At 41.8% G+C, this 144,179-nt stretch overlaps 1 protein-coding gene across 5 annotated transcripts; it reads right to left on the bottom strand.

Moving 5' to 3' along the window:
• Positions 1-17,697: 17,697 nt before the first annotated feature.
• EXOC2 (exocyst complex component 2) lies at positions 17,698-99,744 on the bottom strand. 5 transcript variants are annotated; one of them, XM_081014708.1, is made up of 28 exons: positions 99,656-99,744; positions 97,188-97,347; positions 96,218-96,394; positions 95,186-95,312; positions 85,736-85,849; positions 83,589-83,713; positions 80,449-80,529; positions 75,456-75,601; positions 75,270-75,351; positions 74,179-74,281; positions 70,324-70,442; positions 60,549-60,674; positions 59,569-59,693; positions 56,267-56,335; positions 55,445-55,602; positions 54,035-54,156; positions 53,427-53,488; positions 51,342-51,422; positions 50,470-50,529; positions 49,522-49,583; positions 47,932-47,998; positions 46,618-46,734; positions 45,406-45,547; positions 25,628-25,683; positions 24,749-24,871; positions 22,026-22,087; positions 20,308-20,367; positions 17,698-18,389 (listed from the first exon to the last, which is right to left on the bottom strand). In XM_081014708.1, the coding sequence occupies exons 2-28, from the start codon at positions 97,303-97,305 to the stop codon at positions 18,296-18,298; spliced, it is 2,778 nt and encodes a 925-aa protein (XP_080870834.1). In that variant the 5' UTR covers positions 97,306-97,347; positions 99,656-99,744; the 3' UTR covers positions 17,698-18,295. The 5 variants fall into 5 exon arrangements, with proteins under 5 accessions (XP_080870834.1, XP_080870833.1, XP_080870835.1 ...); XM_081014707.1 differs by lacking the exon at positions 99,656-99,744 and adding an exon at positions 99,494-99,634; XM_081014709.1 differs by lacking the exons at positions 17,698-18,389; positions 20,308-20,367; positions 22,026-22,087; ... (1 more) ...; positions 25,628-25,683; positions 99,656-99,744 and adding exons at positions 37,041-37,169; positions 40,979-41,017; positions 43,325-43,473; positions 99,494-99,634.
• Positions 99,745-144,179: the final 44,435 nt, after the last annotated feature.

Here is a 144,179-nt window from a genome sequence, read left to right on the forward strand (position 1 = left end):
CAAGTTACTACATTGTTTGCAAGTACTCCCAACTACTTAGCCTTTCGGGTGCCATTTTGAATTTTGAGAATATTAGAAATGCCTCTCCATTTCGGTAGTTGCGGCTGCCCTGTGGAACGCCCTCCCATCAGGTTTCCAGGAAATAAACAACTATCTGAGTTTTAGAAGACATCTGAAGGCAACCCTATTTAGGGAAGTTTTTAATGTTTGATGTTTTATTGTATTTTTAATATTTTGTTGGAAGCCGCCCAGAGTAGCTGGGGAAACATGGCCAGATGGGCAGGGTATAAATATCATTATCATTATTATCATTATTACCTGAAGGCATCCCTTTTTTGGGAAGTTTTTAATGTTTGGTGTTTTTAAGATTCTGTTGGGAGCTGCCCAAAGGGGCTGGGGCAACCCAGTCAGATGGCCGGCACAAAAATAATAAATTATTATTATTTCAGCAGAAGGTGAACGATTTTATTTTTGCTCACCAGATGTACTTAAACTATTGAACTCAGTGCTTTGGCAGTGATGTCACCAGGATTCTCTGTAATAAATGAGCAAATGAATTACGTCACTTCCAGAGAACCTATACATGTCTAATGCGACATAAAATGATACGAAAGTCTGATAGCATCTTATCTCTGTGTCAGGGAACTGCCATCGGAAGGAAGGGAGGTGGAAGGGCTCACACAGGTTGGGAGAGACTCAGCAGCTGAAGAGGGAACCAGTAGGGGGAGAAGAGCTGAGCTGAGGGAAAGTGAGCAGGAGGGATGGCTCCGAGACACTTCCAGCGAAAACAGTGGGGAGGTTTCAGGACCTCCTGTAGGGACACCCACTCCTCGCCGGAAACTGTCACGCAGAGAGTCCAGAAGACGTGTTTCCGTTAAGGAGCTTTTATGTTGGAAGCGATTCCGAAAGCAACCACTGTCGGAATCTGCAAGCGACTGACAGAGCCATGTTTAAGGGGCTCCGTTACAGACAGAGGTTTGCAAACTTGACCAAACTCTGAGGGACTTGGATTTTACGCACAAGCAGCTCATCGTCCCATCACAGCATTCCGACAGTCTCTGTGAGCAGTTTGTGCAGGAGAAGGCATCATGAGCAACCCAGCCGGAACCGGAGAAGCAGGAGCTGGAGCGGGTCCAAGCCTGGAGGAAAGGTACCGGGCGTTGGAGGTCCAGCTAGCGCTGCAGACGGCGAGGCTCAAGGAGAGGAGGGCTCAAGATGCAGAGAAGGGGAAAACCACCCCGCTCGCCAGAAAGTTGCCAGGATTGGTGCAGAAGTTTGGGGGGGAGGCCAAGGACTATCATGCCTTTAGAACAGAGATGCAATATGCCCTTAATCTGCAGTTTGATGACTTTCCCGACGAGGAATCGCGGGTGGCTTTTGTGATTGGGCATCTGGAAAAGGGGGCGAAAGACTGGGTGAGGCCCCTGATGGCAACAAACAATGACATCCTGAAGGATACGAGGAAGTTTTTTCGTGCAATGGATTTGATGTTTTCCAGCGATATTGAGCAGGGAGTGGTACGCAGACAGTTAATGGCGTGCAAACAGGGGAGCCGATCTGTGCGTGAGTACTGGACTGAGTTTACCATGTTGATCCATAAATTGGGGTGGGATCTATCGGCGGAACCCATTCAAATGCTCTTTGAAGAAGGGCTTTCTTCGGCTGTGAAAGACGAACTTTCCCGGGAGCCCAGGGCGGAGTCTATGGACCAGCTGACCAAATCAGCGCTGACCATAGGAGCGTGCCAAGAGGCGAGAGCCTTGGAGAGGCGGGAAGGGAAGGGGGAACATTGGAGGGAGCTTCGCATTCCAGAGATTCCAGAGCCACCGTTCCCGCTGGGAGAGCCGATGGAAATTGGAACAGCGCGCGCGCGCGCAGTTTCAAAGCCCAGTGAAGAGCGGAAGAAGGAGGGAAAGGGCGCCAAGAAATGTTATCTCTGCCAACAGCCAGGTCATTTTGCCAGAGTCTGCCCCCAAAGAAAGGAATGGCAAGGAATGGCGGGAGCTGTTGGGGAGAGGGAGGAAAAGGTACCGGAGCAAGTAAAAGCCAACGCCTGGCTGCCACCGTCGGGGCACAGCAGCCAGGCCAAAGAGCAGTGAAAGTGCCCACGCCGGAACCTCCTAAACCCGCCCTAGTGATAGAGGTGTTACTAGAGCTGCCTAACGGACACCCACTAAAGATAAAGGCGCTATTGGACTCAGGCAGCTCCTGCAATTTTATGAGTAAGGAGTTTGCTGCTGAGCACCAGATACAGACTATCCCTTTAAGTAACCCTTTGCAGGTGACCACGATCGATGGAAGGGAGCTGCTGGGAGGAGAAGTCAGCCAGCAGACCGTCCCAATGATAATGAGGGTAGCAAGACACACTGAGCTAATAGCGTTTAATGTGGCTACCTTGGGAGGAGCTCCCATTATTTTGGGGATGAGCTGGCTAGCGTTACATTATCCGCTAGTGGGCTGGCATCAGAGAGTGGTCTCCTTTGGGTCAGCACATTGTCTAGAACACTGCAAAGAGCGGGAGGCTCAAGGAGGGGCCAGAGCCACTCTAGCAGGGACGGAAGTAACGGAGAAGGGGAAGATTCCCCAACAATATGCCGACCTGAGCAACGTCTTCAGCGAGAGGGAGGCAGACAAACTACCCCCACATAGGCCCTTTGACTGTCAAATCAATTTACTCCCTGGGGCACAGCTCCCTGTAGGCAAGCTGTACGCCATGTCAGACAGAGAGATACAGGAGCTAAGGGAGTTCATTGACAAGAACCTGAAGAGAGGGTTCATCAGAGAGTCCAGGGCGGTGGGGGGCAGCCCAGTGTTTTTTGTGGACAAAAAAAACACGGACAAACCCAGGCTTGTAGTGGACTTCAGGGCCTTAAATGCAGTGTCAGAACCAGTGACTTTCCCGATGCCCAGAATTGATGACATTTTGACAAGGGTCAGGAAGGGAAAGATTTTTACTAAACTGGACCTGAGGGGGGCGTACAACCTGATACGAATAAGGAAGGGGGATGAATGGAAAACCACCATGTTCACCCCTTTGGGGGCATTTGAATATTTAGTTATGCCCTTCGGCCTACAAGGAGGCTCCGCGTGCTTTCAATCGTTTATGAACCACGTCCTGGGGCCTTTGCTTTACAAGAATTGTGTGGCCTTCTTAGATGACGTGTTAGTATATTCAGAGACTGAGGAGCAGCATGTAAAAGACGTCAGGGAAGTGTTGGGCAGACTGCAAGCCAATCAGCTGTGGGTGAAGCTAGAGAAGTGTCAGTTTCATGCCAAGGAGGTGGAATTCCTGGGGTACCGCTTGTCGGACAAGGGATTGGCCATGGATCCTGGCAAGGTCCAAGCGGTACTGGAATGGAAAACACCGAAAACAAGGAAGGATGTGCAAAGATTCCTTGGATTTGGAAACTTCTATCGGAAGTTCATCAGAAATTTTGCCCACTTGACGGCTCCCATTACGGACTGTCTCAGCAGTAAGAGGAAATTCGTTTGGACGGCGGAGGCGGAGCGAGCTTTTGAGGAACTGAAAAGGGCGTTCGCTTTGGAAGAACAGCTCCTGCATGTGGATTTACAAAAACCGATGCGAGTGGAGACGGACGCATCAGACCGGGCTGTGGGGGCGGTGCTTCTGCAGCCTGGGAAGGAGGAGTCAGAGTGGAGACCGTGTGCTTTTTTTTCGCGAAAGCTGAACAAATCTGAGAGGAACTACACGGTGTATGACCGAGAACTACTTGCCATTCATGAAGCGTTCAGGAGATGGAGGCATTTATTAATTGGGGCACAACATAAGGTGCAAGTGTGCACGGACCACAAGAACTTAGAGTATTGGAGAACGGCACGAGTGCTCAACCAACGGCAAGTGCGATGGGCCCAGGAGTTCTCCAAATTCCACTTTGAAATTTGTTATGTGCCAGGTCCAGAAAATGTTAGGGCGGACGCTCTCTCACGCAAACCTGAATATTTGGAAGGGGAGGGGGGACCCGAAGAGAGACATGTCATCCCAGAGGACCGCTGGGTGTGTGGGGCGGCATTGGTGGGGCAAAGAGAACTGGTAGAGGAAACAGAGAATGATGAATACGCCCAGAATAAGCTCAGAGGTCTTAGGGGTGAGGGAGAGGAACCAGGGGGTTTTGAGGAAAGAAATGGAGCGTTGTATTACAAAGGGGCACTGTATATCCCCGAAGGAGACTTAAGGGGGAGGGTACTCAAGCAGTTGCACGACAGCCCCACGGCGGGGCATTTTGGACAACACAAAACCATGTGGTTGGTCACCAGGGAATTTTGGTGGCCTAAGGTGAGGGAAGATGTACGGGAGTATGTAAGAGGGTGTGAGCAATGCCAGCGAGCCAAAGGGGAGAGGCGGGCGCCGGCGGGGCTATTAGAACCCTTACCAACCCCAGAACGACCTTGGGAGGCAGTGTCGATAGATTTTATGACTGATCTGCCGAAGTCCAAGGGGAAAACAGCCATCATGGTGGTGGTAGACCTACTAACAAAGATGTGCCACTTTGTAGCCTGTTCGCATGCAGTCACGGCGGAAGAGACAGCGAAGTTATTTGTAGAACACATTTTTAGGTTGCACGGAGTGCCATGGAGGGTGGTCTCAGACAGGGGAAAACAATTTACTTCCAGGTTCTGGAGGAAGCTCATGAGCTTACTGCAGGTGGAGGTCACCTTTTCGACTGCCCGGCACCCTGAAACCAACGGGCAGGCGGAAAGAGCAAACGGTGTCCTCCAGCAATACCTGAGGTGTTATGTCAATGACAGAGAGAATGACTGGGTAGAGAAGTTGGCGCTGGCGGAATTTGCCTACAACAATGCAGAGAATGTGTCCACAGGGATGAGCCCCTTCTTGGCTAATTATGGGTGTCATCCCAGGGCATTCCCAGGGGGAGGAGGGGAGAGATGGAGCGTCCCGGCAGCCGAGCATTTTGTAGAAGAAATGGAAGCAATCCATCGTCAGCTCCAACTCAACTTAGAAAGGGCGAAGGAAGAATACAAGAGGCAGGCAGACAAGAACCGAAGGGAAGGTGAAACCATAAGGGTGGGAGATCGGGTGTGGCTGTCAACCCAAGGGTTGCCGTTCAAAGGAGGTTGTAAGAAATTAAGACCCAGGAGGTTGGGTCCCTTTGAGGTCATTCAACAAGTCAACCCAGTGGCTTTCAGGCTCCGGTTACCCAACCACATGAAACTGCACCCAGTATTTCACAGGTCGTTACTGTCACCGTATGAGGGGGGACGAGAAGGGATGTCCACTTGGGGACCGATCATAGAAGAAAGGGAATGCAGCAGCCATGTGTCAGAAATCCTCGACGCCAGGTGGAAGGGGGATCAGGTGGAGTATTTGGTAGCGTGGGAAGGAGAACCGGAGTCAGAAAACACTTGGGTAATGGCAGAAGATATCAATGACGAGGTATTGATAGAAACGTTCCATCAAAGGTTCCCAAGGAAACCTCAGCCTGTGGAGAGGTTCCGGAGGGAATACTTTGGGACCACCGATGAGGAGGAGGAGTTGGAAGGATTCACGGATTCGGAAGGGGAAGGGGAGATGGACTCTGAGGAGGAGGAGTACTTCGAGACCAGGAACCGCAACAGGTGGAGAGAAGTGTTCAAGACATTGGAAGGTGAAGGAAGTTCCTTCCGGGGTTTTGCCTCCTCACCGCCCATAGAGGAGGGGGCAGGAGGGGGTGAAGGGGGCCCTGGAGGGGAGGTGGATGTCAGGGAACTGCCATCGGAAGGAAGGGAGGTGGAAGGGCTCACACAGGTTGGGAGAGACTCAGCAGCTGAAGAGGGAACCAGTAGGGGGAGAAGAGCTGAGCTGAGGGAAAGTGAGCAGGAGGGATGGCTCCGAGACACTTCCAGCGAAAACAGTGGGGAGGTTTCAGGACCTCCTGTAGGGACACCCACGCCTCGCCGGAAACTGTCACGCAGAGAGTCCAGAAGACGTGTTTCCGTTAAGGAGCTTTTATGTTGGAAGCGATTCCGAAAGCAACCACTGTCGGAATCTGCAAGCGACTGACAGAGCCATGTTTAAGGGGCTCCGTTACAGACAGAGGTTTGCAAACTTGACCAAACGCTGAGGGACTTGGATTTTACGCACAAGCAGCTCATCGTCCCATCACACTCTGTGTCTAATTAGTATTATTCATGCTATTATAAAGAAAGCGAGGACCAGAGATGTCATGTTCTTTATTAGCTACCCTCCACTCTGTCTTTTTCTCTGTTACTCCTAATCTCTTACTCCTATTCAGTTCAATGGAGCTTAAAGGTAAAGGTAAAGGGACCCCTGACCGTTAGGTCCAGTCGTGGACGACTCTGGGGTTGCGGTGCTCATCTCGCTTTATTGGCCAAGGGAGCTGGCGTACGGGTCATGTGGCCAGCATGACTTAGCCGCTTCTGGCGAACCAGAGCAGTGAACGGAAACACCGTTTACCTTCCCACCGGAGTGGTACCTATTTATCTACTTGCACTTTGATGTCCTTTCAAACTGCTAGGTGGGCAGGAGCAGGGACCTCACCCCATCGCAGGGATTCAAACTGCCGACCTTGTGATCAGCAAGCCCTAGGCTCTATGGTTTAACCCACAGCACCACCTGCATCCCTCAATGGAGCTTACTCCCATGTAAATGGGTGCAGGATTTCAACCTCAATATATGAATAGATATTTGTTTGTGGAATAGATTGCCAGCTATGGTGATTTTGGTGACAGACTTTGCAGTGATGTTTCTCACAGCGAAAGCCCTGGTGGCTTCTGGGGGGTATTCCCACGATAATTTTGCTGCAGACAACATTTCATGGCGTGCAAAAGGAAGTCAACAGCAAAAAGAAAAAGGGGGGAGGAAAATAGGGGGCAAATGTCAGGATAATGTTCTCTTACAAGGTAATTAGATAGCACGGACTACGTTCTCTCTACAGGAACCTGCCCATCATGCTCCCCTGCTTTTTTTAAGGTCAGGTGGGTAACTACTGGAGAGAGGACTGTTTCTGTGGTGGAATCTGAATTATTGACTTCTTAAATAAAAGCATTAATAAACCACTTCATATATTTTAAAAATTCCTAAGCAATTTATGGGGCTCTCTATTCAGTCATAGGGACGTGGGTGGCACTGTGGTCTAAACCACAGAGCCTCTTGGGCTTGCTGATCGGAAGGTTGTCAGTTCGAATCCCCATGATGGGGTGAGCTCCTGTTGCTCTGTCCCAGCTCCTGCCAACCTAGCAGTTCGAAAGCATGCCAGTGCAAGTAGATAAATAGGTACTGCTGAGGCAGGAAGGTAAACGGTATTTCCGTGCGCTCTGGTTTCCTTCACAGTTGTGCCAGAAGTGGTTTAGTCCTGCTGGCCACATGACCCAGAAAGCTGTCTGTGGAGAAACACCGGCTCCCTTGGCCTGAAAGTGAGATGAGCGCTGCAACCCCATAGTTGCCTTTGACTGGACTTAACTGCCCAGGGATCCTTTACCTTTTTTATATATATAAAAAAACCAGTCATATTTGCTTGCTGCCATCTTTGTTACCTTTGGGGTGGTAGGTGACACCTTTCCTGTCATCCCCCCCCTGCAATTTTTTAGATCCTTCTGATGTAGCTTCAGTTTTGTCATTTAAGCTGTTTTGGCTGTTTTTGTTTTTAATCTGGCTGGTGGTTGTTTACAATTGTCTTTTATTATTGTAAAATGCCTCGAGGGCAAGAGATGGGATGCAATTTCTATCAACAGCTAAATTAATTGCTGATGAAGAATCTAGAGTACCTGTAAGAGTACAATTAATTCTCACTGAACTGAGTAGCAAAGCTCAGACCACAGGCCTGCCTAGTCCACCATCCAGTCATCTTGGGAAGCCCGCATGGAGGACACAAGGCCAAAAGCACTCCTGCTGTTGGCCAGCAAACGGCATCCTCTGGCATGTTGCCTCTGTTTCTCGGGCAAGCATATAATCAGCAAGATTATCATAGAGTTAAAAATCACAGAATTGTAGAGTTGGAAGGGATCATGAGTCCAACTCCCTGCAATTCAGGAATCTTTTGCCCAAAGTGGGGCTCAAACCCATGACTCTGCAATGAAGGGTCTCTTGCTCCACCCACCGCAGTATCCCAAGGCCATCCCAGTAGCCACTGAGAGCTTTATCCTCCATGAATTTGGCTAAGCCTCATTGTTGTTTTATTTATTTCATTTATATCCCACACACCTGATTTCCCCCCTTTTATTCTCCCAGCAAACCTGTGAGGTAGAATAGGCTGAGAGACAGTGAGTGGCCCCAGCTAACTCAGGGATCTTCATGGTTGGGTGGGGACTAGATCCTCCCAGATCTTAGCCCAACTCTCATCTTTTGAAAATTCAGTCCTGCAAAAGGATCAAAAAACATGAACCCATTTCAGGGCTTTTAAAAAAAAAAAAAATTCCCAAGTTGTGTATCTTTCTTTCTCAGTTTGATCCTTTTACATGGTTTTGTGTGTATTTTGGTATTTTATGCATTGTGACTTGCAGTTATTCTTATTGATCATAGTTTAGTAGATATTGACTGTAAGTGTTAAGAGTGAGTTTAATTATTACTTGCTGATGTTTTGAGAGTTAATTTCATTGTGTACTATTATATACCAATAGATTATTGAATATTACTTTGTTGGATATAAGTCATTCATTCTAAAGTTACATTTTGTGTGTGGGTCCTTCGTTGTGTATTTTGTTGCTGTAAACTGACTTGTGTAAAGCAATATAGAAAGGCGGTACGCAAATCACAAGTGAAATGAATGAAATACTTTTGCTCAGTGCCTATTTTTCTTTCTTCTTGCTCCAGAGTATGGCTTGGCTCTCTTGCTTTAGTCATCTGCTGCACAGGAATCTCCTACAAAAACTTGCTCTCTGCCTGTGGTCTGAATTGTCTGTGTAGGCAGCCACTATGTGGCTAGTCCTGGCCTTTCACCCAGAGAGCTGTACTACCTGGTCATTAGGATGCCACGAAACTACAGGGAAAGGGGTGACATTTCAAAATGTGACATTTTAGGTGAGCATGTAACAAAGGTTGACTCCCCTCGCAAGTCTAGCTGAGCTCACCATGTTCTCTACACCCAATTTCATAGGCTAATAGAGAGGAAAGGCTGCAGGAGATTATTTCTTCTCACAGTCTTAGGACATGGGAGTTTGCCCGCCTAGGACTGAACTGATGTTCTCAGTTTCTAGACTCAGGGAAAAGTAAGCATCATGAAACAACCGATAAATGAAACCAACGTATTGTCTCCTGGAAATGGGCGCCAACAGGAGGTGAAATAAAATATCAGAAATTAGGGTTCCAGGTGGAGAAATCGAAACTAGAAACAGAACTGTTAGAACCTAAGACTAAGGTACTTTCAAGAATGTATAACTTGCTGTTGAAATGGAATACACAAGATGAATTGGTTAAATCGGCTATGATAAGATGGGCGCAGGATATTGGGTACAATATCATGTTTGAAGACTGGGAAAGGTTGTGGAGTACTGGGTTGAACTTTACTGCATGTAATGCTTTGAAGGAAAATGTAATGAAAATGATATATAGATGGTATATGACCCCAGTCAAACTTGCAAAAATATACCACCTGTCTGATAATAAGTGCTGGAAATGTAAAGAGAGTGAAGGAACATTCTTCCACCTCTGGTGGACCTGCCCTAAAGTGAAGGTGTTCTGGGAAATGATCTATAATGAGCTGAAAAAGGTATTTAAGTATACCTTCACAAAGAAACCAGAGGCCTTTCTTTTGGGTATTGTCAGCCAAGGGGTGGCAAAGAAGGATTGGATATTTTTTATGTATGCAACAGCAGCAGCAAGGATACTTCTTGCAAAGCACTGGAAAACTCAAGATCTACCCACACTGGAAGAATGGCAGATGCAACTGATAGACTATATGGAACTGGCTGAGATGACTGGCAGAATCCGAGACCTGGGAGAGGAGAGGATGGAGGAGGACTGGAAGAAATTCAAGATTTATCTACAAAAATATTGTAATTTGATTGAATGTTAAGCAGGATGCTAGATCATAAATAATTGGGCACCACTAAATTAGATGATTCAGGTTGATAAGTGAGAATGAGAAAATATAAACTATTTTGAGAATTATGAGACTATAAATAAACAAATGGGATATAAATGTAAACAAGATGATAAATTGCTGGTAAAAATTTATAACGATGAAAGTGGGAGCGGGAGATGTGAGGGAGTCCAAAGAAGATCTGAAATTATGTTAGAACGTATGTTATTTTGTTTATTATATTTATTTGTATTGTAAACCCTAATAAATATTTATTAAAAAAAAGAAAGGAGGTGAAATAAAATATCAAATGCAACTTGCAAGTCACCGGCTGAAGCAACAGCTTAAGCCAACAATGTATTAGATGACACAGGTCTGACTACCCCATTACTCAAGTTCTGTGGTCCTTGACTGAGGATGTTAATTTTTCCACTGTAGATAAAAGGTCACTCATTTGCTAGGTTTGTCTGAGTTTCGTTATTCCTCATGTCTCTGTACGCAGACACCCAACTTTGCATGGATTGTCACAACAGATTCTTGAGTCCAGGCCCACCTGAACTCCCCACCTAAACGCGGAAACTCCTGGGAGATGCTCCAGGAAGCACCCTAAACTGGGCTGTATTGGTACTGTGGTGCTATAGCTCCCAATGTGGGGCTCAAACCCACAACCTTGAGTTGCTCTACTGACTGATGACAACAAGGAATTGAGCCTTAAGTGTCACTGGCCCAGTCCTGTGGAATACACTGCTAACAGATCCAGCAAGTGCCTTCCGTTTTGACTTTTTCAATGCCTGCTGAATATGTTTGTGTTTTTTTAATGCATTTTTATGCAGGCAATTAAGAATACATCTTTCCACAATGGTTAATTGATGTCAGTTTTTAACTTGTTTTTACAGTATGGTTTTATGTATTTTTGTTGTTTTTAATGAAATAGTTGTCAATAAATTAAAATAAATAAATAAAGTACCTGCAGTCAGAAATTATATAGTCTAGGGAAGGCATTACTACTGCCTTCTGCTGATTGCATAAGCTAGCTATAAACCAACCATGCAATAGAGGGAGAATCTGTTGATGTACAATGGTTATTTGCACCCAAATTATGCTACGATACCATTACTGCTACAAGAACAGCATCTGTTCACTGGTCAAAATTAAGCGACTTGGTTCATGAAAACAGTACATTCATGGGAGAAGGGTTTCCCTTTTATAAGAGAGCAGAGATCAAAAGTTAATCATCCACCAAACCACTGAAATATCTCTTCTCACCAAATCCTCTTCTCTTCCCCCCTGGGAGAACCCACAGCCACTTTCCCTTCTCCAATTTCAGCAACAGGTTTTTAAGTCTCAAAACTAGTTTTCTTTTTCTCCAGGGTGTACTCAAGGATACGCAGTACTGGCCCCTCTTTTTTTAGTTGCTAAAAAGTGTGGCACTTCCTGTAATAACTTTATGGTGAGTACCAGCACCTATTTTTCTAGAAAAAAAGCACTGCTCGAAACCAGGAGCCAGATTTCCTCAAAGCTTTGGTACACAATTGTGGCGAAAGCTTTATAGTAGGAAACCTGAGTGATAAACAGCAAGCAGCTCAGTTAGATAGACCATACTGCCATGTTACTGTGAGTCCGCAATGGGAAGTCTGGTTATCAAAGGAAGACTGTGGTCTTTCAATAACCCAAAGAAAACTAGACTTCTGCAAGAATCTTCGTTATGTGTATACCTTGGGATATGGGGCTTAGAACAAGGTTAGCCCTCACAGTGCACACACCAGGAATAAGGAACCTCCAGTCTGGGGGCAAATGTGGCGTTTGAAGCCTTCCTACCTGGTCTCCAGGCCTCTCCTTAAGCCACACCCCTCAGTGGTGCTTCTCCATACCCTCCTTGAGTGCTTTTGCCTGACTGGCTTGCATCCTTGAACTCTGAAGAAGCCTGTTGGTTGACTGGATGGAGGTCAGATGAATGTGTGGGAGTCAGAAGTGGGCCTGCAATAAATCGCACTGAGTAAATGAAGTTAACTCTTTATTAGAAGAAACAAGGTCTGCTCAGGAGTGCAGGCCCAAGGAGCCAACATCTTTTCTTGGTAAGTCTTGCCCCTGTGAGGCAGTTGTGGAGACTAAAGGCCCCCGCCTTCCCACGGCTGCCTAAGCCTCCTCTCCTGGATCCTTCCCAAGCAACCAGAAACTGTGCTGATGCACTTGTCTCTGCTCCTCCCTCTTCATACCTCTTCAGGTCTTGGGAGATCAGGCAGGAGGGGAGCTTGTCGCAGTAGGAGGGGAGACACCCTGGCTTCTTCACCAGCCTGATTCATCTCTGCCTCTTGGCCTCCCTCACCTCCTGCTTCTAGACATCTGCCACAGACTCTCCCTACTCACTAAATCCTGTTACCTCCTCAGCTTCCGACACCTCCTCCTCCCAGGCTTCTCCCTCTGACCATTCATCCCACCACCAATACCTGGATTCAGAGCCTTCTTCGCATAGGTGTTCTCCAACTGGTTGCTCCCACCATTCCTCTGTGTCCAACCAGTCCATGACAGTGGTATGTGGAAACCGCTGGCTTTCGTGAACCTGAAATGTACTCTATCATACGACTGGAGACACATCTGCCATGAGTCTGTTGGAAGTTCCCCCATGAGGCGGTGTGGCCCTCAGAGCTGTAAAATGTTCCCAACCAACCATACTTGACATGGGTAGAGTATACCTGCTTTATGTGAAACGCAGCCTAGATCTCTTGGCCATCAAGTGCTGGAAAAGTGGCATGTAGCTTTTGGGTTTCCTTCACGTGTGAAGAGCTCGGCTGATGGACATGTCAATAATCAGGCACACCATCCAGTTAACAGGGAAATAACATTCACTCTCAGTGTCAACTGGGACATGAATTTCCTTCTTTAAATATGTCTGCCAAATGTACTGGAAGTGTTTATGACTTAAAAAAAATAAAATACCAGTTTCCTGGAATGACTCCTTCTAATTCTGATCTAGGTTTCATAGAAATGCTCTGAGAATGCTTCTTATCTGCAAACTCTTGAGGGCTACTAGGGACAATCCACTTAATCATCTAATGGCTAAAGGTTACAAGAGTTTACAAGTCACACCACAAGGATCTTTCATGCGGTTGAGGAGCATTTTATTAGGTTTTGGACTCCATAACCTTTCTTGCATTACATATTGATAATGCAACACACAGAAACTGATGCAAAGTCTCACCATCAATATTATTCCAGAAGTGCCTGAAGAAGACACCTCCTGCTGTGTTATTATTTTTTTAACCACATATGCTCTTGCATAGGTTGCCAGATCAAGAATGACATTTTTCTAAATATCCCCTTATGCAATGTGTCACGTGGTTTGCTTTAATGTAAAAGCCCACACTGAAAACACACAGCAAAATATGATTAATATTCCTATAAACCAGCTGTTTGAGAGCCAGAGAAGTACAGAGTTCATGTCTCTAGCTGCCTACAGTCCAGCCTCTTTGTGATCACTCCCCATTATTATTGGCCTAAACTAGAATTTTTTTGTTCACAATTGGCTGCTGAACAACACACCTTCCCCACAAAGGGGAAGAACCCTAAGGAGTCATTCTGCAACTCTTGCTCGTTTTTGTAGGAGTTCAGGTAAAAGGCAAGTGACCTCCTTAACCTTTTTAAAAATATGCTTCACGTAAACTCCAAAAGGGTTCTAAACTTAGTTTATGATCACAGACTAGGCCACGTTATCACAAATATTCCAGTTTAGACAAAGTGCTGAGGTCCCAGAAAATGATAATTCCCAGAATTCAATGCAGTAGAAATAGAAGATGAAAATAGAATGGAAGATGAAAATTAGAGGGCTATTCAAACCAGCATTGTGTTTTCTATAGTGGCCAACCAGATGCCTAACAAGCAAAAATTATAAAGACCACAAATCCTCTCCCATTTTATTACGCAGTAACTAGAAGTAGAATATAGTCATCAGAACCAGTAGGCAATGATAGCCACATCTCCCATGAATCAAATTTCTCGGCCTGCCTATGAACTACTATGATGGATCAGTCCAAAGGCCACCAGACCAAAGGTGTACCATGATAGCTAAAGCAGGGTAAGTACAGAGAACAGATGTTTGTATGCTCACAAAAAATTGATGTTTATTATGAAACTGGATCTGTTATAGGACTCCCTTGTTGTTGAACAAAGTATACCGTATTTTTCGCTCCATAAGACACACTTTTTCCCTCCTAAAAAGTAAGGGGAAATGTGTGTGTGTGTTATGGAGCGAATGCAGGGGGGAGGCAGGCGGGAAAAGCCCCCAAGAGCCACACACACACTCCACGCAGCTCGTGAAAGGGAGCGCTGAGCAGAGCCTGGGATGCATACAGGCTCTGCTCAGCGGTCCCTTTAAAGAATATTTGTTTTCTTGAATTCCCCCTCTAAAAACTAGGTGCGCCTTATGGTCAGGTGCGCCTAATGGAGTGAAAAAATATGGTAATTAAAGAACTGACTACATTCTTGCTGATAAGTGTACAGCATATATTTTGTGAATTAATTACATTCTTCTGAACCAATTAAAACATTTGTAGTATTTTATGATTTGTGTTGGTGCACATCTTGACATATACCAGGGATGGGGAACCAGATGTTGTTGAACTCCAGCTCCTATCAGCCTCAACCAGCATGGTCAATGGTCAAGAATTATAGGAGCTGTTAGGCCAACATTTGGAGGGCTACAGGTTCCCCAACCCTGACCAGCGCACGGAATGACTGAGTTCAGTTTAACAAGGTTCACAGGATCCATTGAAAAACTTCAAAACTACCCCTGAAAGTAGGTTCCACAATTGCCAGGTGAACAGAACTTGAATTAAAATCACTTGGGGGCAGAACGATTTCTAATTCATCTTCAACTTCATTCTCTTATGAGTGTTTGTTATGCTTTTGACTTGTATTTGGGCCTTGAAGCTAAAATATAACAACTGTGAGGAAAAATAAACTCACCTTTCCCTGTGTGTTTTGGTGTTTTCTTTGTCTTAAGTATATTTTATACTCCTACAAGGCAGTTTGTTGTATTTGGGACGCTGAAAATCTTTTGCCAAAAGGTTGAACTTGAACTGAACAAACTTGTTTGTTTTGTAAATGGACAAAAATGAACTGGAACTAGTTCTTCTTTGGATGCACTGAACTTGAACAAGTTCCTTTTAAAAATGAACTTTTCAAGCTCTGCCCTGACATACAAGTTTGTCAGCGACAAATCCATTATTAGCCCTTTTTTAAAAAATGGCAGACTCTAAAGTACTCCAGAAACTAACACACACACACACACACACACACACACTCTCTCATAACTTGCTTTTGAAATTTGGGAATAGAGGAGGAATTAGATAGCTACATTTTAGGACTGGGATAAGAAAAGACTAATAGAGGCAGCTCTATTTCTGGCCTTACTGTTAAAAGCACATAAAAGGAATGTGTGAACTATTTATAGTTTTGTTCGCAGGACACAATCAAACAAATCCACAGAAAAGGATTGAATGATTCTGTCACTTTTTAGTACTTAACATTTAGGACTTCACTTACAGTATGAATCTGACCTAACATGCGTTTAATCATCTCTAATGTTGATAAAACCAGGAGAAAATCCACGTTGTGAGACGGCAGGATGAGAGCAATCATGCTTAATACAGGAGTTGTGTGTGCAGGATCCTGTTTTAGGGCAGAAGATGGACTTAATGATCTCAAGGACCTTTTCCAGGACTGTGAATCATAGCATTCAAAAAGATGAGTAAAATTAGAGCTCTTTTCAGTCTTTCGGGTGCACTGTTATGTTATTTCCCATCAACAAGGCTGCCAGTAACCGACAGGCTTTTGTTGTTGTGAATCTGCATGTAGGGCACCCTTATCCTACAATATAACTGTTGCCATCAGACTATCATTGTGGGGAAGAGGTGTTGGGGATTTTCTTGGCTTCAAGATATGATCCTCCCCAACCCAGGCAGCCAGCGGAAGCACTTCAGGAAGTAGTGCAAGTGCTGCTGCTCTTATGCCAGAGAGGGAGCTCTGCTTGTGGGATGACACTTACCTTTCTGGAGAGGACTGTTGGCGTAGATGTTCTGAGGCAGGGGAGGGGAGGACTGGATGTGTTAGGGACACGATCCACCAGATCCAAAGCCCTTTGTTCCCCTGACACACCTGCAGAACTCTATGCCAGGGGTGGTGTAGGTAATGAGAGGAAGCAGCTGCCTTCTCCATTTCTCATTCTGGATGGTGGGCAGAAATGCAAGGTACAGTCATGGGGAAAAGAAAGTACACCTGTGATGGTAACATAGGAGAGTGCTGGAGGTGAAATAGTTAAAGAGGTTACCCAATCAGAACTCAGGGGGTGGAGTCAGAGGGACTATAAAACCAGCTCTGGGCGGGGCGAAGGGAGGAGTTTGTTGGGAGGTTGGTTGGAGTGGGAGTGAATTGGGATAGAGTCTGTGGGTAGGTTGAGTTCGTGTAGCGAAATAAGCTGAGTCAGGAACAGTTAGGGGCTAGGAACACAAGTAAATATCTGAGAGATGGTTGAGTGAGTGAGAGCAGGTAGCAGAAGTTATAGGTCTGGATAGGCACCCCGTGATTGTAACTGACAGATACCGTTTATGAAACCACACGCTTGTTAAACTGCAATAAATAAACGGAAGTTTATGTTCCAATTTAACCCTGACTGGGCTCAGTATTGTACCAGGTAGGGCCTGGGTGGTGGCAGCGAGAAATAAAGTGGTGGCACAGGGATCAATAGACGGTGAAACGTCCGGGGACCCTGTGTGATTGCCACAATTTCATGAAATTCTTTGAATCTCATGATTTTACATACCGTATTGGCCTGAAAATAAGCTGTACTCCCCTATCCATTCCTACTGTGAAAAGTTAAAGTGCAGCTTATATGTGTGACCTTACAACACGAGGGCCGTTGGGGATATGGGACAATGGCGCCCGTCCTGACCGCGGCTCACAAACCTCCGAGCCACCAGCTTATTTGCGGGTGCGGCTTATATTCGGGCCAATACGGTAATAATCACCTACTGCTTAGAATCAGGCATAGGCAAACTCGGCCCTCCAGCTGTTTTGAGACTACAATTCCCATCATCCCTGACCACTGGTCCTGTTAGCTAGGGATGATGGGAGTTGTAGTCCCAAAACATCTGGAGGGCCAAGTTTGCCTTTGCCTGGCTTAGAAAGTCTTGAAATTAGGTAAATACAATCTGAGATGAACAACAACATGACATATTACACTGTGTTGTGGCTTATTTAACAAAAAAGGGAGAGCCAAAAATGGAGAAGCCATGTGTGAAAAACTAGGTACACCCTTACTGCTTGGCTCTCCTATCCAGTTACAGCTCCACAGTCTCCTCTGCCTGGTAAGCCTGACTCATGCAAAATGGTGCCTAACTCTCCAGAATGGGTTTAGTAACTGAATGGGGAAACCAAGCAAAGGCCCAGCGCCCTAACCCATTATACAGCCACCACTGCTCATGAATTAGGTGTGAGGGAGAGGCTAGCAGCTGCCCCAACCCGGTGGGTTCTGGCAAATGGTTCAGTATCATCCAGGCCTGAAAGCAACGCTGTAGTTTGTGGAAGATGTGTAACCTCCATACTGAGCCTCTGGAGTTTCGTCCATATTTTTAACTTCGGAAAAATAAGTGTCTATGCGAGTGTGCGTGTGTATTACTCCCGCCATCTAACTTTAACACACATTCAATCACGAGTACACGCTTATATTTATTAGACAGGAACATTTCAGTACATTCTTGGTCCTCCAACTCCTGGGTAATAAAGCCGTTTGATCATTTGCTGACATAAAAGTCGCAGCATGTTCTCTGGTTGAAACAGATCATTACAAAGCTGGCAAATGGGGTAAGTAAAACCGAGAGGACTGTTGGTGAATATAGATGACAACCACAATCTGCATGTCGTCACCTGGTAAGTCAATAAACTGGAGAATTTTACCACATTTCTGTAGTTAATTAGAAACACGGGGAAGCTGGAAAATTCTCATTGTTTGATAGGATAATTGGCTGGCCAAACACATGTGCTGTGGTAAATTACCATATAGAAAATTGCAATTGGCATATTTTCAAGACAAACCCCCAACTACAAAAGCTTCTGTTAGGCATTCTTTCTGGCAATGAAAGGCTGGCAAATCTTTTTAACCTCTGGAGTTCGGATTCAAGAGACACAAATGGACCAACATAGTTACTTGTCGGCAACTAAAATACAGTAGCACATACAGAGGAAAAAGCAGTTATCGGGACTGATACTGTTTCCTTTTCCTAACGCGATTACATTTCAGAGTTGCCTTATGTCTTCACCATCGTGGAAGAAGAAGCTTGAAAGCAGGTGAGCTGCAGCTGCATGCTACTCTTGAATATATTCAGTAGCTCTTCTAGCAACCTGTTCAAAAGGAAAATGCTTTTAAGGTTTTAACTGGCTTGCACAGTATTTTGGTCATGAACAGAACCAACAAACTTCATACACAGGGGGAATTAAGGCAGAAACAGAAATACATTGTGCCACAAATTGCTGCCCATGGGCTCCTTTGGAGTATGAGGTATAAATTTAATAGTAAAGAACGCATACATTGCATACACACATATAAGATTATGTCTACTCTGCCATGTATGCTTACTAGGAGTGCTAGTTTAGTTTCATGGGACACACACAGTTTTCTGGGTGGGAGAAGACTCATAGCAAGGTTCAATGACCTGTTTTCTGATGTGTTCACAATAAAATGGAACCCCCCGCCCTATAGTACAGTATAACCATAGTATAACCCATGGTTTGAAACTTGGGCAAAATGGCCGCTTCTTCCGGGTTCTTAAATAGTGTCCTTGATTCTTACACTGAAGTGAATCACAATGAGTGGTGCAGACCCTGTGTCCTCCAGATATTGATGGACTCCAACTCCTATCAGCCCTAAGCTGATAGGTCAGGGATGATGGGAACTGTGGTCCATTTGGAATGCCACATATTCCCCATTCCTGTCATAGAACATATGTCTTGTTTTGCAGGCTCACAGATCTTTTTAGCATGTGTGTGTGTTTGAAGTTGCAACAGCTTGAGGAAATTAAGAAAGACAATGGGATTAGCCTACATATCCTCACTGTGTGGCACAACCAGAAACTGAAACCCTGTTGTTTGGGCTCCTTTCTCTTTGATTGCAATGTTTACTCATTAGTTAAATCAAAGATTCAATAAACATTCTCAGATTGCCAGATACCTATGATAAAGCCAAGCCTTTAGGTGGTAAGCATAATTTGTGTGTGTGTGTGTGTGCATTTTTTAAAGGATCAGTAAAACCCTCAAAACTCTAGGAAAGAAAAGGGAAGAAACCACATAATTTTGTATTTAAAAAAAGGTTGAGCTAGTTGTTAGGCAGCCACCACCAATTTCCTTTTGAAAAAAACGCAGCATTTAATAGCGGCAGTAAATTCCACAGCTGTATAATCTGTGCCAGGGCCAGCAAGGAAAAGACATAAACATGTCAGTATCTACTTCCTCAATAACACCCTGCAGGAAAAGGTACTAGCAGGGCAGCCACACACAGGCAAATACTTAATAAGTCAATATTAAATATAATATGTCACTGGCAACACGAACAGGTCTAAATCATTCCATAAATGTGAATTCATTACAAGAAGTGTGCAGCGAGCTTGCAGATGCAACAGCAGTGTATGAGGGCAAATAATAAGGAAGAGGGAATATAACCCTTAAGTTTGCCAGCTGCGTTCTGGAAGAAACTCAAGCAATTTTGTATGCCAATTGCTGCTCGAAGTTCAGCACTGAAGCTGCTGGAGGCAAACCAAATCCCAAAGTTACATCTGGAAATGTAAGTGTGTTGACCTCCCAGCATCTAAAAGGAAACTTCCCTCTTGGCATCACTTAGGAGCAACGGGAAAATTAAAAAAGATACGGGCTTTTTGGTGGCAGTTTGGTTAAGTGGACAGGGTGTCGCGTTCGGATGTGGGAAGGACAAGATCATATTCCTGATACTGCTTGTGTGGTGCTGAACTAAATTAGCAGGTCAGGAGTGGCGGATGTTAAGCCTGAGGCCCAAATGTAGCTCTCCAGGCCTCCAGTTTTCCCACTCTGCCTTCGACTAAGTTGCCCCACAGAGTGCATTCAAAGACGAACGGCATCACGATGATATTGAACGTGTGTGCAGAAAAGGGTCATAAAATAGACATTACCACTTTAACCACCAGCAAGGTGGTTACTTCTTGGACCAACCTTATGAAATATCATTTATCATCATGGAACATTTTAACCATCCTACTGTTCATAGAACACATTTTCTAACTTATGAACTTACTTTTTATCTCCACCACTTGACAGCTGTGGCAAGGCTTCCAAAGCTTGCTTAAAGCTTGAGCTGTAACATTAAAACACACACTGATTGTATCTCAGATCTACAATGACCTTTTCATTCCCAACCTATATCCATGCTTTAAGCATAGACTCGTTTTTTCGATTATGCAGGTTGTATAGTTATGCATTTCCACAATACAAGCATTTACAATACAAGCATATACAAACAATACAAGCATCACAATAAAATGCCTCAATTTACAACACTTTCCAGCATGTAGATAGCATTCAGTGCACATGTACAAATGCAGATGTGTGCATGCATGAGACTGCATTTCGCTTAAAACTTTAGCCGTTTCCCGCTCCCTGTTTCATTTGTTATTTTGATTATGAAGCCTTTTCTCTATTTGCTTCGAAAACTAGCTGCTCTCTATGAATTCCTCCACATCTAATCCTTTTAATAAATAACAGATTATTATTATTATTATTTTAATAACATGCAGGGGTCCTTCACAGAAAGAACCAGGAAGGCGCTATGTTAAGGCTCCTGCTTTCATGGGAGAGAAGAGTTCATAACAGTTGCACCCAACTGGTCAAAACAAATGAACGCACAGGCTCTCTCGTTCCTGTTCTTGATGGATGTGTGGGAAAGGGAGCCTAATAGGAACCATACTGCCGACTGTTTCAGCTAATGCCAAGTAATTTTTAATCTCTGCTAGACATTTGTAGAGCAGGGTAAAAGGTAACACACTTTCAAAATTATACAAAACTCAGCTACGAACAGTCTATGTGCGTTGCTTGAAACTATAGCCCTTAGCACAGTGTAATTTGTGGTTCTGCTGCAGAAGAGGAGCAGCTGCCTGGACAAGAAACTTCAATTCCAGGAACTCTACCTAACCAACAAGACCTCACAATTGGTTCAAAATTGCAGTTCCCATTGCTTCGCTAATGTGTGGTAGCAATCAACGAAAAAGAAAAGGAATGATACAGCCCAGCTAGAGCCTAACTCCTCTGGACCGAGAGCATCTGTGTAATCTCTAAATGAAGCGGATGACTGATTGGGGATCCCTTGGTTGGGAGTTCTCAAAAATCTTGCCTAGTGAGAGTGGCTCATGTGGCCATGGGGAACCTCTCCCCAAGGGTGATGTCATTGCTTCAAGAAGCCTGTCTGCTACCCAGGAAGAGGCTCAACCCTTGTTGTTAGTGTGTAGTGTGGTGTAGTGGTTAAGAGCAGTAGACTCGTAATCTGGTGAACCGGGTTCGCGTCTCTGCTCCTCCACGTGCAGCTGCTGGGTGACCTTGAGCTAGTCCCACTTTTTTGAAGTCTCTCAGCCTTACTCATCTCACAGAATGTTTGTTAGGAGGGAGGAAGGGAAAGGAGAATGTTAGCTGCTTTGAGACTCCTTAAGGTAAAGGGTAAAGGGACCCCTGACCATTAGGTCCAGTTGTGACCAACTCTGGGTTGCCGCGCTCATCTCGCTTTATTGGCCATGGGAGCCGGTGTACAGCTTCCAGGTCATGTGGCCAGCATGACTAAGCCGCTTCTGGTGAACCAGAGCAGCACACAGAAACGCTGTTTACCTTTCCGCCGGTAGTGATAAAGCGGGATATCAAATCCAAACTCTTCTTCCTCTTCTATGCTACTCAGGAGGTGATAATACAACAGCATAGGCTCATGTTACCTTTGTGCACATTTGCTGAACCTCCAACTTTTGCACTTACTTGCTTTCAGATGTGAGGAACACAGCGACTGCATCTCTCAGTGCACAGATTTCAAGCCGGGCCTAAAGGACATAAATGTTCAAATGTAAAGCCAGTGTATTTATAGCTTCAGAATCTGATTTCACAAGGTTTGGCTGCATAAGCAAAACAATGTTGTTGCTGGTGCAGCAGAAGGAGGCAAAATGTTAAGAGAACTTCACCGAAAATTTGTTTCCTGTGCTGGAAACATCAGTCCCAAAACAGCTGTAAGCCAACAGGAGATCTGGGAAGTTCTGGAAACGAATTAAACCAAATCTGACTATCAGGAAAAGTTTGCAAATATAGTTTCTTAAAGTCCCCCACCCCCACCCTGTAAATGTAAAGTAAAAGTCCTGGAAAGTGCTAGCATTTATTCTTACCAGGGAGGTTCTGGTCTCTTAATATACAGTGCCACCAAAGAGGAAGGAAGTGCAAAAGGGTGAAGTCTGTCAATATGCATCTTGTTCTCTCCCTCCCCCCCCTACTTTCTGGCTGCTGAACAGTAGCAACAACAAAAGGCTCCCCTCCACCCCTTCACGTGCTTTACATTCAGTGGTTTTAAGAAGTTCATTTATGTCAGCCTTCTTCACTCTCTATATGTTTTTGGACTACAACTCCCATCATCCCTGACCATCACTGGCTGGGACTAATGAATGTTGTAGTCCAGCATATCAGAAGAGCACTAGGTTGGGGAAGGATGAAGGGATAAATGGCCTTATATACCTATAGTAGGTACATGCCAGTGGTGGGCGGGGCCAGAGTCAAAAGTGGGTGGGATCTTGCATATGCCTCTTTCATATCCAAACCATGTGTAATGTAATTACAAAAGGTGACAAACTGTGGTGCGCTTAAGTGCTTACTGTTAAACTAAAAGTATCAGCAAATACCTCACTGCTATATTCTTCCAGCTAGATATTCTAGTTCTATTGGAGCCCATGAAGTAAGGAGGAGGTTGGCTTCTCTATTTCCTCCGCAACTTGCGGTACGCTATTAAAAATATGTAAATTCCTAACTTCCTTGGGATGTGAGCGAATCAAGAAAACTGAGAAAACTGAGCTCTGGCTAAATGAATCCAAATTGTTTTTTTCTCTCCAATTTTTAAAATTGATTTTCAACATTTATCAAAAAATAACATAACAAAGCACACAACAAAGAAAAACACACCACACTACAACAAACTAAATACACACAAAAAAGAATATTTCTTCAAATATCCAACTCTCATCACATTGATAACTGACTTCCTCGAGTCCCCTCTAACTGAATTTCATTATATCTCCTGTATAACAGGAGTTCATATTTCTTCAAGTTCATATTTCTAATAAAATTACCGTATTTTTCGCTCTATAACACGCACCAGACCATAACACGCACGTAGTTTTTAGAGGAGGAAAACAAGGAAAAAAAAAAATTCTAAACGAAATAGTGGAGATATGATTTTTGTGGTTCATGCTGTGGCCACAGACATGTGATCTGACAGTGAGTTTGGAGTAGCCCAATGCAAAAATCCTGAGGATCCATGTGGATCCATGCTTTGCAACCACGGAGGAGGGAAGGAAGGGGAACCATGGATCCTCTGCTCACGACTGCAGCAGATCCCCCCGCCGCCCGCAGGCATTCGCTCCATAACACGCACAGACATTTCCCCTTACTTTCTAGGAGGAAAAAAGTGAGTGTTATGGTGCAAAAAATACAGTAACTCCTTTCATTTACTAACCTCTTCTCCTTTATTGATATTCTAATCCTTAATATTTACTATCACATATTCTTATTCTACCCCTAGGCCTATTTGTTACTTCCAAGAATTTTCTATTTATATCACAATATTTAGCTAAATATTCTTTGAATTTCACAAATGAATCCAAATTGTTAGAGAGCAAAATTTGATCATAGAAAGAGTTCAATCTCCCCAGGCAGTCTGACATGGTTTGATACACTTAGAAAAACAATAATTTGCACGTCACAATGCAGTAACTGTGTGTGGGTGTCAGACACACCAATACTTCTTCAGAAATGAATCTACAGCACCCTTCCATCCTGTAGACTACACTTGATCATTTTTGCATTGACTTGCTCGTTGCAGGCTTCTAAGACATTTCTATTTACATGTACTGCAAATGTGCATTCATTTCATAGCAGTTTAACTGTCATGGCTACCCCGAAATATTTTTTGGAATTCCCAACTGGAGGGGAAGTGAAGATGTCTAGGTGAGATCCCTGTATCTGTGCAGGGGTTGGAGGCTGCCCACACCTCCTCAAACTTTTGACCTTTCCACGTAGCAAGAAAAGGTCTTAAAGGAGTGGTGTGTGTTCAGCTGCACACAGTTAGCCAGTGGTCTGCGGTTGCAAATCAAGCAGGGTTTCAGATTGTGAAAAGGACTGTAACCATGTTCAGCTAAATGCACTTACAATAGGGTTGCCGTATTTCAAGAAGTAAAAATCCGAACACAAAAATCCTGACATTTTGCCAATTCCCCGAAATTCCCCCAGATGCTAATTCCGTCACTGGAATTCCAGACATGTCTGGGAAAATCTGGACGTATGGCAACCCCAACTTACAACCTCCTTCTGAACTTCTTGCTCAAAGCAGGTTGGTTGGGGGTAGAGGGAGTGCCCCCTCCATGGATACAATATACAAACATCTGAACAGGACTTAACTGTGTTAAAAAAGCTACATTTGCCCGCCACTCGTAGAATTCAGTTACCTGCAAAGCACCATTTCTGCTGAAGGATGAAACACATTGCATTAGCCTGCTGAGTTCTTCGGCGACTGCTTCGACAATCCTCGACAGCACTCTGGGTACGAGCTCTTTAGAGATGGCAAATACCTGCAGATTTCAAATTAAAATAATACAACAGAAAGCTCAAAAGATGGAATTGCTTTTTCACTCCGAAAGCCTTGTCAGCATTAAGACCTTTTCTCCTGTCTAGAGGTGTCTGGATGGGACTCAATCGCCTAGCGGCAAATTTGTGTTGCATGATTATAGCTGCTTGGGAGGTCTTTTGCAACAAATCAACTTCCCCAAAAGACTTTTTTTTGCTGTAAGGAAAGTGATGGAGAAATGCCCTGGAAAGTGTGGGATTAACCCTTGCTTTGACACGGCACCATCCAACCTCCGCACAAATAAGAAGGAACGCTTGTTAAATTGTCATCGGCATCTGGTCTCCCTGCAAACAAGTTGGGATAAATGCTCAATGAACAGGTCATGTAGAAGCAGCCTAATACCTGCCGACCATAAGTGATCCAAAATAGGTATTTAAAAAAGGAAAGTAAGTGAGCACTTGCAATGACCAGTGTCATGCCAGTCTCAAAAAGGAGTGCTCCTATTCTATCCAGATCAGGTCTTCTTCTTCTGCCTCTCTCTAAAATATGGTTGACGTGCTATTGTCAAAGTCCACCAAAGGCCAGGGCCTGCTCACAAGTCACAAACTGAATACCAACAGAGCAAAGTCCAGGCTAATATTTATTTGGAATGATTTTCTGGCACTGAAAAAGGCCTGCTTTTCTTGAACTTCCAGTTCCACTGATATGTTTTGGTTTAAACACATTGACACTCATCATAGATAGTCTGAAAGAGCCTTACCTCGGCATGCGCAGCAATGATGTGAACTAAGGCTTCCTTAAGATAGTTCCTGACACCTGTAATTAAAAAAAATATACAACAAAATAGTTGGTGATTTTCATTCTGTTATGCTGAAATATCACTTGACATGCCATGCAGGCCTTTTTATCCTGTAACAGGTACAACGTTGACTACAATACCAGCATACAGAAAATGAAAACTTCTCCCAACCACACCACTAAAATCTATTTCCTTTTTGAAAGTGAAATGGAGAAAGGCACATTTCCTTACACAAAAGGTTAAAGAAGCCAGAAGTTCCTAGTCTCGTCTGGCATCCCTTGTTCCCTCCTCTTCAAAATAGCATCAAGGGGTGGTTATTGTTGCTTTTTTGGTCATTCTTTCAAATACTATTCAATAAAAGGCAGCTTTCATCTGCGATTGTCTTATTAAATAGATCTTGCTATTATTAAAGAGAAATATGAGCTTGGAAAACAGAATTGCATAAATCACTGGTAATAACAACCATCTCATTTCTATGTTGGTGGCTTCAAATGTAACTCATGACAAAGGTTGAGCAGACAACTGCAATCAAACAGCCCAAAAAGCTTGTGGCACTAAGCACAGTGAAATCAAGCTAAAAAGAAAGGCCATGAAATTTTCAGCATTTATTTCAACAGAACCAATATTTTACTTGTTACCAATAAATATAAAGAAAAAGCTTATAAACCACTTTGAGCTTTCAAAAGACAGGCAATCCATTTTATAAGTAAATAAAATATTGAAACAGACAGGAAGTTTCAACAGGAAGAGTGTGTGCTAACATAGTAAATATATTTATTCACATTTGCTTATACCGTGCATATATTTCTGTCGCTCTGTTGTGAATATTTTAAACTGAGTTTGGTGAAATGCATAGAGCGCGCATGGGTTTGTTTAGCATTCAAATGGTTCTTTACAATGGAGGGAGATAAGCCAAGTTTAGAATGAGAAAAATAAAACGTGCTACAATAACGTCAGTGATGGCTTATAAATAGAACGGAAAGATATTATTCTGGGGAAAGCAGAAACTAAGATGAACTGTGAATCAGTTAGTCTTTAATTACAGTCATATGACCTGTTCAAATACAGAGCACAATTGACAAGGAAGAGAAGCAAGAATATTGTACTATTTGTTCCATTTAGGTAACACAGTCAACTAGCTGATCTAGACATGCACTTAGTAATATATAGGACCTTGTCTGATAAACATTTCATAACCAGTCTTTCATCTGGTTGTCCGAGTAAACTAAATCAAAATAAAAAAAGATGAATTATATTTTTAAAAGCCAAAATGGTGCAACAATGGTCGGAGCCACACCCTGAGGGACCCCTACTGTCTTCTTCTTTGGCGATCACTCGAAGCTGAGTAAGATTGTGTTCCATAAACACGGTTTTAACAATGAGTCCGTAAGTGACTGTGGAGGTCAATTCTGGACCCACACGTCCTTCCACAGTGGGGACATTGGTTTCCAGGCGGGAGTTGATCACAGTGTGTGCCTTCCTCTTAGCACGTTTCTCCCTTGCATTCTGAGTTCGAGTGTCTTCAAAGTCCATGGCACCTTTGGTAAAGGCTGTTCTCCAACAGGAGCGCTCACAGGCCAGTGTTTCCCAGTTGTCGGTGTTTATACTACATTTTTTAAGATTTGCTTTGAGAAAGTCTTTAAACTTCTTTTGCTGACCACCAGCATTATGCTTTCCATTTTTAAGTTCGGAATAGAGTAGTTGCTTTGGAAGACGATAATCAGGCACTTGCACAACATGACCAGTCCAACGAAGTTGATGTTGAAGAATCATTACTTCAACACTGGTGATCTTTGCTTCATCCAGTACACTGATATTAGTTGGCCTATCTTCCCAAGTGATGTGTAAGATTTTTTCGGAGACACCATTGATGGAATCTTTCAAGAAGCTGGAGATGGCGTTTGTAAGTGGTCCATGTTTCACAAGCATACAATAAGGTTGGTAGTACAATAGCTTTGTAAACAAGCATTCTGGTTTCCCTGCGAATGTCCCGGTCCTCAAACACTCTGCACTTCAGAGCAGTAGAAAACAACAGGCCTGTCTTCAACACCCAGCTTGGCACAAGCAGGCTGCACCCAACGGGTCTGATGACAGGCTCAGACAGCATCCTTTCTGCCTTCTTATTTTAAACAGCATTTTATATGCTGGAGGCTCCTGACTGCACAAACACATAGTTACAGGTGCTCATTATATTATCTTTAACTGCAACAAAACCTATTGTTTAACCATGGTAAAGCAACCCCAACGTATTCCCGTAGGCACAATGGTACAGTACTATGATTTAAGCTAACTCTGGAAGACCATTTTGTACTGATATAGAACTAAGAAATGAAGTAGACGCCACAGAATAGTTGTAGGAACAAAATCACATTGCATAAAAGGCTGGATGTTTTATTATTTGAAGTGAGTGCCTGGTTAGGGCACAGAGAAGGAATGCTCTCTCAAGTTTTGTGTTCTTCGCTGTGCTCTGAGGTATCAGAAATGGGTTATTGGGTGAGACGGATTTATGTTAGAAGGTTAATTAAAGTTTCTGTTGCAGCCCCCATCCTAAGCACAGGACTATTGGAGGCAGTCTGGGAGTGTAAGAACTTTTCCTCTAATAATTCCAGCAAATTACCACCTTCAAATGCCAAAACACATCTAACAGAAACCTGGGATGAATTCAAAGAGGGCATGAACTTCAAACGCTACAAACCCCTCCATAGCCTCCAGAACAAAGAGCTCAAAGAACGGAGTTAAATGCTGCCAAGAGAGCAGGAAAAGCAAGAATTCTTTTTCAACTCAATTTCCCTGTATGTTAAGCTCTTTGAGGTTTGCCCAGTCTGAAGATATGATGAACAACGCTGGCTGAATTAGGAAGTGCAACCTGCACTTCCCTTTGACAAGAGATCTGTAGTTTACCCACACATCCAAGACCAAAACCCCTCAAACCACTTTGAAAAGTGAAATAGCACTGCTTGCCAATTTGCAAAAGACCTATGTTTTATTCAAACGCACTGAGTTATGGGTGCTTCAGGAGCAGAAGAGCCCTTTCTGCATTCACGATCCTAGTATGGTTGGGAGCTGTGTGCTGGCATGTACAGCTTCTGAAGGGAAAAATAAAAACCTTCTCCAATTCTCTTGGGTATAAACTCCTGAAGCCTTTGTGGTCTTCTGTACCCAGCCCATGACATGAGCGTTACCATACCCTCCAACATTTCTCTGAGGAAAGTCTATGTCAAATTTGTGTGGTCCAAATCTGTCTCATATATACAGCTCATGAAATGCACATCATACATGCGGCAGAGTGTGGGGTTTTTTAGCACCACCCATAAAACTGGAATACCACACTGCTGGCAGCACAAAGACCCCATGAGCTGGGGATGCTGTGGTCCAAGCAGAAGTCCCTTCCAGAGCTGAAATGGAGGAGGAAAGTGAGAGATTTTTTTTGTGGCATCACAGTACCTCTTGAGATACTTCCTGTGGTGCATATTATTGTCACACTACTCTTCGTGGCACTAAGAGCTCTAAAGCCATCTTGTCAATTTCATGTGATGGCTTGCTTCTTACAGGTGGAGGCCTGCCAAATTTGATAAGATGTGTGAGGAATGCTGCACAAAGTTGCCCCTAGGTATGGCTTTCAGTTGGAGTGCTTCTTTCCTTGCCATTTCCCCAGTTCAGCAAAGATGACCGGTGATCACATTATGCTGTGAAAACGAGTCTTTCCATTCCCCGCCCCCAACGAAAGAAAATAAGAAAATAAACGGAGGTGGAGGCAACACACCTTGAGGTGCAGAAAAGGTGCTATTTCCTCAGAGTAGACCCCATGGAGATGAACGAACATGACTAAGTTAGATCAAATTCAACAGATTTGTTCTGAGTAAAACATAGTTGAATACCACTCATAATTAATGTGCAGGTCAGTGTAAAAACTTGTGACTATTGTGCTTTGTGACATGGGTTTTTATCAAGTCTTCCTAACTGCCTTAAAAGAAAAGCAAGCCTTGTAAATCAAGTGGGTTTTTTTGTCAGTCGGTGATGAACAAGGTATTTCTGATGAAGGTGCAAGTTATAAAAACCATAACCTTCTAAATGCAAAGACAGACATAGGTAGCAGATCTGATGTCATGGTATTTGACAGAACTGTCCCCACCCACATGCCTTCTGACTCGTTTAGCAGAAGGTAGAAGTCTGACTGGGAAATTCCCCAGGGACACACAAAATAGACTGCTGTATTCGCCTGAGTAGGAAAATGGATGAGATAGAGAGAGAAGGGGGGAAAACACACCTGATTCTTCACTAAGATACCACACTACTGGCTGGGCAGGTAGCATAGCATTACATTAGAATCGTCTTGTAGGTTCAGGCTAACATTCAACTATCCAGAACCCTTTTCTCAACCAGCCAGCCTCCTGATCCAGCCACAAGCAAAAATGAACGATTCATATGCAGCTTTTAGCAAAATCAAATTAAATCCCAGCATTTGAAAGAACAGCCCTGCAGGATCAAATCAATGCCCACCTCACCCAGCATCCTGTTCCCACAGTGGCCAAGGAGATGTCTATGGGATGTCTGCAGGCAGGACCTGAGTACAACAGCATTCTCCTCTGCCATGCGCACTGTATGGCTGTGCTGACTTTTTGGGTCTCCCAGTCTCCCAGTCTAAATGTTTAGTCATTTAGTTGTGTCCAACTCTTCGTGACCCTATGGACCAGAGCATGCCAGGCTTCCACTGCCTTCCACTGCCTCCTGCAGTTTGGTCAAGCTCATGTTGGTAGCTTCAAGAACACTGTCCAACCATCTCGTCCTCTGTCATCCTCTTCTCCTTGTGTCCTCAATCTTTCCCAAAATCAGGGTCTTTTCCAGAGAGTCTTATCTTCTCATGAGGTGGCCAAAGTATTGGAGCCTCAGCTTCACGATCTGTCTCCCAGTCTAGCATTTATTATTGTAGACATCAGGGCCATGACCTGGGCTGACCCGGGGAACAACTGACCTGACCCAGATCTGGCCATAAATCAATTTGGGGTGCAGAAGCTAATGCTCTGGTTTTTTTTAAAGGGTGTTTTATTTTAAAAAAATGATTTACTCCTGCTTGGTGCTGGCCTGTAGCCAGCAGGACTGCATGCTCCATGGCTTTGCAAGCATCTTCCTTGTGGAGGAATCCATGCAGTAATTCTACATTGACTATTGAAGAGGAACAGCAGGAGTTCTCTGAAATATATATAAAGACAAAGCAGCAACTCGTTCTAAACCACACTGGGATGTGGTGGTAAGGGTGCGTGGGCTTCAGCAAGGTCACGTTTCCAGGGGCATTCAGTCTTGCCTGGTGGGGACCGTATCTTTCACTGCAATGCTGAGCAAAGGCAAAAGGGAATAGACTACTCCAAAGAACGCTTGAAGGATGACCCTGATCATGTCAGTGACTGTGCAATCATTCTAGCTTCAGCCAGCTGCTAGAAAACTGCAATGTGCAGGTCTTCCCTGCACAATGGGGACACAAAATAGCCCTCACTAAACAGTTCCCCATGCCTGGGACACCCTTGCAAATTTGTGGCACTCTTGCCAACCAATGCTGGATCAGCCAAGGATTAAGGAGGAAGTTGGAGAAATGCCTCTAAACATGCATTGAAAGGATGAAAGAATAGTGAATGCTCAAGTGCACTTCAGCATTTAACATATGATTCAAATCCATAGTAATGATTGTGAGAACGGGGGCCAAGCATGTTCCAATCAAGTAAAGAGTAAGAGCATGTGATTTTCTGAAGTGTCAACAATTTCAACTGGTACAGCCTCTGGAAGTCAAAGAGGAAGCACTTTGTCAAATCTGAGGCTGTGATACTAACCTCACTGACGTCTTTGGCTGAAAGACCGCACTATAAAACCTTAAAAGGGTTTCTTTAAATTTCTTGGAAAATGGAACAATCAAAATCGGGATTTTATGAATATGCCAATTATTTGTAAACTGGTGCCACATGAATAAAACTAATAATTGCAATGTAAGGCCACTGCCTTCCATACTTATGCTCACAGACCCTTGATTATAATTTTGTTCCTCTTCCTAGAGAATAAACTTTCCAAGAGCAAAGGAAAAAGCAGATTTAGAGTGGCCATGTTTAGGTTGACCCTGACTGTAATTTAGAACCTGAACAACATGCACAGAAATCCAGAATGAAGAGGTTACAGTCTGCTTAAAATATTTACTGGAAGTGAATGGTGATCATCTGCATGAGGAAGGAAGTATTTTCTTCTATGAGCCATTTCCTGCTTTTAATGGAAACATTCCTCCACTGATCATAGCAGGATCTCAAGATGCTCTGCATCACTTTGCTTTGATATCATAGTAGCTAGAAAAATAAAATGTGAACATGTAGGCCAGCTCTGGAAAGTTTTTGGAGGGACTACCCACCACTTTAATCACATTTCCTGTTTTTAACTCCTTAATTCTAACGTAGTTGTAGCCTGACAAAAATAACTTGAAGAAAACAGTTGCTATAAATACCCTAGGGTTCTTTTCTCTCTCCTTGCTTTGAGCTTTAAAAAAAAGGGGGTTTTCATTGCTCTCCTGCAAGCAGAAAGGCTCCTACTTTGCACAAAAAGGTACTGAGTTCCTGCAGAGATCCCAAACCCCCCAGCACCACCTGTCACAAAGTTCTGGATGGTCCTCCGACAGGAAATGCAGGGAGAGCCTGTAAAAAACCAACTTCCCGCTTCGGCCAGCACAAATCCTGCGGGAGGACTTCTACCCACACACGTAGGCTGGATCTAACACTCTGATTTTGTGAGCACAAGCAATATTTCAATAGTAGGAATTGCTTTCTCAAGTAGACACCCAAGTGCAAACCATATGAGATGCAGGTTGCTGGCTGATTTCTACCAATGGCTAAGCCACTAGCATGGTTTAATCTGGGAATGGGTGCCATGATCTTTTGGGGCAAGAGGAGCTGGAGGACCAGCTTGATATAAACCTCTATGGAAGATGCAAAGAGCTTAACTACGCCTCTTTTCCCCAATCTGGTGCCTCTATTCAATTTTTTTAATGCTATCAGCAGTCTTCATTGGTTTGAAAAAGACAAACTAAGTTACTTAAATATCTACTTTACAACACCACTCTATAAGCAGAGAGTGCTTATTCATAAACATATCAATAATAGGTACATCTTAATTTAAACCCACTTTTTATTTTAAAAAAGGTGGCACCCACCAAAACAAAACAAAAAATAATGCTTTAGTGTTTGGGCATTTAATCCACTATTTCTTTTTATGAACATAAACCATCCACTGGGTGCAAGGTGTTATTTTCTCCAAACCCTCCCATCACTATGATTTTATAAAAAATTATATGAAAATCTTCAATACACAAACTAGCTGAAAAGTGATAGGTGCTTATAAATCCATAAAGCTGTTAGCTGTTGCCATAATAATAACCTGTCATAGCCTTTACAAGATGAAATGACAGCAATTTTGCAAATGAAGAATGGGCTTAGAGATATGCAATGTTTATGAATTTAGTTTGGTTGTCACTCAAACATTATGAATATTACTTTTTAGAAAAATAAGAAAATGAATCCATTGATCTGAAAAAGGACTTCATCTGGGGGAAAATGCCTGGAATGTGATGGAGATTACAGAAGCCTAATTCTCTCTGAAATACTTGTCTTCTCCTTGCATGGCCATAAAAATGCCAAAACCTTTGATGAGAGACAGAGGCTATAGTACATTGGGTTTGGGGCAAAAAATTTGGAAAAATTCAATATAGGCAACCAAGTCAGAATAGCTGGGTAACTGGGCAACCATTCTGTCCCTTTTATTGTGTTACGAGTTGTCTCTGAGAAATGAGAATCCTCAAGCAGCCTAGGTTTTCATCTGTTACATAACAACAACACCATTATCCACCCTTCAACTTAAGGTCCCAGAACAAGTTACAATTAAAATGGCAACATTAAAAACAGTTTAAAACAAATCACAATTGCAAAAGTAGGGCGGGTCTTAAAAATATACATCTCAAGTGCTAAAGACCAGAGTAAAGAGGTGTGTCTTCATCATTCACCCAAAACAGTATAGTGAAGTTGCCAGACACACTTCTGTCGGGAGTTCCACAACTTAGGCACTGCCCCAGAGAATGCCCTTCCTGCAGCCAATCACAAGCCACAATTTGGTTTTCGAACGTTTTGGAAGTCGAACGGACTTCCGTAACGGATTCTGTTTGACTTCCAAGGTATGACTGTTCTTGATTCTGACCAAACTAAGCCTCCAAGGAGTATTTTAAATAAAAGCACATATTCTACTCATGCAAAAACACCCAGAGATGCATTTTAAATAAAAGGACACATTCTACTCATGTAAAAACATGCTGATTCCCAGACCATCTGCGGGCTGGATTGAGAAGACAATTGGGCCGGATCGGGCCTTAGTTTGCCTACCCATGCGCTAGAGGATTGTGAAAATTTGTACCTCAGGCTATTTAGACTTGTCTACCCATGTACTGAAACCAAAGGGACGCATTAGTTGCCCAATGTGAAATATATTTGGCATTATTTTCAGCTCTACCACCCCACTAAAAGATATAACTTGGGGTTCAAGGTTACCCGTTTGCCAATAATAATACTAATTTCTGTTACAATCTGCTTCCAGAACTTGTGTACACAGTTACATCTGCCAGTATGTTCCTTGTACCTTACAAGCCTGCTAGCTTAAGGGGGAAATAGCTACTACAATTTGTGGTAGTCAGATCAGGGTTAAAAACCTGTGGTGGACCACTTTCAAATTAATCTCCCTAACATTAGCAGACATAGACTCAAAGGGGCAAATGGACCAAGGAGTTCAAGCTGGCATGCCACACATGGTTCCTCACCTCTCTTCTATTCTCACAACAACCCAGTGAAGCAGGTTAGGCCAGTCACTATCTCTCAGCCTAATGTCATCCAGTGAGGCTTCTAATTGACTTGAACCCTGGTCTTCCCAGTACTAGCTCAAACCACACCGCTACACTGGATGCTATGATTCAGAGCAGACAGAAGGAAATACTTATTCATATAGGGCATAATTAAACTATGAAATTTCCTACCACACCAGGTAGTGAGGGTCACCCAACTTAGACAGCCTTAAAAGAGTATAGGAGGAATTTGTGGGGGGATAAGATCATCAATGGTTACTAGTCCAGGATCAGAGGAGGAGGCCTCTGAATGCTCGTTGCTCAGAAGCAATCATTGGTGAGGGCTATTCTTCTCATGCCCTGGGGTTCTCATAGGCATCTTGATGGCCACTGTGAAAAACTGGATGCTTCATTTGTTCCTTTGTAACAAAATCACTAAGACCAAATACATGCTACCGCTGCTGAACACTCAGGACTATTTATCATTGGGTGTGGGTGTGTGTTTGAAGACCCAACACAAATGTTAAAAGATCAGTTCCTGGTACAGGAGAAGAACTGGATTAATTAAAAACCAGTGGGTTTCTAGGTATTAGGTGAATAGAGATATTTAAAACACAGAATAAAGGCTTAGGACATCCCAAGATCTGAACAAACATGAATTAGGGTTTTTTTTTTTAAAGGTGGACTTTTGTAAACCACTTTGAATTTCTGCAAACTGCCTACGGATTTGCTCACAATCGCATGGTATATACCTGTTGTGAAACAAGGTAATACAGACGGTGCCAAGGATACTGTTTGTGCTGCTGAAATTGTGAATTCCATATGCACAATGTCAAACACTCTGCCACTGCATGCAAACTATACAGTGTAACAGACACATATATGAGTATATGTCAAAACTCTATTTACTCTTCTATTTCAGAAAAGTAATGGGAAGATCATGGGAGCCAGGAATGCATGTAAGCAAATACATGTACATACTTGCTGCATAAGAGGCTGCATCACAAGCACAAATGGAATATATATGCGCCCAATAGATTGTCCCACACAGAAAGGACGTATGTGGTGTGCGGGATCACAAAAATTCAAAGGAACTGCAGTGGCTCAATCTCAAGAGTGCACACATGTATTTCCAGTCCAAAGGGGATTGTCAGCATGGAATCACATGCGCAAGGAATCTCGGGGAAGAGAGAACTGGGCCATGGGAGTTTATGTGTTCTGTGTGCATTAATGGGTTCAGTTATTTACAGCACAATCCTAATCAGGTTTACTATTGAATTAAATGAGGCTTACTCCCAGGTAAGTAGGGTTAGGATTGCTGCCTCAGTTTTTGCAGTCAAATTGTAATACCCATCCTTGTCTCAAGACTGCTGCATGCATTAAAGTCTGTGCAAACATTGGCAGCCTATTAAGATCTCATTATGCATGTTCAGATATTATGCTTCCTGAAAAGAATGTCATCTCTCAATGTGTTTGAAGATTTTAATAGCGAGCCCAATGAGATGCAAACAATTAATTAAATGCCACAAGTTAATAAGACAAAATTGCAGTTTAGAAGGATTGAACTGGCAAACTTGGATAAAAATGGGATACTTTTACACAATATGTGCTACATGGTTTCTAAGTAGCTTCCTATTTACTCCACTCAGAGGGAAACTACAAAACTTTCCTAGTACACACCTTTAAATGTTTTTAGCAGTTCACGCTTCATTTTCTACTTCCAAAGAATCATCATCAAAATGAACCATAATCTTATATACTTGGGAGAGTGGCAGAATGGAAAGTGATTTGTTTTTTTAGTGTGAGCTATGGCACTCAGCTCAAAATTCAACATTTGGAACTTATCTAACCTTATGAATGAAGTAAAGAACTGGAAAGCTGAAGATTTTTCACAGTTCAAAGTTAGGGGTTTAATAATTCTGAATCACTCCAAGCTACAGAACAAGTCCAGAGCTCTAATCTCATCCAAACATTAATAAAATTGTGAAGTGTTTCATTAAATTGAAATTGCTAAGCAGAGTGTAGAGAAATTTTAAAATAATGAAATGTTTGCTATTACAATGGCCCTGCTATACTGGTTAATGGATCATTCGATCTCCCAATATTACAGCTTGGCTCCAGACTAAGGTTTACATTCAATTCACCAGCCAAGGTTTTTTTAAATCTAAAACTCCACCAAAAAAATTATGGATCGAAAAACATTATGTTGAAAGCTACTAAAGTCACGTGTTGGGGGAAAAAACCCCAAAACAAACCAAGTTCTTTTCCTGTTGCCCACCAATAAACAGTTTTCATAGTTTAACTTACTGGTGAACCCAACTCTGTAAACTGAAGAGTGCCTGAGAATACTCTGTTGTAGTAAAGGAGTTCACTGCTATGATTGTGCTTCAATTTCTTTATTTATGGGGGGAAACGTCAAGCTTAGCAATCTCTTCAACGTAGCCCATCCAGAAAAAAAAAGTAATCGCCTACAGGTAAATTGTTAATTTTATTTATTTGCATTTATATCTCACCTCTGCTTCCCAGAAGATCAGGGTGCTATTGTCTCTGGTCAATCAGGTTTTGCAGCTGTGCAATACTCCCCGCTCTGCTACAAAATCTTTTTGACTCAACTTGCCTGCAGGTCTTCAGATTCTGTGCACCATAATCATCCTACAAGCTGGGAGGTGGGATGGGGAAGAGCTGCATGGACTATTGTATTAGGTAAAAAGGTAAAGGTAAAGGACCCCTGGACGGTTAAGTCCAGTCAAAGGCGACCATGGGGTTGTGGTGCTCACCTTACTTTCAGGTCGAGGGAGCCAGCGTTTGTCCACAGGCAGCTTTCCGGGTCATGTAGCCAGCACGACCAAACCGCTACAGGCGCACAGAGGACTGTGACGAATGCCAGAGCACACGGAAATGCCGTTTACCTTCCCACCGCAGTGGTACCTATTTATCTACTTGCACGGGCATGCTTTTGAACTGCTAGGTTGGCAGGAGCTGGGACAGAGCAACGGGAGCTTACCTCGTCGCAGTGATTCGAACCGCTGACCTTCTGATTGGCAAGATCAGTGGTTTAGACCACAGCGCCACCCACGTCCCTACTATTATTCTATCTGGCAGGGTGGAAAGCAATGAGAAAATATGTAGGCCAAGATTGCACAGGGGAAGTCTATGATACTGCATCTGACCCGTACGTTTTATCCTTTTCATCCCATACCACCCTTTAAAATTATATACCCAATCTAACAAAGGGACAATATGAATGGACTCTCTGCGTCCTTCCTATGGCAAAATGACTGGTTTTGATGAACTGGAAGATATGTACAAATTTGCTACACACGGACAAGTTGCATACCAACACAGACTTGCCATGGACAAATTTAACAATATTTGGAATTCATTTTTATAAACACCATATTAGGTTAAGGTCTGGTTAGCTACAGTAACAATTTCCCCTCTTTTTTTGGTACACAATATCCTTTTCTGTTTTGTTTTCTTCATGGTTATTATTTCTTGGTTGGAGGAAGCAGATGGGCTTGTCCTTGCTGCTGCTTGCCCACCAGGTTTCTCTTACGCACAGCAACCCAGGTCATGTGGGCGGGGAGGGGGGGTTGCAGTGATTTTTAGGAAGTCACTAGCTTGCACCAGGTGTCCTACTGGGAGGATCCAGTTTTCTGAGTGCATATTCTGGAAGTTGGGCAATAGGGGCAGTACAGGATTCCTTTTGGTGTACCGACCTCCCAGCTGCACCAAGGATTCCCTGTCCGAGCTGCTTCAGGTCGTGGCGGATTTTCTCCTGGAGACACCTAGTTTGGTTGTCCTAGGGGATTTTAACATCCATGCCGACACGACCTTACAAGGGGCTGCTCGGGTCTTCGTGGAAAGCATGGCCTCCATGGGGCTGTCCCTGAATAAGTTTGGCCCAACTCATAGTCATGGACATGCCTTAGACCTGGTGTTCACCTCTAGTGACGTGGGTGATCTGACACTAAGTAAAAGTGAAACAAAAGAAGTGCCATGGTCAGATCACTTCCTGGTGCAACTGGACTTCTCTGCGACCCTTCCCCTCTGCAGGGAGGTGGGACCAATTCGGATGGTCCGCCCCCACCACTTAATGGATCCAAATGGTTTCCAGAAAGTGGTAGGGGATGCTTTATCCCATGTTGATGGCCTTTCAGCTGATTCCCTGGTGGCCCGCTGGAATGCGGAGTTGACCAGGGCTATCGACTGTCTGGCTCCAAAGCGCCCTCTCCGATTGCATGGAGCCTGGACAGCCCCGTGGTTTTCTTCAGAGCTGAGGGCAATGAAACAATCGCTGAGACGGCTAGAGCATCGGTGGCAGAAAACTCACTCCGAATCTGACCGGACACAGGTTAGAGCTCAATGTCGAGCCTACCAAGTGGCGATAGCGACAGCGAAGAAGACTTTCTTCACCGCCTCTATTGCATCTGCAGAAAATAGTAGCAGGGGACTCTTTCAGGTGGTTCGCAATTTAACGGAAACACCTTTACCACCGGGGCCTTGTAAAGACCCCAAGATCTCCTGCAACGATTTTGCAAAGTTTTTTGCAGATAAAATCACTCATATTCGGAAGGAGCTAGACACCACCGTGGGAGCAGGGCTGGGGCGGGAGAGTGCTAGAGCTCTGTCTGGTCAAGTTGCATGGAATCAGTTTCAATCCGTTACCCCCGAGGATGTGGACAGGCTGCTTGGACGCGTGAAAGCAACCACCTGTCTCCTTGATCCTTGCCCATCCTGGCTAATAAAAGCAAGCCGGGAAGGGCTGGGCGATGGGCTCTGCGGGGTGGTGAATGCTTCCCTCTGTGAGGGAACATTCCCAGATCCGCTGAAAGAGGCGGTCATTAAACCGCTTCTTAAAAAACCATATTTGGACCCGGCCAGTATGGCCAACTATCGCCCAGTCTCCAATCTTCCATTCTTGGGCAAGGTGATTGAGCGCGTGGTTGCTGAACAACTCCAGGCACGCCTGGAGGATGTGGACCATTTGGATCCCTTCCAATCAGGATTCAGGTCTCATCATGGGACTGAAACTGCCTTGGTCGCGCTGGTTGATGATCTCCGGCGAGCTAGGGACAAAGGTGAGAGTTGTTTCCTAGTTTTGCTGGATCTCTCAGCGGCCTTTGATACAATCGACCATAACATCCTTCTGGACTGTCTAGAGGGGCTGGGAGCTGGGGGCACTGTTATACAGTGGTTTCGCTCCTTCCTCCTGGGCCGTGTTCAAAAAGTGGTGGTGGGGGGGATGAGTGTTCAGACCCCTGGGCCCTCACTTGTGGGGTGCCTCAGGGTTCCGTCCTCTCCCCCATGCTTTTTAACATCTATATGAAGCCGCTGGGAGAGATCATCAGGGGGTTTAAACTGGGTGTCCATCAATATGCAGATGATACCCAGCTGTACCTCTCTTTCAAATCAGAAGCAGTGAAGGCGGTGAAGGTCCTGTCTGAGTGCCTGGAGGCGGTTGGAGGATGGATGGCGGCTAATGGATTGAAGTTGAATCCTGACAAGACAGAAGTACTGTTTTTGGGGGACAGGGGGCGGGCTGGTGTGGAGGACTCCCTGGTCCTGAATAGGGTAACTGTGCCCCTGAAGGACCAGGTGCGCAGCCTGGGAGTCATTTTGGACTCACAGCTGTCCATGGAGGCGCAGGTCAATTCTGTATCCAGGGCAGCTGTCTACCAACTCCACCTGGTACACAGGCTGAGACCCTACCTGCCCGCGGACTGTCTCGCCAGAGTGGTGCATGCTCTAGTTATCTCCCGCTTGGACTACTGCAATGCGCTCTACGTGAGGCTACCTTTGAAGGTGACTCGGAAACTACAACTAATCCAGAATGCGGCAGCTAGACTGGTGACTGGGGGCGGCTACCGAGACCACATAACACCGGTCTTGAAAGACCTACATTGGCTCCCAGTACGTTTCCGAGCACAATTCAAAGTGCTGGTGTTGACCTTTAAAGCCCTAAACGGCCTCGACCCAGTACACCTGAAGTAGCGTCTCCACCCCCATCGTTCTGCCCGGACGCTGCGGTCCAGCGCCGAGGGCCTTCTGGTTGTTCCCTCATTGCGAGAAGCAAAGCTACAGGGAACCAGGCAGAGGGCCTTCTCGGTAGTGGCGCCCACCCTGTGGAACGCCCTCCCATCAGATGTCAAAGCGATAAATAACTACCTGACATTCAGAAGACATCTTAAGGCAGCCCTGTTTAGGGAAGTTTTTAATGTGTGATATTTTAGTGTATTTTTGGTTTCTATGGAAGCTGCCCAGAGTGGCTGGGAAAACCCAGTCAGATGGGCAGGGTACAAATAATAAATTATTATTATTATTATTATTATTATTATTATTGTTGTTTCTTCTTCTTTTTGTGTCTTTTCTTACCCTGTGCACTTGTAATTTTGTACTTTTGTTTTTCAATAAAGAATATAAAATAAAATAAAAACCATGGTGAAGTGTTTAGTCAATACCTGGAAGGTAAATGTACATCCCTGGGCCCATGCAACTGCCTGCTAATAAAAGCAAGGGTTATATATTTACACAACATTTTAAATCTTAGATAGAAGGGTTTAAACAACCAGGATTATATTAGCACACATAATGAAAGAAGGAACTTAAGTTCCAAATAAACGTGACCTCAAAATGAAAGAATATTATATTCTGTCTTCTTTTCTTACTCATCACCTCTCAAAAATTTCTGAGTTATGGTGGTTAAGCCTAGTATATTTTTTGTAAGCAGGGGACTGCCATAAGACCAAAATTTCACCGTCTTTGCCCACTATTGATCCTAGAGATTGAGAAACTGTTGAGATGGCAGTGCAGTGAAGCTTGGTTTGGGAGAAAGCAATGCCCCTTGCACTACAGGTATGCTCATATGATTTGTGAGACTTCATAGTAAAGCATTGTGTTCCTTTCTGTGGGTGCTAGGGTTGCTTGGCCGCATGCCATTAGCAAGCTGCACATGCAATGGTATAGTTATGCCACTGCTCTGTGCATCCCTGAGCCACCAGGACTCATACTGACTGGCTGGCCCTAAGCAGAATCAGTGCCAAATGGATCTGAGCAGAAAGATTGTTCTTAGGTTCCTCCTCACCTATAACAGTTTCAACCATTTATGGTTCTGTCTCTCTTGTGGATACAGCACCAAACCCATGTGGCCTTGGGCAAGTCACCAGTTATCATGTTGTTCTCAGTCTGTAAAATGAAAATTATAATGGCATCCCACATACATAGGGTTGCTGGGATGGCAAAACTCGTGCATATTTTAAGTTGCTTTTAAAGTGTTTTCCTCTTGCTGCGATTTCTGATGCTCGCCCTCGCTTTCTCTGCTGCTACATTCCCTTGCCCCCATCCCAGCCTCTCTCCATTGCATGGCTTTTTCAGTCCTTTGCCTCCTGCCTCATGTCTGGATGACCCCCTCCTCCTCCTCTGGACCCTCTTCCTTTCCTTCCCTCTTTCACTCTGCCAGGATCCATCTCCTTCTTCCATTCTCTGCCTTTCTTTGCTTTCCAGACTCCTCCCTACCTCAGAGGGCTTCCATAGAGCTTTGGAAAAGCAGTGCCAGGGCTGCGGAAGCATCCAAGAGCCCTTACACTGCCTTCTCAAAATCAGGCAAGCTATGAGAAGGTGGCAGGGTCTACCCCCCAAAAAAATGCAAAAAAAGAAACCCTCAACAACTCTGTCCAGATTTTCACTTTTAGAAATATGGCAACTCTACACAATGTTATATTTACGGGATTAAATCCCCCTCTCCTGTCCACAGAAATCTTATCAGTGGAAAGGTGCAAGGGGTACCCTTTTAAGGATGAGATTTGGTGGCAATGAAAGCTCAAATGCCCAGTAAACCCAATTTAAATGACAGGTACAGGAGTTGTAAAGTTCAGGGTACCCTGTTGTGTCAAGTTTCTAAAACAAAGTGTTGGCTCAGTGACAGGCACTAAACCATCCATCTTGCCATCCCTTGCCTAGCACCTCTGGGTATGTTGCCTGTCAGAGCAAAACCACATATTATTCAAGAACGACTGCAATGCGTTCTACATGGGGCTACCTTGTAGAAGATAACTTGGAAACTACAATTAATCCAGAATGCAGCTGCCAGACTGATGACTAGGAGTGGCCGCCGGGACCACATAACACTGGTCCTAAAAGATCTACATTGGCTTGCAGTATGTTTCCAAGCACAATTCAAAATGTTGGTGTTGGGTTTTTTCCTGTATTTTTGTTGGAAGCTGCCCAGAGTGGCTGGGGCGACCCACTCAGAAGGGTGGGGTATACAAACCAACCAACCAACCAACCAACCAACCAACCAACCAACATTATTATTTCTGATTCTAAATCTCTTGGTAACAGTTAGAGCAACAGTGGCATGTCACTGGAAGTCGATGACCATACCAATGTGTGCATAAGGGACTCTGGGACAAACATCACCATGGAGAACAAACTTGCACATCAAATTTCTTATGAAAAAGGTGACACAAATCAGATCCTACTGTATTAACTAGGTAACTGATCAACTGCCATTTGGCTCCTTCTCTCTCTCAACTGCATCCATCCTCACCTTTCTGAACCTTTTGCAATCAAGCTGGTCATTCCTAAACAACTTAAAGGATTGATGCCACAGTTTCCAAGTTTCTCTCTTTTGTCTCCATTACTTTTTCCTTTGGGGGTCTTCACTTTTAGACTGAAAACCAGAGGGCAGGGACAGTCTTGTTCTTAATCTGTTCACAGTGCTTAGTAATTATAGGCAAGTGAGAAATAACAACTCCTTATCACAGATCACAAATTTACTATTGGAATGAACTCATCTTACAACTTACTGAAATATTCACATAAGTCTGTCCAAGAACTCCTGCTAACCGTATGACAATTTTCACCCCTATTCTTCTGTCCTCCCTTTTGCTTTCCAGTATGTTGATTCCCTCGATACCTGATTGCATCAGATTTTGTATACCGATCTGAAAACTGTCTATAAGTAAAAAGGGGGGAAATAGCTATGTGGTATTTTAAAACACTAACGCATTTCTGACATAAAATTTCATAGGTAAAAGCTACTTCAGCAGATGCAGGGGCAATATCCTACAGAGAGAAAAAAGGTTTCCCCGGAGACGTCTCAAGTAATAAACACTTTTACTTTAAGTCTTTCAGACTTTGGTGTCTATAAGGACTTCATTTGTTTTGACAATTAACATTAATTTGTATTTGAAAAACAGTTCTGTTAATATCCTGTAACACTAGCGGGGATCATTGTACTGGCTTTCACTAGCACAATGGTTTCACTGAATACAACCCTAAGTGTCATAGCTGAGAAGGGATCTGATTTTCTGTTTCCTTGGTCTATTCCCAATGCTCAGCCCATGGTACCACCTGTGGCAACAGTTCCTAAGCCCTACTTAGCCAGGCAACAGTTTGCTATGGATTTAAGTATGCCATCTAATCTAGGTCAAACACTGAAGCTCTACTGCAGAAAGCGAAATACAGATGTACCACACTTCATTTGATCAAGGACAGCAGCGGCACGTCCGAAAGTACTGAGTAATCAAGCGGTTCATATGCATACACAAACCTTCACACATCTTGACTCTTGCCACCACTTTCAGCAAAGCACGACTTAAATGCCTGTAGACATTTAAGTTATGTTATATTGGATATGCTTGAAAATTAGTGTGGACAATGGATGTAGAAAGGAGGTAAAAAGTGATACGTTATTTCAAGAGTCCTGTGTACATGTGCCTCAATGCACATATGTAGATTTTGGAGGAAAAATCTACTTCCAGTAGCAAGCTTCCTGTGCAATGCCAGATAGCACTCAATAGATTCCTGTGTCTGAGGCAGGAAGTCAATGTGTACTCAGCAAGCCTTCAAATCAATGTCGGCCCAAGTATCTTGACCAGAGAGATGCTTATTGGACACTCTGGAACACTCAGTTTCATAACACATGCAGCCTCACCCCATCCCTGTTTCCTTGGGAGAAACTATTGATCTGCTGAATGGGGCTTACTCCTAAGTAAGTGGGGACAAAACGGAAGCCTAAAAAATATCGCTGCAAACTGAGAATGGCATTAGCTAACATTGTGAGAGGAGGAACCGCACTGAGAGATCCACCAACGTAGCAACTTTCAGGATTCCTGAAGTTCATGGCAATAGCAGGATCAGCAGGATGGGCAAAACTGCACAGAAGTTGCAGGCTGGTTCTGGCACATTACACTGTTCCTGCTTCACAGTCTCCTGCTCCCTGCTGCCACAGAGTGGTAGCTGCAGGAACTTCAGGCATGCCTCAGCATGCGCCCAGACTGGGAGGATGCTATCACTAGACTACAACGTACCAAACTTTAAATAACTTTTAAGATCCTTGGGTGCTTATATTTTTAAACGAAACTCAATTCTAAGTAGGCAGAGATAATTTGCTTGTTAAATATATGCTTTGATGAATAGCGATCTTTAAAAAAAAATAATACTGAAAATAACACCCATTGCATATTTTATACTTAAACACGTTTATACCAGTTTCTTTTATCATCTGAGGGAGTGGGTCAGGTCAAGCTTCCCTTAAAAGTTCTATTCTCACACATTTTCTTACACAATGGCATTCTGGTATCATACACAAGTGACCAGATTTTATATAATGGATTTGTAAAAAAAACCAGCAAAGTTGTTTTTCATAACTATTCAAAAATGTATGAAAAATGAAGGTGGATGATAACAAAAACATCAATTCAGAGAGATTAGCACTGATAGAAGATGCTATAATTATATGGGTTATTTGAAAAGCATTCTAAGAATTATATACAATGGATCCACTGAAGGAAAAATGCTTTAAGTAGTGATACATAATTTTTTTTATTTTTTTAAAAAATCATCTCTCTTTCTACTACAGTTTCAGAGGCTTAAAGATTCCTACCTGTTGGAGGAAGACAGTCTTTCCAATCAAAATAACCTGCATAAATGCCAGGTTCCAATGAGCCTACTATCGGATCAGCCTTTAGTTCAATGTACATTTCAAACAGTCGTTGATCAAGTTCTTTTAGTGAGTCCATGCTAACCTAAAACAAAAAGGTACATATATGATTATTTAAAATAGTATTATTGTGTGTAAATCTCCTCTCATTTACTAAAAAAAGCCAGGCATCTAATACGTTTATAATGTTACACAGTGTATATTTTGGAAGTCAATATTTCTGTTTAAAAAAATGAACAAAGAGCCAAGAAGCTTCATAAGAAGCTGGCAGATTCCTCAAAGTCAGATGGATGGTATATTTTGCCAGCCAGAATAGTATATATTCCTTAATCGTTCACTTGGACTGAGATGTTGTCCTGTCTGCTAGGATATGCGGAAAAGCTTCTACCTATTGATTTCTCTTCTTTTTATAGAAACCTGACTGAGTGAAGACCCAGGAATTTGGTAGTAAGATGATGAGCAACCAAGAAATCCCTTTACAGGGAGGCTCACAAAATGCACAACTGAGGACATTGGCCAATACTTCCCCAGCCTGAAGGCACCGGGAATAAATTTGTGACAACCAAAGGGCAAAATTAAAAGTATGTTGGACTGGGCACTTATGGATGATATGCATCAAAGCCTTATTATATTCAATTCAGGTGAAGCTGTGCTGAAACAAGAATGGGAATAATAAGTAATGACAAAATTGTAACATCACAGATGTCTATATAGTATGATTTTGAGTCCTAAAGACTCAAAAAAATCTAAAGTTTTAAGTTCCAGATATGAAATCTGACTGAGTACTTCAAAAAACAACTTGGTAACAATGTAAACAATCTGTTTAGGGAAGCTTTTAATGTTTGATGTATTATAGTATTTTAATATTTTTTTGGAAGCCGCCCAGAGTGGCTGGGGAAGCCCAGCCAGATGGGCGGGGTATAAATAAATAAATTATTATTATTATTATTATTAAAGTTAAAAACAACAACAAAACCAAATTCTCTAGATTTTAAAAAAAAAATAGAGTTTAGGAACAAGATGTAGAAACTACAGCATATATGCTTCTGAGCAACTGCAGATTAAATTTCTATTCAGTGGTGCTAATCTTATTTATAATTTATTTTGGAAGCCTACTGAAAACTGAGACTGAAAGAATTGAGATCAAATACTTACTTGAGTGATTTTTTCAGCTCCTTGGAAGCCATGTTTCTCAAAGTGTTCAGCTAGGTTTAGGAAAGTGTGACGTTCTAGATAGCAGCAGTTGCTAAGCACAATTAAAAGTCTCCGCTCCTAAATCAAGGAGGATTTCAACAAGAAAAATGAATTAACGGTACAAGAGAGGCACAGAGGTAAACAATTTTGCTAAGAAAGCAATTGTTATTTAAGACAGAAATCAGGCTAAGGTTACAAATTATGACCATGGGGCAATACTGAGACTTTAAAATAGAATATTCTGAAAGACAAGTGTAACCTTAACATGGGCACAAAACACAGTGTTCAGATGAATTGCCAACCTATTTGCATAGGTTATACAGCACTGTCCCCAACCATGAGATTTTTGCTGCAACACTGCCTACCTGACCTTGAGTGGGCAGTGGAGTTTCTGTATCATTGCTATTTGGCTACCACTTCCATAAGGTAGAGGCCATTTTTAACTCCTCAAAATGTACTGCTAATCTCTCTTTGCCATAACTGAAGCTGTTTACCAGAGGTCTAAATAGGGGAGTTCGGAACATAAATAGAATTTTCGATAGTGCTTTCATCTTAATTGCAACTAATCTGTCCATAATAGCAACATTTAGCTTCCACCCGGACAAAGCCTTATATATTTGATCCCACACAAGGCCATACTTAATGATGAAAAAAATAATACATACAGTGGTACCTCGGGTTACATACGCTTCAGGTTACAGACTCCGCTAACCCAGAAATAGTACCTCGGGTTAAGAACTTTGCTTCAGGATGAGAACAGAAATCACATGGCGGCGGCGCAGCGGCAGCGGGAGGCCCCATTAGCTAAAGTGGTGCTTCAGGTTAAGAATGGACCTCCGGAACGAATTAACTTAACCCGAGGTACCACTGTATTTAGATTTTAGTTCTATGTATGCCCAAATACATGACTGAGAAATAATGCACCTGAAAATTTAATAACATGGAGAACTCCTTTTGGATCTTGGGAGCGATATGAAAAGACATGGGATTCTGATTATTATTTTTAAAAAAATCTACCTTCAGGCCAGTAACCAATTCAGACTCAACACCAACTTTTAAGTAGATGAATAAAGGGCTCAGAAAAGGTAAGAGCGATACCACTCACGTCGATTCCTAGTAAGTATTCCTTTGCTTTAATTTTAACAACTTTGATTTCTGGATTGTGATGCAGCTTTTTGTTACACCAGCATAATTTACACTGGCGCATATGATGCTAGCTTCCTATCATTTGGATTACTCTGCCCGTATGTGTACGTAAAGGTAAGTCACACTTACCAAAGACAAACTGGAGTCTTCATGGATACTTCCAAATAAATCTGAAGATGAAACATCAGCTGAAAGACTGAAAGATTTTGTAAAAAGTTACTGGTGAAGTACTTGTTCTAAACACTTAAGAATGTATCTCTACGTTACTAACTCAAATTGGGTTTACACCACTTAAACCCAAAGAAAAACAGGTTGCCTATTTGTAACTGCGGTTGTTGCAAGTGGTCATCTGTGAAGTCAGATTTTATCTATGCAGTAAGGGATCTATGCCCATGCAAAGCCCCATTAAAGAACTTTTAAGAGCTTGGTGATAAAAGGTTTTGGAAGGAAGCCTGCTCCCACACCTCAAAGGGCATGGGTTCTCACCTTCCTGTTCAGCTTCTTCTTCTTCACTGTCACTGAGGCAGCATCTGTAGGAATCTTCTGTTCCCACTCTTTCAGTGGGTGGGGAGTGAGCTAGGCCTTATTTCAAATATAAAGACATACCCCCTATATGAGACTGCACAGATCCCACAAAGAACCTGTAGTTCAGAAAAGGTGCTGAGAATGGTCTGTAAGAATTCTTAACCTCCCTCACAGAACTGCAGCTCCCAAGGAAGGAATGATTCTGTTTAACAGTATTATGCACTTAGACCAGGGATGCCCAAACTTTTTTCAAGGAGGGCCGGAATTGATGAAGTGAACACGCATGAGGGCCGACCAAGGTTGTTGATTTTTTTTTTATTGAAGTTGAGCTTTTTTTTTTTTACAATTTTAACCCAAAGTTGCCGAGCTTCTTTTAGGATTTTACCCCAGGACATATACTGCCACGGGGATAAGATTGACTGGCGGGCCAGATTAGGCCCCTGAAACAGACTTTGGACATGCCTGACTTAGACCTTTTGGAGTATGGCTGGAATACAATGGGACCTCTGGAGTTAACAGCTCATGAACAATCTCGGCCTAAGTCATGGACTGGAAACATATGGCCCTCCAGATGTCAGATTTAAATTGCCATTTTCTCCAGCAGGCATAGCCAACAGCCATGAATGATGGAAGTTGTCATACAATAACAATCCGGAGGACTACAGGTTTGCCATCTCTGGCCTAAGCCATCATTTTAAAGTCTTTTGTTCAGAAACATAATATCTAAATTAAAAAAACACCATAGAAACAACTCCAAAAACAAGAACCAGAACACTGGAAGAATACCAATAAACTAAGACTAGCTAAAGATGCTGCTGAATAGATATGCTTTAGTGTTGGCAGTTGAGAGGGAATGAGGGAATGAGCAGGAACTCTGCCTCAGATGATTTCCCTTAATGAAAAGCATGGCACCCTTCTCCATGGGGAAATGGTATTCTACTCTTTGCATGCACATCAACCAGTAATGCAGGCTTCCTCCACCTCGGCCCTCCAGATGTTTTGAGACTACAATTCCCATCATCCCTGACCACTGGTCCTGCTAGCTAGGGATCATGGGAGTTGTAGGCCAAAACATCTGGAGGGCAGAGGTTGAGGAAGCCTGCAGTAACGCAACCAGAAACCACTTGTTGAACTTTGGAATAAGTAGCACACGGATTACTGCCAAAAAGACCCTGACCAGATTATTTTACTTACTGTGTATTATCTACATCACTATCAGGCTTGGTACTTAGCTGTTCCAGGCAGTCAATGAATACCTGTGAAGAATGAACGGAGGGGGGAATCACTATTTAACATCACTACTTTGACTATTAGGAACATCATTAGCCAATGGTAAACTCTCAAATCGCATATTCATAGCATTTCCCCCCTTCACTCTCACAACCTGCAATTTAACCAAATTTTAATGGCCTGTGTCATCACAGTTTTTGTATTTTATTACTCAGACCTCTCCACTTGAGAGCTGAAATTAAACTAATAGAAAGTATAATCTACGGCAACAAACCCACACTTTTATAATAAGTGGATGCCTGTACCAATGGTTGCAGTTCTTCATGTTTCAGTTGCGCCTGTTGCTAAAAGAAGGAACTACACATTATGAGGAAAACACACCCCAGCTCTGTCTTTTCTTCAAAAGGCAAATGCAGATGGAGGATAGACTTGCAGGAAGAAATCGGTGGAAGAAGTTGTTTAATCCTGAAGCAGGCTTTAAATAGCACACACTGTTCTTGGTTGCACAAAGCAGTTGTGTATTTGTGTATCTGAAATGTGAACTCTTCCCTCTCTCAAATCTGCAGGCCTCAGTTCAGACCCCTCTGTTCAGCTACATGGCTTGGTCATTTGCAGCCAGGCCTCCCTCTTACTCATGATCTCCAGTTGTACATGGAAGAGGCAGCGTGCATGCAATTCTGAGTCAGGACTAGCTCTAAGGGAGCGTCGCACAACACAAACTCATATTTGAGAGGGAAGAGTTCACATTCTGAGCTACCTACTCTTGAACCCTCTAACCCACCCCTAACTGAATTAGACTAAATGCTAAATGTATGAAAAGCAAATGCTCTCCTCGATTTCTCAAGTAGGTAGAATTCAAAAGACACACATTTACTGCTTAGAGAACTGACTTAAGCCACACGTTTTTATTACCTGCATAATATCAGTGCTCAGTCGGCACACCTCTTCCTGTATTTTTGGATGCTGAAAAAGCTAAAGAGACAGAAAATGGTAACTGAAAAAAGCAAGCAGGTAAAAAAAACCTTTTAAATTAATAAGACAAAAACATGAGGACAGCATATTATGGTGATAGAGTAGAACAGTAAAATCTTAAGGCCAGATTTAGAACTTCCTCTTCGCTCTATCTCATGCCATTCCTGGTTATGTTAGAATGAAGAAAATGCAAAGACAGGGTGGAAGTTATATGGGAAGAGCAATGCTAATGTCATTTTTCCAGCATTACCATTGTTTATATGATGCAGTGGCACTACAAATAGTATTTGAATAACCTCTTTACTTATCTGAATAGCATTATTAGGAATTCCTTATACAGTGGTGCCCCGCAAGACGAATGCCTCGCAAGACGAAAAACCCGCTAGACGAAAGGGTTTTCCGTTTTTTGATGCGCTTCGCAAGACGAATTTCCCTATGGGCTTGCTTTGCAAGACGAAAATGTCTTGCGAGTCTTGCGATTTTTTTCGCTCCCCCCCCTTTTTCTAAGCCGCTAAGCCGCTAATAGCCTTTTAGCCGCTAAGCCTTTAATAGCCGCTAATCCGCTAAACCGCTAATAGCGCTAATCCGCTAATAGGGTTGCTTCGCAAGACGAAAAAACCGCTAGATGAAGAGACTCGCGGAACGGATTATTTTCGTCTTCCGAGGCACCACTGTAATCCCTTCCATTTATCCTGAGGAGTGTGTAAGGAACAGATTATTGTTCTATATACGTAAGAGGTTGAGATGATTTCAGTGTCCATCATGCTATTCATACCCTTGAATTTCCCCAAACACGACCTGACATGACTTACGCTGGTCTCTCCAGGTTTGCAGTCCAGGACACCTTTAAGCGACTGCAGAGAATGCACAATACACTGCTCAAACTGGGATGGCTAAAAGGTAGAGAATAAACAAGAAATTACTTCTGAAACCTAGAAATCATGACTGCAGTGGAACAGTCCTGGTTTCCAATCAACCATCTATTTAAAGCTCCCGCTCTCAATGTCCAGTCAGACCATACAGGGATTTATATGCTCGTTATATTGTCTAACAGCTATAGTGCCATGTTAACTGGAAGTCAATGCTGCTGACCATTTGCGATCTCATTATTAAAAATACCCAACCTATCCAGTTAACAATACAGGGCTCTCTTCTCCCCTTAACGAATTGCAGGCTGAGAAATAGTAACACAGCAAGCTTCAAGACTGAGTGGGAACTTGATCCTAGTCTGATATGCCACTATATTTTACTAGCTCTCCATATACTGATATATGTATAAATTTAAATAAATGTAATTGCATTTGTTAACATTGATCCTGGCCTATCTTTTTTTTTTTTAAGAATATTTATTCCAATTTTAAAATTACAGAAAAAGAAAAAAATAGAAAAAGAAAAACAAATCACATACATCTTACAAAAAAACGAACAGTACAAAGAAAAATACAAAAGACAGAAAATCACAATAAAAAAGTAACAAAAAATCAAATTAAACCATTAGAACCGTCTTCCCATTTACTTATTTCCATGACTTCCTCTCACCTCTCTGCTTTGTATTCTAGTTTGAATCGTATCTCCAGCAAGTCCTTCTAACCTTCTTTTCATTTACTTATTTTAACATTCGAATCATATTTACTTCTTCCATTATACTCTGTCTGCCAATACGGTCTAATATTCTTCTCCAACCTTTTCTAACATTCTTTTATATTACAGTATTTCTGAAGATATATTTTAAATTTTTTCCAATCTTCTTCCATCGACCCTTCTTCCTGATCTCGAATTCTGCCGGTCATCTCAGCCAGTTCCATATAGTCTATCACTTTTCTCTGCCATTCTTCTCGGGTAGGCAATTCTTGTGTCTTCCAGTATTTCCCAATAAGTATTCTTGCCGCTGCTGTCGCATACATAAAAAAATTCCTGTCTTCCCTTCGCACCAATTGGCCGACCATGCCCAAGAGGAAGGCCTCTGGTTTCTTCAAGAAAGTATATTTCAATACCTTTTTTAGTTCATTATATATCATTTCCCAGAAGGCCTTGATCTTTGGGCACGTCCACCAAAGGTGAAAAAAAGTACCTTCGTTTTCTTTACATTTCCAACATTTATTATCAGGCAGATGATAAATTTTTGCTAGCTTGACTGGGGTTAAGTACCACCTGTAAATCATTTTCATTATATTTTCTCTTAAGGCGTTACAAGCCGTAAATTTCATACCTGTGGTCCATAACCGTTCCCAGTCAGCAAACATGATATTATGCCCAACATCTTGCGCCCATTTAATCATAGCAGATTTAACCATTTCATCCTGTGTATTCCATTTCAACAGCAGATTATACATTCTTGACAGATTTTTGGTTTTAGGTTCTAACAGTTCCGTTTCCAGTTTAGATTTTTCCTCCTGGAAACCAATCTTTTTATCTAAGTTAAAAACCTCCCTTATTTGATAATAATGCAGCCAATCTCGAACTTTAGTTTTTAATTTATCAAAGCTCTGCAATTTTAATTTATCTCCATCTTGTTCTAAAATTTCACAATATTTTGGCCAGTTTGTCTCCATATTTGTTTTTTTCAGAGCCTTAGCCTCCATTGGTGACAGCCATTGATCCTGGCCTATCAGGACAAGATGACTAGGGCATGTATCAGAGTTTTCACTGATATGAGGGGATAGAAAAGGGTGGGATTTTCACAGAAGAGTGAGAAGAAATGAGGCTACTTTTCACTAGCAACTCATGAATGGGGTTAAGCTACTATATCCTCATAACTCACCCATTGAAGTATATTAGGCTGAAACGAAGACTAGGCCCAAGACCCCCCAGCCAGTTTCATAGTGAGCAAGGAGTTGGACTTAGATACAGAATCCATTATTCAATACGGATGCCTAAAGACATAGCAGCATACCCACCAAACTGGTTAAGCCTTCATTGTCCACCACCCAGTCTTCTTTTTCAGCTAATCTCTTTACATCTGCAAAAGGTGACAAGTGTTTGGATGGTTATTTTTCTATTAAAAAAAAAAAATTAAAAATGAGGAAAGCCCTCTGTCTATCACTGTAGTGATTTGTCCTCCAAATACATTGCCGCTGGTACCTTAAAAGGATGGAAGCAGCTTTATTACGCATCAAACATGCTTACAGCAAGGCAAGTCAGCTAATTATAGGCATGTAACAGGTTGGATATAAACCATGCTGTGTCACAGAGATTATGTGTGAAATAACTGCTTTATGATACAACACTAATGCAGCATATTGAATCCACAAGTGTGAAAATGACTGTTGCAAAGACCGATACTTGTAATCCTTTGCTGAATTGTCATTTCTACTTGTAATATGATGACACAGCCATACACCCAGTTTACTAAAACACTTGAAAATAAGAGCATTGAATGGTATGCTTGACATATATGAAGGTAAAAATCACAAAGAGGATAACAACATTTAGGGGGGAAATCCAACCAGAAGGACACTCGTGTTATACACCCAACAAGACAGATAAATAAAGTGCATTTTACTACCTTCAGCTGTATGCTGTAATGTGATCATTATACAGCGAACTCTGAGATCCAAAATAAGATCCTGGATGATCTGAAGCATATCATTTGGTATTTCAAGCGCAGCAAGAGATTCATAACTAAGCCTGGAGAATGGGGAAAATAATGTGAAGTTATAGTTTTTGATGTAGTTCAGATGCTAAAGGGAGTCATAATTTCTTGAGACCCCTAAGATTTGAAGAGAAGTAGGCTTAAAAAAAATAACAAAATCACAGCACCTCCCTCTTTTCTGTGAGAGCCACTATGCAATCATTATTCATCTTTACTGGGTACTGAATTCCATTCTCAAACTCAATACACTCTGCACTACCAACTGCTGACAAAGGGAGGCCACTTCAATCTCGGACAGTGTGTGATCCAGCTGCTAAGCTCCCCTTCCTTGCCTTAGAAGACCTAAGCAGCTGCTGTTGCCTGGGAGCAATGGAAGATTTGCCTCCATCACAGAGCTGAGCAACTTCTAGCTGCTCAGCTCCTTTCCTTTGGATTAGAGGATCTCAGTGGGAGCAGTTACCTGGATGACACCAGGGAAGAACAAGGATCATTCAGAAAATGCTGTCTGAATAATCCTGGGACTCAGCTATACAGCTGCAAATAGGAAGCTTTAAGTGTGTTATACCTGTACAAGCTTTAAGTGCAATATACAAATGTGACACTAGATGGCGATACAGAGCTATGTAAAATTCAATGTATTTTTCAAAACCTTTTTTTAAAAAAGCATTTTCACAGCGTTTTTATATGTGTGTAGATTCCACCCTGGCTTCATATGGACGTAACAATTTCCATTCCTGTTTGGGTAGAATCACTTGAAGAACTTTTAAGAGCTGTTTTGATTGTGTTCCGGAGCTATAAACTAATATTTAAGCATTCTAAATAAATAAATATTTTCTCCTTATTTGTGTGTGGTCCCAAGAAGCCTAGAGGTGACAATACTGATGCTTTGATAACACACTCTGGTTTTGTTTTGTTTTTTTGTCACGGTTGCTTGGCAATGCTATAAATCCATCTGCTCCCCAACCCCCAGCTAACAAGCTGATGCCTGATTCCATCTTTTGAGTGCTTCCCATTTGCCATAATTTCTATAAATACTATTTGTCAGCAATCTACTCCAGTAAAGGTACTGAGGGGACACCTGGATAGTTGCACTGCTTAAATACTATTTACACCTTCTTGCCTTTGCTCTCTGTGTCTCAGCCATCCATTTCCCTGGGTTGTTGATCTGGATCAGGGCCAAGCTGTCATAACACCATGACTCCCAATTGTTTGGCTTCACACAGGACCCACGACTGTGTCAGAGAACAGAGCTTACCAAAGCTTAAACCCTAGCCACTTATCCCAATGCACACAGGTGTTCTAGTGAGTTACCATAGTACTTACCTAACTGTCTGGATGACATGAGGTAACCATTGGCCAGAAAGTTCAGATTTCATCTCCCAGCCACCATATTCTCTCAGTTCACTTTCTCCAAGGCTGAATGGAAGCAAAGCACCACGGATCAGTTTGACCAGGGACTTCATCACTTGCTGAATCATCATCTACAACAGGAAAAGGAAACATTTCGTGGATAAACACCGGAACACGTGTAACATGTTGTGTTTTATGTAACCAGTTAATTCATAAGATCAGGGCTTTTTTCAGATGGAAGTCACTGGAACTCAGTTCTGGCACCTCTCAGGTCAGTACCATTGCCATTAAAAGAGAACAGGGGAGACATTCATGGTGAGTTAACTGCTAAATTGTTCTACTTATTTCTAGTTCAATGCATGTATCAACTAAAACAACAACAGACAATAAATGGGGTTTCTCCTGTTAATTTCCCACTCTCCTCCAATTTTATTTAACTTATACCTAATGTGCAATAGACAATGCAAAGGATATTATGAGAATAATATGTGAATGTCCAGAGAATCTACTGCAGGTCTGCCACATCAGAGAGAGCCATTTCCTGCCCTGCCTAATTGCACCAGCTATCTGAAGGGCAAACAAATGGTTGAAGCATGGTGCTAGGCCCAGTAAGGATGGAGAGCTCATAGAGCTTTAAAACCAGTATCTTCTTGATTGAGTGGTAGCAGCATGAGTGCACTGAGGGCTGTATGTCTTATTAGGCCATCCCATTACAAAATATTATTAAAAATAAACCTCTGCTGGTCTTCAAAGGTTTTACACCCTTCCACTTTGGGTGGCTGCACACCTACTTACCTTGAAATCATTCTGTCTTTGTCTAGCGTTCTTCTTTGATCTTTCCATTTGGCCTGATTTTTCGGCAGTCTTGGGAAACAGAAAAACAACAACAGAGATACTACGGCTGATGGCCATTGCAAATATTCGCCTGGAACAAATCAGCAGGTCTGTGAATTCTATCTTAGTAATGTTATATGTTCAGGTTAATTCTTAATAGACAAAGTCTGATTAGTTTAAGAAACAGTAGAAATTCATGCTTAGATCAAACATATCAACATGGCAGAAAACTTTGGCAAATTAATAAATCAAAGAAGACTAATGTAGTAGTGTAGTAGTAGTAATAGTAGTAGCAGTAGGTTTCCATAGCCACTCTGGGCGGCTTACAGCATATCTAAAAACAAAATAAAAACATCAAGCATTTAAAACCTCCCATTACAGGACTGCCTTCAGATGTCTCCTAGAAGTTGTGTAATTCTTTATCTCCTTGACATCTGAAGGGAGTGCCTTCCACAGGGAGGGTGCCACTACTGAGAAGGCCCTCTGCCTGGTTCTCTGTAACTTTGCTTCTCACAGTGAGGGAACCACCAGAAGGACCTCAGTGTCTGGGCTGAATGATGGGGGTGGAGACACTCCTTCAGGTATACTGGGCCGAGGCTCTTTAGGGCAGGCACCCCCAAACTCGGCCCACCAGATGTTTTGGGACCATAGCTGTCAACGTTTTCCTTTTTTTAAGGGAAATTCCCTTATTCTGAATAGGATTCCTCGCAAGAAAAGGGAGAAGTTGACAGCTATGTTTGGGACTACAATTCCCATCATCCCTGACCACTGGTGCTGTTAGCTAGGGATGATGGGAGTTGTAGTCCCAAAACATCTGGAGGGCCGAGTTTGAGGATGCCTGGATTAGGGCTTTAAAGGTCAGCACCAACACTTTGAATTGTGCTCAGAAACGTACTGGGAGCCAGTGAAGATCCTTTAGGACTGGTGTTATATGGTCCCCGTGGCTACTCCCAGTCAGCAGTCTAGCTGTTGCATTCTGGATTAGTTGTAGTTTCTGAGGCACCTTCAAAGGTAGCCCCACATAGAGCAGTAGTCCAAGCGGGAGACAACCAGGGCTTCTGCTGGAGAGGAGCACCCCAATGCAGAAGTCAATGGGGTGTCTCAGATCTGCTGGAACTTGTGCAGACCCTGCTGCCACCATGTGATGGCAACAGGTCCAATCTAGGACTCTTCACTGTGCTAGCTTGGAAGCTGCCACAGTGAAGGGGTATTTTCCCTGGCTCCTCCACCACCACCTTGTGCCCTGGGCCTGCACAAGAACTAGAGCGGTGGATGCACTTTATCCAGTCTTGCTGCTGCTGTCCAGGGGTCAGGATTACAGCCTTCACATATTGTTACAAGTGAATGACATCTCATGGACAGTAGTGATGATTGCAAAACTGGAGTTTGGAAAAATGCCTCTTTATTATTTTATTATTTTAAACGATAAAACTTGTATTTCTTTTTTATTTTTAAAAAGTGATTCTAATATGGGTGAAACTAAAACGGCAGTAATGGAGTTCACATTTCCTATATTACATTCAGGTATACAGAGACAAGTCTGTCAGCTACAAAAAACCCTTTTTTTATACTTTCCACTTTCTAAAGTAATATTCAGACACTGCCTACTAAGAATGAGCCTAAGTATGTACTGCCCCATTTAAATATTTGCTAAACATAGGAAGCTGATTCAACTCGGCCTGTCTGTATACCTTGCAAATTTTCAATATTCATTAAACCTGTTTTGCTTACTTCCTGTGTTGTTCAGTCTAGATAGGCTGATCAGAGGGAGAATGAGACAGGGCAATGGATGACGCCATCTTTGTGCAAGGAGTTAAAATTAGATGTCCTCTGCTCCCTCTTAACCCTATAGATTCTAGAAACACGTAAAGGTGCACCAAAGCTACTGATTCCCTTCCACCCACCACTGATTTTGCTGAACAGTTAACACAGAGGTCAGTATAGGAAGGTGCTTAAGTACCAACGGTTAGTTCTGTGTACAGATTCAATCTGTAGACAGAAATGGGTCTCCGTTTAGCTACAAACCTTCTGTTGAAAAAAACTGAAAACCCGAACCAAAACGTGTGTGTTTTTAAAGAAATACAGATCACCCTTATAACTTCGAGAAAATAAATCACAGTTCCTTTTATTACTGGTCGTTTCCTTTCAATCATTGCTCATCACTTTCATGACTACATGAGGCCCCTGCGGGGTTTTTTTTTTTTTTTTTTTGCTTCTTTGTGCCTCAGTGTCTATGCTCAACTGTCCTTTTAGATGTAAATTGTCAGAAATTCAGAACAGCCATAAAAATGATGGGCTAAGTGGGATGAAACCCCAAACTGTTTCTCTCCCTGCCTGCTTAAGTGTGGACTTTGTTTTAAGGCACCCAGAAGTGCCCTGGATGTTGAACTTTGGGTGCATATGAAAGTCCAGAAGTCAAACATACTAGAGGAAAATAATGGAGGAGCCTTCCCTCGTCCTCTCAGAAGATGGGGGGCTCCAGGTTTGGGGGGCACAATGTTTAATGCCCCTCTAATAGGTATGAGAACTCCTCCTTTTCAGCCCTCTCATCTGCCATACAGAAATCCAGGGTCAGTGGCAGTTGTGGCTGATCTTCGGTGTGGTAGTGGAAATAAGGTAAAGGAGGGGAGCTGTTGTCAGGACTGCCATGCAGGGGGACAGAGGGACCCAATCCCCTCCGCCATGCCCACCATCAAGAGAGGGAAGGCATGCCAGAGTAGCAGGGGCCCTCCCTGTACCTTTGGCAGATGATCAGTGTTGCTAATCACTGGTGCTGGTCTGCAGCAGAACCAGACAAAAAAGGCATTATTATTATGTATTGGGTTTATATTCTGCTTTTCTCCCCAAGCGCTCAACGCAGTATACTTGGATCTGCTTCCCCCTCCTTTCCTCCACCAAATCTTTCCTCAGAAGAGCCCTGAGACATAGGTCAGGCTTAGAAATAGTGCTTTGTTTGAGGTCATTCAGTGAGGTTGGGGAGATATGAACCTCAATATCCCCAGACTAATTTGATACTCTAACCACTAGACATATTGGATCTCAAGGAGTGTAAGGAAGCAGTTTCAATCCAGTTGCATTGACAAGTCTCAGACCGGCTGTTCCAAGGCTCTTCACGGAATGGATCATCTGTTTTGGCTAGCAAGAGGGAACTGAGAGAGCACAAAGCATGACTGATACATAAACAAAAGAAACCTGGAGAAAGATGTCATGCCCCTCAAAGAACTGTATACAGCTGAAAGTATGGGAAAGACTGAATGCCATACCTCACTAAAGAGGCTCCCATTCACATAAGAAATCCAGAGTTTCCAGAAGTTGGGGAGCTGGCTTACAACAAGCTTTGTTAGCTTTTCGACAAATGCCACCTGCTGAGGAGCTTTAAATCGCCAAGCTGGAAAAGGGGCAACAAAATCAGCCGTTAACTACTGAAGGATCATTGGTAAGGAATTGTTTTCAATTGTAGATGTGTCATCGGAATTCGTCTGCTTTACAAGTTTAACTTTAGGCAATTACAGAGGTGCTCACATCAAGAAGGAATTTTAACTGATTAACAACCATCTGAGAAACATGCTGCTATGAGGGGCCGGCACATGATTCCATCATGGTAGAATAAATAATCTGATTAGTTTCTCATAGGTTTCAAGTTCTGGTGACAGCACACTGTAAGGATGCTGTGAGGATGTAGAGAAAAAAAAAATCATCATCATCAATCTACATATCTCTATAGAATATTCAAACCACTTCACAAAATTAGTCTACTGTAATCCTTACAACTGAAGTCTGAGGATGAAATTGCAGGAAATGGCATAAACAGTATGGGCTGCTTAAAGACACCTAGTGAATTTATGGAAGAGGTGAGAAATAAGCCAGGAAAACTTCCTGATTCATGGATTTATTTAACATAATGTATGTATACTTGATTGTAAGAAAACCTCTAAGCTGTTTACAAAAGGACAAAAAGGATAAAAAACAAGGGCACTGAGAAAGTAGGCATCTGCTTACGCGACCAAACTTTCTCCCCACAACCCAATAATCTGCTTCAGAGGGTTGGAGCATCCCCCAGAGCAGATTCTAGGGGCACACGGGTGGGCGGGGGGGGGGGGGGAGATGAGAAACCAGAATTCCTGTTGCACAAAAAGATTCCCATTGTGCAAGCAGGCAGACATGATCAGGGCATCACACCAGCATCAAACTGAAACACCGGTTTCTCAAAAAGCAGAACAAGAAATAAAATCTCAGCACCTACTTTCATCACGACTGGACTGATTGCTGCTGCCTCTTTTCAGCGAAGCACTCCGACTGAGATGGCCAAGTGAGGAGGAGCGTACTTCACTGTCCAGATCCAGCATTGGACTGTGCAGTAATGGATTGCCTGGGAAGTGGAGGGAGGAGAGAATTATACAACTATTGGCATTAGCAATCTGTTGATCTGAACAGTGTTAAAACACACAAAATAAATATAGCATAGTGTTGAGGTTTATACAGACAGGCAGGTGCATGAAGAAAATGATGTATACTTTTCTGTTCTTTATGAGATACACTTTTTACAAAGGGCACACCCATGCTTCAGAACCCACATGGAATTTACCTTTCTGATATAAACAACACTAGCTCATTTCCACTATTCTTTGGTAGGCTTTATGGCTTTTTGCTGCTCCTGCAACATTGGAGGTGGACTCCAGAGCATGAGCTGATGCACATAAGGGTAATTTCCATGATACAAGTATAGAGATAAGCAATATAGAATTGGGTTAGAGGCAGCATAGGAAATCTACTGCTCCTCCCTAAATTATGGAAGAACGTAAATACATTTAAGCAAAAAATGGAGAGTTTGAATGCTGGGGTTCTAGAGCATCCAATAATACAGTCTTTGATTAAATGTTGATGTTATGTTAGCCAGACATGGCCAAACCTGGCCCTCCAGCTGTTTTGGGACTACAGTTCCCATCATCCCTGACCACTAGTCCTGTTAGCTAGGGATGATGGGAGTTGTAGTCCCAAAACAGTTGGAGGGCCAAGTTTGGCCATGCCTGCATTAGACAGTTGGCAAGGTGGAGCAGGGGAATTCACAACCTCAGAATAACTTTCAAAACATGCTGCATATCTGAGCAATTAACAAAATGTGGTTGAGCAGGGAAGAAAAGCTATGTCACAAGTGACACCCACAAAGCACCAGTAACACCCGGGAACCCACAATCCACACTGCAGATACAAATGTTATGACTTATCTGGGAAATGGCTGTTCGCCTACTGCAAAATGCAACACTGGCTACTTGGAAAATGAAACCCGCTTTTGGTTCCATTTCTCTTGGCACTAAACACATGAGCTCACTATTAAGCCGGAGTGATTCACAGACCCTTAACAAATAAACCTAATTAAATTCAAAGAGGGATATGCAAACATTACTCTTGGAATCTTAATGCAACCTGTGTCTCCTTCCCTTATCCACAGAATCCCATTACAGTGGTACCTCGGGTTACATACGCTTCAGGTTACATGCGCTTCAGGTTACAGACTCCGCTAACCCAGAAATAGTGCTTCAGGTTAAGAACTCTGCTTCAGGATGAGAACAGAAATTGTGCAGTGGCGGCGCAGCGGCCCCAATAGCTAAAGTGGTGCTTCAGGTTAAGGACAGTTTCAGGTTAAGAACGCACCTCCGGAACGAATTAAGTACTTAACCTGAGATACCACAGTACTGCTACAGTTTCTCAACATCTTTGAGAATCATCTATTCCCTTCTGCAAAATCTTCAAGATCCACCCTGCCCTTCCTTCAGCCTCTCTTCTTTAATCAGTTTAGTTTCAGAATGCCATTGCTGGAATAATCTCTCTTTTGTTCCATCAGTGGGCTCATGTCTGACTTCCCAGTAATGCTAATTTGAAAACATAGGGTTGCGAGTTTGGGGGGCAAGGGTGAAGACAACAAATGGTGAGCTGGCTGGAGCTGAGAAGCTGCTTTCAATTGATTTTTCCATTCCCTGGGAGCCTGCTGTGGAAGAGGGGGTGCAGGAAAAAAGAAAAGAAGAGCAAACTGCAAAATGGAGGTGAGGAGCTGCTGCTTATAGATCTCTTCATCCCACAGCATAGGAGGTTGCAGAACTGGGACTGGGAGTGTGCATCACAGATGTTTGACTATCTGTTTTTGATGCCGTGTACACTAATACCTTTATTAATTTGTCTGTTATTTTTCTGCAGGGAATTCTGTATTCTGCCGTTTGCTTGTACATCTGGGGACAGATGTCTTGTTCCTGGAAGGAGGTAGTATTGTGACTTTGGGGGAGGCTAGGCTGTATGCCTAAGTCCCCTTCCAATTCCAGGACCCAGCACGGATTCAATTCCTGGAAGAGCCAGGCTAGCTTCCTGGTGAGGTAATGGGCTAAGCATACATTGTTAAGGAAGTGGGCAAATGGGTGCTGTCAATGGGGAAGGAAGCCTCTCCGGCACCTGGAACGGCGTGCGTGCGGCGCCCATACCCTCGGCCGCTCTACAGCTGGGGGGGGGGGGGAGAGGCAGCAGGCCATCTTGTCACCGCCCCCCCGGTGGCACCTGGGGTGAACTGCCTCCCGCCCCCCCTTTCATACACCGCTGGGTGCTGTCTATCTTCCAACCACAACTGTCTGGTAGTCAGAAAGACAAAAGACCAGAGGTGAAGCTGGCAGAAGCCAGAGAGATACAACCATGTCTGATTTCTGCTAGGATCCAAGGCTGTGGCCATGGAGGAAGCAAGACCCTCTTGGGGTGTTAATGCCACGAGCCCCTCTGTCGCAGGCTCAGGTTGTATATATGTGTGAATAAACCATATACAGTGGTACCTCAGGTTAAGTACTTAATTCGTTCCGGAGGTCTGTTCTTAACCTGAAACTGTTCTTAACCTGAAGCACCACTTTAGCTAATGGGGCCTCCCGCTGCCACCGCGCCGTGCTGCCAGAGCACGATTTCTGTTCTTATCCTGAAGCACCACTTTAGCTAATGGGGCTTCCGGCTGCCGCCGGAGCACGATTTCTGTTCTCATCCTGAAGCAAAGTTCTTAACTCGAGGTACTATTTCTGGGTTAGCGGAGTCTGTAACCTGAAGCGTATGTAACCTGAGGTACCACTGTATCCTAAAGATACCACAGTCTCCGCTGTCCCTTATTCCAAGAAAACCGAACCTTGGAACCCCTGGAATCTTACACCGCTCAGAGATTGGTGGCATGCAAGCAATATTGAAGATCAGTTCTCCTGGCTTTCCTGCAAAGAAGACTGTGATTGGTTGTTGCACCACTGTCATTTTAAGGCTGCAAATGTAGAATGTGTCAAGTTTCTTTGCAAATCTGCTTCGACTTCTTTTTAAAGAAGCAGGCGTAGATTATGCTGTAAAATACAGATCTGGGCCTAGCTGCCACTGCAACCAGGAAAAGCTTGTGCAGAGGACCCTAAGTGCCAAATGATGTGATGTGCTTATTCTAGTATACGCAGCCTTAGACTGGTAAAAGGTAAAGATAAAGGTACTCCTGCCTGTACGGGCCAGTCGTGACCGACTCTGGGGTTGCGCGCCCGTCTCGTTTAAGAGGCCGGGGGCCAGCGCTGTCCGAAGACACTTCCGGGTCACGTGGCCAGCGTGACGAAGCTGCTCTGGCGAGCCTGCACCAGCGCAGCACAGGGAAACGGAAATGGAAACTGGTACAAAACATTATGATTCTGATAGGTCAATCAGCTGTTTTGGGACACCAGCTCAGTCAATCACAAAAGAAAGTTACAAATGTAACCTTTATGGAAATTTATCACAACCTTAGTAAATCTATATCACTCCTGACTGAAAAAGTATACTGTAAACAATTTAATACAAATATTCATGAATTTTCTCAAATACTGTCAATATATTCTTATTAAACAGCACCCATCTACTTTCAAACAAAAAAATAAACAATTTGGCAGCCTGGCCATTCAGTCCTTTATTTCATGGAGTGACTGATTTAAGCAATGGGTCTACACGAACTAAAGGAACTGTTATTTAGGTTAGCTGCAAAACAATATTTAAGAGTAAAGCTCAGGCACCAACACTGTGAAGGAGAAAAAAAAATAGTACAGGGAATTTACAAAAGTACTTGAAAAACACATCTACTCATGCAGATGTATATACTGAGTGTGGGCATTTGACCGATATTTGCAGAATGGCTTTTAAACGAATTAAATTAGCATTAGCGTAACCTCTCTTAAACAGGAAAACCAAACAAAAACAAACAAAAAGGAAAGCATGCTAATTATGATTTTTTTTTCTTTCCCAACCCAAAATTCACAAGGGTATTCTAGAAACCCTGTTGAAATTCTAAATGCTTTGAATCACTCATTTTGCATACATATGGTTTTCGCTCTGTTGTTTAAAACTAAGTCAAATAATCTGTAAATTTCCTGAAAATCACTGGAAAAATATAGTAAGACAAAACAAAATTGAAACACTATTATTCTGTTTGGCATGGCTTTTTCCAGGTCAAATGCTCTTCTTCATACATTAAAGCTATACATTATCCCTCTCTTAGCATATTCACATCAAAAACATTTTTCTGGCATTTTGGTATTAGTTGATTAAAAAAAAAAATTTTCAGAACTTGCATTGCAAAAGGAAAGAGTAAAAATTACGGGTTCTCCCCTCCGATGTGCTTTTGATATTTCAAAACACATTTCTTATTTATGCATTGTACCCTATTTCAAGTTCAAAGGATTTCTAGCAATTGGGATTTTTTTTAAAAGTAATAATAAAAAAAGATAGCTTAGTATACTGGTATGTTACAGATAGGTAGCCGTGTTGGTCTGCCATAGTCAAAATAAAAAAAAATCCTTCCAGTAGCACCTTTAAGACCAACTAAGTTAGTTCTTGGTATGAGCTTTCGTGTGCAAGCACACTTCTTCAGATACACTGAAGAAGTGTGCTTGCACACGAAAGCTCATACCAAGAACTAACTTAGTTGGTCTTAAAGGTGCTACTGGAAGGATTTTTTTTATTTTGTATACTGGTATGGTTATTTCAAAAAAATACACCAGCTCAAAAAGTTAACCTTTTGTAGTATTGGTCAAAACAGCTTGTCTGTTACTAGATGGATATGATGAGAGCATGACTACACCAAATTGCCACTCCTGCACTAAAAACAAAAAACAAAAAAACCCACCAATGGTTTGTTTATTCACCAATAATAGAAAACAGAGCAAAGAATACGCTCTTGTTCCACTAGAAACCACATCATCAGTTTGCAGTGGTACCAGGAAAAGAAAGTTTAACATGAAACTAATTTCTTAATTGGTTGTCTAGCATTACAAGAAAGTACAACACAGGAGCAGGGAATGGCAACAGCACATATACCCTCAGGACTAATGAACATCTGGAGCACATTAGCAAAGCTGACTTTTTTCCAAGTTGTCCAGGAGATAGCGCTTCAGGACTACACATTGCAGCCAGGGGAGAAAAAGAGTTCTTGTACAAATCAGCATTCAAACATCACTCACTCAGAACAAAAAGTTAAAGCGTGGCCATTTAAAACCATGCACCGCTATTTTAAGCACTGGATGTAGATGTTATTATCTAGCTGGCTGTGTTTTCTCCAAATTCAGGAGAAGTTATTGTAGCTTTCAAACTTCAGACATGCATTGAGGGGAAATTTTGGGGCTCACGATAAGCTGGAAGAAGGTGTGTTGTGTGTGAAACACTCCTAAATTGCTATGATTATTTTTTTAAAAATATGTTTGCCGAAACTAAGAGTAACAAAGAAAACACAAGACGCGTTCAAAATAACATAAAGCGTCTATGAACAATGGATAAAGCAACTGACCTTAAATAGAGCAAGTGCCTACCTTTTAAAAGGAATCTTTTTAAACATTTCGGTATACTACTTAAAATGGCGTTTATAGAGACTGCAATTTATAATCTATACAAGGCTGCAACTGTGTTGGGAAAATGCACATTTACACAATCCATGTACAGGTTTCAATACAGGTCCCTGAAAATTAACGTGAATTAGTTATTAAAAGTGTGGCTATAGATAAATTTGCTAGAAGTCTAGGTTTAGCAAGAATAATAATTTTGAACTAGGAAGCTTTGATTTTTTAAGAAGCAACGCACAAATGTTTGGTGGCAATTTCATTTCCCCCAGAACATTTTATTTTTTCCACAACTTCATCTGCACAATTCACGTTAAGCGAGACACGCGGTTTAACGTGGTTGGTAAGAGCTAATGTAAAGTTTAGTTCTATCTGTTTTTGATTTTTTAGCAAAAACATTCCAATGAAATTGTTTGTGATCTTGCTTTAAGCACATGGCTTATCCAACGGATCTTTGTTTATATAAAGGAAAATCCATCAAATAACAGAAAAATCAACTGTTACACATAGAGTCTGTACACAAGTTTATGAAGGTTCTACAGATATGTCACAACATGATGAAATTGCAGTATTTTCTCTTGCTTTGCACACCATATCGTGGTCTCTCTTAACAGCTACAATAGTGAGAAGAAACACTGATCTATAGCTGTTGGATTCTCTGAAGGGCAGCAGACTTCCTTACCGCCCTTAAACACCTTTGAACATTTTTTCCTGCGCACAGCAGGCCCTTGTCCTGAGCTACAGTCCGACCACCCACCGTTGCTTGTTGACCAAACAGGCAGCGCCTAAAGCCTGCACCGACACAAGTAGGATAGGATTCCTTTCAAACACGCCACACAGAAGACTTTCAATTTGCCGAAGCAAGAAATTAAGGAAGTTCCTTTAAAATTAACTTGAATCAACAATGTATTTTTAAATGTCCTGTTTGTTCCCCGTATCTGTCTATATTTGGAAACTAAGACGAGCCATTTATGAAGCGCGTATTAAAAAGATATTGCTAATAAAAAAAAAATGCCTTTCGTTTACAAAGCTTTTTGCTATCATAACTGCCAACTAGTTCAGTTCACTTTAGAAACTTTTTTTTACATTTAAAACAAATACACATTTTGGTATTGAACAAAGTGGTTTTAATATCTATCAATTGATTGATAAATGATTTTTAAAAAAAACAACAACCAAAAACCTGGGTTACCAGATTTTGCAGTGTATTGAAGTAAAACCTGCCGTTAATATTTAGAATGTTTCTGAGTTCCTTCTTTCAGTGTTTTGCTGAATGGTAAAATCCTGAATGTGCCCTCCTAAGAATTTTATGCATTTAAAATGTGGGGAAGCGCAGAATTAAGGGTCAGAGTCTAATCCACAAGAAAACTAAAGTCTTGCAGCAAACGTCTAACATTAGTTATATACAGAATAGACTTACTAAAATCAATGGGCTCAAGTTACTTAACATTTATTTTCATAGGTGTACGCTGAATATGCCTTAGTTGGATATCCCACCCCCATGGCCAAGAATTGAAAATTATGGAGCAGTTTTGAAAATGAAGATAAAACAAACTACATATAAAAAGAAAAAATAGGAAAAAAAACCCTCCATGTTACTTTAATATTTGGACTAAGCTCTAAATGCCAGTGCAAGTGAGCAAGAACTGTACCAATACTATAGCCCAGGGTTTCCCAAACTAGGGTCTCTAGCTGTTTTTGCAATACAGTGCCCATCATCCCTGACCACTGGTACTGCTAGCTAGGGATGATGGGAGTTGAAGTCCAAAACAACTAGAGACCCAAGTTTGGGAAACCATGTTATAGCCAATACATGCCACTCCTCTGAGACTCTGAGAAAGAAACTGCAGAGGAGAAGGCATAACTGTACATTGCCCTTGAACTTCATCAGGATGTCATTTTTGAATGAGCAGTCCACTCATTTGTTCCTGATGTATGTATGTCTAGGTTAGGAAAACTCTACAGTGAATGCAATTTAGAGCTTTGTTTGTTTTAAACAAGGCAACCTACACCTTCTGCCTCATATGCCCAGGGAAGGTTGCCATTTCACAGGCCGTGTCAGAAGCCTCCTCTTTGGTTGCACCTGCTAAAAGTTGGAGGGAAAGGGAAGAAATAGGATCCAGCTGCTCAACTGCTGCTGTACTTGCTGCTGCCTTCTGTTCAGCATGGAGGAGGTCAGCAATTTCTCTGAACCCAATTCAAATTGCTGTAGAGCGAATTTACCTATACAGACTTAGTAAGACTCTGTGGTCGGCTTTGTGACAGTGTGGAGCCTACGTATGGCCTATTTTAAGATGCCTTGACATAGTATGGATTATACGATGAACCTCTCTTATGTAAAGAGTTGCACAATACCAAATCTATTTAATACAGCATGTGCCTCTGAGTGCTGGTCTTGATTAAACTGCATAAAATTCAGAGGAACTGGAACTGGTTTAATTTGAACAGGGTTTATATAGACATTTCTTTGCAGATTTCAAGAACCCAGTTGACCAATACTGACCTTCGCTGAGCTTTATTATACTTTTTAAGATCTGCAATATTTTGGTATAAATGCATTTGTAGTCATGTTCATCCTATTTTAAGATGCGGCCGACGGAAGTAGGTAAGCTACTTCAAAAGTTGTGAAACGTCTGCTAAGCTGGCAAGAGCTCAAGAAGCAAATGCCAAGCTGCATAATGATTATTAGTTTAATTTCATAACTGATACTACATTAAAGCTTTGTCTGAACATTCACTGTTAAAAGAATATTTCTATTAGGAACAGGGGATGTGAGTTAGGGATGAAATAACTCCCAGCTGCAAGAGGCCTTCTTCCAGATGTACAGTATGCAAAGGCAACAGAGGAGAACCAGCTGCTAGGATAACAAATTGAAAAGGCTCCTTTGACACAGGCCCTGTTGGCCTGTCTGTCTGATCAAACAAAGATAGATCATTCATTGCAAGGTGAATAGAAGTCTGGTAGGAGGCACGAAAGGGCAAAGATCTGTCTGATTTCCTAGCACTTAGGCAAAGCTACTGGTAGGTTAGCACTAAAAGCAAACACATATCTTTACTCCAGGAACAGAAACAAGTTTCACAATTTGCTTGATATTCATACTTTTCTATCAAAGTTGAACATTTTGCAAAAGTGCTCAGAGATTCTGTAGGAGCTAGCATGATGTCAAGCATACCTAGGAATAAATTAAGGCTTTTCTACAGATATGTTTAAAAGACTTCATTTCTTAACTGCATAGCACTCCCTTCCTGATTTTCTTGTTTGTTGTGCTATACAACTTGCGTTGGGAAGTCCGTTTGAAACCCTCTTTCCTCACACAATGCCAACAGACAAAAAGAGAAGCAGTAATCAGGCAGAAGAGCCACAGCATATTACTGTATTTCCCCAGCAGCAGAAATCAGCACTAAGCACTAAGATTTCTGCCACTCTGGGGAGTCTTCAGCGCAACTCAGACATAATGATCTCAGGCTGATAAACCATGCTTTATTGGCCCCCAAACAAACAAGAGCCTGCGTATTCCACTTTTATGTATTGCCCTTGCATGCCCAGCTGCAGTACTAACATTGTGACTTATTTAAACCACAGTTTCCCCTTACTTGAACTGTGGTTTAATACTAACCAGGATCTAAAACCAGATCAAACTCGGCATGCCTTAATCATGCACTTGGTCCTAGCAAAGACAGCAGTGCACTATAAACTGTTTAAACCCACTCACATCTTTTCCCAGACACAGTTACTTATTTCAGTCCCTCAAATGCAAGCTACCTTCTTCCATTAAAAAAAAGGTTTTGCAGCTTTTGGGTCCCTGGAAGAAGAGGCCAGGGTTCTTTCCTAGCACATCAGCAGGAATGCTCTCATGGGAGCTCCAGCTGTCACTGCTTCTCTTGATCACCAGAAAAAGTGGATGGCAAGAAAAGCAGTGGCTGGGTATCATTCCTACCAGGAAGGGAGTTGTGTTTTTGTATCTTCCTCCCTGTCAGTTTCAAGAATCGTAAGAATTCATATGAAATATGAATTCTTGTAAAATAAGATGGATCAAAACTGAATAGCTGAAAAGGTTTACGTATGCGAAATCTATACAAAGAGAGAGAGAGAGGAGGCGGCGGAGGGAAAACCTATACTGCAGTCTTCAGGTTCAATGGAGGACACTTTTTCAAACAAAAAATTAATTACCTTTTTGTTCTTTAATATAGCTCTCTTTACAGTTGTGCATAAGCTGCAGAATCCACTTATGTTGGGCAGCGATACATTGCCATGCTGGGTCCCCTTCTGCATGGAGATCAGAAAGATACCTGCAAAATTATTATGCTGAATAAATGAGGATTCAAAACCAATCCATGCCACCTCTGTGTTTCATCGATCACTCCCCTTTCTTCCCACCCACCCCAATCCTGGGCAAAAGGGAGCAAAACCAGAGTTCTGAAACAGAACTGATGACTTGAAAATTAACAGTGCAATCCCAGTCAAGAGTAAGTCCCAGTGAGTCAGTGGGGCTTACCCCTAGGTGAGTGGGATATGGCTTTAGCCTATTACAATCAACAGAAAGACAGCCACAGAGCTTGTGTTAAATGTGCATCTTTTTGCAATATTCCAAGGCAGCTGTTTCCAGTTAACAGTGCAATCCTAGACATGGACATTTTAGAACCACCGAGTGCAATCGAGCATACTTCCAGGTAAAACAGTATGTATAGGATTGCAACTTAAGTACAACTAATCCTGACTTCTGAGTAAGACAGGCCCAGTTCCCAAGCAAAATGGAAAGGTAGCCAATCGCAGGTAATTGGAGATTAAGGCTTGTTACACATGCAAACATTCGAAGTCGTTTTAAAAAGTGGCCTATTCACCTAGCTTTAAGTTTTCAAATACAAAAAAATACCTTCACTAGTAAATGCCTAGAGGCAGACACACTAATCCAGAAACAAAGCATGTGCACGTAGTTATTAATACTGATTTTTATTTTTAAAAGAGAGATTTTTGTAAATTCACTGTGAATCTGGAAATGGAGGCACTGTGGTATTATGCTTTCAGTCTGCTGTTTTGTTTTGCCAGATTGTGCTACTATAGGCAGTTATTTCTAGCTAACACCATGACATTTTTATATGGGATTGCATTCATACCGCAACACTATTTTCCAAGGCTATAGGAGTCTGTAGACTCTGCAAATGATAACTGCAAATGATAACTTATTTACTACACTTATATCAGGTAGTACAGGCAGTGACAAGACCTGCTCAGCTTCAGCCAGGTTGCTGTGTTAGATGCAGACTACAAGACATAAACTAAAGGCAGCCCCTTATTTACAAACGCATAGTAATGTTAAAAGGGGGGGGGGGGCACCTATATCACTCATATCCTAGTAATACACCAAAGCAAGCTGAGAAGTTTTAAGCCTTTTTAAACCCCCACTCAGTATATGTGTGTTGCGGGGTTTGACATAATATAAATAAAGGGATATAGTTAAGCCAGAGCACTTTTATTCTTTCTTTCTTTTCCCCACTGGCAAGTATTCAAGATTTCTGTCCTAAAAAAAATAAAATCAAAAAATTGAATAGAGGGTGAAAAAAAGAAGCAGTTAATTATGAAATATGTCTCTAGCTAGTACACCGAGTCTTGGGGTGCAGCTCCTCCCACTGTCTACTCTACCTCACTGCATCTTTCCGTATTACTCAGCTGTGATACCACTTCCCCTACATTTCTTGGGGAGCGAAGGGGAAGTCACTGAAAAATTATTCTAAGTTCTTGCATCAGCTCCAGGGGCTTAAGCAAGCTGAGCAGTTAAAGTATTTGGCAAGAGGATTCATTATCCATCCTCGCAGGTTGAGGAGATACACAGGACCCTAATTCAGATGCTTACCTGAGCCAAATCCTGTTCTGTGGGACAGAAGCAGGAATATTCCCCTCCATCATGCTCATAATGCAACACAGTAAGGGAAGCAGGAATATTCTCCCTCATAGGGGAGGGGGAGGGCCAAATTGTGTGATCTTCTGTCTTTTCATTGAGAAGAAAGAACTGCACAGACATAGGTGCATTCAGCTGGCTGCAAGGAGCACTGGTATTATGACATACAGTGGTACATCGGGTTAAGTACTTAATTCATTCTGGAGGTCCGTTCTTAACCTGAAACTGTTCTTAACCTGAAGCACCACTTTAGCTAATGGGGCCTCCTGCTGCTGCTGCGCTGCCGGAGCACGATTTCTGTTCTCATCCTGAAGCAAAGTTCTTAACCTGAGGTATTATTTCTGGGTTAGCGGAGTCTGTAACCTGAAGCGTATGTAACCTGAAGCGATGTAACCCGAGGTACCACTGTACATAGTAAGTGTGGTGATGGGATGAACAGAATTGTCTGCTTCTCCACAACTGGAATGGGATTTTGACCCAATTAAGTGCTGCTTAAGCTTCAAGTGTCTCTTCCCCATTCTCACTGCTTTGCGCACGGCTACTGTGAATGAGAGGCTGACACATTGTGCTCTCTGGGGACTAGCGGTGACAATCTATGTTCCTGTCTGCACCTGGCAGACATTATAAATGAAGTTAGGCATATGCTACTAGCTTTCTTTTTTAAAAAACCCCCAAACCCTATATGTTCCTAAAACAGCATTTCAGTTCTTCAAGGTTCTTTCCAGTCAGTCATATATAAAGTATGCAATATTTCCAACCATTGCAACAGGAGCCTTATTAAGAAACTTGTGGATATTTAGGCTTCAGGACACCCAAAATTAACTTTAGGTTTGCCTCATAATTAAACCTGTGCAATTTTGTCTAGAAATGTGTCCCGACACACACTGCTGATCAGTAGGCCTGAAAACCTTGCTGAAGTTGGCAGCACTGGGGAGTTCCCTTGCTTCAGCAGCGATCAGAGGCACTCAGGGATTTTCAGTCGCAGCAAATCCTAGAGGGGCTTGCAGGCACACATTGCCTGAAAACCTCACTTTTTGAACCAATCCTAGTGGGGCTTAAATTAGGTGCCAAATTTAAAATGCCCTGAATACAAGCCCCACCGAGCCATTTCAAGCTCTTGCCAAATGTTCTGGGTCTCAGAGTTTAGGATGCAAAATATGAAAAAGAAATCATGACGAAAATGGGCCCTCTGTTGCTGCAGGGATGCATATAGCACACTGCTTCTAAGCAGGAAACAAGATGGATTAAGGCCAACAGATGAAACAGCAAATCCCTGTTTGCCCCATTCAACTCCATCACTTGTGCAGAAGCATCTAGCGGTCAATGTGGGTACAAAACATCATCACTATTTTGTCTCCTCTTTAAAAGAAAATGACATAAGCTAAAATAATTTGCTTTAATATCCATCTCTAAAACCATTAAATTCGTATTTAGTTATCCAAGTTAAATATAGCCAACTGAATAAACTGGACAACAAGAGAAACCAAAACTTCCTGCCCCCAGGGTGATATATAGCTCCTTTAAGATGCCTTGTATACTGTACAAATTTCCAGATACTCTGCATTGCAGGAAAAATGTTGATTAGCTGCATAAGTGTTTTCAAAGCTCTGTATGTGTCTTCCAAAAGAAAGGGTGAAATTAAATGAGTATTAAAGGACACAGCAATACAAAGGTTGCAAAGTGTTTTTATAATTAACTTCTCCTAATTTCAGTATTGTCCATTTCAAAGGTATTTTTAATACGCACTTTCAGATGAAAGCTACTTAACACCTCTTACATTGCACAAAATCAACCATGAAACCAGTATACCTAATATTAGAATAATGCATTCTATAATGAAACAACATAGGATCTAAGTATTGAATATTTGTTGTGTTTCCAGTTAAACACAACGTCAGAAACACTTTGAAAAAATGAATCAGGAAAGAGACTTTTTCAAACTTATCTAAACTATTAAATGTAATCTGATGGTAATGTTTCACACAAAACACTGGAGTAGAAAAACATTATAGAGATTTTGCCATTATTTTATGGTAACACATTGCTATGTTAAGAAAAAGGTATTATCCAAGAAATATTCCCATCTATACAAAGAACATATATAAAAGACAAAAATGTGAAAAGGTCACCTTATATAGCGTTTCTGATCATGTAATGTTGATGGAGTCTCGAGCAATTTATCCAAAAGCAGTTTCCTTAATGCATCAACTCGTGTTTCAACTTCAGCATAATCTATGGTTGTATAGAGGATAAATTTGGTTTTCCTTAGCATAAAATGTTATGTATATGTAAAGCTAAACCTTTTAAACAGAACCTTTATTAGTTCAAGCTTTTTAAGCAAAACTTTTAGTAGTCAAAAAATGCAAGATATTACATAGGTGACTCTCAACTTACACAGGGGGTATATTCTGGTGATAGCGCGTAAAGCCAAAACCATGTATAATCAAAACATATTGGGATCAATGGCGGATGGGATTGCCAAAGTTTTCCCCCAGACATTTTTTTAAAACTTGCCAATCATATACAGCTGAATACAGGAAAGTTAGAGGTGCATAATTTGTGAGTTATCTGTACTACTATCACCTTCATATAATTTTCTTCCTCATTCATTTTCATGCCTAACTACAAGTAGAAAGAGAAACTGGAATTTCTGTTACTTCTTCAGTCAAATCCTTGATTTGTTTTATTACTAATTTCATCCAATTTCATTTAACTCTGAAATGATAGTTTACCTACAGATCTAGAAATATGTACCTTGCAGAATATCAAAACCACATGTAATATGCAACAATGTATTTTTAGAGAATCGGGAAAGAACTCGTACTAGGATTCAGAATCTTTTTCCGCACTCAGGCAATACACAAGCAACTTATATCTTAATTTTAGCCTGGAAAGATTTGCAAGAAAATTATTTTTAAAAACTGCAGGCTGCAACTCCATAGCTTTTTAAAAGATGTAAATATACCAAAAGAAGACACCCCAAATCTCAACCAGTTTCATGTTACATAATGCCAAAAGGACTGACAAACTCCTGCTATATGCAGTACAGAATAATGTACATTCTCTTGTACTTCTCAGGTAGAATCTGCACTGTTGTTTCCAGTAATTATTCCACACATTGCAAAATGCCTCGCATAAACAGAAATTAAATGCCACAGAGGGCTTCTTAGCTTGTGCTGTTACTCTTTCCTAACTGACTTTGCTAAAGTTCAAAACTCACATTTTTTGAACACTTGAACCTCCGTCTTCCCAAACAATGACTTCGCTTTTTCATAGTCATTAATGACTACATCATAATCACCCTTGAAAAATACAAAAAGGAAAGAAAAAAGATATGCCACCAGAAATATATAGTGTTGATTCGGGTAAAAATCATATCTGTACTGTATCTTAAAATAACAAGTACCTTTTGAATGTTTCTTTCAATATTCAATGGAAGATTAAAAAGAAATTTGAAGCGTTGGAGGACGTTGAGTGCATTTCTTGTTGAATCTGCCTTGTCTTTGCGACCCAAAACTTCCTGGAACAAGGTATCTGCAGTGTTACTTGCTCCTTTTTAAAAATAAACATAAAAATTGGAACATACATGTAAATAAGTTGTTTACAATGGAAAGAGTAGCTTGTAATGAGTTTTAACTATGTATCTGTCAAGCTAATTACAGTGATTAATTATAGCTACATTAACACACACAAACATTCATATTAAATCTGTAAGAGAATTAAAAAAAAAAAAACCCTAAGGTGCTGAATCAATATTTTATAAGTGTTGATTACTTAAGACTTTTAATGTGGCAGAAACCACAGTACAATTAAGGCAACCCTAGTTCTTAGACCAAATTCTTTGACTTCATTGTGGTGAATTTAGAGTTTGCTTTGGCTACAGAGCTGAATTTTGCAGTTCTACCTAAGCCTTGCAGGCAATTTGATCATCACACAATACATTCCTTTCATTACAGAAGGATACATTGAAGCAAACATGATTTTTAATGCCATTGTTATGAACAACGAAATACAGATTTTGTTCTTTGGTGGGAGGAACCAAAATATTATTTATAAACAGATAATTGGACTTTTTAGGAAAATGTGACTAGCACGGTGCCCTTATTATTTTCCATTCAATGATTCCGTTTAAGAAATTTATCAAATTACAAGCTCTGACTTTTCTTTGGATCCAGAATTTTGAGCAACACAGACTGGTTTCAGTAGATCCTGAACCAGGAACCTAAGGACCTGAGTGGATGAGAATTTCTGTGTTAAATGTTTAAATTATGAGAGATCAAGCCGTTAATTGTGTTTAATCTTCATGGCCTAACATGGTATATCCAATACTAAAGCATGTTTCAGTTTGACAAAAATATGCCCCTGCCTCTTTCACTCACAATGAGATGTATTAGACATTTTACTTCCCCCCCCTTCCTTCAAACCTGTGACTTATTTTTAATTTACCAGAAAAAGGTGAATGTTTTTAGCTCTTTTGATGGCTGCCTGTAAAAAAAAAAAAAAGTTTCTACATTATCTGGTCTAGTGACTATAATTTAAGCAAAGATGAAAAAATTACATCAGTCTCACTGGGTGGCTTGCATGCCATTTTCTCTCGTCAACACTGTGGGTGGGCTGCTCATGTTAGACGTAGCCTTTGTAAAATAATTGTTATATCTAAATAATGTTTAAACACTGATGAAGTTTCAAGCCCTCGATGCAAGAAACTTTGTTTTGCCAGGAGAATTGGTCCTACTACATTTCATGGTTGTTAGGGAGGGAAAAACAACACACCACAATTACCTGATGTTTCAAACCTAGTGGGGTATTTTTGCTAAATCCTAATCTTTAGAAATGGGTTACCGGATTATATTTTACATTTTTTGTTTTTTTAAAAATGGTTCTGGAAAACGAGTATCTGGAAGAAAATAATGTTCCAATAATGAAATAGGGTGATATTGATCCAAATCAAATGTGGTCTTCTGATAAACAAGGTCGCAAAATGCATTTTGATTAAAAACCACATGGCATTATTCATTTAAAGTCTGAAACAGATTCAGAAACATTTATAGTCAGCTCAGAACAATTTACTGATATTTTAGTGATTTTAAATTTCCAGTTTTGAAAAATAGATCAGCATAGTCAAGGAACTCGAAGACAGCATATTCAAAAACAGCCTTCTTCCAGCTGGTAGAAACAGTGAAAAGCTATTTTTATTCAAAATTTGTTTTTCTTTAATAGTCTGCAACAATTAATGTTATACCATTTCCTATTAAAGCAAATGGCACCTATTCTGGCCAAGATGACCAGGAATTTGGCAAGAAATTATAATTTTTTAGAGATCTGTATACAGTATGCAACATCTTATTTATACAAAACAAATATTGTCAGCCAAACTTTTTAATTTTTTTAAAAAACTGACCTTATTCAAACAGGGTTGTTTTATACAACTGAGGTTAACTGGATCTTGTCTTGAAACCCTCAGAACTCCTACATTTGTCATATTGTAAAAGTTGGTAAAATTGCATTTTTAATCACTTTGGTTTTAAATAAAGTTCTTTTCCCAGATGTCCTAAGACTGAAAGAACTGGGATGTGAGAAACTGTGCCTGAAATTCTGGCTCACACTTGCTTCCCTCCAGCTTTGCCTGTAGGGAAATGAGAGTCCCAACAGACAAGCAAACTATAAATATGAGATTCTGTATAGCATACCGCTGTTCAAAGCTTACTACTTCCAATTGCAGTGGTGAGACTTTAATCATACGCAAACAAAACATCCTGACATGAAAAGGGAGAAGAAAATGCCTTCATGTCACTTTTCTGATTTCATTCAATATTCTCATATCCTCAAAAAGTGAGTCAGTTATCAGGATGCAGTTCTGTGCTTACTGATACAGTTTAAGGGAAGTATTGCTTCCACTGAGGAAGGTAAAAGAACTTACATCACAAAGAAACAAAATAAGAGTCTTTTGCAAAATACTATTCTTTTCTTTTTAACCAAATACCCTGATTAGCCATGTGCTGGAATTTATCCAGTATAATATCCATTGCAATTTACCACCATAAAAAACATACACTTTCTTCATATTTTAATGGTTCGTCTGAAAGACTCTTGAACAAAATGCCAAATAAAAATGTTTCCTAGTTTGGAAGTCAAGTTATTTCAACTAAACTCTGGTTAAGATGGAGAAAAGCAACACCTAATCACATATTTAGAAACCAGCCTTCAAATCATGAACCCCTATTTAACAGCACTATTTAAGTTTGATTTAGAATGCTGGGATGAATATTTTTTTATATCACCTAAGATTTCAGCATTAACTTGTCTTCTTCCTTCAAAATGTAGTTTATTATAATCCCGTTATTTATTAAATTGTGATATGTGTTTCAAAGCAAGAGAGGCAAAGGTTACATCTTCTGCTAAAATTGTTTGAGTGGAAGAGTAGGGTGTGGCAGTCCTGGATATAACATACCCTTATGAAGTGGATCAGTTACTCTAATGCCGTGGCTTCATCCAGAGAAGTCAAAATCTCTGCATTCACCAGGCAAGGTTTGAAATGAAACCCCTATAAAAGATTCAAGCTGGTATGCTAAGAGAACATGAATATCTCTCCCCCTTAGTGCTAGGAAACCAAAGATCCCATTCTGCAAAAAGAAGCCACTTTTGGTCATGCAGAGGTGGGAAGTTTTCACAATTTTCCAGCCCTTTCTGCAGTCCCCCCAAAACAGGTGGTCCACAGGGTCCTTTCACTTTCTGGAGTCAACTTTCTGGGGGTACAAGGCCTGCAGGATTACCAGGGTTGATCTGGTGAACCCTCTCATGTAGCAGGATCTTGCAATCTAAGCCTCTGGCTGAGTAGAAAGCTAAGAAAGAAGTCTGATCATACATAATATAATTATTTCCGTGGAATATAACATGAGAGAAAAACTCCCAGTGTCTCTGCAAATCTTCCAAGTATTTTCAGAAATGCCATTAAGTGACAAAGGTTTCGTGTTAGAAATCACATTCTGTAATTTGAAGGCTTTTTATATTTAGGACAGGAGTTGTTCACATTTAAATATATATATATAGAGAGAGTGTGTTCAACAGAATTTTTTTAAAATAAATAAAGTGGTATCACCAGACTGAGGCACAGAGCATTCCTGGAAACCTAAAGAGGCTAAGGAATTTCTCAGATACAGCAGAAATGGAAATGTTAGTGTCTTCAGTGCACATCAAAGACCCAGGGAGCCATCCTATACACAAAGCAAGCCAGTGTAAGTTAAGCTGATGTAAAACTACACCAGATCCAAACCCCGCTCGGCTGTGAGGCTACTGCTGGCTGAGCTGGAATAAGCATGGCAGAGGAGAAACAAGCCTTTAAAATAGAGTTTGAGCTTTTTGCTGCCTTAACTTTGCTGAGTTGCCAGGTCATGTGATTGAGGTGACCATTTTTCCTGTCTCGTCCCACATCCAGAACAGCCCTTTCCCGGGATTTGCACCAGCTTAAGGTTTAGCAGGGACGCGGGAGGCACTGTGGGTTAAACAACAGAGCATAGGACATGCCGATCAGAAGGTCGGTGGTTCGAATCCCCGCGACAGGGTGAGCTCCCGTTGCTCGGTCCCTGCTCCTGCCAACCTAGCAGTTCGAAAGCACTTCAAAGTGCAAGTAGATAAATAGGTACTGCTCCGGCGGGAAGGTAAACGGCATTACCATGTGCTGCTCTGGTTCGCCAGAAGCGGCTTAGTCATGCTGGCCACATGACCCGGAAGCTGTACGCTGGCTCCCTTGGCCAATAAAGCAAGATGAGCGCTGCAACCCCAGAGTCGGCCACGACTGGACCTAACGGTCAGGGGTCCCTTTAAGGTTTAGCAAGCTTGGCTCAGCTGGCTGGGTACCAGATGGGTCGGGATGGAGGAGAAATGCCAGTGTATGTCCAGGTAAGCCGAGGAAGAGGGAGTTCAGCCAGAGTAAGCTGGCTATGCTGGAAACCTCAATGCTCCACCAGAGATCCTAAATTGCTCATGTTAGACGATGTTGCTATAGGATTGCTCCCCAAATGGCTACCATTTATCCGATATTTTGACAAATGGAATCCAATGTAGAAAAACAACACCATGTACTTGCAAAATTTTTCCATGTCTCGATTTATATTCAAAACTCCTTCTGATGAATATGAAATGTTAAATGATATAATAAAAGCTATTAAACTACGCTTCGTAAACCTGCCTCATATCCAGATGAATTGCCCTTTGGAATTAAATCCTATGCAATGCTATCATTTGTTAAACTCTTAAGCTCCATATATTCTCATGATCTGGAAATAAGAATCTGGAAAAAAATGTGTTTCCCCCAAAATTTCAAAGTCCAAGAAATATGCCTCAACTTGTTATAAAACACAAAGTCTATAAATAGCTGTTACTGGGTGTTCAAAACTCACTGTTCAGAACATTCTCTAGTTTTTGCGTCATGGATCCTTCCACTTTTTCTGTTCCATCCGCTTCCAGTTTTTGATGGATTGCTGAAATAAAACATCTTGTTAAATGCCAACCATTTTAATGGGTGAGACAACATGTCTGAGCAGTACCCTTGTTAGATCTGAGCGGTACGTGTTTGTTACAAAAGAATTAGGGAAGCGGGCACTGTTGATAAGAGCCAGATACATCAGACTTCTAAACTCTCCTATTCTGCAAGCTTACGGTATGATCTTTGGCAGTACGGCTGAAGTCATCAACCTGTGGGGGGGCCAGGTTTCCTTATTTAGTCCTCTAAATTAACATTAAAATTCTGTATTATATATTGGGCTTTATTGTATGTAGTATAAAATAGTTCTGCTTCGTATACTTTATTTTGCTTCATTGACTATAATTTCTTGCTTTATCCGACTCTCAAGAAGCAAATTTATTTTATACTACTTTGTAGGTCCTACTGTGCTCTAATTTGGAAAGGTCAATGCGGCACTGTGGAATATGATAAACTAAATATAATTGTTATCTCACCAACTTTTCACGCCTTCCTCAAACCACTGGTCTTCACTAACAGTACCTGGGCACACTGCCACGACTTTCCTTAAGTCTAGAGCTTTTCCATGCCTGAGTTCTTCATTTATTTATTTAGGGTATCTTACCAGAAGATTCCCATGCTAGCTTCCAAATTAAAATACCCCCCCCCTTTGCTTCCTTCACTCCTGATGTCCAGTAACTTTATTCTTGTCCTATTATTCTCTACTATTGCTCTATTGCTTGTTCTGTAGCATATTTCAGGGGCTATTGTGACTAGGAATCCCTACTACAACAGGTAGTTTATGAAGAACACACACACAGGATTTCTGAATAACGGTTGGACTGAGAACATAACATTTGAATATTTCCAGTTTAGGCAATGGGACCTCTTGCTTGAGAACGGTGGTGGGAGAATATTTGCTGAATTCATTCCCACCAAAGTCCTTCATTTATCAATTTACACCAAGGGTGGGAAGCTTGTTCTGCAGGCCTATGCTTTAAAACTGACTTTCATGTGAAAATAAGAAATGAAAAACCTATAGGGCAAGCCAAAAATATGCCAAAGCAGATGTTAAGACTTCTTGTGCCGTGTCACACATCACATGCCTAACTAAATAACGCTGAATTAAAAGCCATTATCCATACCGATTTGGGATGTGTAATGTCTACAAAACTATTGTTTTAGATGTGAAAAGGGAAAGCGAAAGAAGGGCTGATCTTACACAGTTGTGCCAAACAACAAAATGTTCACTGGAAGGAAGTTCAGTAGTGCTTGCTTTGGCATTCCCAAAGGATTTACAAATCAGGTAAAATGATATATTTTACTGGATCCGTTTAATGTAAAAATATGAAATATTCTTGATCACTTTGCATGTTTGTATACCCACATAAGTTCACTCAGTTACATAGATGCCATTTCTACCTGCATCTCACAAATGATCACGCTCCAACGCTGGCATCATCTAAATGCAACCACTTTACAATTAAAGTACACTGGGGAGTATAGACAAGATCTGACAAGAGAGATGTATTAATTTTTCTAGGCAAATTAAGATGACCTGCATAGGTAATTAGCAGCAGAAAATTTTCAGTTTGCATAGGAAAATGTACTGATGCCCCAGAGGGTGATGTAATTTAGTATGTTTATATTACTTGCATTTGGTAAACAAAGCTAAACTCTTTGAACCTGCCAAGCTTGCCTAGTTTCATATCTGAAAATGGCATCGATTCACTAACAAACTTACAAAATAAGAAGATCTTGCCATGGAAAAATAACGTGCCGAAAAATGTTCTGCCCCACATGATTAAAATCTGATATGACCACCAAGAACCAGATAAAATATATTCAAGGGCTGGATTTGGACCACCATGCCTGTCCAACAGCAATGAACGCTACAACTCTTTAGATTATGAAGCATCAGTTACATGGCATCCCTACTTTCCCAATTTTTATTCCCTGCTTATACCAGCAAACACTAGAAATATAGTTCTTTTTGTATGCTGCCAAATGGGAAGAAGACCCAGATTATGTGGCTTTCACACAGACTGGCAATTAGTTAAAAAGCAGAGAACTGTCATGCTTAAGCCAATATCCATTTTACAACACTAATTACGAACAAGAGTTTGTTTTTCCAGGAGATGTGCCTGATCAAAACAATGCAATAGATAAACTAAGAAAACATTTATTATTATATTAGTGCCACATTGATTTTATCTGTGTGGACTTAAGAGCATAGGGCATTTCTGCTTTGCACTATCAAAAAGCTGGAAAAGCCCCAAAAAGCTTTTAAATACTGAAAAGCACCTTCTATGAGGTACTGCAGCACACTTACTCTCCAGTTCTACATCCACACAAACTAAACAATAAAAGCAGTTAAGAAAGCCTATAAAAGTGCAGAACACATTGTAAATGTTCCATGACCAGAATCTCACATTTCTGAAATGTAATTCTTCCCATGAGGGGAAAAAACAAAACACTCTCAACAAATGGGTAATGACAAATGTTCACGTAAAGGACTTCTATTCTGATCCCAGATAGCAGCTTCCCTCAGATTCTTCTGTGCTGATAGAACTAAAGAGAGCTTTTCCTTCTATGAACTACAGATTGTTTTAAGATGAGACGTAAGCATCAGTTTATGCAGGGATCCAGGTTATGCAAATCTCTGAATTCAGGGGCCTGCTACAAACTGTGCTGAAAGAGAACATCTATGTATTTAATTTCCAGAAAACAAATGTATTTTATGCCAATTCTTACCTCAGTAATATAGAGAAGCTTGTTAACTCAGTCACCAGAGTAAAATAATGTAAGCATCTATTCACGTGAGTTAATGCTATTCAAAAGTAAGAATTAGCATTTTTGGAGAGGGAAGTTATAAAATCTTTTGGAAATACCTAACAGGTACTTTTCTCTATCGATTTACAGCTTTTCAGAACTTCCTGCCTCCACTAGTGACCTTAGTCATCTATAATGTTCATATTTGTCCGATCCATGTCCATCCACATATTCTTCTAGAAATCAGGGCAAAAATAAAGGCAATTAATACAGAATAGTTTTCTGCATACTGCATCTGACACTTACCTGATAAGGCATCTTGTGCTTCAAAGAAAGTACTGAGACCTCCTTTGACATACTGTAGACTTCCCTCATTTTTCTTGTTGGCTTGTTTCTTCAAATTCATAACTGCCATTTTAAGTTGCTCAAAACTGAAACCAAGAAGCAAGAAAACAAATTGAATTCATTCATATAATAAACACGAAATGAGATACTTAAATTATGAAGAGATTAAAAACCCTAGCTACACACTTAAGAGACACCAGAATGCCTAGTGGACAATTTCCTAATTTCTCCAGTGGCAGGAGCTGACTAGGCATGTTGCAATGTTGTGCTTGCTAATACTTGATGGAAGTTGCAAACTACCAGGTTAGAATATGAGAATCAACCATGAAAAAGCCATGGTTATGTGAATGTACCACCAAAAACATTTGGAACAGGTAAGGAGAAGGAAGAGAACAGAACAAAAAAAGTAGGAAGATTTACAGAAGATGTGAGACCAGCTAGATCTCAATATCTATTAGAAACAATATTGTTAACTGAAACACAAAGTATTGTAATGGGTCCTTTACATTTTCTTTTTAAAAAAACAACCACTAGATTTTTGGGGGGAAGAGAAAGAAAAGGAAAAAAGAATAAAAATAGACAAATTAACAAAATTGTCTACAGCTGCATGATATAGCAAACCAAAATGTCATTCATACAAATCTTTCATCTCCTAGTTGCTGTTACTAGTCTAAAACAATAATTGGATCTTGGCCTTTTAAAATTTCGGTTTTCTATCCTTGTACTTTTGTTTATTCTTGTCATAATGACAAATGTACTTGGTTCAGCAAACATGCCAAGAGGAGGAATATTCAATTTAAATAAGTAAATACGTTAACAATGAACTCCAGCTATGAATTATGGCTACCGTCTAGAGGGCTACATTCCAAGAAATGAAAGCGTTTGGTATTTCAAATAGATGGAGGTATGAAATAATGCATTCTACACACTAAAATGGTGAAATGAGAAGCACAATTTTTCATACATATCAGAGGCAAAGTACTGGGGTGGTTTACTTTTTTAAAAACACGGTAAAATCAAATTATTGGGTTTTTCAAGCAAAGTTTCTCAGCTATGTTCATAATAAAAATAAGAGGAGCTCCACTGGATCAGACAAAAACCCAGGAAGTTCATCATTCTGTTTTCGCAGTAGCCAGCCAGATGTCTATGGGAAGCCCAGTAGCAGTCCTCTTCCACTTATGAGCCCTACTGTGATAATAGCAACAGATAGCCATCATGACTAGTATCAGCTGATAGTCTTATCCTCCATGGATTTGTCTAATTCTCTTTTAAAGCCATTCAAGCTAGTGAACGTTTTCTTGCATTCTTCATTCATCTCTTGCATTCAATTAACATGATAGTAAATCTTATGAATAGGAAAATGGTTTCCAGAGTTATTAATTTATGGCTAACATTAATACATTTACCCCAAATCTCAGAGTTAAGATGGAATCCACAACCATTGCAATTACAATTATTCATTATTAATTAGCCTTCCACATGTATGTCTTGAGGTGATGTGCACGGCATAATAAAAACTGCTAAAAACAATTAAAGACATAATAGAAAATAACAGCAGATGAGTTGAAAAAGGAGAGGGAAGGAAAAACCCATGGTAGAGATCTGTTCATCCAGCTGGGAAAGCTTGTCAGAACAAAAATGTCTTCAACTGTTTCCAGAAAGTGCAGAGAGTGGGCGCCTGTCATATCTCGACAGGAATACTGTTCCACCAAACAGAGGCAGCCATACTAAAAGCCTTGCTCCAAGTTACTGTGGGCTTTTGATATCTTTGAAACTTGCAGGAGAAGCTCTCCCATGCTCTGCGGTGACTACTAGGTATTTAAGTGTTAAGGAGATTTCTCAAGTAACCTTATCCTGAAGTCCCACAATTAGGGCATTATATGCTGGCGATAATTTGCCTGCACAAGCAATCTAGCTTGCCACGTTCTGCACAAGATGAAGCCTCTGGACCAACCTGAAGGTTGCCTCACATAGTCAGTAAAAGATGTCACTGACACAAATCTTTATGAGCTACTGATCTGCAACCATCAACCGCCAATTCACACCCAGTATTACTGATACTTCCTGGATAGCATGAAAGCATCCACACAAATTTCGTATTTACGAACCTTGTAGTTGAATGGTTCTCTATCAAATACCAGGCCGCAGAAAAGTTTTCACTGGTGAAGTCAGCACTCATCCCAGGAAACAGAGCTTCCAGCTCCTTTTGTGGAAACTTTCCTCTGAAAAGGAAATAAAAAATATGTACTGAAACAAGGCCAGGAGGAAGAATGCTCTCTTACATATACAAACACAATGGATTGTCATTCAAATGAAGGTATCAAGCATTAACATTACAATCCCACATACAAGCTGCATGTGTCACGGGCATCGACGGATTTCATGGCACTTTTCATGCAAATGTCTGCAGGTCTGTTTTAATGCCGCTGGGGATTTTTTAAAGCTCTGAGCATGTAAGTCATTGGCATGGCAGAGGGGAGGCATCACATCCAGAATGGTATTCTCCCATATAACTAATGGCAGGGGCACCCAGAGAAGCACTTCAAAAGAGAAACTTAACATTTAGGTAGGCTCGTGTAGGGGAAGGCAGTCTATTGGGTACAGATTGAAGAGTTAAAACCAGCACTTTGAATTGTGCTGTGAAATGGGACTGGAAGCTAGTGTGGTTGTAACTGGCAAGGTTACTGGCAAGGTTGTAACTGGCAAGGTTCAACCAGCTCCAGTCAACAATCTAGCAGAAGTATTCTGAAGCAATTGGAGTTTTCAACTGTCTCTCCTTCACCCCCTTCCGAAAGAAAGGAAGGAAGGAAGGAAGAAAGAAAGAAAGAAGAGCCCTACATACAACACACTGCATTAAACCGATCTGAACGTCATTTAAGCAAGCTCTATCATATTACACGGCTCCTTGATTCGTGTGAAACTTAACAACTACATTATGTTCCATGATGGACGAAACCTGTGACTAATTTGTTTTCCTGTATTAATCACCCCTGCACGTCTACTTATAGTAGTTAGCCATGGATCACCTGTTTAGAAAATTCGCCAAGAGACCACAAAGAAGCAGAAACCAAACCTCTTGTTTCTTAACTACTCCAGCGAACTCTGCCATAAAAACGAACACTCTAAGGGACATGACACATTTAGAATAAAACAGAACCCCCTTTGAGTGAACATCCTGTTCTTAGACCTGAGTCATATGTTACCACTGAGGCATGGGAAGCAACAATGTCTGCTAAACCCAAGCCCATGAATTTTGTGTACAGACATTACCATTGCAGGGTGGACCACATGGAAATGGATCCCAAGCTTTTACAGTAATAAATAAATTTGCTTTCTTACAGAATAATAATATTAAAATTTATTATTTATATTCCACCCATCTGACTGGGTTGCCCCTTATTCCCTTATATTTATCTTCTTCCTGTTCATAAAATGGGAAGAGAAACAGAAAACAAAATAACTTGGTATGAGTTTAAGGCTCTGTGATATAACATCAGGTCAGAAATGGAAAAAAATGAAGAGGATATTCTGTCTGAGGGAAGGGTGTTGGATTGGTTGCCCCATTTATTTCCTTGGAACTACATGGTTCAATGAAAACTAGAGCCCTTTGCAGGTGGTTCTGTTTAGAGCCTATATAGCAATGTTAGAAACTCAGATACATAAGCTAGGCTCCAAATGGCCCCTTAAACCAGGGTTACAGTCACCAAAACGGAATGCCTAGTTGCCATTTTGGGGCCAGATGGCTCAAAAGTCCTATTTTTCAATACGGCTTTTTGGTTCCTGAAATTCATTTTGTTTGTGAAGATAAAAATATAATGGATAGAATTCTAACCAATAGCCAGGTGTGAAATGTGCCTGGAACCTGGTGAATTCCGAGCGCTAGCCTATAGACATGATGGAGATCTGGAACCACTTTTTCCTGCCCTACTCCACTACATCTTTTATTATGGGTCAATGTGGTTATAAGCAACACATGCAGATCGGATCCACACCCTTTAAATTGGGAAGGGACAATGATGCACTAAGGGTAGGGGCAATGCCGTCTTTACCACACTGATACTATGGGTCACAATAACACAGGAGCATAGCAAGTTACCTTATACTGATTTCAAACAAGGGTCCCTCCCAACGCTACCTGGAGATGCAGAGAATTGACCCTTGGACCTTCTGCATACACTGAGCTAGGTCCTTCCCTAACCTTTATTGCTCCCAATGCCAAATTACCTACTCATATAGAAACACATTGTTTTGAGGACAGGTATTGCTTACTCCTCCATATGTGTGCCTCAACTGTCGGAGGGTTGGGAAACCCAGATCTAATGCATCTAGCTATGGATAACATCTTGAAAGCTGAATAGTGGAGCTTAGATCACCAGAAACCACATGAGCGCTATTCTTCACTGTTCACAAGATTCTACTGGCTCAAATGAACTGAAGAACAGATATATCTAAATCACTCAGGAATTGTCAGCAATAAGGATGCCTTCCTTCCTTCATTCCCTGTCATCCTGTCTTGCTATGGGTCCAAAGGCTATAATGTTACAGTTATGTTGCAAAAAATAGACAGCAGAGCTGCATCTTGCTACGTATAAAGGCAAGACTGTTTGTATTTTGCAAACTTCATTTACTTGCTTACTAAATGTATTAGTTAGTCTCCTGATAGCAAACACTATGCAAACAATAACTATTTCAGTACATATTTAAAATATAAAAAATAAAAAATAAAAAGCAAAATCACAAAAGTCCAATGACAATATAAAAACGGCAATTCAACAATTAAAAAGGGAGCTAAAACATTAACAAGAGGTAGACAGTCTTAAATGCTAAGAAAGGAAATGGGATTTTTTAAATTTAAAAAAAACAACTGCTAAAACAGAGGCTGTCAAAGTGGGCAGTAAAAAAAGAACAAAGATTCCACTTGGCTCTGAATGTTGTTTTTTGTTTTTTTAACTGATATTGAAACTTTCAGCTGTGTTCTTTTTAGTTTTGGTTTTTTTAAAAAATTAAGGGTAACAGGATTAAATCAACCACATTGGAGGCCACTGTTAGGACTGAAAGGTGGCATAAAAATGTTTGAATAAATAAGTAAGTAGAAGTCCCTTTAAAAATGAAATAACATTTCAGGATGTTGACTACAGCACCTAGTATCAATTTCTATGCTTCTGGAAACTAATCACAAAATACACACAGGCTTATGAAAGCATGCCACAAAGAAATCAAGTGAGACTGTGATAGGATGAGGACCATTGGGCAACGTCCATTAATAAAAACAGAATTGTATTCTGGTAAGTGGTTTGATTATCATAGCTCAGTTTGTCAAATGGACTGGATGACAGTATATGAGACAGTTGGCTCCACTCAAAGTGTGTTATGTTTTCATTGCATTCCACTGTCAAATTAATTTCTAGGACTTGCTTACTGGCTCAAGTACCATAGTCAGCCTGCAACAGTAACAATGGTGAGTCTATGATATCTGTCTTACTTGAGAGGTGAGAGTCAAAATACGGGGTGGCAAACGTCAGCTTGTAACCAAAGAGAGAACATGTTGAGCTGCCTGGAAAATGTAAAATGGCATTATGTATCTAATTTACCTTAAAAACAAAATAAAAGTGTCACATCAAGAAGAATGCAACTTCAAATGCTTTTGCTTTGGCTGGCTCCCCTGGAGGTATGTCGAGAAGCAACACCATCTTTAGAATTTTGGGACGTTTCCCCATAAATAGCCTTTTAAAGGGGAATTCACACATGCATGTTCACCACTTGATTTCTTATCACATGACCACTCAACAAAGCTCTGTGGTGGAGATGCTATGGCATGATTATCTATGGTAATGAGGATTCCTTATGGCTCATTCACATATGGAAGTCGTTCACTCATTACGTCATCATTAAGCGATGATACTGATGTTATGAATGAGTTGCCCATGATTTGCAATGCTGATTTATAAACTTTCAACTGAAAAGTTTCTAAAATTAAATTGAAATTAAAAGCATTGTGCTTGGGGTCATATTGGGAGATCTTTAGTGATTAATCTATTTCACAAATATAAGTCACTCCTCAGTTCTGCAGTCACTGAGCAGTAAGCACACCTTACACCAGAGCTTTCCAAACTTTTCATGTTGGTGACACACTTTTTAGACATGCATCATTTCACAACACAGTAATTCAGTTTTACTAGCAAACTGGAGGTTAAACTAACCCCTTTCCAACCCCGGGAGGAGCACAGGGAGTGTTTGCACAACACACCTACACACTGTAACTGACACGCTAATGTGCCGCGACACACAATTTGGTAAGCTCTGCCTTACACAATCACTTTTTCTGAGATAAATCCAAGTGAAACAAATTAAGGGAGTGTTGCTTACACTACTGATAAAACTAATCAGATTGATGTACTTTAGACTGCAGTTCCACCATTTGGGTTTAGCTTGCAGATGCTCCTGGATCCATTACTTTTCCTGGATAGTCAAGTGGTGACTATGGATAGATTTCTTTATTTTTAACGAGATTCGGCTGTTTTGGAAGTTATGGCCTCTTCTGGAGAAGACAGATACAGCAGAGGCTATTCATGTCTTAATTACATGCAGATTTAACAACTGTGATCAGACCAAAAGCCTATCTAGTCCAAAAAGCTGAAAAGTAGAACATGAGGGTAATGGCATTCTCTCAGCGTTCTTTCCTAGCAACTGGTATTCAAAATCATGGGATGATAGCCAATGATGGTCATACTCAGAGCAAACCTACTGCAGTCCATCAACATAAGAAACTTAAGTCCATTAATTTAAATGGATCTACTATCAGTAGAGCATAGTTGAATATCAGCCATGGTACCTCTAATCCTCATGACTAGTAACTATTGATAGCCAGATCCTCCATGAATTTTTAAAGGCCCTCTACGTTGGTGGCCATCAGCACATTTCATGGTAAATAATTCCAAAGTTCAACTATGAAACATGTACAGATCCATTTCAATTTGGTTCTTTTTACTGTCATTCCGCTCAATGTGCTCTTAAGAGATCACTGAAAATTTGAGTTACAGATGGGTAGCCGTGTTGGTCTGCCATAGTCGAAATAAAAAAATTCCTTCCTGTAGCACCTTAAAGACCAACTAAGTTAGTTCTTGGTATAAGCTTTCGTGTGCATGCACACTTCTTCAGATACACGTGTATCTGAAGAAGTGTGCATGCACACGAAAGCTTATACCAAGAACTAACTTAGTTGGTCTTTAAGGTGCTACAGGAAGGAATTTTTTTATTTCGACTGAAAATTTGAGTTATCCACAAAACTGAGTATTCAATCATTTGCTTTTTAACTTGGCTTATTGAGTCATAGACAAGTCGGTAACAGGACTATGGAGAGCTGTAAAGAGGATACTAACGGTTGGTGGATCCATAGTGTTTGGCCAGTTCATCCTACTCATGAAGAACAAGAATTTGCTATAGCTGTGGTTAGTTGTTTTTTTGGGGGGGTAGCGTATCTACTTGGAGACCCCTGGCAGGACAGTCCTGGTGGGGAAACCCTAAAGGGGCTGACACCAATGAAATGATTGCTTGGGGGGGGGGGCATTCTTTCACTGTCTGATAAGGCTGAGGCCACTCCCCCTAGGCTACTGTTGTGAATGAACTTGATTAGAAATGAGAGACTGGAAAAGGTGGGGGTAGTGTGAGTTATCCCAGTTTCCAAAAGGAATGCTGGAAATTACATCTGCGCCGAAAGCTGCCCGTGAAAGTGAATGGTGGGTATTTGGATATTTGCTATATTGTTCTGGTTGACTGTACTGCCTTTTTTTCTTTTGTATTAATATTTACTTTGTATTACTGTTATATTTTATATTGGTATTTTGTATTAATATTACGTTCAGCCCTAAAAGTGGTTAAAATATAATCTGTAACATATAAACTGTTGCATAACATTTAATTCTTCTTTGATTTTTTGATGCATATGTATATGTCATTATTACTGTTTTATAGCTTTTAAAGAGCATCCATCTTCTTTCCACCTCTTATCATCTTCCTTTTGTCACGATGATTTCCTCTTTTAAATTCATTATCAGTATGTTGATAATCTGCAGTGCTTCTTTTATTCTTCTAATCTCTCTTCTCTTTTTAGACCTGTCATTGCTATTCTTCCTGGATGCCTCTGCTTGGCTCATCTAAAACTAACTGTGGAGAAGGAACTGCTGGACTTGCCTTTCAGTAGTCTGACCAGTAATTGGCTAGGATGGGATGCCAAAATGCAGGGGTGGGGCTGGCAAGACTCGGAAAGCCTTCAGACTCCTCCTGATGTCTCATAAGCCTCAGAAGTAATTGTGGAAATGGGGTAAGAAGAGGAGAGGTTTGAAGAAGACAGAGGCTGCCTCTTGAGGAAAGGATAAAGTAGGTGGTAGCCTGGGTTACTTACTTCCCCCTAAGGATGAGCAGGGCTCTTGAGGTTGGATGGGAAGACAGAAAAGGAATGCAATTTTTCCTTCTCCCTGAGTCATGGGTTGGGAACCTCTGGCCCTCCAGGGGCTGCCAGGCTACAATTTCAGCCCTAGTTTGGAAACTGGGTGCGAGAATACTCCATTTAAGCAAATGCTTCAGAAGAAACAGTTTAACACTATTGCATCCCTTGAGAGAATTTAGTTATATGGAGGGATGTGACAGGTTTATATAAGAAGAAATGTAAATCTGTGCCTCACAAATAAAGCTTTAAAAAAGTTATCAACCACCCAGGGGTAATGATTCTGTGCACAAAGCCATGTAAAATCTATTTAAAAACTAAAACCAGGCAGTTCTACTGGACACTGTCAGTGAAAAGTCCCGTGAACTGGATTCCATAGGATTTTATAGGTCAAGAAGAGCCATTTTAAGTAAATAAAGACTGAATGGCAACCACCATAAACAAACTAAGTAACCATTCACATTCCCCCCTGCCAGACTCATAGGAGCAAACGTTTGTACCAGCTGTATTCTGTTACTCATGCATGCAGAAGACCAGCAGAAAGGACGCTGGAGTAGACTAAACAGGACAAACCCAAAGGTGTTAACAAGGACTTTCTCCAATGGTAGGACAGAGGACAAGGATGGCCTTTGGAAACAGTCCAAAGGACAGCTAATGGCAAATCTGGACCCAGCCTAAGGGCAACACTGATGTGGCAGAACCTCACTTCACTATTGCTGACTGCATCCATATAAGACAGTGGGACCTTCAACTGATGGCGAATACAGGGCAAAATATGATCAAAGCTGAGCACTTTTATTCCATTCAGCTGAAGAGCCAAGAGCACAATTAAATCATTGGAAATGTTTTAACACTGGCCAAATTAGGCCTATGAAGGCATCACCTTGCCTAGATTGCTATGAAGAGTTTTCTTTCCTTGTAAGATTTTGACTTCTGATGCTGACAATCAAAATATTTAACTGAGCCTGCAGCTAGCTTCCCAGCTGAGCTGCTGAATGACAGCCTTCTTGTATTTACATATAAACAAAAAAATAAACTACCTCTGATAAAATTGTCAACTTTGCCTACACAAAAGAGGATTCACATACTCCATTAGGTGGCAGTGTATGCTCAGCAAGCTAGACTTTGCAGATGGAAACCATTTTTAAATTTACTAATAAAACGACATGTAGTGCTACTGCAAATATTTCGAGAAATGCCTAGGAATGACATAGTAACTGAACACAAAGCACACAAAGGCTTTGTACTATTATTCCTAGCCTGTCCTAGGCAGATGAAGTATATGTAGGATTGCTCATTACTGTCATATTTTAGGGAATGTGTATTCATCTCAGAAAAGAAATATGCTACAAATCAGTTTTATCAGCACAGAGTAACTGTATTGCTCAAAAAAACACAGTCCTATGACACTTTAAATGCAAATAAGTTTATTGTGGCCTGGGTTTTCAGGTTTCTGAAACCTGAGTGACCTTGTTCGATAGTGGGTGTTAGGGGAACAGGAAGCTTTCCTTGTGTTAACTTCCTTAAGTTATTTTTTTTAGGAGCCAAGCATTAGCCGTTATGGAAGAATGGCTTTCCTGCTAGAATTGGTTCTCCACTGCTGTAGACATTTGCACTGCTACACATATAGTCCTCTTGGAAATTAAATAAAGTAACCTAATTTATACGGGATTGAACCTACAATACATAGTAACTACTGTCTGCTACATTTAGCAGAAACACTATACCCAGATTAGAAAGATTTTTGTTAAAATTGCTATTGTAGCATTGAGGTCACATGCTAGCCAAAACTACTATGTTGTTGTATGTTGTATGTCAATATCCCTAAAGTTAGTTTTTTGTTTTTTTGTTTTTAAAAAAGATGAGCACTATTTGCTGTGCTGGTTTGTCTGAAAGCCTGTCCCTTCTCCGTCTACTGTGCAAGTATCGAGGTTCAGCCTTGCTCAGACCTGGAGCTGGTTGTCTCCTCAATGGAAGAGGAGGACAAGGAGCCATCAGCAAACCCCTGTACCACCACTGACCCTAAGGAGCTCCTGAACACAGTCATGTCTACCACATGGCCAGAGATCTCTATACCCATTGTTCTCATTCCTGGCTGGTTCCTTCACCACTAGGACTGCAGAAGTCGACAGGACAGTACACCAGACAGGAACCTCAGGGCTGCTGGCGAAGTGCCCAGCTATCTGCATCTACTTCTTCATGGTATGTTCATCTGCGATATTAGAGTAGAATTGCAGCACTTAACTTGCTATGACAGCAAGTGTTTTAAATATATATAAACTGTTTTTTATATGAATGCAACTACTGGAACCTTTGCATAAATGTGGCATTTGTGTATAAAAACACTAAGATTTGTGGTTAGGAAACAAATTAGTATTTCAATAAAAACTAAAAGAAAAAAGGCAGATGGATGGAAAATATCTTTTTACTCTGCAACTCCTCCTGCAAATCCCAATCTAAACAGAATCACATAAAACTAGCTAGTGCTTTTAACAGCTAATCTCAGGTCATTTGCCACCTCATCCTGTCATCCCCCACAGCTATTAAAATTGTTCACACTGTATGAAGTCTTAACTAGATTTGTTATGTTTTATTACTGTGAACCACCTCTCTGTAAATAAAAAGTGGTGTGGAAATATTTTCATAAATAAAAATATGAACAACAGTAATATTCAATATGTTATGAAAACTAAGGGTTGTATCCAATGTCAGCCCCACTCAAGAGTTCACACACTGAAATTAATGAACATGACTAACAGTTCAATTAATTTCAATGAGCCTACTCTGGGTAGGACTTAGTTGGCTAAAACTTGATCTGTTCTGGGGGATTCCGCTTAACTGTCAAGAATAGATTTGGGGAGGGACTGGCACACATGCAGGGGGGAAAGACCTGTTGCACATGCAGAAATTCTTGAGTTGATAGGGCATAACCTCAGACAGAAATATAATTATTCTTCCTATTTCCAGAATAAGAAACTGAAGAAACACTATCTTTCCATGGCAAAGTGAAATCAGACTATAGTCTTGCTTTCTTCAAATCTCACATTCTGAAATATTTTTGAATTCTTACAGGGAAGTCAGGTAAGAATGTAAATTGACACTACTTGGTACTCACTTGTCTATCTCAATACCAAGAGGATTAGCTGGGCGCAGAGACAAAGGGGGCATCCCTTTGTTCCTGTCAGTGCGCATGTCGTAATAGTTAATTTCATCAACCCAGACTGCAGACTGATCCAAGATACCTTGAGAAAACAAAAGAGATATCCTTAGAAAAACAAGCTCTGTCGAGCATCATGAAGTTCTCATGCACTAAGTCAAAAAGTCCTACAAGTATAAAATGCATACTTAGATAACTGTCTGGGGGAAAATAGGGTAAAAGCAACCTCAAAACACTGCTCCTAATCTGCCTCTGCAGCCAAAGAGTTACAGAGCAATATGGTTCTCAGAGGATTTTATTTGGATTTCTCACCTACGACACAAAATATGGTGGGTTGTAGTTGTTGTTTGCTTTCCTGTATCTATGCTGCAAAGGGAAAACTTCAACTGGCAAAAACAAAACAAAACAAAAAAAATTTAATTTTGGCTCTACATTCCATCCTGCTTTAAAATGCACACGTGCCCAAATAGCATCAGAAAGATTCAAATATATTTTATGCTACCAAGTGCCGGTATATCATGTATATAATCATATAATCAAAGCAGTTTTATTAGAAACTCAGTGGAATGCCCATTGGATACAACAGAACATACCGCTATACATGAGCCTGAGGTGCTAGTATGAGAATAGCCTAATTTAAAAACTGATCAGCAACCAAGAGAAGCTCAAGTATTTTGAATTCATAAGATTTTACATAGAACAGCTGACGTTCAAGGTCAGAATAAATACTCTACATGGCCCTAGGTTCAATACCAACTTCAAGGAGCAGGCATGGATAAAACCTATGCCTGAGACAGGCTGGGGAACTGTTGCCAGTCAGAGTTGACAGAACTGGACTAGATGGGCCAATAATATAAATCTGTATAAATACAGTCTTACGATTTGTTCAAGAAACCCACTTGCACATCCCGGGAAGATTTTTTTTACAAAACTTTTTTATTACAGAACAATACTTACAGGAAGAGAAATAAGTGGATAATACAACCATACCTATTTTATCAGGTTTCAGGAGTTTAAAAGAAACAGTGGAAGTTCCTTTGCCCCCTGACTTTGTAGTGACGATAATGTCCCCTTTGTCATTCTTAGCTTGACCTACTCGACACACAATTTTGCTGGCAGACATCCATTCAGCAGTCAGAAGACAGTTGTGTCCACAGATTGTCAAGCCTGAGAGAGTCACACAAAGCAGAGGAACAAATGTTGCTTAACAGTGAATATTTTTTATTTCATCATTATTGGGGGAACCTGAAGTGCTTACAGCCCACAAACGCATCTCAAGTGTCTTATGGATTCACTCCAGAATTTTTTTTAAAGTGTTGCTCTAAATACATAAACATTAGTAGCCAGTACTGAAATACTCAGTCTTGACTGCCGGGTGAAAGTGACGATACAGATACAACACAGCAAGCTTGCTCAAAGAGAACAAGTGGCATGTTACTGTAGTGATTCTAAAAACTGGAGGCATGAGACACTTGAAGGGGCAAATTAAATTTCCCCTGGCAGAAAACCTTTCACTGCATCCCTACTGACCCATCATTTCAACATGATCTGAGAAAAAGGAAGCTCAGGAAGAAATACCGCAACAACACTTCCCCTGGGCTGCACTCAACTAAGCAGTTCTGCAACAGGGCTCCCCCCTCTTCCCCACCCCTCAAATTGGCTCCAGAGGTGTCAGGCGAACCCCCAGAACAGTGCATGGGTTGAGAGGGGTTGTTCTGTCATGCAAGCGGAAATACTCAAGCTAACTGAACGTTTGTTTTAGCACAACACTGAATTCCTCCCCCGGTATTTAGGAAAGGATCTCTTCAACTTCATGAAGAAAAACCAACAACTTTTTATTGTCTATCAAGTGTTTTCATAATACCACTACCGTAAATTATCAGCAACTGCACATTTCCAAATAAACTCTGCTGGATGCACACTACTGTCATCAAAATGGAAACAGCTTTCTTGACTTTACCTATTAGATCTGCTGGGCCCATTCCCAAGTTCTCTCCTCGAATTGTGACCTTTGTCCATGAGATGCCTTCATTGGGAGAAATGCCCGTCACAAGAGGGGGCTTGCGAGCGTGAGACATTATAGCTTTCTTCTTTGATGAAAGACTGATATATTCAGCAGTCTAAATCAGGAAAAAAAGTGAAATGTTTACATTGCACCAATTACGATAAAACCTAGAAACACTCAATTGTGTGATTTAAAATGGCTTGCTAAGGTGTGTTTAATTCTTAAGTGCTGATGGTTCCTAAGGAATATCAAGATGAAATTTCTCAACTTTCGAATTAGGGCTGGATCAGATGCATGGGGGCACCCATCTGAAAACCCTGGGAGTTCTAGGATCACTGCCAGGCTCCCAGCCAACACTGTCTGTGTGAACTACTAGCTCCATGTGGGTGGCCTGTACATGAACGCCCTGATTCCTGCTATACCAGTTGGACATTTAGATCCACACCCATGATGAGAATTAGGAATTAAAGTTCTATTTACTTGTGTCAGCAACTCCAATGAAACTACTTTTAGGGGAACATTACCGTATTGGGCATTCAGTTTGTTGTCAGAGATATCTGAAAGGAACCAAGAGCCAAAATGATTCACCTCAAAAGGAAGCATGAAATTACCTGCCACAGTGCCCTTCTTTCTACAGGATATATCTGGGTTGGGCAGACTTCAGGTGTGCACTATTGCAGTGTGCGAGATGGGGCACTACAACTGCACCATTGTTCTGCATGTGGCAGTGCCACTGTTACTTGGGAGTACGGCAGCAAAGTATGCAGGAAGCAGTGGAATGGTAGTCACAGGTGAAAGCATGCATGTATCAATGCCTGCGCCAGCCAACCCAATGCTTCCCCTGCCCTTGTCACTGCATCCAGCAAGTGGCAACACCATCACCGCCTGGAGGGTGGCATAGCAGCGGTGGTCCATCTTATGTACTGGGCTTGGGGTCTTTTACCAGAAAGACAGATACACACACTAAAAAGAGCCTGGTTCAAAAGACTTGTACTTGGAATTAAATCAATTTGAGTACTAAATTTATTTAATTCTGTAGTATAACTTAGGGCATGGGGGGCATTATTTCATTCCTGCTATTTTTAGCTTAAGTTTGGAATCAGAAATTTTGCAGATCTACTGCAAATCACCCAAGCCTTCTGCACTAGGCAAACTGAACGGCCAGACATTGGCTTGAAAAGGTGAAAGGAGCAACCTATGGGCATGACCTCCATGCTCAAAGCAATGGCGGCAACAATAAACTGATTCAAGGCTCAAATCCTTCACTAGCTTACTCCAGGGTAAAACCTTGCTGAGCATGGCGAAACGGTACTTTCGAGTAAAGCAAGGTTAGGATTAGGCATTGCAAGTGATGGATCAAGTACAGCCGTACCTTGGAAGTTGAACGCCTTGTGAGACGAACGTTTTGGCTCCCAAACGCTGCAAACCTGGAAGAGATTGTTCCGGTTTGCGAACGTTCTTTGGAACCCGAACGTCTGACACGGTTTCCGATTGGCTGCAGGAGCTTCCTGTAGATAACTGAAAGCCACACCTTGGTTCCTGAATGTTTTGGAAGTTGAATGGACTTCCAGAATGGATTCAGAATGTTTGGCTTCCAAGGTACAACTGTACAAGGATGCTGAACCAGAGCATGTTTCATGCGCGCTGTCTGAATGGTGACACTAGGCTGGCCATGACCCATGACAGAGCCTGGTGGCCCAGAAAGCCCAAAGCGCACGGTGGCATCCCACGGCTCACCCACGAGCCGGCCAGTGGGTATGCATGTGTGGTGTTTGTACAGTGGTACCTTAGGATGCGAACGGGATCCGTTCCGGAGCCCCGTTCACATCCAGAAGCAAATGTAACTAGTGACGGCATGCCTGCGCATGCGCACATTGCTTTCGTTACTTCCTGGTTGCCGCGGAGCGCAACTTGAATGCACTCAACATGAAGCATATTCAACCCGAGGTATGACTGTACTTATATTATTATTTCATAATACGAATAATTATTTCAGATTATTCATATTATTATTGTTGTATGTTTGTGTTATTTTTTCATATGTGTGTGTGCTTGTATTATATATACATATGTGTGTGTGTGTATATATATATATATATGCATACCGCTCTTCATCTGAAGATCTCAGGGCAGTTCATAGCATAAAAACACAAGATAAAAACAGAAAACGCATAATACAAACAACAAACCCCTCCCAGTTAACTCCCTTCCCCCACTCTCTTCCTTGGCAAAATAAAATAATATAAAAATAAAAGCCCCACCCAACCCGTCAGCCGGGCTTTTCCTCAGCGCCCTCAGCTGAGCTGGAAACGGAGGTGGCGGAGAAGGACCCTCTCCCAACCGTCAAACGCCACCTGAGGCAGGAAGCCTGCAACCGCCGCCGCCGCCCCGCTCCCTAAAACGCCACTCAAGCAGAGACCTACCTCCCGCCGGAAGCGCAGCTGGCGGAAAAGGGGCGGAAGGAGCGCTACGCAGGGGGGCTTTGACGCCGCCACGCACGTGACGCATCGGAGCGGAGGCCGACGCACGGGACGTGACCGGGGCGAGCGCCGGCTGGCTGGCTAAGCCGGCGCTGCCACTCAACCGTCCGCAGCCAATGGCTCGCGAGAGGAGGGAGCGGCAGAGTTCTTTGCCCCGCCCCTACTCATCCTCGCTCCTTTCCATGTCCCTCGCCTGGGTCGAGCGCGCGCTTTGGGTCCGTGCAAATTGAGTTGCTGCTGCTCCTTCATCTACCTTGTGGCAGGATGATACATTTCCTTTTTTTATTATTGGTTCAGTAGCAAAGCATTCAGAAAACATTTATCCTTATGCTGTTGGTTCAGGTATGCTACCCCAGATTCCAATATGTTATTTCACTGTTAGCGTGTTTTATCTCAGCTTGCCAAGGCAAATAACTTCCTCCCCGCGCCCGGAGACATGCATGCGCGCTATTTGCAGTGCTCCCTACACGAAAGGCTCTGGACGGAAAGTTCACTGTGCAATGTGGTTGTGGTTGTTCCAGACAAGGCGAGGAGACACGTCGTTGAAGCTAGGAGGGCGGCAAGTGCTGCAATTTGCAAAACCCTGGTGACCTGCAGAGTTGCCAACCTTCTTCCTAGATTGCTGCAATTTAGGGGCGGGGTGGAGTGCAGGGATAGAATTCCTCTATCAGTGAAAGTTACAGGTAGGTAGCCGTGTTGGTCTGCCGTAGTCGAAACAAAATTTAAAAAAAAAATTTCCTTCCGGTAGTACCTTAGAGACCAACGAAGTTTGTTATTGGTATGAGCTTTCGTGTGCATGCACGCTTCTTCAGATACACTGAAACAGAAGTCAGTACAACATGACCCCATCGAATTTGCTCAGCGTGGCTTGTTTCCTTACTGGTTAATATTTATTTAGAACACCCAACAATGTGCAAGGAGCTTCCTGGAACTGTAGTCCAGACTCAGCGTTTACACACAGGTGGGATGTTAAAACTGATCCAAAAAATAAACTAATGTTGTTGAACTGATACTTTCAGTTATTTTGTGTGTGTGTGTGTGTGTGTGTGTGTGGAGATTGCAACTTTCTAACCTATTGAAAGTTTGAAACTCTGGCAACAGGCCAAAGTGTAAGGACATGAATACTGTGCAAGGAGCATAAATTCACTGAATTACCCGAGTAAAAGACATCCTTATGCATAATAAGACATGTTGGGAGAACAATAATCCTAGGGTCAAAAATAAAGGCCCAAACTATTATGTGTGTTTTTTTAAAAACAATATTAATATGAAGGAAATTATATGCTGAAGATTTATTTTCTCCATATTTTTTCTTTCCCTCCCAGTTCCACTTTCCCCTTAGTCTATAATGCCAAGACATTCAGGTGATGCACTGGAATTAAGACCATACTAGACAGTAATATTAGAAAATATTGCCGCACGCTTTATTGGATTTCAGAAGCTGGCACACTCTACCTCTTTCCATTACAGTATGAATTCATGTAATAAAAATGCTGAGCCTCCCAAAATCTAATATTTTTACTCAGGTATTTCCGTGCTTATTGCAGAACACTTTTAAAAAAAACTGCACTGGAATGGTGAGCATGAAGAAAAGACTCAAGAGCATTATAGTGCTTTGAGTTTGACCAGTGTCCATTATTAGCAAAATAAGTAAATTTAAAAGAAGCAAAGCTTGGGCAATGAAAACATTGTGTTTACATTAGGACTGTTACACAATAATTACATCGTTGAGTGCTTTATATATTTATCAATTGATTAAATTTGCATATGAGAAAGCAGTACATCTACAAAAAAGTATTGTTTTTAAGAAGATGTTGGGACTCGGGTGGCGCTGTGGGTTAAACCACAGAGCCTAGGACTTGTCGATCAGAAGGTTGACAGTTCGAATCCCCGCGACAGGGTGAGATCCCGTTGCTCGGTCCCTGCTCCTGCCAACTTAGCAGTTCGAAAGCACATGAAAGTGCAAGTAGATAAATAGTTACCGCTCTGGCAGGAAGGTAAACGGCGTTTCCATGTGCTGCTCTGGTTCGCCAGAAGCGGCTTAGTTACGCTGGCCACATGACCTGGAAGCTGTACGCCGGCTCCCTCAGCCAATAAAGCGAGATGAGCGCCGCAACCCCAGAGTCAGTCACGACTGGACCTAACGGTCAGGGGTCCCTTTACCTTATGCATGAGGGGAGAATTGACTCCATCACAGGCTGAGCAATTTCTGACTGCTTAGCCCCTCTCCCTGGTTTTAGAGGCCATCCATGGGAACCAGTAAAGAAAGACTGTCTTCACCGTGGACTAAGCAAAGTTCAACTGCTCAGTGTCTTGCTGCAAGTGCTGACTTCCACAGCAACAAAGCAAAGCTGATTTGTGCAGCGTTCATCCTCAGTGTGACAGGAGAACAGTGCTTGGGTGTTGCTTCAGCACCAGTCAGCCTTAGAGCAATCCCCATGTAGGAGCAGCAGTTTTGTCCCTGTTGCAAGTAAAGAAGACTGGTTGTACTGCGGCTTCTGCGATAGAGTCCTCTGAGTCAGAGGATGGCAATACAACATCCTTAGGCTGGTGGGGTACTGGCACCAAGGTATAGTCTTGTGGCAGTGCTTCTGTCTGCAATTTCTCCTTCGACCCCACATCCTTGAACTCATCTGCTGAAGAGGGGGAGTTTGACTCCAAGGCTGTGATACTCAACTAATTTCAAAGAAACTCAGTGGGCCTCCTGTCCCACTGGCAACACCAGGGAGGACCAAGAATGAGTGAGAAATGTTTGGGTCTGAATTTAAATTCTTTCTTTCTTGGTATTTTTTTTAGTTGTTAAATGTATGAAATCGCATTTTGGTCATTACGGAGGTCTTAAATGTATTCTGTCTTCTGTTGATATTGTAGTGATATGGAAAGCATTTTGGGGTCTTCTTAAACATAAACGTGTATAAACACTGCTAATAAATGTTATTTCTGAGTATGGGTCAAAAAGTTTTTGAACGTGATTGAATTGTGCAAATATTTTGTAAGCTGCTGTAAGAACCACATAAGGATAAAAGTATTCTGAATGAGTGAGTCTTAGAAAGCATTGTCTTAAAAAATACAGTCACTCTGCTGTCTCATGTTTTAAAAGTGTAACACCTATATGGAATTATTATTGTTTTACTTCTTATGTAACTGGTTTCCTGAACAACACGACATCCATTCCAACTGGTCATTATAAGAACAAAGCAAGCTGCTTTAGACTGACTGAAGATGATCTGCCCATCTAGTTCAATATTGTCTACACTGACCACTGAGCTATGACCCTTCCCCCAAGAACTTCTATTTAACTTTGGTAAATTAAGATTTGATGACTGTTTACATTTTTTCTCTCCTCTTCCCCCCACCCCTGTGTGTCATCTCACTTGCATTGTAACCTGCAGGCAGGGACTGAAACGGTGAACCATTTCACTTCTTCCAAGCTGTGATCTGAGATCACTGCAGATAATACAAAAACAAATTAAGGAAAATTAGAATTCAACATAAACGCAGAAATATAGTAGACGCAAGTTAAAACAGTAAGGCACTCCCCCCTCCACCTCAATACATTTTTTTAAAAAATGTTGGTGATATTCCTTAATCCCTTTGGAGAGCTTTAGCCCACAGATTTGCAAGAGCCTTCACCACTGCTATGAATATTACAGCCTTCAACGCTGCATCAATAATACTAAGTTCATTCCTGCAAGTCTGCCAGAAAAGACTAGGAATGAATAAGCTAAACAATGCTGGAATTCCAAGTCATATTAAGAGTGAATGCATGTTTATTTGAATAATGAAAGGAGACTTGTCATTTTAAACAAGTATTGGTCATGAATGTTACATTTGGTTCAAAAAAATTTTTCTCAAATATCTCTAAGCTACTTAAAATGAAAAGATAAGCACATATAAAGAAACAGTCTAAATAACTAAAGGTTAATTTGCCTTATCTTGTCGTAACCGGCGTTCACGTCAAGCAAATATTAGCAAATGACAAGTCAATTTTGAATAGGGGTTTTTTTGTTTTGTTTTTCAGTACAATCCTCTATGTCTCTACTCAGAAGTAAGTCCCATTGAACATATTTCCAGGTAAGCAAGTATAAAGGGTTGCAGCTTTATTTTAGCATTCCTAATGTGCTTTATTATCCCAATAAACATGTATTTGAAGCAGTTTATGGTATAATATCAATACATACAATAAATAAGAAAATAAAAGCAGATTTCTGGCATTTCGCCAATTCTAAAGCAGTGAGCAAAATAAAATGTAAATTAATGGGAAAGGGTCAAAATATGAATATGAGATTGCACAACTTGAGGTTCATTGCCTGACCCAAATAGATCTGGAATCTAGATTACAATTTTGTATGTCATAGCTAAACACACACACACACACACACACACACGTCTTTAAAAAGACCTGCTGTATCAGACTTCATAGCTACAGTACATATTACCAATATCTTTAAATTCCTGCATGAAATAACCCACAAAAAGTACATCTTCCAGGATTCAGAGACAGAGAAAGAGAAAGAGAGAGAGGGAGATCCTATCTTGACATAGTAAAACCAAAATAATCACAGCACTCAGCAATGCCATTAACATTTCTGAGTCACAGGGGATTAGCAGGCTGGACTTGAAGCAGATGCTGCAAAGGCACTTGGTCGAGGAGTTCAGCACATATTTCAGACTGCGCCGCAGCTGTGAGGGATTGCTGCCACTAACTGTGGAATCAAGCTCAGGAGAAACTCTGGGCACAGTTCCGGCATCCGAAATAAATTAAAGTAAACAGAGTTGCTCTCTCTCATCCACCCTGTTAGCAGCCTCTCGGCCAAGCTGGAGACCACACACCCAGACCACACAGCACCAGCTGAACTCACTCGCACGCAACATCAAGAGGCTGTCACTCAGCTGAGGTACCGGGAGGGTGGGGGGTGGGAAAGTGTGTGTGTATTTAAGAAAGCTGCTTGTCGCCTCCTCCTCCTCCTATCTGTACAGCTGGCTTGAGGGCTGTGTGGTTTGGCGAGGAGGGATGTGGGGATCCTCGGGCCTAGCCGAGAGCACAGACCAACGGTCATGGCCTTTTGTCGTGATACCTTGGGCACCTCCTGGCAGCAAACTCACAAGAGCTTCCGCTTAATGACTGTCCCATCACAGGTTCTTACAAGAATTGATCATGTCCATTTTAATGGATGTGGGTTCTTCCTCAGATATTACAGAAATGACCATTAGAGAGAGCTAGTGCAGCATAGGAGGAAAGGGACTTTGGCATGAGCTAGGAAGTCCTGGTTCAGACTTTGCTTCTAGTTGGTCACTAATCTGGAAATGAAAAGCGGGGCGCTGCAACAGAATATTGCAGTATGTTGTGTTTGTAATCAGGATTCCAGACCATTCATTCCATTTCCCTTCTTGGCCTGCACAGTTTTGCTCTTGCCCCCCCCCCTTCAGTGGTCAGTGAGCATTCCATATCCACCGCTCAGTCTTTGGGCTTTTTGTCTATTTCCATTTTGAGGGTTTTCTCTCCATTGCTGAGCAAATTTTGGTGATGGGCTGTTACACATGCCCAGTTGTAGCTAGATTCGAATCCTGGATTTCTCCGTTGATTCTTATGGGCATTTCTCCCTTATATCCTCAGGACATTAAAAAATATATTATCAGTGTGAACCAGGAAATGACTTACCCAGACAATTGGCTGATCAACTCTACGCTTTATACAGCGATGCATCGTTTTCTCCTGCTGTTTGGAAGTCCTTCTGTGGACTCTATGCTAGCTGGGGTAGACTAGTAGCCAGGAATATGTTCCACCAGCTTCGACTGGTGCACCAACTGTGGCTCTATCTGTAGAGGTCAGGCCTAGCCACAGTGACTCATCTTCTAGTCACTATTAGGCTTGGCTAGTTGTATGTGAGGGCATCTTTGAAGATGGCTCAGAAACTTCCGCTGGTTCACAGGTTCGCAATGCAGCAGTCAGAAAGTTCTGTCAGTGGGGCAGTTGAATCCTATAGGACCATTATTATACCACCTTCTCTGGCTTTTGGAGCATTTCTGAACCCAATTTGGTTCTGGAACTTTCCGTATTTTTCGCTCTATAAGACGCACTAGACCATAAGACGCACCTAGTTTTTGGAGGAGGAAAACAAGAAAAAAAATATTCTGAAGCCTGCATTCGCTCCATAATATGCACACACATTTCCCCATACTTTTTAGGAGGGAAAAGGTGCATCTTATAGAGTGAAAAATACGGTAATCCATTCCGGGAGTCTGTTTGACTCCTGAAACCGTTCGAAAACCAAGATGCGGCTTCTGATTGGCTGCAGGAGCTTCCTGCGCTCAAGCAGAAGCCATGGAAGCCACGTCGGACATTCGGCTTCTGAAAAACATTCGCAAACCAGAATACTTACTTCTGGGTTTGTGGTGTCTGGGAGCAGATTTGTTTGACAACTAAGCCGTTCGACACTGTATATTTATTTATACCCCTCTTTTCCCCCTGGTGGGACTCAAGGCAGCTTACAGATAAAAAATAATCACTAAAAACATAGAAATGACAATAGTTTAAAAGCAATTAAACATTGATAGAATTAAAACTACATACACATATAAAATGTTTTAAATACACAAATGATTACAATAAAAACAGCATGGCACGAGCCCTTTCATTAAAACCAGTCAGTTCCCAATCTTTACCTGTTGGTGAAAGGACAGCAAAGAGGGAGCCAGTTTAGCTTCTCCAGGGAGCACGTTCCAGAGTCTGGGAGCAGCCACTGAGAAGGCCCTTTAGAGGTTTTAACCTTTAAAGTCTTAAATTATTTGAACTGGAGCTATTTGAAGGGCTGCCTGCATATACTGTATATATCAACCTGCCAGCCCATAATATCTACAACAGAGTCCTTTCTCATCTGTCTGCCCCTCAGATCAATGAAGTTTTCAGGGATGAGGGGAGGACCTTTTCTGTGGTGGCCCCAGTGCTCTACAACTCTACCAGTAACCCCCAGAGAAGGCCACCTAGCTTAGTCATTCCAAAAGGCCTTGAAGACTTACCTATTTCAAATGCACAAAACAATGCACAAAACAAGAGCTATATTTTCTTTTTGATGTGATCTTCTGTATTCCCTGAACAGCTGGTTTTGTAGAAATCATGTTTTACATTATGGGCTGGGTCTTTTTATTATTGCCAAGGAGTTTTGTAGTAATGCTATTTGTTTTTATGCTTTGTTCTATTTTTATTATTATTATGTAAGCCTCCCTGAAAGATTTGTATTCATGATAGTGGCCTATAAATATTTTAAAATAAATGAAATAATAAACGTACAAAGTCATGATGTGTCAGCATGTTTTCAGGAGAAAGATCTGGAGCTCATATTTACAATGCATGGTGGACATTGTCAGACATGCTGTTTATTGTAGAAAGGGTACCCCCTTAATGGTTACAGATTGGAATTGCAACTTTATATGATAACTTGTATGTTAAAGCACTGGTGGAGTGCTAAAGCAACAATAAATTCAACTGAAACATACATATTTTGAAGTTTAATAAAGAGATTTGTGCAACACAATTCTATGCAGGTTTATCCAGAAGTAAGGCCCATGACATTCAGTGAAGTGGATTCAAATATGCATAATAAAGCAGCATTACAGAAGCTGTCACACAATTTTTATACATGGACTGTGTACAAATGAAATTTAAGGTGTTGCTTTTGCAACAAACCAGCACTTGCCTACCTGAATGTTTTGATTGGAGGTGAATGGGATGGTGAAAGCAAACTGTTCTTAAGCCATGTAAAAACCTTTTTGCTTGAGCTTTGGTTTATTTTTAAGAAAAGGATTTGTTTTTATTGTGATTAAAATCAGTTTCAGTTGCCTTGCTGTAAATCAACCCATCCTGTTACACATAAAAGGAAAGATCATATTAAATGCAATATTAAAGGCATATCCCAGTGAAAATATACATGACCTTGGGTAGAGCTCAGAAAGCAGGATGGTCATAGATAGGGACTGAAAAACAGGCTTATCAATCCATGGGAAAAAGGACTAATTTCTAGCAAACTGTTTGTTAGAAGCTTGAAGTGACAAGCGGATCCTGAACATCTTTTGGGTGGCTTTCCTATAGTAAAATGTTTTGGCTACATGTTTTAATAAAGAATGGATAAAAACGTTGCAAACCAGCTTCATGTCACAAGCCCCCACAGATACTCAGCCCGAAGACTAGACTAGGGCATCGCTGCCATCAACAGTACCATTGTTTTCTATAACCTAGGTTTTACTTAGTGGTTTTAAGAGCTTTTTAGAAACTGCCTTGTTTATTTCCGGGACTGTCTAGCCAACTCTATTTAAAACCATGTCCATATCACCCTTCCCAGTTAATACAACATGGCAGGAAGCTGTAAGCGTTATGGATAAAATTCTTCTTTTCATCTCCAAGTATGAGCAGCATGGACATAAGAGGAGTCCTACTGGATCAGGGCAAAAGCCTCTCTAGTCCAGCACTCTGTTCCCACCATGGGAAGTTTGCTAACAGAACTTAAGCACAACAGCGCTGTCTCTGTGTCAAGCCTCTGTCAAGGCTTCGAGAAAGCCGTTCCTCCCCCGGTTGCAGCAAGGGCAGAGAAAACAAGGTATAGTCCTTTTTAATTGAGTTTTATTCAATCTTAATAGCGAGAGGCAAAAGAAGGCAACAATCCTTAACAATGGCGTTGCTCCAAACTGGGCTCCTCCTCCCATCTTCCTAGCAACAGCATCTCCCTTTATGGTGGCCGCTTATGGCCCAAAGTCTCTGATTCCGTTGTTATTGCACACTTAATGAACACCAAGTTCTGGTAGAAGGAGGGTAAGGAATACTCTCCAGTGACAACGTGTCAGCTGGCTGCCCTCTCATAATCCCCCCCTTCTTCTAACACTTCCCAACTCTTTTGTTCATCTATCTCTGAGCTGTGACCTTCCTCAACCCCCCTCAAACCCCTGCTGTAAATCAGTACTTCATTCCTCTTCTCCTGCAGTGTCAGGAAGAAGAAGAAGAAGAGTTTGGATTTGATATCCCGCTTTATCACTACCTGAAGGAGTCTCAAAGCGGCTAACATTCTCCTTTCCCTTCCTCCCCCACAACAAACACTGTGAGGTGAGTGGGGCTGAGAGACTTCAGAGAAGTGTGACTAGCCCAAGGTCACCCAGCAGCTGCATGTGGAGGAGCAGAGATGCAAACCTGGTTCCCCAGATTACGAGTCTACCACTCTTAACCACTACACCACTCTGGAGAAGCGGTCTCGCCTCTTTTGTCCGATCCCTAACAATCTGTCCGTGATTTCTAGCCATTTGTATTCAGAGGTGTACTGACTCCAACAGTGGAAGGTAGAAAACACTGTAGCCACCATTATTCCCCATGAATTTATCTAATCCTTTTTTTAAAAGCCGTTCAAGTTGGTGGCTATCACTGCCTCTTGTGACAGAAAAGTTTAACTATGTGCTGCGTGAGGAAGAATTTTCCTTTATCTGTCTTGAATCTTCTAACATCCGGGTGCCCACAAGTTCTAGTGGGAGAAAAATATTTCTCTATCCACTTTCCCCACACTTGGCATAATCTTATAAATCACTATTGTATCCCCTCAACTCAGTCGTTTTAGAAACACTTTAAACGCGGCTTTCCCCAAATAGTTTTGCGAGCTGTAGTTTATAAGAGTGTAAAGAGTTATTGGGGGCTACAATTCCCAGAGTTCCATGAGAACAGAGGTTGAATGTTAAACCTCTCTGAGAATCGGAGCCAACAAGATGCCAATAGAAAGCAGGACATGAACTCAACAATAATAATATAATAATAATAATTTATTATTTATACCCCGTCCATCTGGCTGAGTTTCCCCAGCCACTCTGGGCGGCTCCCAATCAAGTGTTAAAAACAGTACAGCATTAAATATTAAAAATTTCCCTGAACAGGGCTGCCTTCAGAGGTCTTTTAAAGATACGATAGCTGCTTATTTCTTTCACATCTGAAGGGAGGGCGTTCCACAGGGCGGGCGCCACTACCAAGAAGGTCCTCTGTCTGGTTCCCTGTAACCTCACTTCTCGCAATGAGGGAACTGCCGGAAGGCCCTTGGCGCTGGATCTCAGTGTCCCGGCTGAACAATGGGGGATGGAGACAATCTTCTCACTTGAGATTCCCAGTATCTGGTACCTGTACTCAGAGCCATGCTTCCTCCAACACTGGTGGTAGTACATAGCTTCTGTTTATGGACTGTTCAGTGTAGGCAACCAGGGGAAATAAAGGATATCTACTTAGTGCCAGTGGTGCTGTTAAAACAGAAGGGCTGATTTTGCTGTTTTTGCTGCCTTCTTATAGTGCAGGCTACAGCCTGTGCAGTGACGTTCTATTTTTTTTAATTTTTTACCTTTTGAAACCCATTTATACCTTTTGCAGTCTTTCTTTGGTAAAACACAAGACTTATCCCATATTTTGGACACCGCAGCCCCCATCAAAACATCTAGCAATCAATACCCACTGAGAAAGCATCTTAAATGACGGTAGAAACAAAGGAATGGAAACCTAGAGAAAAGTTATCTCCTCACTTAGCATGGCCAGAACAATATGGTCTAACAGTCCATTTATCCACAGCGCCAGAGAAAAAGGCCTTTTGTAGCCTGACTAGAACCCACAGTTCTCACACTGCTTTATCTTGCTGGCTTGCAGTCCAGTCATTTCCACCCTCCTCTTCTCTTCAGTGCCTTATCTGTGAATCCATGCACTGTTGACCCTGAGGCATTGTTTTTGAAAGCCAAACAAATCCCCCAAAATTGTTCACAAAACCCTGTACAGCTAAAAAATACTAAATATTGTATTCCACAGATCAGGAAAGAATGTTGTTCATTTTTTTGCTGCTATTTTTCTGGCTCGGTACAAACATTGCTTCTGAAAAATACCTTCCATGTACTATTTGCAATTCTAAATTAAAGAGAAAATGCACAAGAGTATTTGAGTCTAATGGAAACAATACTCCTGCTGGTGAAGGGTGGGTGATTAATAATAATAATAATAATCCTGATGTATTATGCTGAAAACGGAGAAGGAAAACGCTGATCTTAAACCTCTGCTGCCTTGTGGCTATACTCATTTGTGAGAAAGGCTTTGGGAATAAACCCTGAAGAAAAATCCATACTTGCTGCCTTTGGTATGTCTTCAAGAGAAGAAAAGGCTAGGCAGTAAACTCTACACAAATCCGGAGTGGAGTCCCTAAGGCGGTTGGATGATGCCTTGTACGCCTTCATCTGCCAAGTCCTGCAGCTAAGATGGTGCCAAATGTTTTGCTCTGCTTTCCATTGGCCCAAATCAGTGGGGCCAAGAGGAGGGTCTCATCGTCTAGGTAACCCAGGACCTCCATACACACTGCCTCGGCTTGCACCCCAGAGAGGTCACTTGGGTGCTGCTAACATAGCAAAAACTACACAGGGGGAAGCAGTTATGAGTTTCTGGTCTCTACAGCCACAGCAGGCACTGTGATTCTCCATTGTTTTGACTTCACCCCAGGAAGTGCACCCCATTGTCTCTCAAGACATACAGATGCCAACAATGCTGAAAATCAGTGTGCTTTCATATACATTTAGCATTGTTCCTCTAGAAAGTGAGGAACCTCTCCATTTGTAGAGGTTAGGACCATTTTTCCATTCAAAGCTCTGTGTATTCCGGGCTGGAAGGGGTCCCTGAGCTTTCCCCAAGTCTGGTACAAGAGAGATGGTTGACATTTTAATATTGTCTAGCTTGGCAATCCTAAATGTAATAATGTCCACTGCATGGGCACATTAATAAATCTGGGATCCACAGGTGGATTGCCCCAGTGACACTGCTTGTTATTCAGAAAAAGTGAAAGTTACCCAAAGGAGGTGGTTGCTGCTTACAGACAGAACCCAGACAAAGGGACTAGATGGCCCTTGGTTTGATCCAGCAACACATAAGAACATAAGCCTGCTGGATCAAGCCTGAAGATTGGAAATATGTAAAGATATAGAAGGAATATCAAACCTAGACAGCATCTTGCCAACAAAGGTCCATATAGTTAAAGCTATGGTTTTCCCAGTAATGATGTATGGAAGTGAGAGCTGGACCATAAAGAAAGCTGATCGCCGAAGAATTGATGCTTTTGAATTATGGAGCTGGAGGAGACTCTTGGCAGTCCCATGGACTGCAAGAAGATCAAACTTATCAATTCTGAAGGAAATCAGCCCTGAGTGTTCATTGGAAGGACAAATCCTGAAGCTGAGGCTCCAATACTTTGGCCACCTCATGAGAAGAAAAGACTCCCTGGAAAAGACCCTGATGTTGGGAAAGATTGAGGGCACAAGGAGAAGGGGACGACAGAGGACAAGATGGTTGAACAGTGTTCTCGAAGCTACCAGCATGAGTTTGACCAAACTGTGGGAGGCAGTGGAAGACAGGAGTGCCTGGCATGCTCTGGTCCATGGGGTCACGAAGAGTCAGACACGACTAAATGACTAAACAACAACATAGAAAGAATATATAATACCAAAGGAAACGAAAGAGTCCATAGAACTGTAGCGTTGGAAGGGACTCTTGAAATTGAGTTCAACCCTTGAAATTGAGGAATCTCAACTAGATCATACATGACAGATGGCCATCTAACCTCTGCCTAAAAACTTCCAAGGGAGTAGAGCCCCCCACCTCTTGTGGGAGCCTGTTCCACTGTCAAACAGCCCTTACAGCCAGAACGTTCTTCCTGAAATTTAGTCGGAACCTCCTTCCTTGTAACTTGAAGCTATTGGTTTGGGCCCTACCCTCCAGAGCAGTTGAAAACAAGCTTGCTCCATCCTCCGTGTGGTAGCCCTTTAGATATTTGAAGATGGCTCTTTTTCATTTTTTGCCGCACCTTGAAGAGATCAACCATCGAAGAAAATGGACTCTTCTCAGCACATCCAAGTCAATTTGCTCCAATGAAACCACACTTTACAAATATTGCTAATGATCAAATCATTATTATTTAAATGCCAAAGTTTTGATAGATAAATGTATTCTGTGCTGTCAATGGCATACAGTTGCATCTCGTGTGGGTAAGAGTGAGTGTCTACGTCCTGGTATGCCAGCAATGTCAGCAACAGCTTACTGTCCCAGCTTAAGGTGTGTAGATTTGCATGAACATGCCTCACTCTGACAAGCACAACATAGCAGAGTTTTTTCAAATATTAATATAAAACAAAAGAAGTATTTCATAGGTTGGAAAAACACATAGGATTAAAGAGAATGGTGCTAAGGGAGGAGGAACCCACAAGAAGCTATATAGAAGTTCTTTTTTAATGATGCACTTGAAAGCCAGATTCCTAAATATACTGTCCCAAATGGTTTCGCACCAAAATTTTGTGGAATCACATTTTTGAAAAAATCAACCATGCCTAGTCCAGACTACTAGGATTTGCTAAAACTTAGAGGTGGAGGGATCAAAAGACTGGATATATATATTTTTTTTTGGGGGGGGGGAGAGGAATGTATACCCATTGAAACTCGCAGAGGATCCCTATTGCATTATCCTGAAAGCTAGAAACATATTTTTTCTTAGAGAGCTGAAAAGTGGTATGGTAGAGGCAGTGTTAATCTGGGTATAAAGTAATACACATGGACACACAGTTTGTTTATTCCACTGTCATCTCTTTTGAAACAATACAAAAACCACCCCAAAGTACCCTGCTTAAACCAGATAGCGGGTTAAAACTTTATAAGACCTATCATCTGGCTCCAGCTGTAATAATACGCTTCGCATCAGAGCTTTCAAAATTGAAATTCACGTTAACGCTTAAAAGCGAGCATTTGTGCCTCTGGTTCTGCAAGAGAAAAGCAACGCTGATTCCTTATTTTCCTCCGTTATTTTCTAATGGTTTAATCAAAGTTCCATGCCTCATCCTTTTGTCTGTGCTCGCGCACGCCTGGGAGCGCACTTCTCCTCGCGCTGCAGCAATTTTGAAACTGAAACGTTGCACTGCTGAGAAAGTGCCATGAAAATATAACCTACTGCATTCCATGAAAATAAATAAGCAAGGCCACCCAAATTTTCAATTAGTGCTCGGGCAGAATGCAGGAAATGGCTAGAGAGCCGTCAAAGGCTGCCTTAGGCTGGGTCGTGGACACGGAACAGTGACAGGAAGGTTTGCAGCTAGGAATACAGGCTCAGTGTGAAAATGGCTCTTCTCCAAGGAAAACGGCATGCTAATAGGTTGATACCGATTTCCTGAAACATACAGCCCGGGTATTACAAGCTGGAATTTACATTCTGACAAAGGCCGAGCCTCAAAGACTTTGCCTTTCTGTTGATAGAATAACACTAAGAAGTTCAAGCAGCATTATGCGTTTTACGGCTTTAAGCTTCTTAAACATTCAAAGTACAAACCAGGCACATACTTTTTAGCCACCTGAAACAGCAACGGCCGGTCAAGGCTTGTGAAAAATAAAGAACAATGTTAGATCCCAGGGTTGAGCGCAGGTCTGCTGCTAGCGACCACGTATTTGAGTCCTAACGGGAAAATGACATCTAAGGTGGCTTCCTTCTGCTACATAGGGCAGATGAACGAAACAAGACCCACAAGGGGCAGGAATCTGAGGGCAGCTTGTATCACGCAGAGAAAGTTCCAGAACCTTCTTGAAACAATAGGAAAGGAAATAGAATAGGAAAGATCTCTACACATTAAATCAATACATTCTGTACAAAAAAATGGCAAACCATGTCAGTATTTGAGTCCTAACAGGAGAAGGGGCAGGAATCTGAGGGCAGGGGGGTGGAAGGCCTTGCATACTTATCTGCATCAAGGTCTGTCTGTGGATGTTCCAGAGCTGAAAGCCCAACAGGTCTGAATACATCTCCCAGCCATGTTTTCCAGGTCATCCAAATATATTGCCCTATGCACTACATTTCCGCTTCACCACCAAAGTCTATGTTCCTTTCCAAATTTCTAATTCTGAAAAAATATAATCCAGAATTTTCATTTGTGGTCCAAAGCACATTTAATAGATTTGTGCATTTTTATGTAAGCTCGTACCCTCAAACATTTCTCTGATGAAAATAGGGACGTCCTATTTAACAACAACAACAACAATTTTATTTATATGCTCTCCACCTGACTCGGTTGCACCAGCGACTTTGGGCAGCTTCCAACATATATAAAAACATAATAAAACATTAAACATTGAAAAACTTCCCTATACAGGACTGCCTTCAGATGTCTTCTAAAAGTCTGGTAGTTGTTCTTCTCTTTGACATCTGGTGGGAGGGCGTTCCACAGGGTGGGTGCCACTACCGAGAAGGCCCTCTTCCTGGTTCCCTGTAACCTCACTTCTCGCAGTGAGGGAACTGCCAGAGGGCCCTCAGCGCTGGACCTCCGTGTCCAGGCTGAACGATAGGGATGGAGATACTCCTTCAGGTATACTGGACCGAGGCCGTTTAGGGCTTTAAAGGTCAGCACCAACACTTGGAAACTATTGCATAGTTACTTATCTCCTTGGCTCGGGGGTCATGTAATTCCATACCCTCTAACATTTCTCCAAGGAAAAAAGGGACATCCTAAGGGAAAGCGGGACATTCCAGGATCAAATCAGAAACTGGGATGGCTTCTGTAAATCTGGGACTGTCCCTGGAAAATAGAGACACTTGGAGGTTGTGTAAGCTCCTTGGTTTGCAGAATTTCAGGTGTTCAGGCTGCAATCTTTCAGGTATACATTTAAGTGAGGCCTACTTCTGAACAGTGGACTTTGAGGAAGAGGTCTGGTGCCCTTCTCAGCAAAAGGAGCAGGAGGAAACCCCCCACCAAAGCAGCAGGCCTGGCTTGCCACATTAAAGTGAAGTCATAAACATCCTCTAAAGAGACCCACCCACCCTCGTGAGACTATTAAGTTCAGATTTTAAAATTACTTGAGTGTACCACTGCTTCTGAACGCGCACACCTAGAATTACATCATCATCTGCAAAATTGGGAGCATTTTGGTGAGGGATCCTTCGCTTTTTAAAGCAAGGTCCTCCTGGGGTAGCAAATTTGGGGGTGCCTTTACTGTGTGGCAAATTGCCAGTTAGGTAATATATAAAATATACATATTTTACCTGGGAAGGGTGTGTGTGACTTTTCGGCTCCAGGCACTCTCATTTATTAGTATGTGTTCATATTTCATTCATTTCATTAACCAAGGCTCAGGTACCCCCTGCTCAAATATTCTGGAGTGTCATTTGAAACAGAATCTCAGCAAGTGATAAAAGACGGAAAATCATCAGAGGTGTTGACGGAAGTCTAAAACAATGTATAAGATAAGAAGTTATGTTATGTGATTGTTGGAAATTATATGTTACATATATATATATATATATATATATATATATATATACACATACATAAAATGAAACAGAATCACAGCACTTAATGAAAAAGTTCGCATCTTAAAGATTGCATATGAGATCAAAGCACATTATTTATAACAATGATTAAAGTTCTATAAAGAGCCCTTCTGCGAGGACTCGACATGCAGCCACATCACTACAAGAATACATTTCAAGAATCATCAGATACAAGCAATATAAAAGCAAAACAGAATACCCAAAAGTCAAAAGTGACATTTGTTTATACTGCATCAGTGTAGCATCCCCCTCTGTGGCTTTTAGAAGCAGAAATAGAAATAAAGCTAGCGGAAAATATTTTGATGAAGAGAGGGGAGGTGGGAGAAACCTAGACCTTTTTGCCTGTTTGAAAGTGATGTGTGGTACAGTGTGGTGTGTATTATCTTTGTCCTTTGTTTTGAAAACAATACTTTAAATACCACTGGCCTAATTCTTACCATATTTCTATAATGCTGCGCAAGCTTATGTGGTCTCAGAAGGACAGAACTCGTGGAAGCCTCTTCTTGGGGTGCTTATTAGCTCAGCCTTTCCAGGTGTGGAGTACATTGGTTCTGCATCTACAGGTCATGGGCTGCCGGGCCAATTCAAAACCCAATTAAGACGAAGACCTCCTTGGATTTGTGATCTGCTTTTAGGCAGCTCTGCAAGGCAACCAAGGAAATCACGGAGCAAAAATGACAAAGGGTTTCTCTCTCTCTATCTTTCTCTCTCCCTTTTGCTATTCCAGAGCAACAGTGGCAATCAGTCTCAAGTTCTGTATACCTTGACAAAGGATAAACGGGTGTGCCAGTTTTGTTTTTCTCAGTTTTTCATTTTTCCAATCTTTAATTCAGTTCTCCACATTTCTGCAGCAGTTTGCAATTTTTTAAAAAAACAACAACCAACAACCTTCAGGAAAATTTATGATTATTTTAGTGTATATTTTAACTAAAGTATATATTTTTGGAAGCAATTCCCCCTAATGTAATGCATTTTGTATGCTATTTTCACTAATATATTCATTTCAGGAACACTTTTCACTAACCTATGCATTTGGTGTGGGGGTGTTTGAGAATTACATTGCAAAATTCAGATAAGGGCGAATTCAAAAGGATAGCTGCATCTCAGCTAGAGTCTTGTTTTGGAAACTAAGAATTTGGCAGGTTTGCCTTTCAACTGAATCAGATTTCTCCCCTCCCCCCCCCATATCCCTTAGTTGGCATGGTAGGAAATTATTGTAGCTGGATGGACCAGTTTGCCCAAGAGACCTGTACGGCTGAACAAAGCACAACTTTCTTCAAGGAACAGCTATACATGCTCATTCTAAAAATTACCAGAGTGGTTTGACAGTTCATCCCTCTTCCCAGGGAACTCTGGGAATGATAGCTCTGTGAAGGGAATAAGGGTCGCTAAGAACCCTTAATAAGCAACAATTCTCCGGATTCTTGGGGGAAAGCCATAATTGTTTAAAGTTGTTGGCTACTGCTTTGGGTGTATAGTGTAGATGGGGCCTTAGGGTTGTAAACACAATTGCTTGGATATGTCCCCACTGCTTCCAGTAGGATTTAAGGCCAAGTAAAGAAACTGAGCAAAACACAATGCTGAAATTTCAGACTCTCTCACCTTAATGACAAAGTAACTCTAAGCCAGAGGCGGTAAACCCTCCATTTCAGAGCCTTAATCCCCCACAAGCAATTTTTTTTCTAGCCTCCTAATGCCCCACCAATTTGGGAGGTGCCAGTAAAATAAAATAAAAATAGTCACAGTTCTGGTTATGTGGAGCCCAGTGCTGTGATGGGCATGTCTCATTTTCCTACTCATATTGAAACACTGCTCCTCAATGAGGCCAAATTTAGATTCACAAAATGTTTAGGAGTATGCATACCCCTGCGTCCCCCCCAGAAAAAAAACATTGCATAATTCTCTTCAGCCCTAGATTTGCCAGTGGACAAATTAGCAAATCCAATATGGCTTTATTTGCAGTTAATATACAATTAGAGCAGATTGATGCAAGAGTCATAGGTACAATTCACCTGGTATGAAGAAACACATTGGAAACATCAGTCTTTGCAATTGACCCTTAACGTGGGTTTATGTTTTTTGACAGCTGTTTTTGATTCTCTTTTCTTGTTTGCTCTGTCCACGATACCCAGAACAGATTGGAAATTTCAACCAAAAATACTAACACAAAAATAAAATGGCTGCTTGATACAACTTGCTTTGTGCTCTTATTCCCCAATATCCTTTCCCTGCTTTATAGGAATTTGACAGTGCCCCAAATCTGTCCCATGGCCTGAGGTTCCTATAGTTTGTGCTTTTTTGCTACTGTTTGGAAGACAGAGGATAATATTTTTCAAACGCTCTAAAACTTCAGTGCAATTCTATAGATGTCAATTCAGGAGTAAGCCTTGTTGAACTCGGTAAGATTTATTCAAGGTAAGTGAACATCGGATTGCACTATCTGAAAATTACTTATTAAGTCCTACTGAGCACAGCAGGACTTCATTCCAAATATTTTTTTTAAAGTATAGAAGTAAGTCATAATTAAGCTGGAATTAGGGTTTGAGGGTTTGGCTCAGAATCTCAGCCTCTGAAGGCTAAGTCTGGAAGGGGCGGAGAAACCTTTGTTATTCTTCACAAAAGTAAAACTGTTGTCTTTCAACAGTGCATGCTGATTTTCCCCATGTGGCGCAAGACAGAAGTACTTAAATTAAGCACACAAATCACTTTCCTGTTGATAGATGCTACTTGGATTCCCCGCCCCACAAATTCAAGCATCATAATAATTTTTGTGTGTGACAAAATACGTAATGATTTAGCACACAACTGAAAATAAGCATGAAGAAAACAGGCTGCATCCATACATTTCCACATGTGCCTTTCTGTTTACAGACCTACATCCTTTGTATATTTTATCGCCTCAGCAATGGCATTTTTGTATGGGCCACCCCTCGCACTTGTGTAACAAGACACTGTGTTGGAAGTAAATTATTCGGAATTCACCACAGCTTACCTTATTTTCCAACCAGGAAAGAGGGATTTAAAAAAAGAAGATCTGATAAAATATTCATTCAGTAGTAATCAAGGAATATATATTCACAGAAATGCCCTCCCCTTCTTTAATATTCCTCTTCTTCTCTTTGGCGATCACTCGTAGCAGAGTAAGTTGTCTTCCATAAACACAGTTTTAACAGTGAGTCCATAAGTGACTGTGGAGGCCAATTCTGGATCCAGCCCAGTGCCAGATTTACGTATAAGCTAAACAAGCTATAATTTTTGGGGCCCCCCAAAAATTAAATGAAAAAGAAAACCTGGATGTACATTTCCAAAATATAAGATAAAAAAAATAAAACCTACATATAGCAACAGTGTTTTGTGTCCTGTGATGTAAGTAATGGGCCCTGCCTGCTAGCATGCTCCCTAAAATATCACTGGTTTGCTCATTTCTATATACAGTGGTAACTTGGTTCTCAAACTTAATCCATTCTTAATTACCATATAGCGTATATTCAACACAAAAACAGCAACCATTTGTTGTTGACAAAGAACAGCTGGGCATATAAAGGGCCCCGTTACCTTCAGTAGCTTAGGGCTTCATTAAACCTAAATCCGGCCCTGATCCAGCCTGCCTTCCCAAGTGATGTTTAATACTATCTCAGGGCTGATTCATATTTCACCACATCTCCCCACCCCGCCCCAAGTAATTCACTAACTTGTGACCATTTGTCCATCACTGCAAGCTCCCTTAGTCATCTTGACCATTCTCTTCATCTTGAGCCCTTGCAGACAATGAAGAAATCCAAGGACTTTTACTCTAGACCAGGGGTCTGCAACCTTTAAGACAAAAAGAGCCACTTGGACCCGTTTCCGAAGAAAAAAAAACTGGGAGCCGCAAAACTCGTCATTATAAAAATAACTTTTTTGTCACTTTTTTATTATTTCTTTGTTTGACCCCTCAGAATTACTCCTCCTCATAGAAATAAACGTTAAATTAACAAGTTACCTTTTTTTGTGTGTGTGTTCTTCACTCCCCTTCAAAACAGTGACCAGCGTACATGCCCCCTTTCGATGCAGTGACCAGCGTACATGCCCCTTACAATGTAGCAGGCGGGCGGGCGGGAAGGTGACGTCGGGACGGTGCGTGACTAACACACGCACTGCCCCCATGCGACATCACAGCCAGTACAGCGCCCGCCACAGTGGGGAGTGTCGGGGCGCACAATGCGCCTCCTTCCCTCGCTAGTATCCGCCCCGGAGCCGCGGCAAAGGTGTTAAAGAGCCACATGCGGCTCCGGAGCCGCGGGTTGCAGACCCCTGCTCTAGAGTAAGGATGGAAGGACCTGTCCGTTTCTGTTATTTTGGTTTCCTAATTTGTCTAGTCTTAAGTTCTGTTCTCCACATTTCTGCAGCAATTTGTAATTAAAATAATAATAATTCCGCATGGAAATCCTTCAGCATTTTAGTGCCCATTTCTCCTAATAAGCATACAGTGGTACCTCGGGTTAAGAACTTAATTTGTTCTGGAGGTCCGTTCTTAACCTGAAACTGTTTTTAACCTGAAGCACCACTTTAGCTAATGGGGCCTCCCGCTGCCGCTGTGCCGCCGGAGCACGATTTCTGTTCTCATCCTGAAGCAAAGTTCTTAACCCAAGGTACTATTTCTGGGTTAGCGGAGTCTGTAACCTGAAGCATATGTAACCTGAAGCGTCTGTAACCCGAGGTACCATTGTATTTCTGGGTGCAGTTTTGACTAATTGCACATTTTTGCAAACCATTTTGTAGACTCATAGAGTTAGATGGGACCCCAAGGGTCATCTTGTCCAACTCCCTCTCACCTAGATTTATTCTAATATAATGCATTTTTGTGTGCTCTTTTTATTAATATATTCAAATTTATGCACAACCCCCCCCATATATGATTTATTTTTTTTTTGTAAACAGTATTTGGAGAACTGCACTGTAAATTTTGGATAAGTGCAAATTTCAAAGGAAGATTGTGTTTCACTTCTTGCATTATCTCGTAACATGCAAATTTCATAGATTTGGCTTAAAATGTGAACTGAAGCACATTTCTTCCTCATCCTTACTCTGGAGTAGTTTGTGTGGTGAAGCAAGTGATTAGGGAGAGTGGCCCAAGAAGCAGCAGTAAGTTAATCAAGTTCTTTTGGCACCTGAGACAGAGAATGCCACAAGGAATTCCTTCCTGCCTAAGTTAAAATCTATCAAAAATAAAATAAAATAAAAATAAAAATAAAATAAAATAAAATAAAATAAAATAAAATAAAATAAAATAAAATAAAATAAAATAAAATAAAATAAACAGTTTGCTACCCTTTCATAGGACACGGGTGGCGCTGTGGGTTAAACCACAGAGCCTAGGACTTGCCGATCAGAGGGTCAGCGGTTCGAATCCCTGCGACGGGGTGAGCTCCTGTTGCTTGGTCCCTGCTCCTGCCAACCCAGCAGTTCGAAAGTATGAAGTGCACGTAGATAAATAGGTACCGCTCCGGCAGAAAGATAAACGGCATTTCCATGCGCTGTTCTGGTTCGCCAGAAGCAGCTTAGTCATGCTGGCCACATGACCTGGAAGCTGTATGCTGGCTCCCTCGGCCAGTAAAGCGAGATGAGCGCCGCAATCCCAGAGTCGTTCGTGACTGGACCTAATGGTCAGGGGTCGCTTTACCTTTTTACCCTTTCATAACAGCCAGGATTGGTTGCCTCACTTAATTGTAGGGTCAGCTTTCCTAGATGCCTCATCAGGTCACAATCTCTACATTATGGAAAGATGGTAAATCCAAACATGAACTAGGGTTGCAGAACAGCTAAACTGCTAGGAAGCAAGAACCTATTCACAGATTATGATTCTATACCAATTTGCGTGAATACTATGGCTCATAATAGTGGTCTGCTTCAATAAGGAGCATAATAGGGTGGAAGGGTACTCATGCCAGGTGCAACAGATATCACTCTACAGTGGTGCCTCGCAAGACGAAATTAATCCGTTCCACGAGTGTCTTCGTCTAGCGGTTTTTTCGTCTTGCGAAGCAACCCTATTAGCGGCTTAGCGGATTAGCGCTATTAGCGGTTTAGCGGCTATTAAAGGCTTAGCGGCTTAGCGGCTTAGCTGCTAAAAGGCTATTAAAGGCTTAGCGGCTTAGAAAAAGGGGGGGAAGCGAAAAAAAATCTCAAGACTCGCAAGACATTTTCGTCTTGCGAAGCAAGCCCATAGGGAAATTCGTCCTGCGAAGCAACTCAAAAACGGAAAACCCTTTCGTCTAGCGGGTTTTCCGTCTTGTGAGGCATTCGTCTTGCGGGGCACCACTGTATTTCTGGTGCATCTTGCCCAAGAATGGTGCTACATCTTCTGAGATTTCTACTCGACCCGTTAAGCCTTTGGCGCCAGCTGTCATTGATTCAAATGAGGGTCAGTTCAACATGTATGCATTAGCTCTAGCTTCTAATGAGCTCAACAAGACTTACTTATACTAATGCTTGCAATTCAAGCATCCTTGGATCAATTGATGAAAGGCAGTATACAAGAGAGGGAGAGAAGTTTCAAATTGGACTGTACCTCTGCCATTAAAGAGAACATAGTGCAGGCAATTAATAGAATTTCATTTGTGGATGATGTCTTTGAAGAACAGAGCTGATGGCATATTTTTTTTCCCAAAAGGAGAGAAGTTATTTCAAGAAAAGAGTTCTGCATATCTTGGTCATGTGCCTCTGTTTATTCTATATAGGGGATCGAGGGCACCTGTGTTAGTTTTAAAGCTACTGCTTCTACACCACTTGATGAATACATTTTTTTGGCAAACTCCAGCTGTTATTTCACATGTGTGAACTATAAAAATAGTGTAAACATTGACTTGGAAGAACCAAAAACATTTACAATAAAAGGTGACTACAGTCCAGACTACGGTCCAGTACGATACTCTGCTTATACAGATCATATGTCGGAAAATGAAAATATAACCTCCAGTAAAAGCCGCAACATTGAAAAAGGCTAGCTACACTGGTTGCAAAAAACTTTCTAATACCTCAATGCAAGAAAGGTCTAGAATTGAAAGACGCGCCTGATGAAATAGGCTGATACATCTTCAACAGAACAAGCACAGTTCTATCATTAGGATTAGGAGGAGTGGCAGACTGAAGTCCCTTTATGTCTCGAGCCCCAGGGCATTGCTGGGCTCAGGAATGGTGTGGCAGACTGAAATTGTGACAAGGAGGGAACTGATAAGGGAGGAAGCTGAGACCAGGGAACAGAGGCTGGAGAAGATGGGTATTTTGCTTGAAATGTCTGCCTAGGCAATCAGATGTCTGCAGGATATAATATCAAGGCACGAGACCCTGCAGCAAACCTTAGGCAGGCATACACTGAACACTGAGAATCTGGCTACTAATCTAAAATGCAGTCTGCAACATCTAACCCATGCATGCAATATTATATATAGTCAATAGGGTCCAGTAGCAGCTCACTGAACTGGATCAGATCATGTGTGTGTGTGTGTGTGTGTGTGTGTGTGTGTGTGTGTTGGCATTTCTGTACTCTGGACCCAGGGCTTTTTTTTCAGCTGGAACTCTCTGGAACTTAGTTTCTGCACCTCTCAGTTGGGTGCCATTGCCATTCTAAGAGAACAAGGGAGGTGCTCATGGTGAGTTCTGGCACCTCTTTTTCTAGAAAAATAGCAATGTTTGGACCAAATATAACTACTAATCCTTTTTTCCTGGTTTAATTTGGCATAGAGTACAGAAATGCCAGCACATTCATTTTCCTGACCATTTCATCAAAGACCTCAGTGCACCTTCTCCCGGATTTTTCCGGTGAGATCAGCCAGCTCCATAAACTCCATCATCTTCATCTGCCGGGAGAATCCGCGACCAGAAAGAAGAGGAACACCAAGAAGATTGGAAGAAATTTAAAGACTATTTGAATAAATATTGTAATATTAAAGATATGTAACCACTTGAAAGAACTTCCGGTAATTAGGCCTAGGATTAAATTAGGATTAAATAAATAAATAAGAAAATGCACGATAAGAAAAGTTAGGAAATTTGATTATGACTTTAATATGGTTTTATGGAATAATGATATTGGAAACTGCTACATATGATTACTAAGAAATTCAGATGGAAGAGGTTAGAGGAAGTCAAGTAATATGTTTATGAAGATGGATTTTAATTAACTAATTAAGTTTTAGTTTATGTGGTGATTTGAAGTATTTTATGTTTCATATTTTTTCTTTTTTAATTCTTTTTCTTTTATCATTGTTTATTCTCTCTTTTGTTATGTTTTTGTATGAAAAATAATAAATATTATGGGGGGGGGGGAAGACCTCAATGCACCTTCTCTCAAACTAATGAATTCAGGAAGCGTGGAGAATCTGAGGTGCTAGAATAAGCATACTCACGTGGTCCACAGCCTTATCAGGGACGGTGAAGTCCTCCCTCCTTAAAAAACCCAATGCAAGAAATTAAGATTTCCTTTTCAAACAGCTGCCTTGTATATTTGCTGTTTCTTCTGTTCAGTTCATGCTCTTAAAAAAGCCTTACTGAAAAGGCTAAAGACTTTGAAATGAATAGCCACAACTAACACTGCTCAACATGACTTTTATCCTTATTTTCACATCTCACTCAAATCCCTGCATATTCAGCTGGAGTACGATACCTACTCAATGCAGATGTTTTTGAGCCCAAAATCTTTTTGTTTATTAAATTCAGTGACCAATTACTATTCACTTTCATCAGGATCCCAAATTGCTCTCATTTGCTTGGTAGCAATCCTGGCTTGCTTTCATCAAGTCTGCAGGAAATACACAGAGACCAATAATTACAGGTCTCCACAGAAGAAACCAGAATAATTTGGACATGTAAAATGTCAAAACATCAAGAAGTAGGTGTGTGCAGAACTGTGAGAGTAAAGCTGCCTTTCGGCTTTAGAAGAATATCCGCCGGAGGTTTTTTGACAGTGCTGATCCACTGTTTTCACCTTAATCCTAAACATATTTATAGAGATCCCGTGGATATCAACAAGAGCTAATTCCACATAACAGCCCTGATGGTCCAAAGATGTGTGCACACACTGTACAGCAAAAGCCTGCTGACGTGTCTGTGCATGCCATATATCTAAGTACCCAGCTGCCCAACTTGTGGTTTGTGCTGTTACCTTTGACAGCACCTGTTACCTCCTTGGAGGTAACCCAGAATTCAACCCACCCACCTGACTTACAGGTGTTTAATACGATCAGCACAACACCAAATGTTTGCACCACTATCATAGTTTGCCACAGTAGCTAAAAAAGTTATTAAACTTTTCAAAAAGAAGCTTTAAAAAAATATCTAAATTTTAAAATTCTAGGTCATCACACTGGGGATCTCTGAAGGTTCCAAACCTCATCCTCAGAAGAAGTCTTCCCAGGTTCCTGGCTGGGTGTTGAAGCAATGATTCTTCAACATCAACTTCATTGGACTGGTCATGTTGTGCGGATGCCTGATTATCGGCTTCTATTCCGAACTTAAAAATGGAAAGCGTAATGCTGGTGGTCAACAAAAGAGCTTTAAAGACTGTCTCAAGGCAAATCTAAAAAAATGTAGTATAAACACCAACAATTGGGAAACACTTGCCTGCGAGCACTCCAATTGGAGAACAGCCTTTACCAAAGGTGTCATGGACTTTGAAGACACTCAAACTCAGGATGCAAGGGACAAACGTGCTAAAAGGAAGGCACATTTGGCAAACCCTCACCATGATCAACTCCCACCAATGTCCCCACTGTGGAAGGGCGTGTGGATCCAGAATTGGCCTTCACAGTCACTTACGGACTCATTATTGTTAAAACTGTGTCTATCTTACTCGGCTACAAGTGATTGCCAAAGAAGACATCAAAACAGAGGCTTGGCTGAGGACTTCAGTTCCCTATCCTGCTCATTGTTTGGTTCCAAATGCCTCAGGTGAGCCACCAGCTCTCTACCTGAGCCGCTGTTAGGTACTCCACATTGCTTCTTAATAGCAGTGAGGTGGAGCTACCTGTGGGAGAAGCGCTCTCCCTCTCTTTCTCTCCTAGTAAGGGAAGTAGCTTAAAGTCAGCATTTGTGTGAGCAGAGCCAGCTGCTCACATGGAGATCAGACATGTTTGCTAAATGGAACATGTATGGTCACCTCAGGACCTTTTTTTATTGTGCATTCAAGATTATTTGCGTTTGTAACAACACCAAGGTGTTACATACTCCACCATTCAAGTTTGTTTGTTTGTTTGTTTCTCTACCGCTATTCACTAAACCCCACCCCAGTGCAGCTTACAATTATACACAAAATCAAGTTGATATGCACCCTCAATGCTTTCAGGATAGACACATGACATAACTAACAATCCATGAATGTGGCCGTCCAGAAATTATACTTGACAGAGGAGTTCAAAAATAGTGAAAGCCCGGCAAGTGTCCACCAAGGGATTCTTATCATAGTTCAAGTTCGTAAGTTTATTATTTTAGCAAAACTTGTATTAGGCAATAGTATTAATGAAACAATACAGAACACACACCCATAATATGAAAATCCATAATATAAAAAAGACGTTGCCAATTTTCTGAGTGTTAAAACCCTTGTGCACCTCTGACAGCTCCATATTATTTTGCCTTTTTAAAATCCAGTTTGATGTAAGAGGGAAGTTACCAGAGACACCAACAAACTTAAATCCAGCTTGATTTCAGATTAAATATCTGAATCTAATTGTTTTTTTCCTGATTCCCCCCCCCCCCCAGCCAGTGCATAGGGGGCCAGTCTCTGTGTTACAAAGCTATTATTTTCACTCAAAAGAAACTAGTGTGTACCTGTTTGCTTCTGTGAACAAAGGTTTCCGAAAACAATCTCTTGGTTCTCTATATAAGGGGCAGGCTAACAGATAATGAGTGATGTCTTCCACCCGAAGTTGACCACAAATACAAAGTCTGTCTGCATATGTGACCATGTTGTAGCAGATATCCAAGACTTGGAAACACAGCTCAATAAAGGTATTTGTTAAGGAATAGGTATGGGGAAGTGAAAGCTGGACTATAAAGAGGCTGATCGCCGAAGAATTGATGCTTTTGAATTATGGTGCTTGAGGAGACTCTTGAGAGTCCCATGGACTGCAAGAAGATTCCACCTAAACATTAAGAAGAACTTCCTGACAGTAAGAGCTGTTCGACAGTGGAATTTGCTGCCAAGGAGTGTGGTGGAGTCTCCTTCTTTGGAGGTCTTTAAGCAGAGGCTTGACAGCCATATGTCAGGAGTGCTCTGATGGTGTTTCCTGCTTGGCAGGGGGTTGGACTCGATGGCCCTTGTGGTCTCTTCCAACTCTATGATTCTATGATTCTAAGATCAAACCTCTCCATTCTGAAGGAAATCAGTCCTGAGTGCTCACTGGAAGGACAGATCGTGAAGCTGAGGCTCCAATACTTTGGCCACCTCATGAGAAGAGAAGACTCCCTGGAAAAGACCCTGATGTCGGGGAAAGATTGAGGGCACAAGGAGAAGGGGACGACAGAGGAAGAGATGGTTGGACAGTGTTCTCGAAGCTACCAGAATGAGTTTGACCAAACTGCGGGAGGCAGTGGAAGACAAAAATGCCTGGCATGCTCTGGTCCATGGGGACACGACTGAACGACTAAACAACAACAACAACAGGTAGTGTGTTTGCCTATCTTCATTTTCCAGTGGTTTTCCTCACCTTCCTCAGTTCTGCTCCTTAGAGCAGAATAGCCTTGCTGGCTGGGACTGACGGAAGCTGTCGTCCAAAACATCTGGAAGGCACCAGATTACCAAAGGCTGGATCCTAGCATGCTCTTGCCCCCTCAAGTTAAATTACGTTCTCCAAGCTCAATGTATATGTTAATGTATGCTATAAAAAGTTCACTGTAAACAGGTTAACTTTATGACTTGCCTTTAAGTGAGCATAGGAAAGCATTCATTTGATACTAGATGAATCATTGTTAAAGCTGCTGTTTCTGCTAGGACATTTGAGACAATGAGTGTAAGATTTTTTGGTATTGCCAACTCCTCTTTACCAAGCACAATCCCTATGTCCTGGTCCCTGTTGCTGATAGATCTCTGCCCCCCTTTTGCCTTTGAGGATGCCTTGTATCATTTTGTTAGTGCTAGGATGGTTATTACGATCACTAGCCATCAACAGGGCAGTCATATCATGCTTTCTCAGAAATAAACTCCACTGTGTTCAATGGATCTTATGCCTATTATGTTCAGGATTTTAGCTATAAAGCTCTGTGTAGGCAAAGGATACATCTTTTCTCGTGGAGAATTTGATCTATGCAAATTCCTTTAGGAAATGATCCAATATTCACCTCTCAGGCTAATGTGCAGGTCAGAATCTAGCCATTCCCCAGATTTACCGCTCTTCTCTGAATTCTCTCAGCATTTTAAATGTAACAAAATGTGCATTTGAATATATGTATTTTGAGAGAAAATGTTCTTTAATGTGTTAAGCTCTCAGGGGTATTTTGAGAGAAAGCACACATTTAAATATGTATTGAAGAAATTATTTGGATAGGAATTAGGTTTTTTTTTTGCGGAGGGGGAACAGATTAATGCTGATGTGAAAGTGATATGGACCAGAAACAGACAAATTTGTTCACCCCATAACAGGCAAGGATGCATCTTTTTTCAAATGCACATGCATCAAAAGACTTTCAGTTTTACCTTGGTTGTCAGACGCATTGGTACTCATCCGTTTTGGCTCCCAAATGCTGCAAACCCAGAAGTGAGTGTTCTGGTTTGCAGACGTTATTTTGAAGCCCAATGTCCAACGTGTCTTCTGCGGCTTCTGATGGAGTACAGGAAGCTCCTGCAGCCAATCAGAAGCCACACCTTGGTTGTTGAACATTTTCGGAAGTTGAACGGACATCCGGAACGGATTCCGTTCAGCAACCAAGGTACGACTGTATAGGGATGGCACAATTCTTTAACCACATTAATGCAGTAAGCCTTAAGACCTGTTGGTCTCTTCATTTCAGTCTAGCTGTAGACGTTTGAATCAAAGTGCAACAATCTTGGGTTAGCCAGCCTTATGTAAATAATTTCCCCCCCTTTAAATATGACAAAGAGACCTGTGACATTTAGAAAACTTATGCATCTATTTATACGACATAAGCTTTCTTCATATTTAAATCAATGTAAGGTGCCAGAGAACTTTTGTTGTTTTTGCTGTCAGAGACTAACCATTGCTGCTACCTATCCTTGTTGTAGTTGTTCTCACGCACTTCTCCATCCTCACTCAGCCCCAGGTCAGAGAGGGTGGTTCAGCAAGCACAGGGCAAATAAAGGCCTGGCTGTGTGGACCCCTCATAGGGGATGGTCTTTGAAGATGTCTGACCATGGTTCTGGTTACACAGTTTTTGCTGCAATGGGCCTAACATTAATTCTGGACATTTTTATGCACATTTTTATTCTGTTTTCAAATACTGCTAGAACGGGAAGCCTGTAGACCAGACAAAAATGCACAAACCATAACCAAATTGGCTGTAAACTGAGAGCCATGTTTCAGTATTATTGGCGAGAGAGGAGAAAACCCTTATTTTTTTCATATTTGATTTTGTTTCCAGTTCTAGATTTCAGAGAGCTTTTACACTATAGAAATGAAACACAAGCCTTTGAACAAAGTATTATTTTAAACTCTTATACCTCAAGCCCTGCATCTTAAAATACATATTTCAAAACTGAGTATTAAAATTTGCCTTTGGTCAAGTGAACAAAAGTTCAGCCTGGAGCACATTTTTTGCAGCTAACTAATGAAGCTAAGAAGAGCCTATGAGGATAAGAATTCACTGCCATAAAGCTATTTAATTTCCCGTCCTACATCTAGAATATTGGAGCAAATGTTCACATTTTTTGGTGTGGTTTTGAATGAACACCCGGCGTTGAAATTTAAAGAGAAGGGCAGGACGAGGGCGCAGTCAAAATATCTTACTTCACTGTTGTTAAAGCTAGCCTGAAGCCACCTGTGCACCTGCTGGTAGCCACAACACAAAGAAAAGGACCCCGCAAGGAATTCTAAATAATGCACATAAACCAGGGTTAGTCAATTGGGTGCCATCCAGCTCCCATCATCTTCCACCACTGGCTATGCTGGAAGCCACCATGTTGACTACCCTGACATAAGCCCATGCATAGATTGGTAGTGGAATCAAGAAGTATTTCTGAGCAAGGGTTCGGGAGCCCTGGTTATAGAGGTCATGTAAAGTTAAAGGTACCACCTGACTGTTAGGCCCTGTCGCGAACGACTCTGGGGTTGCGCGCTCATCTTGCTCTATAGGCCAAGGGAGCCAGCGTTTGTCCGCAGACAGCTTCTGGGTCATGTGGCCAGCATGACTAAGCCACTTCTGGCGAACCAGAGCAGCGCACGGAAACACCATTTACCTTCCCGCCAGAGCAGTACTTATTTATCTACTTGCACTTTTTTGACGTGCTTTCGAACTGCTAGGTGGCAGGAAGTGGGACCAAACAACGGTAGCTCACCCCGTCGTGGGGATTCGAACCGCCGACCTTCCGATTGGCAAGCCCTAGGCTCTGTGGTTTAGACCACAGCGCCACCCGCATCCCTTCGAGGTCATGTACACATTGCCAAAAAAGTGGACAAGAAAAGATTGCTTGCATATAATTTCTATGTTATATGTATACATAAATATGTTTACTGTACATATATATGTACAGACATATGTGTGTCATGGAATGGTCTGAAGCAGAGGATTGGGGAATGCATTCTCAGGAGCTGAAAGGGGAAGATTTACCCCCATTGTCTATGGCTGTCTCAGAAGCTGTGTGAGACACAGACACAGAGCAGCTTAGGAGTTGCCTAGCTATGAGATAATGGCAAGAGAAACAGAAGGGAGGGAACAGATAGCAGAGACATCATTAAAGAGTGTGGGGGACACTCCTTCCCCACAAACTAGGAGGTCCGACTGTATTAGAGAACAAAGGATGCTGCGGGGAGGAGGAACTTCCCGTTGGCACCTAGTATGTTACGGAAGGGGGATGATTTAGAGTAGCTGACTGCTCTCCTTGTGGATTTTTGCTTGCAACCTGATGCCTGAATAAAAAGAACTATAAAATATAAACTGCTCGTTAATTCTTATCTGCGAAGCTACTGAAGGTAGAGGCGGACTCTCCACGCATGACAATATGCAAATGTGTGAATAAATGGGTTTACGGGGTGTTCGGGGAGGGGTAGTTCCTCTGGCGAGGGACACAGAGAGCTCCTTCTGGGGTAGTTTGTCCACCTTTGGTCCCCACCCTACACTTGGCTCTCACCTGTGGCTCATAGAAGCCGTCAGCATGTGACAGCAGCCACACCCTGGGAACCAGGTGAGGGTAGCCAATGCGTCTCAAACCCTTGGTGAGTTAGGGACTTCCCCTGCATGTGAAGACAGGCTCCAGCAGATTGAGTGGACAAGACCAATAGTGGGTCCAACAGTCAAGAAGGAGGTTTCTGTACATACTGCAGAGGGAAGTGAGATGGAGTTTGTCAACCTGGGAAGGTAGCCCATCTAGGAGTTAGCTAATGAAGTGTTGGACTACAGCTCCCAGCAAGGACAAGGAGTGATCATGGATGATGGGAGCCATGGCCCCAAAACATCTGGGGAGCACCATATGGACTACCCCTGGTCAAACGAAAGCAGGAGAATAATATGAGGAAGAAGAGGACCATGTATGCCATCTTGAACTCCTTAGAGGAAAGTTGAGGTATAACTGCAATGCAATACAATATGGCAGCTTCTTATGTTCCTAGAACATATCAAGGGTTGGGGAAGGCTGATTTAGAAGAATACAGTGTTTGGTGGCTTAGACCATTGATTCTCAAATAGAGGGCTGGAATTTGAACCTTGCAGTGAAGGGAGCATGAAGGCAAGTTGTTCCTGTGCAAAGCCAATAGGTTAGATCTGAAATTCCACAATCCTACTTAAGGCATCAAGTTCCCCTAAAACATTGATGGGGTGGGGAAGATTCTCCACTATCCAACAGCTCACCCAATTCCACCTTTACAAGAGAAGCTGCGAGGAATATGGAAAAGCACTTATAGTCAACAAAATACTATAGCAATGGAACGGTGTACCAAAGAGAAGAGTGGACAATGATCCACATTCTGCTGCTGGCTATCCCTTTTCACCCACCATTTACAAAGGCATCGATTCTGATAAACACGGAACACCCGTTATTCCTATTACGCTCCTTGTGGTGGGGATGGGATTGCCATTTCTTCCAGCCTCTGCTGCCAGAGGCTGTCCAGGGTGAGCTAGCTTTCTATTTTTAATAACATGATTAATAGAATGCTAGGAAGGTCTTTCCCATGCCAAACAGCTGGGCTATTGCTTCAGAAGCAGCTGTTTCATAGCTAGCTGAACCTAACTTCACTAGCCACCTTGTTGAGGGTTTATTGGCGACTTGTCTTTAAACATTACCCTGATAGCAAGAAGGTCTTGTACTTAATCATACTCAGTGCTACAAAAGCTATATGCTGCTTAAAAAAAAAATACACTCAAGGGAAACACTGCCAAAAGTGCTATTTGTTTCAATGCCACACATAAGGTTCCTACCAGATGTTCGTATTTTATCCTGACTCGGTTTTAAAAAGGGTAAAGGGAGGCGGGTGAAATGTACCAACCCCTTTTTTTATTCAAAAATGTCAATATCATTTAACAGTAAATGTAATACCATTACAGTATTCAATAAACATTTAACAAGACATAGAGATTTTCGGCAGGAAAATATTATAACAATGAACCTTTTAGCAGTTAAATTAGTATTCCCCCCCCTCCCGCACATGCACACACACACAAAACCATCTGGTGAGCAGTTTCTAATTTCTAAAAGGCTTTGGAGTGAAAACAAAAGCTATTGGGCACATTTTGAATAATGAATCATTTGCCAGTTGTTTACCCTTGTGCCAATCTTACCACGCCCTTTTCTTTCTGGGCATAAATGTAATCAAGTCCATTGCAAATATATTTTCTATTAAAGGGGGGGGGGGAGAAAAAGAAAAAGAAAAAGTTAGTTGTGGGAAATTAACTGAAAATTCCTTGCCACTGAAGTCAATTCCCTTTGCTTTTTTGAGTTCAGAGCTTTTCTTCCAAAGTGGCAACTTTACAGTGGGTGTTTCATAAGACTTACTCCTTGGTGAGTTTATATAGGATTGCAGTCGTCATTAGGTAAAATCCTAGTTTTTTAAATCAGAGGTTTTGTCTTACCTGATATTGCTCAGTAATTCTAAGGAACCAAAGAAACCAGGGCAGTTTTGAAATTAGTGGTTAAAATCAGTGTGGTTTTGAGAGCACCAGTCTGCCATCTTGATTCAAAATGGCATCCAATTGTACCAAAAGAAAGACGACAGCTTGCTCCTTGATCTCAGGAACTGTCATGCAAAATTTGGTTAGAATATCTTAAGAGGTGTCCAAATGCATAGCAAATAGGCAAACAACTTTCCACAATATGTAGCTGGTTTAGATCCTCCTTTTCTTAAAAAAATATTCAAAGCCGCTGACAATGGAATACAATGCAGTAGCAAGTAGTCAGTGTATGCCAATGGGCCATGGGTAGAAGCATAGAAGCATGGAATTGTAGAGTTGGAAGGGACCCTGAGGATCTAGTCTAACCCCCTGCAATGCAAGAATAGGCAGCTGTTCCATATGAGAATCAAACCTTGGAGTTATCAGCACCATGCTCTAACCAGCTGAGCTAGTGTTTGAGCTTTAGGCTATCAGACCACTCTTTTATTTTTTAGCCATCCTAGGTTTTCAGCAATATGGCTGGCCCTTCTCTGTGTCTTTAAGAGCAGGCTAACATACAGAAACTATGTGAGTGAAACCTATCTCTGTGGCAGGAAAAGCTGCAGCCATTCCCAAGGAAAGTCAGCCCTGGCTACGGTAACACACCCTTTAGCTACATCCAGGTTTGGCTATCACAATGTACTCTAGACTTTGGAAAAGTCTCTGGAAACTTCAGACCATCTTCAGTGCTGCTCGAAGGATGTTGGTGTGGCCCATGCAAAAATGTTAAATCAATTCCATAATGTCTGCACTGATTACCAGTCTGTTCCTCTGTTTCCAAATTAGACGTAATTAAAATTATTTATCTAAGCATTCTAAGGTGCTTAATACTTACAAATGTCTTAAGTGATGTACAAAAACACAATGTAAAAACAACAAAACAGTAACATAAAAACAGAGATGCAACATGTTGTTGTTGTTGTTTAGTCGTTTAGACGTGTCCGATTCGTGGCCCCATGGACCAGAGCACGCCAGACACTCCTGTCTTCCACTGCCTCCTGCAGTTTAGTCAAACTCATGCTGGTAGCTTCGAGAACACTGTCCAACCATCTCGTCCTCTGTCGTCCCCTTCTCCTTGTGCCCTCCATCTTTCCCAACATCAGGGTCTTTTTCAGGGAGTCTTCTCTTCTCATGAGGTGGCCAAAGTATTGGAGTCTCAGCTTCAGGATCTGTCCTTCCAGTGAAGCTGAGACTCCAATACTTTGGCAACATACAGACTTATAAAACAGTATTATAAAAAGCCAGGAATTTAGCAATTAAAGGATTGAATCTCATGGGTCAGTGGAAATCCCAGGTAAAAAGCAATGTCTCCTGAGATGTCTGAAGCAACTGATGAACAATGTTTCACTTATGGCAGAGGGAAGGGCATTCCACAGTGTAGGGGCAATGGCGGAAAATAGCCAGTGTTCAGAGATAATGGAAGTGGATTTCCAACAACAGCATGCAGAGAGAGGAGGACCAGAGGCTTCCCACTCCCTATTGTACAGATTTGGGTGTGGGTGGGTGTAGAATCTCCCTTGTTTCTTTGTTTTTTACTAGAACCTCAAGACCCACCAACTGAAGCTAGCTGCAAAAGACATATACTTCCGCATCCCAGGCATAGAGTTGCAACAATTACACACACACACACACAGAGAGAGAGAGAGAGAGAGAGAGAGAGAGAGAGAGACTTGCTTTCTTGCTTTTCCGGCAACTTCATGAAATAAAACAAACTGGCCCCAAAGCAAGAAACCAAAAACTAAACCTAGCCATGGTTGGTTGTACCTATAGGTTATACTTGGGCTTGGTGGATCAGACATTGTGGAACCCTGATCCATAGCCTTCAGGATCATGTTTTGAAGCTAGTCAATCATATTACATGGAAATAATCTGTTCCTTCTGGCCTTTTGCAGTACCAATTGCAGTGCCACCCTCCCCCAGCCAGTAAGTACCAAGATAGAACAAACAAACTCAAAGAGGTAATGGTCTGGGTTTAAAACTGCCACAGCTTTATTGATTACAAGTGTAGGTGGAATTTTTGCTCAGGCATTGGGTGTGTATCCATTTCAGCCTCCCACTGGAGGGCTGAAACCACATCAGGGTCGTGCCAATGAATATAGGCCTCCCCCGAGACATCGACCTACTGAGGTGGCCATCCTAAGACCACCACTGGAAGATCTAAGGCCTATCTGCCCCACGCTTGGCTTTTGGACAGAGATTCTACCAAGACCCCTCTCACGAGGGATACACCACTGGTTCAAGACAGGGTGATGCACCACTTCACTCAAAAACTGAAAGACAAGGATTCCACCCAATGCCTTAACTGCCACATGAGGTGAATGAAAACAAACTGCCCCCAAGCAAAAAAATAAAATAAAAAATACCCCACAACCCTCCAAAACTAAACCTAGCCATGGGTTACACTTGGCTTGGTGGATCAAAAGTTGTGGAGTCCTGTTCTACACCCTTCAGGCTTATGCTCTGAAGCTAGTCAGTCATAGTACATGGAAATAATCTCTGGCCTCTGGCCTTTTTTCCGGCCCACTTCAGAAAATGGAGCATACTAGGATGTAAATCGTTGCGGTCTTAAGTGCTCCATCCAGCTGCTTTGTAAATAGAGCCGTGAGCTGCACAGTCTGAAGCCGCTGCATTAAGGAGTGTAATGGATGACGATGTTTGATATCTTTCTGTAAACCATGAATTTTATTACAGTGAATTAACATGTTAATTTATGAAGAGTAAACAGAACCTTAGGCAAACCCGGCCCAGTGTATAAGTTAACGTTTCTCATGCCTAATGAGGTGAGAGTGATGAAATCAAAACAAATACCTTTGGGCTTCATTAATGTAGGAAAAATACCCCTGTGTTTAATCACAGCATGAGACATTGACAAGGCTGGTACCCCCGATGCTGCCATGCCTCATGTTAATGTAACTATCCTTTTCCCAGCAGCCTGGGTCTTACATCCTAGCAGACCACCATGGTTTGCATTATAATAATTCAGGCAAGCATTCAAATATATGAATAAGGGCTTGTATGGTCCCACAAATCTAAGGGGCTTCACTTTTTCATAAGGCAGACATGGCAATTTGTCTGTGGCATGTACACCAGGCACCAGATCAGACATAAAGGATTCACTAGACTGAATGGTTTGATCCACTGGGCTCCATAGTAGAAATTACCAGACAACACACTATCCGGTTGTGATATTCTGAAATGGTGTTCTAATGGCATTGGCTGCAAAAAGATATTTGTCGATCGCTTAGTAATCCAATCGCACCCTCAAAATTGATCAGTGAATGGAAGGGATATCAACTCTAGCACTCAAGGGGAGCAAGTTGTTTTCAAAAAGAACTGGCTTTTTTAATGGGGGGGAAATTGGAGGGATGCTCTAACAGAGACATCTTCCCTACTATGAACTCTGTGGACAGGTGAAAGAGTATTATTCCTTTTAATAGCAAATTCAAGTGAATGAGGGCCAACAAAGATGGAACTATACAGAGCTACTGAAGAACAAGAGGATGAGGGAGCCTGAGGTCTAAAGAAAGTATTTCTTTTAAGTACCAATAGGCTAAAAAACTTTGTTAGGATCTGTAGTGAGCTCTATCAAAAACCTATGCCCAATAGTTTAATTTTATAATTTCTTCACTATTAGGCAGGCCCATAACAACTTTCCACGGTCAATTCCTATGCCACATAAAAAATGTCTGCATACAGGAAGTGCATGGATCGAGCTGCCTGCAAACAGGAAATGCATATGATGGACAGATGACATAGCTGCTTCCCATGCTTGAAGCAGGTGGTGCTGGCATAGTAAGTAACTGTGCAAATCTGCCCATCCCAAGTGGTTTGTATCTATGGAAGTTACCAGCCTAGCATGGGACCTGATAAACAGGAAGTGGTTTCCACACCATGGCAACATACCAGCTGGCCTAAATGGACATTGATCAGGAATGAAGTGTCCTTCAACACCTTTTTCCTTTGAAAACAACATCATGGGGATAACACTGATCAAAGGTTGCTTCTGGGCACTCTCCCCCCTACTCCCAATCACATAGATTTGCAGAGGAGGAAATGGAGACCAGTCACACTCCCAATGCTCAATTGATGCCTATTAGTGGGAAAGGGTGGTTGGTCAGTGGTAGGGCATTGGCTTTCCATACAGAAGGTCCCAGGTACCATCTCCTGATAGGGCTGGGAGAGAACCCTGTTTGAAATGCTGGTGAACCACTACCAGTTACTGTAGACAATATGGATGGACCAATGGTCTGAGTTGGTAGAAGGCAGCTTCCTTTGTTCCTAGTGCGGACTATAGGAACCAGTCACATTTCAGCACAGTGTGTGTCCAGTGTGCAGCTGGTCCCTGGTGATGTGGAACCAATACCGGTGCTGGTGCAATGTCTTAGTCTTATGTATTTGAAGACTTGTGGTTTTATTTTTTTTTCTTCCCCCAGCCATGATCGGTTTAATACTATGTGATACAGCCTCCACATGATTTAATAGGCTTCCTGCTTGAGAAAATATTTATAAGTAAAATGGAAACATATTATTTTCATCTTTCATTACTGAATAACCTTATTACTGAATAAGGTTCATACACACACACAAGCAGATATTTGTATATAGAGAACACTACTTTGAAAACTACTGCTTCTACAGTCAATATTTTATTAAAATTTTCCTTGTAAATCTCACTTGGTCTTTATTGTATTCAGGCAATAACAAGAACATTTTCTTGTGGCTAATTTTACACTTTTTGTGCGTTCCCATCCATGCAGACCAAAAGCTATGGTCTAATGGACAGCCTGCTCACTATATTATTACAATATGGCTAAGTATCAAAATGACTGTGTTCTCTTTTATTAAAGTGTCTTTGCTTTGCTTGCTGTCTGATTATTGCCTTCTGCTCTTTTAATTCAAAAATATAATTTCTTGTTGAATGAGTACCGTACTTTCTACACCATAAAGCCTTTGCCTGATGGAAGTTGGCCTAGAGACAAATCAAGAACCTATGCTCATTCTTCCAAAAGGAGAATGCTGCCCCCGATCCAAAATTCCACTTTCTACAATAAACCTCCTTTATACTCTATAGTCCCCTCTCCAAAATATGGCAATTTTTAAAATCCTAATGGAATCCTAAAAAACATTCTTATTGTTGACAGGAATAAGCCAATCAAACAGCAATAGATTGCTACAGATGTCCACAGGACATTTAAGATTAAACACATCTCTCATACTTTAATAGCCAGTCTGACTCAGGGGATCATTATTTATGTGGGAATTCAGTCTACAAAAGAACGTCACAGCTTACTTCAGTGGTGGAGGCAGCAATATGCGTATATTCCATTGAAATGAATGGGGGCCATGAACAAGGGGTTTTTTGCCCCCACCCAGTTTTCAGTATTGCAGGCCTTAAGTGTCAATCGATGTCTGTCTGTCTGCCTGTCTGTTAGGGAAATCTGCACCAACAAAGTGTTATTTGGTGCCATGACATGTTGATAATGTTTTGTTTATATTCTTGCAAGCCGCTGGGATAAATCTTTATGATACAGTGGTATATGAACATGCTTATCAATAAAATAAAAAATAATACCCATATGCTTAACAGTCACCCAGTAAGCTTCATTGCTGAGTGGGAATTTTAACCCTCGTCTCCCAGGTTCTAGACTAACACTTTAATTAGGATTGTAGCTTAAACCAGAAACGCTTCTCCTTGTGAGACTTTTGTGGGTGAGCTGAGAGTTTGTTTGGAGTCCGGGCATAGGCAAACTCGGCCCTCCAGATGTTTTGGAACTACAACTCCCATCATCCCTAGCTAACAGGACCAGTGGTCAGGGATGATGGGAATTGTAGTCTCCAAAAACATCTGGAGGGCCGAGTTTGCCTATGCCTGGTTTGGACCCTGGGTGAGAACCCAGACTCTGAGAAGGAGAGTGTGTCAGAAGGAAAAGAAATCAATATTGATTCATATACGTACCATATTTTTTGCACCATAACACTCACTTTTTTCCTCCTAAAAAGTAAGGGGAAATGTCTGTGCGTGTTATGGAGGGAATGCCTACGGGTGGCATGCCTACGGATTTTCCTCCTCTAAAAACTACGTGCGTGTTATGGTCGGGTGCGTGTTATAGAGCGAAAAATACGGTATATTAGTAACTTCAGTGTTATTTTTCTAGAAAAAGAGGTGCTGGAACTCACCATGAATGCCTGCCTCATTCTCTTAGAATGGCAATGGCACCCACATGAGCGGTGCCAGAATTGAGTTCTGGCAAGTTCCGGCTGAAAAAAAGCCCTGAGTAACTTTGTATTAATGTAACATTTTTATATTGAAATGTGTATTTTTGTAACATTTTGTTTAAGTTGTCTGTCGTTGCTTCAGTTTTTTGTACACTGCTTAGATATATTTTAAATATATTAAGCCGTTTAGAAATTAAATAATCAATAATAAAATCAAAGCTGCTTTGAAATAATGTAACCATAACTTTGCTAATTCAAACTGAGCTGTGCTGTCCCCTAATGCACATTACTTCAAATGGCCAATCTGAAGCCATTTCCCCTGTAACTGAGATGTCTACCTTTTAACCCTCTAGATATGGTGGGAAAAGTTCAGGAAGGTCTCTTGACAAATACACAACACATTGACTTTGTAAAAGACTTGGAACACATTGAAAGGAGCATGTGGAATGGAACTGACTACAAAACTTTGATCATAATCCCAGTAGGAATGTTAATGAACTGTACATTCGGGGAGAGAATGTGGGATTGCCTCACGAGTCGGCCATTTTCAAGGACTCTGGAAATGATCACAATGCGAAAAATGCTGAATCTCTCTTCTGATGTAGGAAACTTTGTGTACTTGTAAAAGACATCCATTGACGTTTTGCACCATATGGATGTTTTGTTTTAAGACATTTCCCTCTTTTATTTCATAGCTCTTGATCTAATAACATCAATGTGTGTTTCTGCTAACTTTTTGTTCACTTTTAGAGTTTACATTTATGGAGGGGATTTGATCCAAGAATGCTACAAAACACATATAACTCAGCCTACATCTACACAATACCCTTCAAGCACACTTGCAGCACATATCCCTGCTCAAGGAATTCTGGGCACTGTAGTTTATCCCTACAGAGATGCCATTCCCAGAAACCCTTAACCACAGTGTCCAGAATTCTTCAAATGTGCTTCATATGTGCTTAGGCATATGCAGCCTTATTGTGAAGTCTGCAATTCACTTCTAACTTAAGTTAAAGGTAAAGGTAAAGGATCCCTGACAGTTAAGTCCATTCGCAGACGACTCTGCGGTTGTGGTGCTGATCTCGCTTTACAGGCCAAGGCAGCCAGCATTTGTCTGCAGACAGTTTTTCTTTGTCATGTGGCCAGCATGACTAAGTCGCTTCTGGCACAGCAGAACACCAAAACCAGAGCAGTGCACGGAGACACTGTTTACCTTCCCGCTGGGGTGGTACCTATTTATCTACTTGCACTTTTGGTGTGCTTTCGAACTGCTAGGTTGGCAGGAGCTGGGACAGAGCAATGGGAGTTCACCCCATTGTGGGGATTTGAACCGCCAGCCTTCTCATTAAAAGAGCGGATGTACCAGTGGTCTGATTCCTTGTAAAGCAGCTTTATTGCCATGTAAACAAAGAATGATACAGACCTAGCAAACTCTTCTCTCCTGGGGACACAGGTTGCGCTGTGGTCTAAACCACTGAGGCTCTTGGGCTTGCCAATCAGAAGGTCGACAGTTTGAATCCCCGCGACGGGGTGAGCGCCCGTTGCTCTGTCCTAGCTCCTGCCAACCTAGCAGTTCGAAAGCATGCCAGTGCAAGTAGATAAATAGGTACTGCTGTGGCGGGAAGATAAATGGTGCTTCTGTGTGCTCTGGTTTCCGTCACGTTGTGCCAGAAGCAGTTTAGTCATGCTGGCCACATGACCCGGAAAGCTGTCTGTGGACAAACACCGGCTCCCTCGACCTGAAAGCCGCAACCCCATAGTTGCCTTTGACCGGACTTAACCGTCCAGGAGTCCTTTACCTTCTCTGCCTTCCACGCCACTGCCCACCTCAGCCAAATGTAAAAACCAAAATTCATGTTGGCTTGGGAAACACAGTGTGTTTCAAAGTCCCACTGTTATAGGGTGGTGTTTGGTGATCCAGACTATTTTCTTCCAGCCTCTGCCACCCATTTGTAAAAGTGCAATTCTGTGAAAACAAGAAGCCTAAGGGTTGTAATGCACTTTCTTTGCTGAAAATCCCAACAAACAAGTCCTAGGAAACTGTTCTATTTAATTTTTTTTTACTTATAGTAGCGTAAGAGAGAAAGAAAGCGATCACAAATGATAACATGCAGCAAAGAGATATCCAGTTCTTCGTACGGCTATGGAATTTCCTAAGGAGGTTGCTAAAAATGGACCAAGTGTCAGCTGTTTCATGGAGTGTTAGTTTGCCTTTCCTGCCATGGAAGTGGAGAGGTCAGAAGTGGCAGGGTCTGGGCCTTCAGCAACACCTGGCGAGTTGGGCGGATGATGACACTTGCAAAGATGCGTGACTAGAGCTTCCTTCGGCTCCCAAGCAGTTGTCTCTTGGTGGCCCGGCAGCAGCTCCCTCATTAATGCAGGATCAGGTTCCCCCACATTGCTTGCCAATTAGCCGGTGTTTATACACACAACTCCCATTCCTGTGTTCTGTGGGACCTAACCCCAGATGGTAACAATCAGGAACGTGACCTGCTTCGACTGCTGCCGCGCTTCTGTTTCATTTTCCGTTTATTTTCGGCTCTTCGACGTATACGTCGAAAGATTACAGGACGGGTCTTGCTATCTGTGAGAGCTGCAGAAGAGGTTACTCAGTCCTTGTGGATGGCTCCACAGATGGAGCATTTTAAAGCCCATTAGCTAGTCCACAGCTCTTTACTGAGGGTTTGAAAGTCCCTGCATTTCAGCTTGCAGGAGTTTCTGTTTAAGTTAGAGATGGTGTTTCTAAACAGAATTTCATTACCAATGTGTGCCTATGATTTGTACAGCTTCCTCTCCGTTAAAGTGGACCAGAGAAATCCTTGCACAAAGTACACAAACGCCCCCTTTCCCCTTTTTCATTCCACGTTGCTGCTGTCCAAGGTAATAATATATTTTTAACAAGCATACTCTTCCAGCAAATGAACTACTTAGGCAGGCACACAAAGCAATGAAATCATGTAAATACGTGACTAGGAGTACAATAGAAATGGCATGTACATGGGCGTGACTTTTCAAAAATAAATGTGTTTAGCATCAGCATGTAAAACGAATTAAGCATTCTCTGAATAAACTATAACATCATAAGGAGATGACTTCCACAGAACTAGGAATTAAAACTCCATGAAACAGAGGCAATCCTATGCACACTTACTTGGGCGTAAGCCCCATGGAATACAGTGTGACTTGCTTCTGAGTAAACATGCATAGCTTTGCACTGCACATCCGTTTTATTTAGGCTGTGGCAAGGGCTGCTCTAGGAGTAAAAGGATTTGATTCTTCACCGAGACAGCTGAATGAAGTTTTCACATCTTGCATGCGATGCACTAAAATGTAGAGATGGATATGTAATTTTGGTAATTTGAAAATGGGGAAATGGAAGTATTTGCTGCAAATGCTTGACAGTTCACTTTCTTTCAGCTTGCTAAAAAGGAATGGAAATAAGCAAGCGATTTAAGATTTGCCACCCTTACTCATTTTGAGGACATTATTAGAATTAACCACTAGGGGTCACAAAAGAACGCTCAATCATAGATATTCAGGCCCTCAAAACAGCACATTGAATTACTTGCCAGGCGTTTGTATTCTGTTGGTGCGTTAAAGTAATTTCACCCTCAGCAAACTATGGTGAGCCAGCCAGCTTCAATTGGTTTATCAAGCAGGTTGGACCTTAAAAATCCAGAGACTACCTGACTATTTGACTTTTTAGAAGTCATACACAGAAAAGTATGCGGGCTACTACTGTTTTTTAAAGCACAAACCACTTTTTTACCTGTGACTGGGAATGAATTCACATGAGGACCGTTTTTTTTTGGTAAAAAAACAAACAAACACACACAAAAACCCACACAAATTGATGAGAAACTGAGATTGACAGATTCACCCATAAGCCCCTTTCTTGTGTTATAAACGTGAAAGTGGTCCACATGATTAAAGGGGCAGTCCTGGCCCAACTCCAGATATTATGCACCTTTCCCAGTCTCCAAATGTCTAAGCGTTAGGTGTGAGCATACCCTCCAACATTCCTGCAATGAAAATAGGAATGTCCTATTCCATTATTATTATTATTATTATTATTATTACCACCACTCTGGTCAGCTTTCAACATATATAAAAACATAATTAAACATTTTAAAAAAACCTTCCCCATACAGGGCTGCCTTTAGGTGTCTTCTTAAAAGGTTGTGTAGTTACTTATCTCCTTGGCTCGGGGGTTGCATAACTCCATACCCTCCAACATTTCTCCGATAAAAACAGGGGTGTCCTAAGGAAAAGCGGGACATTCTGGGCTCAAATCAGAAACTAGGATGGCTTCTGTAAAATCCGGGACTGTCCCTGGGAAACAGGGACACTAGGAGGGTCTGAGCATCAGTAACTGGAAAGGCTATATGCAGAGACTTCTATATGTGTTGGTTTTCCCAGGACTTAGAATCCAGGACCTGTATCTCACAAGGTTCCAGATTCCAGGAAAGGCTTATGCGCATCGCGCATGGAAAAGGCAGCCGTCTCTGAATTTTTCCGAAAGAATGTTGGTAGTGAAATTGAAGCGGTTTTTATTAGCAGCCGACGCAATCCTACAAGCTATGAAACTGGCTTCATTAGCTGTGCAACCCGACTTACTC

Source organism: Podarcis pityusensis, assembly GCF_964106645.2.
Source record: "Podarcis pityusensis genome assembly, chromosome: 7".
Taxonomy (NCBI): domain Eukaryota; kingdom Metazoa; phylum Chordata; class Lepidosauria; order Squamata; family Lacertidae; genus Podarcis; species Podarcis pityusensis.

Coding starts and splice junctions, on each gene's coding strand:
- EXOC2 (XM_081014708.1), bottom strand. CDS start 97,305: ATGTCTCACGCTCGCAAGCCCCCTCTTGTGACGGGCATTTCTCCCAAT. Junction 70,443..74,178: donor GATCAGAAACGCTATATAAG/GTGACCTTTTCA, acceptor ATAATTTTGCAG/GTATCTTTCTGATCTCCATG. Junction 54,157..55,444: donor CATGTCATCCAGACAGTTAG/GTAAGTACTATG, acceptor CCCATTCTCCAG/GCTTAGTTATGAATCTCTTG.